The sequence below is a fragment of the Pangasianodon hypophthalmus genome, chromosome 9 (genome assembly GCF_027358585.1).
Source record: "Pangasianodon hypophthalmus isolate fPanHyp1 chromosome 9, fPanHyp1.pri, whole genome shotgun sequence".
In the NCBI taxonomy this organism is placed as follows: domain Eukaryota; kingdom Metazoa; phylum Chordata; class Actinopteri; order Siluriformes; family Pangasiidae; genus Pangasianodon; species Pangasianodon hypophthalmus.
Window position 1 is genome coordinate 10758687 of NC_069718.1, and position 144179 is coordinate 10902865.

General features: G+C 37.7%; 3 protein-coding genes across 6 annotated transcripts; 2 read left to right on the forward strand and 1 right to left on the reverse strand.

Annotated features, from left to right (window-relative positions):
• Window positions 1-1590: 1590 nt before the first annotated feature.
• Window positions 1591-6684, reverse strand: cd74a (CD74 molecule, major histocompatibility complex, class II invariant chain a). 2 transcript variants are annotated; one of them, XM_026919529.3, is made up of 8 exons: window positions 6522-6684; window positions 5079-5248; window positions 4710-4801; window positions 4453-4507; window positions 3882-3992; window positions 3159-3353; window positions 2190-2204; window positions 1591-2039 (listed from the first exon to the last, which is right to left on the reverse strand). In XM_026919529.3, the coding sequence occupies exons 1-7, from the start codon at window positions 6590-6592 to the stop codon at window positions 2197-2199; spliced, it is 702 nt and encodes a 233-aa protein (XP_026775330.1). In that variant the 5' UTR covers window positions 6593-6684; the 3' UTR covers window positions 1591-2039; window positions 2190-2196. The 2 variants fall into 2 exon arrangements, with proteins under 2 accessions (XP_026775330.1, XP_026775329.1); XM_026919528.3 differs by having other exon boundaries at window positions 3882-3995.
• Window positions 6685-16469: 9785 nt separating this feature from the next.
• Window positions 16470-84370, forward strand: ndst1a (N-deacetylase/N-sulfotransferase (heparan glucosaminyl) 1a). Of its 2 annotated transcripts, none has more exons than XM_026919988.3 (16): window positions 16470-16611; window positions 64265-65175; window positions 65408-65536; window positions 66587-66931; window positions 67675-67762; window positions 68399-68553; window positions 70914-71099; window positions 72916-73044; window positions 76300-76482; window positions 79125-79221; window positions 79685-79808; window positions 80074-80248; window positions 81531-81701; window positions 81843-81952; window positions 82637-82739; window positions 82930-84370. In XM_026919988.3, the coding sequence occupies exons 2-16, from the start codon at window positions 64657-64659 to the stop codon at window positions 83047-83049; spliced, it is 2634 nt and encodes an 877-aa protein (XP_026775789.1). In that variant the 5' UTR covers window positions 16470-16611; window positions 64265-64656; the 3' UTR covers window positions 83050-84370. The 2 variants fall into 2 exon arrangements, with proteins under 2 accessions (XP_026775789.1, XP_026775788.1); XM_026919987.3 differs by lacking the exon at window positions 16470-16611 and adding an exon at window positions 38996-45483.
• Window positions 84371-94966: 10596 nt separating this feature from the next.
• Window positions 94967-116553, forward strand: bicc2 (bicaudal C homolog 2). 2 transcript variants are annotated; one of them, XM_026919588.3, is made up of 19 exons: window positions 94967-95259; window positions 97817-97863; window positions 98212-98281; window positions 99267-99346; window positions 99444-99605; window positions 100098-100151; window positions 100621-100815; window positions 101576-101845; window positions 102735-102866; window positions 104104-104323; window positions 104413-104546; window positions 104794-104933; window positions 105998-106094; window positions 106223-106262; window positions 108287-108438; window positions 110209-110434; window positions 113340-113497; window positions 114568-114667; window positions 115558-116553. In XM_026919588.3, exons 1-19 carry the CDS (start codon window positions 94992-94994, stop codon window positions 115686-115688), a joined length of 2676 nt encoding a protein of 891 aa, XP_026775389.3. In that variant the 5' UTR covers window positions 94967-94991; the 3' UTR covers window positions 115689-116553. The 2 variants fall into 2 exon arrangements, with proteins under 2 accessions (XP_026775389.3, XP_026775388.3); XM_026919587.3 differs by having other exon boundaries at window positions 105995-106094; window positions 115558-116550.
• Window positions 116554-144179: the final 27626 nt, after the last annotated feature.

Here is a 144179-nt window from a genome sequence, read left to right on the forward strand (position 1 = left end):
ACTACTACTACTACTACTGCTGCTACTGCTACTACTACTACCACTGCTACTACTACTACCACTACCACTACTATTGCTGCTACTACTACTGCTACTGCTACTACTACCACCACAACCACTACTACTACTACTGCTACTACTACCACCACAACCACTACAACTACTACTATTGCTATTATTATTATTATTATTATTATTATTATTATTGTTATTGTTGTTAGCAGTACTACTACTACTACTACTACTACTACTAATAGTAATAATAATAATGGTTAAGCATAGGTGCCAGTACTTACAGTTGTATCCATGCTGTGTGTAGAGTGGAAAACTGCTGCGTTGTCCCTCCTGCTCTGCAGTACAGCAGGTCATTGTGCTACACTGCAGTAAAATATTTATTAGTGAGTATCCACTTTCTCCACTCTGAGGTGCTCTAAATCATCTAGTTAAACACAATGACTGTGACTTACTATTACAGGATTATCATGGCGTCTCAGAGCAACTCAGGAGCATGTTATAGAGTATTCAGGGTTTCATGGTTTTATAATCACGTTTCATCGTTTTCTAATCAGTGTTCATCAGTTTCATGTTTTTTTTTCTATGTACTTTTTTAAATATACAGTATATTTACTGTATCTCTAACCACCTAATGTTGGATGGTAGCTGTTACTCAGAAGTATAATGTCTGTATTAACCTGCTTTTTACCCCTTCTTTGTACTCTAGGATTTTCTGTTTTACTGTTGTTGTAATTTTTTTCTGGCTTCCCACAGATTTTGTTTCATTTTTAACAAAATTAGTGTGATGGAATAGTTATTGGAATAAACACTTACAATTTTTTAAACTTACAAACTTTTTATATTTGGTGTCTGGTCTTACTTCTACTTTTACCCTACTAATCTACCAATAACTTATGCCTGTGTGCTTATGTAAATTATCTTTTGAAGAATTCCTCCCTTTTAAACAGGAACTTTTTTTTTAGGAACATCTGAATTCTGTTAACACTCATAGCTGCCATTCATAAAAATCCAGTTAGTTAGACAAACCTTGAGAGATTCCCAGATTGTGTACATTTACATATAAGAGAAAATGTACATTTAACATGAACCATAGGCTTCAAACCATATATCTGGTGTGAGTTATTGCAAATTTATATATCGATTACATCCATTTGTCAATTTAATATAGCATGTTTTTCTCTTACACACATGAACGTAATGAAAATTTGGGGAATTTTTTTAATTTTGTGAGATATTAATGACTTAAAAGAAATGAATCCAAAACAAATACATAAATTAAGGCAATTTCATATCTACAGTAATTGTCCTTTGGTCATTCTGTGAGTTTTGTGGGCATCATTAAGTGTAAATCAGCTGTGAATGAGTTTGTTAATTTGCAGGAAATTGGCATTTTTCAACATATGCACTTAAGTACAATTCAGTGATACTGAAACTTTTGTCAGTCAGGAATTTCTGGTTCTGTTTGGTCCTCAAAAACACTTACACACAACGTTACTGAAAGATTCAGAAATGATAACTAATGTATCTCCTACTTCAGGTAGGTGGACTGTTTTGATGCAGAAGTAATCAGACCTCTTTAGAATAAGGAGGCATGGTTTATTTGAAGGCCACTTATTTACAATACATTCCTTTTCATTCATAGACCCATATCCTACAGTCTTTTGCCATCTCCTAACATGCCTTAAGTTAAAAAAATTAAAATAGGCAAATTAATAATAAACATAGAACAGGAAAGGATACAGCTACATGAGCATTATGTGTGTCAGTATGTAGCAACTATTAGGAATGTAACATTAATCACTAATAAACATCTCTAAATAGAACAAAACAGAATGAGATGCTAAATGAATTTATTTGTAGTAATCAAGAATTAATCACTTTACTCAAATCTCTGTGAAATAAAGAGTCAGGTAAGAGACCGATACTAGACAGGAGAGCTAATAGTATCTGATTTTTAATGATAGAGTGTGTTTGATTTTGGATGCAAGATTTCAGCCTCCACTGTGCATTCTGCTGGCTTTGGCCTGGAATAAGAGAGAGAAAAGAAAGTGGGTTAGAAGCACTAACATTGAAATCCTTGCTTACACCACGTAGAGTTGGTTAGAGAAACTAAACATTAATAACATTCTCTGTGTTGCATGATGTGTTTTGATGTTATGGAAAAAGACTCTCACCAAGCTTTTAGTTGACTGTGGTGGTTCCGACATCAGATACATGGATCAGAAGAGGAGCAGAAATAGAGCATATTAGTAATCAACCAAACACATGCATTTGACTGAATTTATAGAAACTGAAATTTACTGAAGAATTTATAGAAACTTGGGATTTTACTGTAATGTTGTACTGACAATGTTATATGACTTGTTCTTATAGACATCATGACCAAACTCTCATGCTTTCTGGGGAAACAATGTGTGTTAAACTTGAAGGTTTAGTTAAGGGGTTTAGTTCTTGTGAATGGAAGGAAAAGAGTGGAAAGGTGTGTTCCAGTTGTAGTGAATGATGGGAGAATGGTGGAAAGTGGGCTCTAGTTGTAGTGAATGATGGGAGAATGGTGGAAAGGTGGGCTCTAGTTGTAGTGAATGATGGGGGAATGGTGGAAAGGTGGGCTCTAGTTGTAGTGAATGATGGGAGAATGGTGGAAAGTGGGCTCTAGTTACAGTGAATGATGGGGGAATGGTGGAAAGGTGGGCTCTAGTTGTAGTGAATGATGGGAGAATGGTGGAAAGTGGGCTCTAGTTGCAGTGAATGATGGGAGAATGGTGGAAAGGTGGGCTCTAATTGTAGTGAATGGTGGCAGAATGGTGGAAAGGTGGCTCCCAGTTCTAGTGAATGGTGGTGTTTATAATCTCTGTGTAATATACAGCTATGACATTGTGAAACTGTTTCACATCAGTTATTAGAGCTGATGATGTCTCCCAGATGACATGTTATAACACAATCCCTTTTGCCAAGAAAGAGGCCAAGACTATTAAACATGACCTGCATAACCCAAAGTCCTTCACAGACAGTGTGTTGGTCCATCATTAAAACTCCTTATCATGTACTAGTTACACTCATGATATCACCTAACAGTGACTTTATACAGCAATGACTTAGCTGACCTAATTACACTTAGATGCTTCTGAGATTTGGAAACCCACCATTGCCGCATTCCAGGGGGCCACGTGTCAGTGTGTCAGGGATCTCCTTGCCGTTCTTATCCACACACCAGCAATAGCCAGTGCTGTGCCAGCACTGCTTGGGCTTGTAGTTGCCCTCCTCATCGCACTGTGGCTGATAGAAGCCTGGTTTGATCTGCCCAGCCTCGATCTTACACTTAGTCTCCACCACGGCAGCTACAGAGGGAAGGAGGAAAGCAAAGATAAACAAAGAGACCTGCATCTAAGTTGTTTTATATAAGATCTATATTTCAATATGCTATTATTTCTTGCTGCTATGAAACATCTAACTTCTATTACTAAAATACCAGCACTGGTATTTTGGTTTAGTATGATAAACCTAAAGTTCTGCTACATGTACATTATGATCCAAAGGTTTGATGTCACAACCAAAAACTGTTTCTATTTAATAATTTATGAAAAAGTTGATAGATTATACAAGAATTATATAAGAACACATAATTCTTATAATAAAAAATGACTAAATAATTAAATTGAATTTAGACTAAATAAATAATTTTTCTTCTCCAAGGTACAAACAATACAAATGTTCAACAATGTTTCAGAAAAGAAGAATTTTTTGCTTTATAGTTATAAAAACTGATCATTTCTAAACTGTTAAATTTGCTAAATAAAAACAGATCCTGATAGGGAACTCAGATTTCTGGACCCTATAGTGTGTGTGAAGAAGAATCTGTTTCCTACCAGGAAGCTCAGTGGTCTTGGCCTCCTCCTCAAGCTTGTCTGCCCTGATGTCAGTGAGCAGAGGCATGTGTTTCAGGGGCACAACCATCCTCCTAGGAACAGCTCTAGGGCCTTCTAACAACAAAAAGATGATTAATTCCTTTGTTCATAATTTACTTACTGTGCATACAAGCTTACGCCTTTTTCTCTTATTAAAAAAAACCCTCTTAATATTAGTCATATGGATTCCTTATGCCATAACTGTTTTATTAATAAGCTTGTACTATACAGCGTTTCACTTCTGCTTCATTATTTTCCTATAGTGACATCACTCTCGTCTCACTCTGGTTCTTTCCACCCTCTCCCTATGTGTCCACTGATCATATATGAGCCTGTTCAGATAATTAGTGACTTACTGCTGTGAAAATTCAATCAAATAAATATGAAGAATATTACAGATATCTTTATACAACATTGTGGAAAGGGTGAGAGACATTTTAATTTCTAATGTAAAGGTGGATTTTACATTTGATTGTGTTATCATTTGATGCATCATTGTTCCTTTTATAATAATAAGTGTTTTGTACTGTACCATCCACAAGGCCGCTTCCCTCCCTCTGGCTTGGGAAGCTGGATGACTGCAGTCTCTGAAAAAAAAGGAACGCAGTTTATTCATTACAATCAAAAGGACAGTGTAATACAAGAATACAGTCATGGGTCATTACAAACACAAATCTGTTAAAAAACAAACAACAAAAAAAAGGGTCAGGATTGTGTCTGACTTTCTGGACTAATAGTCCAGGAAAGATCCCTAGTGCTGTGTTTCTCGTTCTGTAGCTCAGATCTCACCGTGAGTGGTACGTGCTGTTTTGAGCCGTCCTCATCAAGGCCCACCATCAGTGGCATTTTGCTCATGGAGGTGCGCATTATTTTAGGAGCCACTATGGAGACAAGGAGAAACAGCAAATCATTAATAATTGCACTTGAATAATAAGTAGATTCAAATAAAACATTTCCCCTTATTTTCTGTTGTTATTTATTAATATATTCATGTCCCCGTCTACCTCACTACAGCATATCTTATGCCTTCCTGTTACTTCACATCTTGTTTTCATAATTTTATTCTAATTCCTAATTGCATTTCAACATGCATAGTTTGGTCCTGCTCTTTCGCTTCCCCATTCTCTAATTTTTTGTGTCGCTTTCTGTCTGTCGTACCTGTAAGCATGCGAGTGAGCTCCTTCTTCAGGGTGTCCTGACCCTGCTCCAGAGCGTGGAGATGATCCTTCTGTCCCACGACATAGTAGGCCGTGAAAGCCTGACCAGCCAGCAGGAGACATGCCAGCACGGTCAGACCGGCCACCTTCAGTGCTTTACCATTGGGGCTCCTGCTCAGAGAAGAAAAGGCAAATTTGACATTTTACAACTACTTTCTTATTTTACAATTTATAATTTGTCATTTTTATTTCATGAGTTGTAGTACTTGGTCTGTCTCTTACGCATGTGCATAAAAAAAAAAAAAAACATCTGTAATGATCATTGCTAAAATATGGTAAGTAAAAAAAAATTTAAGTAATATGGTAAGTAATAAAAAATTCTGTTTGAATATAGAATATGTCAATAAAATATTATGAGTTTATAAATAATTTGCTAAATTAAAAAAAATAATATAATATTTATTAGATGTTATGTAATGCTTACACATTTTAATTAAATTAGAAATTTAATTGGAAAAAAACAGAATATGACAAATTATTAGGCATGTTTTAAACTAAACTGACACAAACAAGATTTGATTAAACTGCTTGCTATACAGATTATTTTCTTCACATTGCATAAGGGCTCCACAAGCAGATTAATAGACTTGGGGAAATGAGGTATAAAGGTTCTTGATAACACCTGGATAAAGCTTAAAGTCCATATATGTTACAAAAAAATACAAATAAATAAAAAAAAATTCTTTAATATACGATAATAGATTTATAGATCTAGATTTTTTATATAATAGATAATAGATAATAGATTTTTTAAATATGCTAGGTAAGTGGAGTAGATTCAAATAAAAGAGATAAATAAATAAGCATTATCTTAAAATGTTTTTATATATCAGTTCGTCTGACCAATCACAAATATTCCTGGAGTGTGATGTCACATGTCGCTGGGTAGAACTGGTTTCCTATTCATTACAGCGACGCAGCAAACTTGCAAACCTACAGCCTAATATACTGCAAATCATTTTATAAATAAAAGTTTAGATATTTCTGTGCGCCTTTGTACCAAAAGCATGATATTAATGAAATAAATATTAATAAGCAGAGATCAATAAATCGTTGGAAATGAATCTATTTTAATAAATAAATGAATTCAAATAAGTAAGTGATATTTTATGACAAATTTTACTCTGGAATTTCTAGTTTATATGTCAATAAAATAAATGACTCCACTGCAGTATTGGCAATAAATAATAATAATAATAATAATAATAATCATAATAATAATAAATACTTAAGAGCACATAGTTAATTCTGGTTATCTTTAAATAAATAATAATAATAATAATAATAATAATAATAATAATAATAAAAAATAATAAAAAGGTTTTATAAACTCAGTGGAGATGTGTGTGTGTGTGTGTGTGTGTGTGTGTGTGTGAAGTCTCACCGCCTCGGCTCAGTCACAGTCTCGGAGCTGGAGGCTCTCTCCAGCAGGGCGTCGTTATGCTGGTCATCCATCCTCTCAGGTGTGTGTGTGTGTGTGTGTGTGTCTCTATGTGTGCTGGATTTATTTCTCTCTGGTGAAGACTGAAACTAAAATGAACGCACTGCAGCCTAGAAACAGTTTTTATCCAGTGGGGCGGCACTGCGTGTGGGTGTGTGTGTGTGTTATTTTTTGTTTTTTTTAATCTAGGCTGATGGAAAGCCCCAGATTGAGAAGGCGAGGAGGAGCTGAGGAGCAGTAGACGCCTGTCAGCACACACACACTAGCCTACTTCCGCACTACATAGTCACACAGGATGCTTACCAGCGCGCGCTCTGTATTGTCAGAGTGTTTAGTCAAACTGCATTACGAATGAACTAGAGAATCGATTCCTTAGTGTTTTGATTCAGAAACACTTTCATAACAAAAAGTGCTGTACAGGTGAAATTATATAAATGTGCATTCAAAGGTCCTTAAGATCCATTTATTTACAAAATAACCTCAATGACAAGGGGTCTACCATTTTATTACTGACTTCAGTATAAGTGTTTTTATTTATTTATTTATTTATTTATCTATCTATCTATCTATCTATATGTTTGTTTGTTTCGTATAGTTCTGAGATGAATTGAACTGAAAGGCTTTATAGTTATGCCAGTCACACTGTTATGTTCATATCCAAATCTAAAGCTCAATAATTTAGCATCAATATTGTCAACTTTAATCCCAGTGCAATTTCTCAAAATAAAATGAGAAAAAAGTCCCGTATAATAAAATACAGGAATAAAAAATGGGATATGGGATATAAAATATACACAATTTAACACATTGTTTATAACAGTTTTGCTTTCCGTGAATGGAAGGGAATTTTAAAAAGCTCAAATGGCTTCACTGAATAAATCTGAACTAATAGCTTATATTAACCTGCTTAATATTTAAATGGAAAGATTATATTCAGTAAATGATTATTTAATCAGCTCAGTATCAGAAATTAATCAGATGATAAGGCCTTCTCATTTTTCCCCAATAAATGAATCAATTTGTTTAAAATGATGAAGTGAGAGAATGAGAGAATCGAGAGGAGTCGTTCAATGGAGAATCGATTCATCTGTGAATCACTGTCACATACTATTTAGTAGAGTAGTGTTCTCGAGATGTGGAACCTGTCCAGAGATTCGGTTCTCTTTTTTCTTCCCCTCCTCTCTTTAAATCTCATTGGCTGGCTTGTGCAGCGTCATCAGTTGACAGCTAGATGAAAACTTCAATAAGAACAGAAGAGAGGTAAAAGTGTGGTCACACAGATCTCTTATTATTGAGTATATTTTATTAAATAGTTATTTAATTAAACTTGTTATTTAATATTATTCTTACAAAAACAATACAACCTATATCTGAAGTATAAACACATGATTATTTAAAATCCATATATCTATGGATTTCATATCTAAAGCACAGATTTACTGTACAGTAAAGGGATTCTCAGCCTCTATTAATTATGTGCTTATTTTAAATTTGAAATAAAAACTGTTGAGAGTGAAAGGCTGTATTAACACATGAAATGCAAGACATATGCTTCCCATTTGTTTTTATTGCAGGTTCACTTTCCCCAGATACAAGTGAGTCACTGCCCTGATGTCCATGCTGATTTGACAATAAATCTGCAAATTAGACAGGACAGACAACTGTTTGGGTTTTTCCAAAAACAAGGAAGTGTAAAATACCTTAGAAAGAGAAAGATGAAATAATCACATTATCATAATTTAAAAGGTTTATCATTTATTTTATAATTTTCTGTCTGAGTAGAGCATGCTGGCAGATAGAACCTTATAATACTAAATTGAGAATATTTCATTATGTAATTAGATATATTTTACTCTGTGTGTATCAGATGTGTGTGACAAATTCATGACGGACATGTTAAATAAGGTTTTACTTATACTAGTAATGTGACATGTAAAGAAAAGCACTTAAGAGTGTATGTGAGTGTCTTGTGCACTTCTGTAATATTTAACAATATTTAACAAACCATCTTGTAATACACACGATTCACTACTGCAGCTGCATAAAAGGTATTTTATATAGAAATGTGACAGTGGAAAGCACTGGAATAATATATTTAATATAAGATCCAGACCTGGGATTGACATTAAAAAGATAAAACTTCTAAATATCTAAATGTGTAGAGCAACCAGGAGGCAGCTATAAGCACCAAGCTGGTTTAAACTAGACCACCTTTAATATTTAGTAATATATAGACAATATAGACAATATAGACAATTTAATATTTAACAGTTAGCTGCTATCTTTCTGTTAATGAAAGGCATAACCTGAAAGTGGACTTTGCTTTTTATTCTATAAGCATTCCCAGCCCTGCATGCATTTTAATTTATTCATGAATGTGCGGTTGTTAATCCAAAGGAGTGGGAAGCCTAGAGAGTTTTCTCTTCCTTCTATAAAGTTCCTGTTTTTTCGAATTTGTTTTCTTATGTAAAAGATGATCTAAAGGGTAGTGAAACTGCCTGATTAAAAGGAAACACTCACATGAAAGAAGGTCTACATGTATATGGATGCAATAAATAAATTAAAGAAATGAATGAATTACTCAACGTTTTCTGAAGCTGCATGGGACACCAGGGCACCATTCACACACACACTCACACACACACACACACACACACACACACATTCACACACAAATGCTTTCATCTAGCTGAGGTGTAAATCAGCATTCAACACACGACATACAGTATATACGCAGTGCAGTTACACAACCAAAGCTGAACAACATTAAAGAGTAAAAAAAATAGATACCACCAAAACAGACTTATTTAGTATATACACATACTGTATACTGAAGTGAAGTGACTTGTGGCCAAGTATGGTGACCCATACTCAGAATTTGTGCTCTGCATTTAACCCATCCAAGTGCACACACACAGTAGTGAACACACACCCAGAGCAGTGGGCAGCCTTTTTTGCTGCAGCGCCCAGGGAGCAGTGGGCAGTTCGGTGCCTTGCTCAAGGGTCTCACCTCAGTCGTGGTATTGAGGGTAGAAGAGAGCACTGGTCATTCACTCCTCCCACCTACAATCCCTGCCGAACCTGAGACTCGAACCCACAACCTTCAGGTTCACCTTGGGGTTACAAGTCTGAGCCTCTAACCATTAGGCCACGACTGCCCCAATTCTAACAATTTATTACATATACAGGTGTTATTTAATGTATTGCTACAGTATAACACATCTCTAATACCTTCAAGTAATGCATTTTGAGATTGAGCCAAACTGATGATCTCTGTTGTACAGTTAAAGGAAAAATTCTAGTAATATGTTTTCAAACTGCTCTGGAAGAGTACACCAGTACCATTAAAAAGTTAACTAAACTGACTCAATCCTTCTAGTCTCTGTCTATAATAGATCTTCCGTGACAGAAAATGAAAGCAAAATCATAATTTGTTTCAGTTAGAGATGTTTTTCTGACTGTTGATCTAAGGGCAACACTGAGGAATGTTTGTTCATTGTTATCACATAGTGAAAGTGTAGTGTAAATTTTGTAATATGTTGATTCATCAAAACAGGGTAATTATATTCTATTGCTTTCTGTAAAGGTATATATTTCTAAGTCTATACACCTAACTAACAGAGATACGTTTTTTCACTGGAGTATCTGAACAATCCTGGTTCCAGGTAGTGTGTGTTATGAATTATACTTGGATTTTTTTTTTTTCAATTTCTAGATTCAATGAGAAAAATATAAACAAATTGAAACAGTGAATTAGAGAGTTAAAATATAAAACTAAATGTGGATAATTAAAGAGAATTAAATTTGTTTATTGTCTTAAATTCAGCATTTTTTGCTTGAATTTTATTGGCATAATACTGATTAAAAAAACAGTAATATATACAGAATGCATATGTAAGTATTACTGAATCAGCAGCGTGTTTAACACAATCTTAAACTGATCTTAATACATAAAAACTGAACATGTGGGAATTGCAGTTGTTTCTTGGGATTTCATACAATTTACATAAGAATGAACAAAAAAATTAACTACAAAATTTGCTCCTTATCAGAACCTGCATACATTTCCATACATACTGATGCTGACACACTGGCAAATTCTTATCACTGTGCATCTGTCAGATGTGTCTTTTAATTTATATGTTGAAAAAACTTGTTGAAATTGTGTAGCTTCAAAAAATTATTATAGTATTGTTTCCCAAATGATACCAAAAATGCAACCTAACTAACTAACTAACTAACTAACTATCAGCTAAATAAACGAGCTTGCCAGCTTATTGCACAGCTGCTAAACACATTCCTAGTTTGCACAGGGGAAAAAATTCAAATAAAATAATCTCAATCCATAGCAGGAATGGCTAACTCCGCCACAGTTCAGCGTATGAACACATCCTGTTCCTCACATCCACCATTTTACTGGGAAATCACCGATCACACAAAAATAGTCATTTCTCTTTGTTCCATTTACACTTCCTCATTCAGTTTTTTTTTTATTTCTATTGATGATCACGCAAGGACAGATCAATTTCTGTAAGCTACCATTAAACAAAATCAGACTCTCAGTAGCTGTTGCTTACTTGATTATTGAAAAAAGTCGATAAAAAAGTGAAAGAAGTTAACTTTTTTAGTCATCGCTATTGCAAGATTGTTAGAATAACTAGTTTTTATGATTTCATTCTTTTCTTAAAACTTTCTTGGGTTGCTTGAATCATTTATTATTTTAGTTTTCAACCCAGTGCACTGGGTTTATTTTGTAAATAGAGAGAGAGAGAGAGAGAGAGAGAGAGAGAGAGAAAACACGTTCATATAAAGAAGAAAAAAACAAATGATAACCTTAACATGTTTCATTTATAAATCAAGTTTAGTGACATCATTCACTTACTTTAATATTCATTAATATTTATTAATGTTCAATATCAGTCATTAATTATAAGAAATTATATTTTATATATAATTATATTTTATATTCAAATAGCATATAATTATATGTTAATTATAAAGTATGTGGTATGCTTGTGTGTTTTTTTTTCTTTTAGCTTGTATGGATTTTCTTGAACCGACTCCAAACTGATCAGTTATAAGGTGTATTGCAGTTAACAAAAAACCCCAAACAACAAACCAACCAACCAACCAACCAACCCAACCAAATAAATAAATAAAGTTGAAACATTTGCTGTCAGTATGAAGTATTACCTGAAAACATTGTCTGATGTGAAATAAATCTACTTTTCAACATTTGCTCACAGTCAGTAGTTGAATAGTTGTAGTGAATCTACATGACTATATTACTAACAAACTTTTTAAAAATTATAGAACTATTACTAATTTAAAAATGTAACTAGCAAACCCTTTTAACCTTGTATTTACCTTCCACTAATCAGCTGTTACAGCTATAAATGGGAGTAAAATGCTGAAATGTACAGCAACAGGTTTCACAGAAGGAACATAAAAGCGACACAGACCAGCAGTAGGGCACGGAACCTTTCACACACACTTTCAGCGTCGTATAACACTCCAGATCATGTATGATGGGGGCCAGTGTGTCGATGTTTTCCACATGTACTTTTGTCCAATATATATTAATCTATTACCAGGAGGAGTGGAACTGAAAATGGTACAGATTTCATTATTACAAATATAGGAATATGATGTGGAAATATGAATATGTATTGAACGATATTTAGTGAAAGTGTTACATTTACAGATTGTGCCTGGTTTGGATGGCAGCAGCACTGAACTTTCTGGAAGACGTTTAATTTACAAATGACTTCTGTTAAGTGCCATGAGGAACCTTGAGCATTCTTCCTCTCCTGGGTTATGGCAACTCGCAATGGACAAAAATAAAACAATCTACAGTTCATCACATGACTAGAAATGAAATTCAAATACAGATGAAATTCAAATACAAGGCTCTTATTGTAAAGATTTTCTGTTCCAACAGAAAATGGCACCAGATGAAAACAAATAATAAATAAATTAACCAAATACAATTGAATGTCTCACTCTTTCAATCGTGCTTCCACAATGTACCTGAAAGGTTTGACAGGAGTGAACAAAAACAAAAGTTTTTTCTTAGGGGAATTTTTTTTTTTAAATAAATAATCTACTAATCTACGTTTCACTTTGCTCACTTCCTCTGTCACAATTTCAACATCTTATGAAAAGGTGGTTATTAAGGTCTTCATTCAATATTAAATGATTTCCTGAAACAATGTTCCTTAAAGCTTAAAATACATTTTATTGGCTTTGTACTAGTACAATAAAGTTTAATCTAATCTAATCCTTAGATTCATAAACACTAGTAAACCTTCCTGAGATTCATAAACACTAGTGATCTTGTGGAATCTATAAGCCTATGAATTTGTTACAGTTATGCAATACTGATACATGACTGCTTTTCCACATGTCCAATCCTGGACCTCACATATACAAAGTGGTGCATATGGAAAAAGTGTATGCCACCTTATAACACATTAAGCAGGATAGGGCATGCTGTTACAGGAAAATAATCAGCCGTGTGATGTGGACCAGTGGGAAGCTGAAGGCAGTTATTTTCTTATTACAGCACGTCTCAAAGTGTCATGGTTACATACGACGTTATGGAACATCTGTGAAACAAGTTAGTTCCTGTTATCACTTACCTTATAAACATTCAGCGTGACACACCACTCATTACTAGTCACTGTGCTTCTGATTATTGTATGTACTGTATATTCCACACTGTTATATTGGGTATAATGGTTGTGTGGTATTTATTGTCTTGAGTTGTGTTACATTTATTGCATCGTCCTTTATTTTACTGAGTCTACTACATACACAGTGTCTATCTATCTATTGCCTTGTACTTTGTTGTCTGCATTTTCAATACAACTTCCTGTTTTTGCACTACATGTTGTCAGGTGTGTTTCACTGTTGTCACTTTCAGTAATATTTTGCACCAAGGCCGTGTAGAAGAAGAATTCTTTGTACTGTATGCCTTTACATGGCTAGAATGACAATACTTTCTACTGAACAGTCATCTCCTCAACCCCTCTCTCTCTGTCCTGAAGACTTCCCTGTGAAAAAACTTAGTGAGTGTTGCAATAGGTTGACACTGGAAGCTTCTTCATAAATGTTAAATATAAATGTTAAATAAACATCTCCTTACAGAAGGCTACAGTGCAGTGCATTTTTAATCTGTCTGTTATTAGGCTTATAATCGTATTAGTCTGTTGCTATAGAAATGATAGCATTTTATAATGAGTGCATTAATATAAATCTGTGATTTGAGTTACTGCTGGTGCTTCTGTCTGAGCTGCTGTTGCAGAAGATTAATCGACATTTCCTGACCAATCAGATTTGAGAATTCAACAGCCGTGTGGTATAAAACAAAAACAACAAAAAAAGTTGGAGTTGATTCATCTGATCTGAAGCACTAACTGACAAGCAAGACCTTTTAGAATAAATAACAATAAAAGCCTAAATTTATGATATATATATGTGCATGTGCATGTGTATATATATATATATATAGATAGATAGATAGATAGATAGATATATACATATATATAAAATTAGGTCCGGAAGTATTTGGACAATGACAGAGTTTTTGTGATTTTGCCTTTATACACCACCACAATGGATTTGAAATAAACCAATCAAGATGTGATCGAAGTGTAGACTTTCAGCTTTATTTTAGGAGTTTCCACAAAATGGCTTTTACCATTTAGGAATTGCAGCCATTTTCAGCAAAGTACCTCCATTTTCAGGGGCTCAAAGGTATTTGGACAAAGTTACATAATTGTAAATATAATCATAATTTTAATACTTGGATGAAAATCCTTTGCAATCGTTTGACTGCCTGAAGTCTGGAGCTCATGTTCTCAAAACTCAAATTCTGAGTTTCCTCCCTGGAGATACTTTGCCAGGCCTTCACTGCAGTCACCTTCAGTTGCTGCTTGTTTGTGGGTCTTTCTGCCTTCAGTCTTGTCTTCAGTAAGTGAAAAGCATGCTCTATTGGGTTGAGATCAGGCGACTGATTTGGCCATTGAAGAATAGTCCATTTCTTTGCCTTCAAAAAGTCTTGAGTTGCTTTCGCAGTATGTTTTGGGTCATTATCCACCTGCACTGTGAAGCAGCATCCTATCAGTTTTGTAGCATTTGGCTGAATGTGAGCAGAGAGTATAGCTCTATACACCTCAGAATTCATCTTGCTACTTCTGTCAGCAGTCACATCATCAATAAACACCAGTCAGCCCGTTCCATTGGCAGCCATACATGCCCATGCCATAACACTGCCTCCACCATGTTTAACACAATGTGGTATTTTTTTGCCATACCTTTCTCTTCCCATCATTCTGGTACAAGTTAATCTTGGTTTCATCAGTCCAAAGAATCTTATTCCAGAACATGGGAGGCTTTTTTAGATGTTTTCTGGCCAAGTCTAATCTGGCTTTCCTGTTCTTGAATGTTACCAGTGGTTTGCACCTTGTTGTAAACCCTCTGTATTTACATTCATGAAGGCGTCTCTTTTTATTGTAGATTTTGACAATGATACCCCTACCTTCTCCAGAGTATTCTTGACTTCTGTTGATGTTGTGAAGGGGTTTTTCTTCACCAAGGAAAGGATTCTGCGATCATCCGTTTTAGTTGTCTTCCGTGGTCTTCCAGGCCTTTGGTGTTGTTGAGCTCGCCAGTACATTCCTTCTTTTTAAGAATGTACCAAATTGTTGATTTGGCCACTCTTAAAGTTGATTTGGCCACTCTTTTTCTATCTCTCTTATAGATTTATGTTGTTTTTTCAGCCTAATGATGGCTTCCTTCACTTGCATTGAGATCTCCTTGGACTTCATATTGGTAGCTCCAGTCGAACAGCTGCCAAATGCCAACTCAATACCTGATATCAACTCCAGACCTTTTATCTGCTTCATTTGTCTTGAGGTTACGAGGGAATGGACCGCACCTGGTCAATTCTTCTTGTCAGTCAATTGTCCAAATACGTTTGAGCCCCCGAAAATGGAAGTACTTTGCTTAAAATGGCTGTAATTCCTAAATGGTAAATGCCATATTTTTGTGGAACCTCTTAAAATAAAGCTGAAAGTCTACACTTCGATCACTTCTTGATTGTTTTATTTCAAGTCCATTGTGGTGGTATATAAAGGCAAAATCACAAAAAATCCATCATTGTCCAAATACTTCCGGACTGAAATAAAAATTAAACCCAGTGATGACAGAAAAGCAATATACAAGCAAATTAACTGCAAAAAAGATTTATTACAAATATACACAAATATATATATATATATATATATATATATATATATATATATATATATATATATATAAATAATGTGTGTATATTTGTAATACACACACACACACACACACACACCCCAATCAATAACCTCCTCCAAATAAATAGATATAAATACATTTAATAATAAATTAATAATTTAAATAATTTAATGCACTGTTCATGGAAAGAGTTGGTTTATTTGACACTTTTAGAGTTTTAACAAGAAAAGCTTAAAGACTGTTGAAATGTAAGATTATTATGAATTATGACCATCATCATTATTATTATTATTATTATTATTATTATTAATAATTATGACTATCATGAACGTTGCATTTTTTTTCTTATGTATATGCATATTTTAATTTGCTTGTATATTGTATTTCTGTCATCACTATTCCTTTCCCCCTTTCTTTTCTTTGTCTAAAATTTTTGTCACTGGTCATCTTTTTTTTTTTTTTTTTTTTTGGTAAATTGATTCGTTCCATTAAAAAACAAAATCCTGCCTTCTTCTTCAGCTCGGCCACCAGATGGCGCCAGCGCGCTGATTTAGTTTCCTCGCCTTTTGCGCCCTCTAGTGGTTATCGTAAGTAATGGCGGCTTAAATAATCAGCGTGTCTTCTCGTGTTTGTGACTTTGGGGGCAGAACGGAGGAGGCGCGACTCTGTGAGTCTCAGCCAGGGCACTGCTGCTGAATTAGCTGCTGTTATGGAGTCCGACAGCGGCTCCAGGCTTTAAACGGGACATTTTGACGAGCAGGTCAGTGGAGGACATTTAAAGCGAAACCGCTGCGTTATTTAATTCACAGCTGCTTTGTTATGGTTAGCGCGTGCACCAGTGCTCAGCTAGCAGAGTGCGCGCGCGCGCGTGTGCCAGTGTGAGTGTGAGTGAGTGTGTGTGTGTGTGTGTGTGTGAGCATGTGAGAGCTAGGCTGGAATCTCTGCAAGTAGACACGTTGAACTGGCTTGCATGCTGACATTCATTTACCAAGTGAACCAGATTGCACACTAAAGAGAGCTATTTTAGGAGACAGAAATGCATATGCAGAAATGCATAATTGATGGCCAGTCAGAGACTGGTGCAGAAGCGTTATTAAGTGCTATAACAGCCACAGCTACATCATTAATCACTAAACAGGGTGTCTAACTAGCTCTCATTTGGGTATTTAAAACAAATTGGACTTTACAAACTTTACAAGTTCTGATTCTGTGCAGAATCCAGACCAACATTAATAAAAAAAAAATCCTTTCATCTGTTCAGATTCACTTTTTGTACAGAGATTCACTTGAGTTTATTCCCATACTGGGATTCATTTTCAAAATGAAAGCAAAAATCTCTATCTCTCTCTCTCTCTCTCTCTCTCTCTCTCTCTCTCTCTGTGTGTGTGTGTGTTCTCCTGTTGAAATTCCTTTTTAAGTGAAGATATGACCTGACACTGACAATCGTCTCAGTAACACACAGGTTTTATCATTCTGTTTTAGTTGACGGAAAAAAAACAGACAGAATAGTGTGTGAAACTGAGAACGGAGGCTCCCTGATTCGATCCTGAGCCCGGGTTACTGTCTGTTGGACGTTTGTTTGTATGTTCTTATGCATTTTTTTGTCCAGTATCTCCGGTTTCCTCCCACTTCCCACAAATATGCCAGTAGGTGGACTGACGACTCTGAAGTGCCCGTAAGTGTGAATGAGTGACTGTCTGAGTGTGTGTTCGGGGCCCTAAGATGGACTGGTGTGTTCCCGCCTCATGCCCAGTATTCCCGTGGGATTCACTGTGACCCTGACAATGATATCTTGGGGCTTAAAGATGAATGAACGAACGAATGGAGACCCTGACATGACATGACACAGATGGTCATCTCAGTAACACACAACTTTTGTTGACAAAAATGACAGAACAGTGTGTGTCAATTTGAGAAAAAAAAAGTTAAGTTGATTTAACTTAACCACCTTCAAGAAAATGTTCAGGTTAACCAAAAGTGCCAGGCAGGTCTGATATGTAGTCTGTATTTTGAGGGATTTATGGCTCCTTGATGTCTAGAGTAATTTCAGTCGTGGCTGATCTCCCTTCTTTAAAGAAACATTAAAGGACAAAAATGAAATGTAGGCAGTCTCCGCCTTTGCCCAGATGCAGGATAGCTACCAGCGTCATACTCTGTCAGAAGCTACATAAGTTAGTCTCTTTGCGATTACTTGGTTTGAAGCAAGTGTGTGTCGATTTATGCTTGCAGTTTGCACAATGATGAACTGATAGACTTAAGCTTTTTTTTATTTCTTAACAACGTTAGTCTTGTAGCTTTGTATAGAATCCAACTTTGGACAAAATATGTTTTGGCTGGTTGACTATATTTGGGAAAAGGATAAAGAAAAAAAATGTAAACATGAACATTTGGGCCTCTCTGCTCCTTATCTGGTTATGGACGTATTACAAAAGTGCCATTGCCTTGTTTTTTTTTTCCCTTTCATTTTCGATATGATCCCGGTATCAGAGCTCGGCGTATCAGCTGATCTGTGACACTGATGTCCGCGTAGTAACTGATCTGACACACTGAAGGCTTTTGTTACCAAGTTATGTGTAATATCAGAGGTGTGATTGCATCATGCTGTAAGACGACTTGTGTCCTGTGTTCACATGTGAGATCCCTGAACCTTCACTGCATAATGTAAAATAATGTTAAATTATAATGTTAAATATAGTGTTAAATTACTTTTAATATGCTTCTAATTCTCTGTGCTGCTGAAATAGCAGAATTTCCTTCTGGGATGAATAAAGTGATTTATCATCTATCTATTAAATATTACAGTGAGTGAGTATTTTGAATGTGGAGCTGTGCCGATGCTGATCCAGTGTTTCAGGTCCCTGTGCTGATATTCAGCATCGGATTGATGCAACATTAGTTCTCATTAACTGTTGTGTTCATGGAGAAAAAGAAACTGCTGTAATGTGTATATACATGTCCAAATATTCTAGGCACCCTATATGTTTATGTACATTTATGTCTTAAATTCTTACATGCCTATTATATGCATATTGCATTGGTGTGTCAGTAGAAAAGGAAAAAAAAAATCAAGTTCTCCAAGAAGACTGGAACAACCTACTAAGCTGTTTACCTTAGAAAACTACATGGCAATGTACTTAAGAGAAATTGTGCAGTATTAAATGCAAAGGCAAATTACGATGCTCAAATATACTACTTATTGTAATAATCAGAAACTTTTCATTACTTTATTTTTTAAGGTGTCTTCACTTTACTTAATTTCTGTAGACATGTCCCTGACTTTTGCACAACACACTATGTGCTGCTTATATCTAGTTTCCTTTACTGAATATTGGTTATGTTTCTGCATCCTTATGACAAATATGTGTGTGTTTTTAACTCGCGATTGGAAATTCATAGCATGCCTGTATAACAGGATCATGTCCTTTAACAGCGTGGGATGTATTCTGTCTCACGCCAGATCAATAAATGGAAATCTAGGTAGTCAATTTCTGTGGAAAGTTACAAGTGGTTAGGTTCAGGGTGTAGTGCTATCAGTTACTCTCAGTTACTCTCAGTTAGAGTGTCTGTGTGTGGTCAGGACATATTGGATACAATCTCAGAATGTCCTGTAACTGAAAAAAGTTATACACAGTATGGCCAAAAGTATGTGGACACCTGACCATCACACCCATATGTGGATCCACAATTTCCCTTCACTGGGGGACTAAATCTGGAATGGGATGTTCAACAAGCACAGCACTCCAAGACTGATCATGTGTCCACAAACTTTTGGCCATATAGGTTCTTAAATGTAACAATCCCTCTAGGTATGTTCTTTTATTTAGGAGAGTTCTGTCTCAGAATGCTCTGTTACTGAGCAGAATTCAGTCTTAGTATGTTCTGTCACTGAGGAGAGATCTGTATAAGAATGTTAGGAGAGTTCTATATTATTAAGCTTTGTTACTGAGGAGAGTTCTATATTATTAAGCTTTGTTACTGAGGAGAGTTCTATATTATTAAGCTTTGTTACTGAGGAGAGTTCTATATTATTAAGCTTTGTTACTGAGGAGAGTTCTATATTATTAAGCTTTGTTACTGAGGAGAGTTCTGTATTATTAAGCTTTGTTACTGAGGAGAGTTCTATATTATTAAGCTTTGTTACTGAGGAGAATTCTATATTAGAATGTTCTGTTACTGAGTAGAGACTTTCTAGGTATGTTCTGGAACTGAGGAGAGTTAAATCTTAGAATGTTTTGTTTCCAAGGACAGTTATATCAGGGAGTGTTCTGCTACTGAGGAGAGATTCTACTTTGGAATGTTCAGTCTCAGAATGTTGTGTTACTTAGCGTTAAGTCTCGGATTGCTCTGTTACTGAGGATAGTAAAGTTTCAGAATGTTGTGTTACTGAGGAGAGTTCAGTCTCTATGTGTTCTGTAACTCAGAAGAGTTCTCTCTTAAAATGTTCTGTTACTAGAAGAGTTCTATCTTAGAATGTTCTGTTACTGAGAAGAGTTCTGTCTTAGAATGTTCTGTTACTAGAAGAGTTCTATCTTAGAATGTTCTGTTACTGAGAAGAGTTCTGTCTTAGAATGTTCTGTTACTGAGAAGAGTTCTGTCTTAGAATGTTCTGTTACTGAGAAGAGTTCTATCTTGGAATGGTCTGTTCTTGAGAAGAGTCTGGTCTTGGAATGTTCTGATACTGAGGAGAGTCTTATATTAGAATGTTCTGTTATTGAGGAGAGTTCTATATTATTAAGCTTTGTTACTGAGGAGAGTTCTACATTAGAAAGTTCTGTTACTGAGGAGAGTTAAATCTTAGAATGTTTTGTTTCCAAGGACAGTTATATCAGGGAGTGTTCTGCTACTGAGGAGAGATTCTACTCTGTAATGTTATGTTACAGAGAAGAGTTCAGTCTCAGAGTGTTCTGTTACTTAGGAGCGTTAAGTCTCGGACTGCTCTGTTACTGAGGATAGTTAAGTTTCAGAATGTTGTGTTACTGAGGAGAGTTCAGTCTCAGAACGTTGTGTTACTGATCAGTGTTCTATGTTAGAGTTCTATCTGGAGAGCTTAACGATAATCACTAGCTGTTTCTCCTCCTGTCTGTAAAATGCTGAAGTTGGAATTTCCTATGCTTCAGTGCCTCTGTAAGAGTGGTGTGTGTTAGTGTGTGCTGGTGTTTTCTCATGATCTCATGTTAAGATAAGTTTCTCGGCAGACAGAGATCAGACCCAATCTGATCTAAGCACAGCAGTCCTAATTTAACATCAACATATCTGCGGCCCTGAAAAACACATCTGTCACAGTTTTCCAGCTGATTTACTGGTCACGCTCTACATTTGCAATCAAAAGTTTTCTTTTTGTTGCTCCTGACACTGCTGTCTCTCAAAAATGTTGTACCACGATACACAAAAATCTTTTTATAATACACAGGGCTGGACAAATGAAAACATAATTAGCTAGTCCACTGGGCAAGTTGAAGCTCTGATGTGCTTTCTCAATCCAGTGTTTTGGTTGCCTGGAAACTGACTAGGCTAAAAGTGCTAGCTAACGTAATATAGTAATGTATGGTGAGCTAGTTTACTAACTGAATGTGCTAATACAGACTAAGGGATATAAAAGAGTTTATGATCGTTATCCTTTATCCTTGATCATTAAGACAGTTCTGCTATGTATTGGTCAATTTTATCCACTATACTCTGACAGAAGTGTATCTTGCCACAGAGTAAAATGATAACAATATATAGTCATATTGTCCAAGCCTACTTTTTGGGGGAAAAAACAGTTAACAAAATCACATATTTCACTGAAATATCGACTTATTCTAAAACTTTTTGCCACTTGAGCGGTGAGCATTGGTTTTCCAATGTCGAAAGCACAAATTCACAAGTTCCAGCTGAATACACCGTTACACAGTCCCTAACACCATTAACTGTGCTGACACGTCTTGCTATCGAGAGTTTAATTAGCACTGAACTAAGCCAGAGTTTGAATAGCTTAATTAGTGTTGTCCACTGTATTGTACTTCTCAGCCATTTTTTGAGGTGATTGTGCCACAGTTTGTCCTGTTTCACTTATACAGCAGTCATTGCACGGAAAAACACAAATATGTATGATCTTCCTGTATTGTTGCCAAGAGGAACCAAAGGGAAAAAAACAACGCTGCTGTCTTTGCTAGAGACATATACAGAAAGACACGAGACACAACAGATACGAGGGCCACTCAGTCCACAGCTGTCGTGCAGTATAAAAGTTATTTATAGGTAAACTGATGCTGTTTGTATCTCTTCATTGACTTGGAAAAACAAGCTCCTGGGTGATATGGGGTTGTTTGTCCACCGTGATTACAACAAGATTCCACATGAACGGCTCACTCTTGTTTATTTTCATTTACTGACTGAGTTCACGAGGTGTGACAGAATGTTGACGTCTCTGCATGAGGCAGAACTCGTGGAAGTTAGCGGTTGATGCTAAGTGTAATTACAGTGCCATTTTAGTCTTAGGAATTTGCCAACGTGTTTGAGGGAAATGTTGAGGTTTCTGCCAGTTTTGTCTGATTTTCACAATATCTTTACAAAGCCTTAATGCCTAAAGCCTATGTGATTTTTAGCTAGACTGTGAGCCTGAGATATTAGCTTGCTCAGTCCCAGTTCCATAGCAACACTGTTCTCAGTGCTTTAGACACTTAAGCATATCATGGCCTTTATATACTTAAACACTTAATTATTAACTTCCTTTAATCACGCCATTGCCCATTTAACACTTTAAACTGCGTCATCACCTAGTCTAGCCAGAGCCCAGCTTAATTACCAAAAGCTACATTCAAAACAAATCCTTGAAAATCCTTTGCTGATTGTTTTTCTTCTTCTTCTTCTTTTAAAGAGTGTATATGCTTATGTAATGGCTTATCTAATTTCATTACTGGGAAAAACTCTCAATCTCTTTCCTATAGATAGAACACGAGAGGAACGCCTACCTTGTAGCAGTAATGTACATTTCAGTATTTGGCTGATGCTTGAGACTTACAGGAGAGGCAGGAACCAGTCCAGCATGGACAGTAGCTGAGGGTATCTAAGACCGACCATTGGCTCTCTGACTTCTGGGATTTGAACTCTCAACCTTCTGGTTACAAGGATCTTAACTGACCAGCTGCTAAATTTTCTTTACCATATAAGGCTGCTAAAAATTCAGACCTCTCTTTTATGATGCATGAATTTATAAACTTAGAATTTACATTTATTCACATGATATTTGATGCCTGTAAATTTATTAAAATTTATATCAGCTACCTTGTAGCAGATCAATTCATCCGTATCAATTCATCGCCCTCCTTTCTTCTTCTCATTCTCCTTCTCCGTTCCTCCTCAGATCGATAGAAAAGGCCTTCATGTACTTTTGCCTCCAAAAGTTAAAACTTTCTATTAAATTTCTACATATATATATATATATATATATATATATATATATATATATATATATATATATATATATATATATATAAAATTCAATTTAAAATTAATCTTGTTAAATTCATCTGGGGAAGGCAGAGAAACACACACACATAGAGAGAGAGTCATGTGTTATTATTTTATGAAGAATAGTCTACTTTATTATGCAGTTTGTTGAATGTAATGCTCAATACACAGATGTGTCTGATCAAGACCTCGTATGAAACCCTACAATGTGATATGCCACATCATTACACTTTTAAACCATATATGTGATTGTCAATAAGTTTAGCTGTTATACAAGTGAAAGATGTTATGTGCATTTACATAAAAACTACTCATTTTCGAGCTCGAGTAGATGCACAGCTTATGTCGTAATTATCGTAATGATGTGAAAACCTTCAGCTAAGGGAAAAATGCTCAGCCTCCTTGTAATATATATGGGAGATAGAAAAACACTCAACAGTGGGGTGGTGTGATGCAGCCCAACATGAAGCCGAATTACTACTGTGAAGTTGATTTTTTCCAAAAACAGCACATGCCATTGTACTTTTTTTTATCAGTTTATAGTTGCATTTAATGTTGTAGAACATCAGCGAGCTTATAGCAGCTACAAGCATTATTATTATTATTTTTTTTTTGGGAAATCTCTTTCCTGAAGTCAATAAAAATGCAGCTTGTCATGTTCCTGATAATCTGGAAAATCCTCTGTCCTGAAGACTCTCATGTGGTAGAGATCATACTGATCTTTAAAAAGCGCTGACACTCGAGACACCTTCCATAAATGCCAGAAAAACATCTCTCAGAAAATATCACCATGTCAACAATTATACATTTTTTTTAAAACATCATTATGTTTTTTTAATCTGTTTGTTATTAGCCTTAGATTATATGGGATGTCTGCAATAGAAGTCCCTGTATATGAGCTTTTACGATAGAAACGATAACGTATTAGAGCAAGCGCATTAATATTAACCTGTGATATGAGTTACAGCTATTGTCAGAGCTGCTATTATAGAAAATTAATCAACACCTTCTGACCAATCAGGTTTGAGAATTCAATGACACTGTGGTTTTTTTCATGTACAGATACAACTTTGTTGGTTTATTTTAGAGCCACAAAGCAGCAGGAGCAGCAGCTTAGTTTCTGTAAGTGTGTATCTCATGCCGTTTGGGCTGGGACTTGATTAAATGACTGTCACATTCCTCGGCCATTCCAAGGCTGAAGCTTGAGGAACGCTGGCTGAGTGGAGGGAGTGTGAAACCAAGCTGCAGGCATCGCCAGTCTCTTCACCTGTTTCACTCCGTTTTCCAGCATAGCAGCTGCATGTAGCTATCAGGAAGTGTCTAAACTGTTTTTAGAGGAGAATGTTTTTACAATGGAGGAAGTGTGGGGTTTCAGTGCATCTTTATAGACTCTCTCCCTCTCTCTCTCTCTCTCTCTCTGTCCAGAGGAACACTAACAAGAGCTAAATAGTAGGTTATAATGTAGGATTTGTGGTAACTTTTTTTTTAGGTCATGCAGTTATGTGTAGTGTGGCTTGGTTTAAGTTTGTCTTACAAAATGTGCTCTCTGTGTGGAGAAGATGTGTGTTGATTCGAAACTCAGAACTGGTGTGTGAAAAAGATTGCATAAGTGCATAAGTTCCGGATTAAACCCAGATTTTCAGTTTATTTATTTGTTTGTTTGTTTGTTTATTTATTTATTTATTTCCTGTCCTTTCTTTTTTAAGTTCATAAAAATGCATTGAACATGTGCTCATTAGTGAGTTTTATTGACTAACCAAATTACTTTTTCACCTTGAATTAACTGGCAAAGGGCAAAGCAACAGTCACCCCCAGGCGATCAACACAGATGTTGGATTAGTTGGATCACCTTCCCAATGACACTGCACTCACAGTTCCCGAGCACCTGATGTGCTTCGGATGATTTCGGAGAAATTGCGTGTGTCGGTGCTCCTGCTGACCTCCATTTCGGAGATGTTCCTGAAGACCTTGATTAGTTGGAACGGCTGTGCTGGATTAGGAGCTGGAGTCGGCAGGGGTACGTCTATCTGACTCTGATCTGCTGAAAAGTGTCCATATCAGTCAGTCCTGTTTTCATCCACTGATGCTGAGGAAAGAGATTAAAAGAAAGCAATGCTCTCAGATTCTCTTTGCATCCTGTTTTCTGTCTGTCTGTAGGAAAAGGTTGGCTATTCTTAGATCTGATGCAGAATGTGGTCGGAGGTGGTGTAGAAAAAGCCCGGGTGTGGGATGTTGTGAGGCTGTTGGCAGTTGTAGCTGTGTTTTTCTTGCGTTTGTTTAGAAGGGAACGTTGGCATGCTAATTAATTTTAATCTGTGGTTTTCGTTAAGTCAAGTTGCATTGATATAAACTGACTGTAACGGTCATAATGAGAGGGTAATATTAATCTTGGAACACACGCATGAGCAATTACTTAATAATTAACTAATTTCAGTGAACAGTTGTGTTGTGTGGAAATAAAAATAACCAGCCTTATGACGTGATGATAGGAAAAGAAACCAATCCTCTCCTGTTTGTTCAGTTGTACACGTGCGTTTATTGTGAACAGGTGGAACAACTCTTGTCTTGTTACTCTATATTTTTAAAGTAGTTCATAGCTGACAGGTGATCAGTGTAGATTCATTGTTTAGGTATGACTTCTCCTACGTCTTTTCATTCCATTGCTATAACTCATAAATAGGCAATTGTTTGCTATATAAATAATAAAACACAATATGGCATGCGGTTATAAGGAAATAATCAATGACGTACAATGCGTAATGTGACCCGACACAAATGAGTTAATGTTACCACCCCTGTTTCCTATACCAGTACGTCCCGAAGTGTTTTATTTCTCTTATACCACAGCAATTTGCCCGCGATTACAATTTTTAATTTATTAAAGAATGACGTCATACATTTTATATTTTCTTGTAATGTTATGGAACATCCTCAAGACAAGTTTCTGTTATCATTTAAAGGAGCAGCTTTACCTCTATCTGTTACAAAGCACTGACACTGGAGACTCCTTCCTTAAATGTTAGCCTAAATAAACATCTCCTCATATAAAACTTAACCATATCGTCAATTTTTATTTGTTAAATAACGACACCTTTTAATCCATGTATTACTAGCCTTAGATTGCATGGAATGTTTGAAATATCTGTGTATTAGACATTATGATAGAAACAATAATGTATTAGAATGAGCACATGTATATGAATTTATATAAATTGTGATGTGATTGCATCTGGTACTGCTGTTATAGAAAATTAATCAACACCTGAGCAATTAGATTTGAGAATTCAACAGAGCTGAAGAGGATGTTCACTTAGTTTATTGGGTAGCTATTTTCAAAACAATTGCACACTTTTCTGCATTTGTACAGATGTTTAAATTTTTTTTAAAGCTAGGTTTTTGGTGGATAACAAGCATAGTTTTATGCATTATATGGCCAAAAGTATGTGGACACCTGACCCTCACACCCATATGTGGCTCTTCTCCAAACTGTTGCAACAAAATTGGAAGCACCTAATTGTATAGGATGTGTTTGTGTGCTGTAGCATTACAATTTCCCTTCATTGGAACTAAGAGGCCCAAACCTGTTCCAGCATTACGAGCTCCATGAAGACACGGTTTGCCAAGGTTGGAGTGGAACACCTTCGGGATGAACTGGAACACTGACTGCACCCCAGACCTCCTCGCCTGACATCAGTGCCTGATCTCACTCTTGTGGCTGAATGAACACAGATCCCAACAGCCACGCCCCAAAATCTAGTGGAAAGCCTTTGCAGAAGAGTGGTGGTTATTATAACAGCAAATGTACCAGCTTCATATTAAAGCCCATGGTTTTGTAATGGGATCCACAAGCACATGAGGATGTGATGGTCAGGTATCCACATACTGTTGGCCATATAGTGTAATTCTGCACCTATTTAAGGTGTCTGTGTTTTTTGTTTATGTGCTTTTGGATAATTGTGTTTTCCAAATGACAGAATGTGAATATGAAAGTGTGTGTTGTGTCCCCACTGAGCCCGCAGCGCCTAACAAGTTTCCTTAATGTTGTTAAATGCTAGCAGTTAGTGTTGAGTGTAACAGATAATTGGCAGGTGTCAGGTTCCTTTAAATCATTACCAGCTTGCTAACATTACACCACCTAGGCCTACCAGTACAGCTTAAGGGCTGATCACACTTTTCAGAAGCATATTTCAGGTTCTGCAAGGAAGAAATCAACATCTTGACATTTCGAATTTGCTCCAAATAGCATACACAGCTACACTTTTTAGTGTTGCAATAAAATGAAGTAAAGTAACCATAACTTATGGTAACTAGCTAGGTAAGTGTTTCAGCATGTTCAGCACTTAACGTGTTCAGGACCTAACCTAATGCAACTCTTTAATTTTTCTTCAAATCACACTGTAGCTTTGTAAAATGTATTAAGAATAAATGTTATTAAAGTTTCAATGTCCACTTTGAATGCACTTGAAAAATGCTCAGATTTTAGAAAAGTGATATAAACCCTGGCTTTTAGAAGCTGAATTTGGTTTTCAATCTAACCTAGCAGGCAAGTGATTACACTGAGGCTGGTTCTCGAATGAGATGCTGCCAAGGTTAAATTTTGATTAATTTTGGAGAGAGGTACAGACAGAATTCCTGAGTGTGATAATATCCTTGTATGATAAAGTTTGGCACTTATCATGAGATGAACATTTCATGCCGGAGCGTGCCTACTTATAACTCTCGAGGCGGTAAAATCACAGAGCAAAACAACAGTCAAAGTCACCTAGAGGTGTTATTGTAACGTTATCCCTGACATTAATAGGCTCTGTGGATCTGTAATTTGCCTTAGATATAAAGTATTTTAATGTCCCGTGGTGCTGCTGTGCTCTTTTAACCCTTTCTCTGTGTATGAAAACGCCCTTCTAAACAGTGCTGACCTCCCTACACACACACACACACCTTTTGAAATGTCATGCTGTTTGTTTTTAGTCCTTTAATGAGGTCTGTGATGATGGATGAACCTCAGACAACATGCACTGGAGCTACCTGCGCCTCTGGCTCTGAATGTATTTGACCTCATTCGTTAGCAGATGGTCGGCTTACCCTCCACTGCCTTCCTCTATTCCTTGCTCTTTTTGTCTTCTGGCTGTTTTCTTTTCTAATGAGGCATGTAGGAAAGCATCTGTTAAACAGGTCTGAGATTGCACAGTGGTTACAGTACTGAGTAAAGATGAAAATCGTAGAGATGATGTCCTGTTTCCAGAAAATGTACCGATCATCTGTCTCTCTTTTAATTTTATTCTTTTAATTTGATTCTGTCATATTAGATTATCAAACATAGACATGCACACGTGTTTCTTTTTCAATAAATACGATAAAATGCCGTCATACAACAATGCGCTCGTTAATCTACCTTGTATGGCAGAACCTTCACATAAACCGTTTTAAAAATGTGTGTAATTATTGATATGGTGAGGTTTTCTGTCATTCTTCTGCGTAGTATGTTTGGAAGGAGTCTCCAGTGTCAGCAATTTGTAACAGTCAGAGGTAAAGTTCTTCCTTTAAGTTTTCCAATATAGGAAAGTCTTCAGGACAAAGGGTTAATGTGACAAGCTGCATTTTTTTTTTTGTCTTATTAACTTCAAGAGAGAGAAAAAAACAGGCTAGTGAAAGAATGACTATAATGATAACAGGAACTAACTTGTTTTATAGATGTTCCACGACATTAATGCAATTATACATGGATAAAAAGTATGATGCGTCATTCTTTAATTAAAAAAAAGGTACTATTGGGAAATTGCTGCAGTATAAATAATAAAATAATAAAACACAGAACAGAGAAATAAAACACTTCAAAGAGTACTGTTTTTGGAAAATAATTGACACCACCCAATCATAACTATTTTGTTTATGACAGCATGCTCTGTTTATTTTATTTCTTACCTTCCAGAGTATTGTTTGATTCCCATTACCGATCTAATACTGACTTTTTTCACTTTTTTATTATTTGCCTTTTTTTTGCTTTTAGCAATGATGTGTGTGTAACTGTAATCTACATGTTTGAACACATCTAAGCTGCTTAAATTTGCATAAAACATTGTGTTCATGTAGGACTGGCCTATATGGCATTGATTTAACTTTATTATTATTTTTTTCCAAAAATTAACCCTTTTTAAGGTCAGTTAAATTAAATAAACATCAGACGTTAATCTAATTTATTCGTTTAGATGTTTGTCTAATCTGCCCGAAAAGCCACAATTCGAATAAAAATTTTATTACAATTACAATGGGGGAAAAAATCTGACTGATCAGAATAGTTATTGTCTTAACAGTAGATCTGCCGGTCTGCATGTTTGTACCTGAAATCAGCATAAGGTATTAAATATGTAACAGGTCTGGCTCCTCTCTGACACCTATGTCACAACTTCTAGACAACAGAGCCAATAAATGAAATCACTTTTATGATGACGCAAAAGTGTAACCATAGTAATGAATACTAAAGTTAATACTTGAACAAGAAGGAGGCTTTGCAAAACAATACGGCTAATGCTGCACACAGGAGGTTTTTGTTTGTCCTTACTGTTTGTCATTCCTGTTTATCCACTTCTAGTTGTGACTGACTTGCTACACACTTTCCACTTCATGTTAGTTTGTTTGACATTGTGTCTCTCAAATCTGAGCCATCTGACAATCAGTACTGGATCAGTGCTCTAATGTACTCTAAATGAAATATAATAACTGTTAGGCAGTAGGCAGATAGCATCTACGGTGTAATGAAGACACGGAACGTTTGTTTTAAATCTGAAACCCATGACCCTCCTCATGCCACTGATGTGGTGTGTCCATTATATCTTCCTTCTCTCTTTGACCTATATGGAAATAACTATATACTAGAAAAAATGGAAAAATGGGACTTTTTCAACAATATACTTTTTAACAATAGAATTTGGTGAAATATACTTTTTAACGATAAAAATATAGAGAAATATAATTTTTGACAATAAAATATAGTGAAATATACTTTTTAACAATAGAATTTATTGAAATATGCTTCTTAACATTAAATATAGTGAAATATAACAATAAAAATATAATTTTTGACAATAAAATATAGTGAAATATACTTTTTAACAATAGAATTTAGTGAAATATGCTTCTTAACATTAAATATAGTGAAATATAACAATAAAAATATACTTTTTAACAATAAAATTTAGTGAAATATACTTTTTAACAATAAAATGTTACTTTTTAACAATAGAATTTAGTGAAATATCCTTTAAACGATAAAAATATAGAGAAATCTAATTTTTGACAATAAAATATAGTGAAATATACTTTTTAACAATAGAATTTAGTGAAATATGCTTCTTAACATTAAATATAGTGAAATATAACAATAAAAATATAATTTTTGACAATAAAATATAGTGAAATATACTTTTTTAACAATAAAATTTAGCGAAATATACTTTTTAAAAATAAAATAGAGAAATATATTTTTGACAATAAATGAAGTATTATGTTAAATATGTATACAGAAACTATGAACATGTAGCTAATAATTCTGATGCTTAGTTGCTACTTGATTAGTTTTTTTGTGTAGAAAGCATGATGCATAAACAAATAAGGATTCTGGATCAGTATTAACTGATGCCAAAACATAAAGAATGTAAAGATTTAGTTTGGATTATATTTTACTTTGGATTAAGGTTATGATTATGTTAAAGCAATGTTGCATAAACATTCTGCTGCATAAATAAGATGTCATTAAATAGCAATTCTTAAACTCGTATGTATTTTTTATTAGAGATGGCACTGATCTGATCTTTTGTGTGTTTGAGTTAAAGTATAAACTGTATAAAAATACTGTGGTTTTGTGTAAGAGATGTATATTTTAATTGTAGGTAATTGTAAGTGTAAGTCAAGGTTTTGATATTGATATTGGGTGGAAAAATGGTATTGTGGCATTTTTTAAAAATTTTATTTAATTTTTATAACCAGAAATGATTCTGATATCATGAATGCATTAAGAGAATGCATTGATATAAACACATTTCTATTTATGTAGGTAGTAGTTTATTTATAACCCAGTATTCCAATAGTGAAATATGATGATGAGTGTTTTTGACATTTCAGGGTTATTGCGTGTCGCTGAGTGCTGTCTCTGTGTTCTTATAATTCCACTTCATCAGTGTGTGGTGTTAATGGTCCTAGGGCATACAGGTGTATTAGTGAGAGTAATTGCTCATAGTGCAGAAATAGGGCCTATGTATTTTCATATCCAAAGTGAAGGCCACAGTATTGGCGTTTGTTTAAATCTCTGTCAAATCCTAGTGCACATATTGCTCTCCTGGGCGGGCCAATTTGATGGATTTTCAAGGACATAAGAGATGATTAATCATCCTGCTGCATACTTACATATGGATGGGATGACAAAAGTTGACAATAAACGAGTGTTGTGTAAATGGGTCAAAAGGAAATTACAGACTGCTCACAAGGCCTCTATTCTTCTTTCTCTCTGGCTTATTCATTTTTCCTGCACCTCAGTAGTTGATGTTTTGTTCTGCTCTGTAGTGGTTTCCTCTGTTGCAGTGAGTGTGTGTGTCCTGTTACAGGCCCATACCCCTCTTTCTGTTTAAATTCTTTCATTCTTCTCCTGTTTTCTGTTTATTCTTTTCTGTCATTCTGTCTTTCCCTTGTTCTTTTAACTTTTAGCTTTGTCTCAGTCTTCTGTTTGTCTTTCTCTTTTGTACAGATTTCTTTATTTCTTTGTAAATGTAGTTTAAAGCTGTGTTTTGTTCTGGGTTTGTCAGGTCCAGTGATGCCAAACTAATGAATATTTTGGTGTTTTGGACTCCAGGTGCAGGTGAACAGCAGTATCCAGAGCCTGAGCGTTTTTTTTTTTTCTTACTGTTACTGAACAAACACCAGCACTGAAGCTAGGGGTGGATGATATGACGATTTTAGAGAGATCACATGCACTGTGATACTAAACACATTTTGTCAGTTGCACTGAAAACTCTCAGACATGGCATCCCAAGTTGTTTTATGAAGCAGACTTTACTCTATCCATTAGTCCAGCTCACATTCATCCTAGTAGTTCCCAGAATATCAAAGTCTACAAAAGGGGGTAAAGCGTTTTCGTACTTAGCTCCTAAACTTTGGAATAGCCTTCCTGACAGTGTTCGGGGCTCAGACACAGTCTCTCAGTTCAAACGTAGATTAAAGACATATATCTTTAGCCAGGCATACACTTAACACACACCATAACCTTGTACTTCAGTACATCTGATTAATTGCACATTATGATTTAGGGCTTACTAATATTATGAACAGCAGCTACGCTAATTCCTTTCCACTTGTTTCCCTTCTACCCATCCCGAGGCACATAGAGATTGTGCCAGCTCCAGTAGACAGAGGCCAACCCTACGAGGATCCTGAGGCATCCAGAGATGGACCTGCTCCAGCTGGTTTCTGCCTCGTGAGGATTTGGGTATTTGAAGAATCGCTGCCAACCCTATGTGGACTTTGCGGAAGACAACAACCTCCAAATTAATATACACATAAAATTCTACGTAACTATAAATAAATACAGAATGGACATTGTTCATATCACACTCTCCAGTGTCACCCAAATGAGGATGGGTTCCCTTTTGAGTCTGGTTCCTCTCAAGGTTTCTTCCTCATATCATCTAAGGGAGTTTTTCCTCGCCACAGTCGCCTCTGTCGCCTCAGGTTTGCTCACTAGGGATAATTTTGTCTAACATCTAGGACTGTTTGCATGTTTTTGTTTCAGTTTGCATGCTTTTTGTTTCTTATGTTCTGTAAAGCTGCTTTGAGACAATGTTCATTGTTAAAAGCGCTATACAAATAAAATTGAATTGAATTGAAATCCTGACAGACACACGAAGAAACCAATAATAGCCAAGAGTAGGCAGTTCCTTAGCTTACGCTTCCTCTTCGTTTTATTTAGCAACACAGTAGCATGGCTGACAACATGGAGGAGTTGGTGCTTAAAAAATTCAACATTAGGAACTGCTGGACTTTATACAATGACTCAGTGCAAACAATGATTGTTTGCAAACTATACAAAGGTACCTCAAAGGTACTATACAAAGGAAACATGCCGAATTTGTTTAACCACCAAGAAAATGCCGCAACGAGTATGCCGAATTCCACGTAACAACAGGGAACGCATGTGAGTGTGCCAGAAATAGAGCTGATGCTGATGGAAAGACGTCATTGATGCCGTGACATTTTACTTGGCCAAAGATATAATACCCGTAAAAGCTGTTGAAAATGAGAGTTATAAGTAACTTTTAACAATAGTCCTTGTTACGACTTACCAAGTCGGAAATGTTTTTTTGACACCATCCTTCCTCAGCTGTACACAGAATGCTGAAAGAAGTGCAATAAAAATCAAAACAATGAAACACGAATCGCTTATTTTAAAAATATTAAACAAAATGTAAACCAACTCAGCAAATGTCTTCAGTATTTAAACATTTAAATACTCACTTGCCTCTCTGCCCCCTTTCCATTAATTCCACTTTACTGAAGAAGATGTTAGTAGAGGTGATGCACTTTTTATTTCACATTTTTAAAATACGCTATCTGTACTTAATTATTGTCATTTTAGAAATAATTGTTTACTTAGTTTGGAAAGTGCATGTCATTAAAATTTGTTTGAAAAGGTACTTTGGCCTAAGGTTTGTCTGTTATTTTAATTTTTTCTTTGAGGTTATGTTTCCTTGTAGAGGGAAATTAGTTTAGTTGCTTTGTTCAGTAACTTGCAAAACAGTCTTAAAAACCAACATAATTAAAAAAAAAATCATTATAATGTTGTGGATCATGGTCCAGCCAGAAAAAGAATCGTGAAAGCTTTTCCTCACTGTTAATGGGTCAACGGCAGCAGTCAGGCTTTTCTTACTGTTACTGTACCAACTCTGCATTTCCACATTTAGCAGAAACTGTACCAGTGCTAGGACTTAAGAGTTTGTCTTTGTCTTGGCGACTGGACTTGTTGTTTAGTTATTTTTAGTTATCATTTTCCCTCTCTGAGGGGCTTCATCAGCTGTACTGAATGGTGGGAAAATCCCTGCTATTTAAACACTGCATGATTCACACTTGCGACATTATGAGGTTGACATGACACTGTTTTCTGGAGCTGTGGATTGGTGTGAAACCGCTAGGTGATAGGTAACATGGGACAGGTATATCCATCTGTTCAGAGATGGATGTTAATTCAAACCAGTTGGGTTCTTTATCCAGAATGTATATGTTGTTGTCCTCAAAAGAGTGTCCCCTGTCCTTCAGGTGTATGTAGACTGCTGGAATTTGTTTTTCCTCTTGTGTTCAGATGGACATTTATAAAGCGGATGCTTAGTTTCATGAAAATACAAATCTGGGCATTTCTCACTGTAATGGACTGTGTATGTTATGTAGTTTCACATTTTGGTGTCTGGTCTTTCGGCTGTATTAACCTCCGAGTGTTTTTATGGGTTTTTGTGTTTTCTGGAATACAGTGTTTACTGAAGAGCTCTCTGAGCTTTTCTAATACCTTTCTTCCCCTCGTTCTGATCTTCCTCCTCTGGTGCTGGTCTGTTATTCCAGTTCCATTTGGAACTTGATTCTGTTTTCACAAAGACCCATTTTAGAGAAACACAAGCTTTTAAGACATTCCTTAGATGCTGGCACTACTCGTCCTTGGGTTCAATGTTGGTCAGCCCATTTTCATCCCAGTGATTGTTGCCTACTGAAGTTTTCTTGTAGTTAAGGCAAAATCTCTACAATAGCCACAGGAAAAAGGTCAAAGCCTGCTTAAAAAAAAGGAGCCTGAACCACTCAGTTTATTTCGCATCAGTTCATACTTTTTGACCTTGCTTATCATGTTCGTTCATGATATCCAAGACTTCATGGATGTGAAACATTTTTCCCACATTTTCCCACCATTTATAATCAAAACACAAGTCTATTTATGAGTACCGTGAAACTTTCCTCATGACCTAGGTAACTATAAATTTTTTTCGTCCTAAGGATCATCTTCCTGTTAATGTTAACATTAGGCCTTTCACATTACTGTTGCTGGACTTCTTGGATTCATTAAGCAGATATTTTGTAAATGTGTTACTGTGTGCTCCATGGCTTATTCACGTGAGTCATGAATATGAAGATGAAACCAATGAAACCATCATGCTGCAATGCAATCATTACATTGGAAATATACTGTACATCCATCTCACTTGACTTTACTTATCAAAAGTAACAAGCAGAGAATCTCTTTACAGAAAAAGAGTGGTTGATTTTGAAGCTAAATAACGAAGTGTTAAGTTTGTGTCAGGATTTAATGTGAGACTGTACTGAATTCCACTGTGCAGTGATTTACACATGGCAGAACTAAACGATAAATATATTGCTTCTCTTCAGATTGTGAGCATAGTTATCATTGCATTTTAGCCAAAAACACAACATAACCAGAGACTTTGGATTAATTGGAAACCGGATTCTGGTTTGGATTAAGAATGAGTTAAGAAACCGGTGTAATTATTGATATGGTGAAGTTTTATGTGAGGAGAGATTTATTTAGTTTTTTTGGAAGGAGTCTCCAGTGTCAGCGTTTTGAACAGTCCGAAATTAAAGCCGTAACGTTTAATTCAATTCACTTCAGTTCAATTCAGTCTTATTTATGTATTGCTTTTAATAATGGACGTTGTCACAAAGCAACATTACAGAAATCCAGATGTGGATTTTTGAAAACTTTTCAGACACTGGATTGTCTTCAGAACACGGGGCTTTGCTGTTTTCTTTTTTTTTTTTGTCCTTTTTACTTCAAGAGAAAGAAAAAACATGAGATTGAAGAAAGAAACATTGCTATAACAAGTGATAAGAGATAAAAAAGTGTGACATGTTGTACTTTAATTAATAAAATGGTTAGTTTTGGAAAATTGTTGTGATATAATAATAAAATAAAAGAATAAACCACTTGACATGCTATTATAGGACAATATAGAGATGCAGTGATGTGCTTCGCATTTATTTCTGCCACATTTGTAGCAACTGCAAGATGAAACATGTTATATTCCATGTTTTGCCATGTTTTCTGTGCATATGTGTGTTGCAGTTTACATCCCCCACCCCCCCTACCCCCGCCCCCCCCCCCCCCCCCCCCCCCCAGCCATTGTAGTCAGTGAATTTCAAAGTGCCATAAAGTCATACATCCTCATACATCAGGAGTAGATTTATAGTCATACCTTGAATTTCGAATTCCTTAAATCCTAATCCTATGTATCTTCTCTTCTCATTTCTCCCATGAAGTAGTTTCAAATTCTTTGCTCAGATGGATTATGGGTAATTCAATGCCTTTCGTCATTGGTCCTCTCTCGTCTGAAGCAGGGGGTCTCCTTTTTGGATGATGTCATCACTCGCAGTCCAGTCTTGGCACATGTATACATACACACATGCACACACACACTGAAACACACATGCCACAGTGCCTTGAGAGTATTAAGTACCCACTGTTAAACCTGCTGTGACCTACGTGTGTGTTGATGCGCCCTCAAACTAATGCACATTGTAATGTAATATGTTGAGTAATGTTACAGGCTGATACTTCAGTGCAGGAGAAAATGCTAAGGGAGCATGAATGATGCACTACATAGCACATTTCTGAGAACAATGTGACATGGTTATCCTTAAGGGAGCCTGTGTGTCTGTGTGTATCTTCTGTTACGACTATTTTAGACATCGCCTCATTTAAAGATATTCTACACTCCCTTTAGTTCAGCACCACTTTCATTTCAGCCTAATGTGGCTCTGAGTGCTGAATCACATCTATTTCTTCTCACATCTCACATAATGTCTTGATATCCTGTCTTTTTTTTTTTTTTTGTTTAAAGATATCATCCTTTTTCTCTGAATGTAATTTCCTTTTACCTTGGGCCATTTTTCACCCCGACTCAGTACTCCTTTCAGACCTGAACTTCAGGTCTCATTAATGAAAGATGGGGATTTTGTCAGGGATAATGAATGTGTATGAGAGGGAGAGAGAGAGAGAGAGTCAGAGAGAAACAGAGACAGGCAGTGACAGAGACAGAGAGAACGAGAAAGAAGGAGAGACAGGAGAAATAAAGAGCGAGACAGAGACCAAGAGAGATAGAAAGCCGAAGAGAGAGAAAGAGACTGAGAGTGAGAGAGAGCCTGAGCAAGCGATAGATAGATAGGCTGAGACAGAGAGAATGAGGAAGCAGGAGAGACAGGAGAAATAAAGAGAGAGACCAAGAGGATAGAGAGAGTGAGGCAGAGAAAGAAGAGGTAAAAAAGGACACAAAGTGAGAGACAGAAAAGTACAGAGAGGGAGACAGAGAAAGGGGGAGACAATAAGACAGACAGTTAGACAGACTGAGAGAGAAAACAATAAGAAAGACAGTCAGACAGACAGAGAGAGAACAATAAGACAGACAGTCAGATAGAGAGAGAGGACAATAAGACAGACAGTCAAACTGAGAGAGAGAGGACAATAAGACAGATGGTCAGACAGACAGAGAGAGAGAGAAGAAGCAATAAGAAAGACAGTCAGACAGACTGAGAGAAAGAGAAAACAATAAGACAGACAGTCAGACTGAGAGAGAAGACAATAAGACAGACGGAGACAAAGGAGACAAAGTGAGAGACAGAAAAGTACAGAGAGGGAGACAGAGAAAGGGGGAGACAATAAGACAGACAGTCAGACAGACAGAGAGAGAACAATAAGACAGACAGTCAGACTGAGAGAGAGGACAATAAGACAGATGGTCAGACAGAGAGAGAGAGAGAGAGAGAGAGAGAGAGAGAGAGAAAGAGAAACAATAAGACAGGCAGTCAGACAGACAGAGAGAGAACAATAAGACAGACAGTCAGACAGACTGAGAGAGAAGACAATAAGACAGACAGTCAAACGGAGAGAGAGGACAATAAGACAGACGGTCAGACAGACAGAGAGAGAGAGAGGACAATAAGACAGACAGTTAGACTGAGAGAGAGGACAATAAGACAGACGTTCAAATGGAGAGAGAGAGAGAGGACAATAAGACAGACGGTCAGACTGAGAGAGAACAATAAGACAGACAGTCAGACAGACAGAGAGAGAACAATAAGTCAGACAGAGAGAGAGAGAGGACAATAAGACAGACGGTCAGACTGAGAGAGAGAGAGAGAGAGGACAATAAGACAGACGGTCAGACAGACAGAGAGAGAGAGAGAGAGAGAGGACAATAAGACAGACGGTCAGACTGAGAGAGAGAGGGGACAATAAGACAGACAGTCAAATGGAGAGAGAGAGAGAGAGGACAATAAGACAGACAGAGAGAGAGAGAGAGAGAGAGGGGACAATAAGACAGACAGTCAAACGGAGAGAGAGAGAGAGAGGACAATAAGACAGACGATCAGACAGACAGAGAGAGAGAGAGAGAGAGAGAGAGGACAATAAGACAGATGGTCAGACAGAGAGAGAGAGAGGACAATAAGACAGACGGTCAGACGGACAGAGAGAGAGAGAGGACAATAAGACAGACGGTCAGACGGACAGAGAGAGAGAGAGGACAATAAGACAGACGGTCAGACGGACAGAGAGAGAGAGAGAGAGGACAATAAGACAGACAGTCAGACAGACTGACACACACACAGAGAGAGAGAGAGAGAGAGAGAGAGAGAGAGAGAGAGAGAGAGAGAGAGAGAGAGAGAGAACAGGAGCAAAGATTAACAGAGAAAGATGACTAAGAGATTCTTCCCACACTGCGTAGTGTAATGTCTTCCTCAAGCTTCTCCTGCTGAAATTCAGTTAACAGAAAGACTTGCTGTATGTAATGTAATATATACACTCGGTTATGTAAATGCTAAAACATCTTTCCTGCCTTTATAACCTCCTGAGCATGCTGAGCACATCTTTAGTTTTCTCCAAGACAGCAACTAATCATGATTTTACTAACTCATTAGTCCATAATCACTATCAAAAATGATCATAAGAACTTCCTTTAAAGAACACATTAGTATAACTGATATATGCGGCCATTTTGGAACAGTTAATCAATAACTGAAATTTAAATTGAAAGTAATGAAGCAACAGGATTAAGATTAAAATTAATTTAAATTTATTGTGAATTTATTTATTAAAATCAGAATTAAAGAATAGTCTAAATGTCATCCTGATTATTTGTGAACAAGGTTTAAAGTTTGGTACTCAAAAAAAGAAAAAAAAAAAAGACAAAATTTTACCTGCCTCATGTGATACCTTTTAAGGAGAAGGGGCGGGGTTGAGCAACATTGTTTAAGCCGGGAGTTCATTTCTAGGTCAGAGTATGGTCATCAGTATCAGAAACCTGAAATGAAGAAACTGTTAATATCCCTTGCATGGCAATCTGTTGCATCACTCATTTTCTGTGTTTTCTTTGAAATGATATGAGTATGGGTTATAAACATTATAATCTACACCTTTAAGGAAATATTGAATTCAGGTTAATTTTATTTGTTTAGCGCTTTTAACAATGGACATCGTCACAAAGCAGCTTTACAGCAAAATATAAATTCAGGATATAAATTTTTAAATGTATATGTTTATAAATTTATCCCTAATGAGCAAGACAGAGGTGATCGTGGCAAGGAAAAACTCCCTGAGACGACAAGAGGAAGAAACCTTGAGAGGAACCAGACTCAGATGGGAACCCATCCTCATCTAGCTGACAACGGATAGCGCGATTATAAATAATACCTTTCTATAACTGTGTCAAAAGTACAATCATAGTTTTCACATGAAGTCTATTTTGTTGAGGTTTGTTGGAGAACTGTTCACTGATGGAGACTTGAGTGCAAAACTGTTTGTGGCAATTGCAGTCCTAAAGCTATCATAGCAACTGCAGTTCAAAGCCATCTTCATGGTTTCTAAGTGGTACCATCCACAGTAATCTCACGTATCTTTAGGCTGTTCGTATGGGGCTAACCTCAGCAGCAGCGAGTGGTTTCCATGAGATGAGAACTCCAACCAGAAGTATGGCATCAGGCTGGATCAGGCAGGTCCGGAGAGCAGAAGGGGTCAGGATCACTGCTGACAACGAGAGCTTGGATTTCTTCTGTGAGAGCTTTTCTGCCCTGGAACTTGTACCTCTTCATTTCACCCTCTCTGGACCAGAAGTTATCAACAGTTATAACAGTGGATGAAATGACTCCATATTGGATTAGCTGGGACCATTTTAATAGCAAATGCATATTATTGGAGAAGATTCATAACATTCATTAAACTGGTCTTTTATAGCAATTTTAATCAGCACAGAATTCCAAATTAAAGCCTCGGATTTTTCCAGAAGCCTGCAAATCGAGTAGTTTGATGAGCTGGGATTTCCTGCAGGTCTTCTTGCTTAGGAAACAGAAAGCTTGGATAAATACTCTGTTCGTTATATAATCTACTTTCTCTTGAGGCGATCATGTAAAGTTCTCTTTTATATTCGAAGACATCAGCCTCAGTTTCCACATGTCCAACCAAAACCATTTTTCATATTGTTCCTCAGGAAACTAATCAATAAAAGACATTTCTTGCCAACAATTTTTCACGTCTATACTATTGATTTTGCAGCCCGAGTTTCCTGTACATAAGTTTGTGTATAATAGTAATTGCTTTACTGGAAAAGTAGGACATGGTAGTCAAATCTCAGGTTTCTGATTTGTCTGATTTTATTTAGATGAAGTCGTAGCATCATAGCCATTTTAACAAAACCTGTTAAAGGAAAGCTCCAGCATGAAACCCGTTAAAGATGTTTATATTGAAGTATTTGTGACGTGCTTATTTATTCCGGTAATTCGTTGTTTTTGTTCTTCCTGTGAGAATTAGCAGTTCTCTGCTGTGCTGACGTCACAGGATTAACCTCATGCGTAAGGAATAACAATTTAAAAAAAAAAACAACAAAAAAAAAAAACAAGGGCTTCTTTTCTCTATTTCCCAGACTTTTAACATTGTATTAATAAGAAATCCAACGTAGCACTAATGGAGACAGCAGAGACTCAGCTCGTTAGCGATCAACAAGGTGACATGTGCGTTAGTGTTGATGGTGGTGTTAGTGTAAAAGCTGAAGCTTTGGAAGCTGATTTGTTTAAGCAGCGTGTACAGAAGATGAGGTGAGAGAACTGGGCAGACTAAAGGACTAAAGCTCTGCTGCATCGCTCTCTTTTGGTAGAGATGGAAGTTATTCGAACAGCATTGTGGCTAATGTAGGAAACTGCGCAGTGAAAGTTTCAAATAAAAACACCCTCAGAATTTAATTTCAAAATGAATCTAGGACGTCATTGAAGATGACATGATAATTATAAATATTAATATGCAGTGGTGGATCTTAGCATATAATACAGCAGGTGTAGTGGAGATTCAGTACCGTGCTTGCATCTACGAGAAGAAATTTTTTGGGGTTACGTTACCACTTTCACAGGGAACGCTGACATTTTGGTGTATGAAGTGGAATTGATGTCCCTGTGTCCCCGTTAGGCGGGTAAACCTTTCAGAAGAAAAACATTATTCTGGAAATGCAGTATTGCTCAAGAAATCAACAAAAAAAATCTCATCAGAGCTGTGATTTAAAGCCATGATGGACTTGGGAAGAGTAATGTGTTATCGTGACAGAACGCAGTATGGAGTCCAAAGTGTAGTGGAACACACATTAATCTCTCCGGCTGTAAGGGCAAGGAGGAAGAGAAAGGAAGGCGAAAGTGACAAAGGGAGAGAGCCGGAGCGCTCGAGGCAGGGCTGAGGGGGAGAGAGACATGCAGCCCTGGGAAGAAGTGAGACGAGGTGCCGGCGGGGGCCGTAGGTTCTGGAAGGCCCATTCATCATGCAGTGCCTTGTGGGATACGGGAGGGTCACGCTCACACAATAGCTGTCTGTTCCAGCTTGCACGATGGGGAAGAGAGCGTTACATGCTCATTTAGATACAAACAGCTGATCCACACACCCCCTCCTCTCTTTCTCACTCTCTCCTTCTCTTTTTCCTTCATGCACTTGGCCTTTTTTCCAAGAGAAACAAGTGAAAAATTCCTTTGATGCCGAGCAGGCAATATTTACAGGCTACAGTATGTCGTTAGAATAGCATTAGCATAGGTCTAGAGCTCAGGGTGTGAATGGTGGAGGGTAGGAATGCACTGTATATTAATCATGATCATGATTTTATCTTTCTTAATAAAGGTTTGGCGGCCTTGGGAAAACCCTTCACATGGAGGAAAAATCTTCTATATATAGTTCTGAAAACTGGATGGTTTCCTGAACTGAAGTATGTTTCTGTCTTGCATGTAACTCACCTTACAAGTAAACTTCAACATTTTAAATTCTGCTCACCCCCAAAAAACAAAAAGGGAGAAAATTGCGTTTAAAGATTCTATTAAAACTACAGCACAGGAGCATCACGGACATTTTTTACAGCCTGTAACCGATTAAAAACTGAAATGATAGAGCCTTCGTCCGTTTTGCGTTTGTCTGTTAGTGTTTGTTAGGTTTATGGCATGTGGCTATCCAACAGCTTGATTAAAGCCTGACATTTACTGCGTAAGGACTGACTGGTTTTACCACTGTGTGTATATTTATATTGTGTGTATATGTAAATGTATATCTGTGTGTATATTGTATATTTATAGTTAACATTGCAGCATCAAAGTATGTTATAGGGAAAAATCCTACAAAACTGTCTGGTTAAATTTTTCCTGATTTGTCCTAGCATCTGTCTGAGATTCTCCGTTAGCGCAATGTCCAAAGAATTGAATGTTTGTAGGATTTATGTGGAATGATCATTGTAACCAGCAAATGAACTGATTAGATTTTGAACAAGGCCAAGGTCACAGCAAGGTCACATATCTGAAATAGTTTTCCTTCAATAGATTCCTTTCTGTTTGTCATACGGAGATGTTACTTACACGTTCACATTCAGGAAGTCAAGGCCCATTTTCTGACCTTGTACAATTTCTGACCTTGGTCCGTCTGTGCATTCCAAGATTCTTGTTAGCATGATATCTCGAGAACGAGTGGTTGGATGTTTGTATGATTTATATGGGATTATCACAGTAACCAGCAGGCGAACTGAATATATTTTGGAATTGATTCAAGGTCACAGCAAGGTCAAATGACTGAAATAGTTTTTCTTCAATAGATTCCTTCCTGTTTCTTCATGAAGGGTATTTTAAGGGTATTTCTAGAATACAACAAAAAGGACTAGACTTGTTGGTGGTAGAGGCATGCCTCTGAGCTCTACTTTCAGCTACAGCAACATCTCACAGGTTTTCCCACATCACCGCACAACCACTGCAACAATGAGGAACTCTGAACATGTTAGCTAGTTGACTAACATTAAATCTTTTATCTACTGCGTCTTCTGTGTTTAATCCCAAGCTTCCCAGACAAACATCTTAACTGCTTGACCACTGTAGTAGTATTTTATCCTGAATACACTTGTCATTTGAGGCAAATCTGTGTAAGAAACTAAAAATTATAGATAAGACAGACTATAAAACTAAGGCAATGGTAAGGTATAGAAGGCATAAATGTGTACTAAAATAATACAAAAAAGACTAAGATTCGAAAACGGGTAAAGTTAATTTAATTGCAGATTTCATAAAAAAGACAGCATTGTTAATTAACAGAATAAAAATATTACTAAAAGACTGTATTAGTGTGTTTAGTGGTGTTATATATTTCTTATTATTTTGAGTTTAATTTTGTTTATTTCAGTTTTAATCTTTTGAATAGTAACAAGGTGCAGATTTGCATATCAAGATTTATAATGTAAAAGCATGCAAGCTTTTAATGAACTGTGTGTGTGTGTGTGTGTGTGTGTGTGTAAAAAGCAGTTTTCTTTTGATTTAAAACTATAAAATGGAATAAAACTGTTAAAAACAACATGGCTGAAAAAATATATAAATTAATAATTATAATTCCAGTATTGAGTATATATTATCAGTCCTGACACTGGGCAGCTCTGTATCAAATGTGATACTTCCTCAGCGCACACACATTAACACACACTCACACACACTTCCCTTTCTGTGAGGAAAGAGTGAACTCATTATCTAACCTGGCAGTGTGGATGACTGATATAGAGTGCACTCCAGCGCTCGCTCTGTCCTAATGTGACCTGCTCTAGTTTAGCTCTGACCCATCTATACATCAGAGCTGTGTTTCCCAATCTGAGTCCTGGGCCACAAATCTGAGTGAGAGAGTGAGTGAGTGAGTGAAAAGTTATTTCAAATATATTCAGTGCCTCCCTCGCTTATTCCCATTGAATCCAAGTAAAGATTTGGGGCACTTTGTTTCTGCTACGAAGCATTTTATTTCTTTCACCATCTGGAGCAACTTCCAGGTTTCAAAAAAGCACACATGATTAATAACGAATCCTGTGCACGAGTATGTTTTTGAGACCATTTATGAATTTTTTAGGACTCTTGGTACGACTATGTCCCTTTTTTTTGCAAACTTAGGTTCCCTAACAGCTTTCCTAACTTCTGCTGAGGGAGAAAAATTTGAAAATTCTTTAAGAAGATACGCAATTACATAAGCCCTGAATTTCAGGAGTACACAACATACAGGGGATGAAGAGAAGAGAAATTCTACTAGTGGCCAAATTTGTGTAGTCTTAGGGGGAAGAAAATGAAAAGAATTTTATTTGCCAGGTGCGATCCCTATTATCATCTGTTCTTTTTCATTACAAGTTGTTATTTCCTGTTTAAAAAGAATCATCTTTTGATTAACCATGTTTTTCGATTTGCTTTTGATATTAATTTTGGCAATAGTACAACCTACCATTCAAGCCAATAAAGCATGAACTGTGAGCGCATGAAAGAAGTGTGAAAGAGTGAGATGGAGAGAGAGCGTGAAGTCGAGTGAGAGGAAGAGAGCGTGCACTAGAGAAGGAGCGAGAGATTATGTGTGTGTGTGTGTGTGTGTGTGTGTGTCTGTGTGTGTGTGTGTGTGTGTGTGTGAGAGAGACAGAGAGAGCGAGAGAGAGAGAGAGAGTGGGAGCGGTAAAACAGGCTAGGTTATTACTCACTTAGCACTGGCTGATGTTACATATCCGATGCAAATGAAGATGGAGGCGCGTCATGAAACAAAAGCTCGTGCTGTAATGGAAGGAAAGATTGGACTAAACTATTGAAATCCGTGTTCTGTCCGCATTTTAATGGAGAATAACAAAGCCAGCACCTGGTAGGTCATTCTTTTATTGAATGTAACTACTTTTTTCTGGCATTATAGACAGTATTCCCTGACTGAGCATTAGTTCTGTGCATTAGTTTAAAGGAAGGAATGAAATGTATCTATTACACATGTGTAATGTGGAATAAGTGTATATATTTTGAAAGGAAATGGATCACTTGCTGTAGCTGTCAATTTTTATGATCCTCACTCATACACACTTACACAGTGAGACATAACATTGATCGTGTTTCCAGGACTAACTGTGTACCGTAAAAGACAGTTCAGAGCTCTGGACATTATGTAAAGTGCAAACAGTGAGACGATGCATATGTCCTTTTGAACTAGTACCTGGGGAGCTCATCATTTCTTCTCAGGGAGTTTTTCTTTTGCCATTTGCTCCTGTCTTGCTGATTAGAGACGTGATGTTCTGTAGGGCTGCTTTGTGACATTGTCCATTGTTAAGAGTGCTAAATAAAATGGATCATTTTAGTCCAGGATGAATCAGACACATGAATTAGACACACACACTGAGTTTTGTGCCTGTCATGTAATATGTTAATCTCCTACAATTTACATTTTCAAACCCCGTCTGGTGAAATTGCCCCAACTCAAATAGTGCTAAAAAAAAGTTAACTGCTACGTTTTTGATTGCTGCTTGTGCCAGAAACGGACAGAAAACTAATCAGTGACTGTTAAGGTCGCTTATGGTAGGACTTTCCAGGTCAAGTCCCTAAACAGGCTAATCTCTTTCTCTTTGTCTCTCACTTACTTTCTCTAACTCTTTCTCTCACTATTCGCTCAGGTAATAATTCATCAGTCTCGTGCTGCTTGTATCTGCTTTGTTCACCTTTCATGTATTATTGAATTCACTCAAAAGCCAGAGTTGAATAATAGATGTTTGGAGCGAGTCATGCCACGACTTATTCAGCTCCGCAGGTCTTTCCCCTCCTCCGATTTTTGTTTGGCTCGCATTAAAATTTCACCAGGTTGTTCTTTTGTTTTTGTTGTTGTGGTACAGTCAGAGATCTATCTGAAACTTCAGTGTGGATTTCAAAAATGAATGAAGTGCCGAAATGACCACCCGCTATGCCAGCTCACTTCACGTCCACACTTCATTTCGATGCCCATAGTTATATATAACTTTACGCAGGGCTGATACTTTCTCCGAAAAGTGTGCAACGCGAGCATTGTATGATTATTTCTCGTATGTTGTGTTTAAATTTGTCCCTTATTCTGCATAAAGTGCACTGTGCAAGTGCAAGGTGCAGCCATTTTTCTTGTTGACCACATTTGCAGTGGACAATGATATTTAATGATATTTGTCTATGTTATTATCTCTGGGGTGCTATAAATGCAGTGTACAGCCAGTGCACACCACATCTGCACCACAATGCATAGCTTCTTTCAGCTTGAAATTCACATGGCAGAGTGGACGTCAGAGCGCCCCGCTTTGCATTTTATTTCGGCCAGGTCTTAGCGTGGGGATAAGAGTGCAGTCCCAGATGATAGAATTGTAATTACTTTTTCAAAATAGCAAAATCATACCAGTTCTACACTGAAAATAAAATGTCAGAGGAATTTCACATTTGCAGCAAATGCTTCTCAACTGAATTTGAAATGCAGTTGCATATACATGTTTAAATTAGCATTTTTTAAATTATTATTTGAATATGACTTCTACAAATTCCACAACATTCTTTCTTTCTTTCTTTCTTTCTTTCTTCTTATTGTTATTACCCATCAGTCCTTCCACTCTCGTTTTTTTCCTCTTTTCCCTGACCTACATTATGTTGATTTGTCCTACATTATACTTTCATTATTTCTTTTCTTTGTTGATTGAAACTGAGCTGAATTTTCTGACCTCATCATAAGTTTATTATTGTAAAAGAGAAGTGTTCATAATGAGATAAAGAATGAAAGTAAACGATGAGCAACAATCAGCTGCACAGCCTCTTATCATCTCATCACCTTTCTTTCTCTCTGATCAACTTAATAGCTACTCTCTAGTTTTCCAATATGTCTAATTATAGATAGGGTTGAATATTTCAAACCATTTTCTCTTCCTCATTCTCTCTCTCTCTCTCTCTCTCTCTCTCTCTTTCTGATCTCAATACACTCTTCAGAGCTTAATTAGGATCAAATCAATCATGTATGGACAATGTATCCAATTAGGAGCAGCTCTTCTGGTGCAGCATACTTATTCTCAGCGGGTGTTGTTATCTGTTATTAAGCCTCTTTTTTTTTCTTGTGTTGGTCTTCACAGAGCCAACATTCTGCTGTAATCACACATCCTCTCTGTGCAAGGTGGGAGCAACTGATAGACCACAACCAAAAAAAAAAAAATGTAAAAAAGAGCAGGCTGTTTAAGCATAGTGTAGCCAAATGTCATCCCCTCCAACAAGCAACTGGTGATTTACACTTATTTTTATTCAACAAAGTGAATGATTTACTTCACTACTTGAGTTTTTGTCATGTGTGAGTACATTATTAACCAACACTTTGTGTAAATCATCAAGCTAAGAGTTTTTTCAAATTATTATTATTATTTTTTTGGTATTTGTTTTGTAAAGCCTGTAGAGTGCCCCAAATTTGGCCGCCATAAAACTAGACCATCTTACGCATGTCTAATGCCTCGATAAACTGTGACTGCAAATTGTGTTTTCACTGAATGAAAAGTGGTAGTAAATGGAGTTTGGTGTCTTTTCTGTGGGTTCCACCAGTTGTTCAACGTAATAATGTTATGTGACACATGTTTACAGCTTAAAATAATGGATAGATTTTCAAGCCTGAATGTCAAGCTTTTGCTGCTCCAAAGCAAAGCTTGAAATCATGCTTCATAACACACTGAGGTTTGAATATACATTTATTAAAATACTACAGCTGAAATGTTTTACATTCAAGTAAACCTTCCAACAACCAACTGGCATTGAGTCATCTAGATGGAAAATGGCCAGCTCTTTGGATCTCCCACCAATCAGACTCGCATGGGATGAACTTTACCCGTCAGTAAGAAAAGCGTGTCTCATCAATCACTTGACTATTCACTTGAATCGAATGCGTTTAATCCAAACCTCAATAACTCAAAAACAAGTAGCTTATAAATAATATCCACATGGGTCTAATGTGTTGTGTTGGTGGACAATTCAAAAAGTAAGGCTCCAATAAATAAGCAAAAAACTATTGTCTACATTTAAATAGTTTTCATGAAATAAAAGTGTGCTAAGGGAAATTTTTTATAGTTAAAAGGGTCCGTGGCTAAAAAACGTATGAGATAGCCTGATATAGTATTTGAATTGGTTTGAAATGAAATGTTTGGGTACCTTAAGTATCTTAATAAACAAATTTGTTTCTGTTATGTCTGTAGTTTCGTGTATGTGTGTGTGTGTGTGTGTGTGTGTGTGTGTGTATATATATACACAACTTCCAACTTTTGGCCTGTATTTTGCTTGTCTAATTAGTCTAACAAGGTTTCAGATCCTACTGCAAATCTAAACAGGAAAATTTTTTATTTATTTATTTTTTGCACCACCACTTTATCGTCGTGAAACGATCTGGCTTTAACTACAACAGTTCGTGGAAAATTATGGCTAGGTGTTATAAATAAACTTTTTTTTTTTTTTAACTTTATTGCTTTTCTGCTTTTCCAGCATGAACTTGGCTGTAGCGCTTATGATGTTAGTGCCAGTATAAGTGATGCTACATCTCTATCCATGCTTTCCATAACCCTAACATTAACCCTAATGTTAGGTTTACAGGTGCCATTACCCGTGCTTATGAATAAATACAATGCCAGGCTTTTCTCTAAAGCAGAATGATTTTGTTTCAGTCTCTTTCTGATGTATGGTGTCTGTTAACAGCATTTTAGATAGTGGTCACATATCAGTCTGTTTTAAAAGCACAACTGATGGCATGAGGACTTGGACTATCTTTCCTGGCCAATCTACCTGTCAGACCTGTGAGCGAGTTGCTTTGTCACGGAGTCGTACCCTGAATAATAAGCATGGAGAGTAGTGAAGAAGGCCGTAAATCACAGACAATTCAGCTTTCATGTGTGGAAAAGTGATTCCGGCTAAACCCAGCAGGCTATCTGTGTGAAATCTAACGAGCTGCCATGCTCTGATATGCACACCTCACCATTTTTTTCTGATGACTCAAGCATCTCTCTTGTGGGAACCCAGAGACCTGTTTTTGTTGTCTTTTGTGTGTGTGTGTTTTTTTTTTTTTTCCTCGCTTCAGCCCAGCTTTTCTCCTGCATTAATCAGAAGCCGATGGCTGCCTAGGAAGATGAAATGGCTAGAGTAGAACTCTGGAGAGACTCTAATACACTGACGCCTGCTGCAGCAGTGAATTAAAAACCAGTTCAGTGCTCGTTCTTTACACCTGATCGCTCCGAAGGGTTTTCTAGGGCATTTTGCAGGTGATTTTCAAGCATGCTTGGATTATTTGGAATTTGATGTGAAGTGCTAACGTGGTGATGTGGTGCGAGGTTGTAGAGGGGATTTTTTTTTTTAGTTGACTGTGTATCCAATTCTTTATACCATTTAAATGCTTTCTGTACCACCTTGGTAATGTGATATGATTTTAATAAAAGAAAAAGTAGTAGCTTTTAGGGGAAGTGGTAGCTCAGTGGTTAAGACGTTGGACTTCTGATCAGATGGTTGAGAGTTCAAATCTCAGCACCACCAAGCTGTCACTGCTGGGCCCTTGAGCAAGGCCCTTAACCCTCAGCTGCTCAGTTGTATAAATGAGATAATTGTAAGTCGCTCTGGATAAGGGCGTCTGCCAAATGCCGTAAATAAATGTAAAATATATATATTTTTAAGCTAAACCTTGTTTGTTTGTTTTTTTGGAAGATTAGATTAACAGATGGACAAATAAATGGATGGATAGACTTGTTTGAATGATGCTTGACACAGATTGCTTAACACAAGTTATCATACGGTTGTCATACATATGATATAGTGAAATGTGCAGGAAAAACAACACAGACAACATACATTAACCTTGATAGCAAGCTAACGCAGCACTGTAACTTGGATGAGATCGTCATCTTCTTCCGTTTGGAGAACCGCACCGGAACCATGGATGACGTTTGGGGACACCTTCACTGTTTCCCCAAGTATATTGACTACCAACTAACTACCCAAACAACCCCACCCCTTTCATTATCACCCAAACCACAACTCTACCGCCCCCTGTTTCTCACACAGAGGAAAACACTGTTGCTGGTCACCATAGTGGAACTTTTGGCACTAGAAAACTGGTGTATTATTCCATTGGCAGCTGGTCCAGTAGGAAAGGTTCCAGTGGATGATTTTTTGTTATCTTCTCATGACTGGCACCAACAGCAAAGGATGGTACTCAGGGGTGGAGCTAGAACCACTGTATGTTATACTGTTTTACAGAATTAGATTTTTTTTTAAGTCTGAAAATTAAGAAATTGAAGCAGTGGAATAACGAGGAGGCACAGATACTGTTTGTGTGTGGTCGTTACAAGCTAGTTTACCAAGCTGCTAATCAGAAGAAGGAACAAATGCTGTGTTCATGCTGACACAATGTCATTGCAGCCTCTTTTATTTTTGTCATTATGTTCCAGTTATAGGAGTCCTCGTTTGGGACAGTTCTTATTATTGGTGCACAAACTTAAGCATTTTATCACCACACATTCAGCTACCACGTTTTGTGTGTGTGTCTGTAAATAAGACACATAGTCTGGCGTTTTCTGATTTGCACCTCAGCAGTACTTCAGGCACTTTTAGACATTTCCAAAACAGCTGGCTTCACTATTGACTCGTCTAGCAGTTTAGATCGAAATTGAATTCTAGCTCTCATTTAATTTGTCCTCTAGCGACCGTGCTGGAGCGCGTCACTGCAAAAGTGGCACAAATGCACACTCAAGTGCGTCGATAGCCAGAGCACGCTGCAGATATGACAGCTTAGCCTTCGCCAACCCCCCTAGAGCTGCCAAAAATGATAAATTACCCCTCAGCCCTCTCAGTAGTTGGCTCAGGGGCAATCCAAGCTATTTGTTCCATCCAGATATCCTGTTGGTAAACACAACAGCAGTGGTGTGTGTGTGTGTATGTTTGCGTGTGTGTGTGTGTGCGCGTACGTGTGTGTGCGTGTGGGTGGGTGTTTAAGTCACGAGACTGTGTGCATCTGTGCCACGGGTGGGTGGGTATAAGTATGGGTCAATGGGTGAGCAATTGAGCATGTTAATGTGTTGTGTGTGCCTGAGTGTGCGTGTGTGTGTGTGAGTGTGTGTGTGTGAGAAAGGCTCATGTAATATATCGCCTGAGGTGTTCCATTTAATTTGCTCATCATGGTCCTGTCTGTTACAGTTCTGTGGCCAGCCGGTCACACCGTCCCCAGTGGAAAATATCTCTCTGTTGATGGTCAGAGCTCAGCAGTCAGTGCACATGGTTATGGCTCTATAGGTTATGGGTTTGATTGCAGGTAATAGCTGCTGTCTTTGTGCCCTCAGGCGATGCTTTAACACCGCATGGCTTCTCTACAGATTGCTCTGCGTTTAGTTAGTGTCTCTTGCCGCAAGCCAAATTGGTGGCCAAATGAAAGCTGGTTAATTTGTGTTGCTTTAAGCCAAAGTCTCATGAGATTATAAATTAATGCTTCATTGCTCTGTGAATTGCAAAACAGTTATTTCTATGTTATTGTTCATATACTTATGAAATTCAGTTTAGTTTTATTTTTTTTTTTAATATTTTACAGCCAATTTTCAAGCATGTCTAAATTATTTGGAAAATGAAGATGATAGGGGCAGTGGTTATTATATTAATATTGTGATAAATTATGTCACAATACACTTTTCTGGGATACTTCAGATGTAGTCTTTATTTTTATAACAAATTCTGATGGGAAGTTAAAATGTTGTACTGAATCTTAGAATTAGCAAATGGTATGATTTTGCACAGATTTTTTTCAGTGTTGAATAATTATTAATAATTCATAAATAATGAACAATTTTTTAAAAGTAGAATTGAACACACCGTTTTGAAAAATGCAATGCCACTGTTTTGCTGGCAGTTTGTTAGGAAACCATATCATGCATCATAGGAACGTTTTCGGATATTGTGATGTTATTTTTTGTCATTTTGCCCACCCTTATTTGGGAATTTGGGATTTTTTTTGGGCTTGAGTGATGAATTGTTCTAATTATTTTTATAAAATACTGAATTTTGAAAATTAAGCTTTGGTCTCATTCTAATTGGTTGTTTGGTGGGTGATTTGAACTCATTTAAAGAGAGCAACTTTTTTTTTTTAATACTTACCAGCCGCTGCTCTCATGTTTTTGTATATTTATATCACAAGGATAGGAATATCTGACAGTTTTGACCTTGTGGGGACATTTGGCTGGTTCCCATGAGGAAAGCTGCCTTTTTTTTTTTTTTTTCAAACATAAACTGCAGCCTAAAAAACCCAAAGATTTCCTTTTTGTTACTGAGCTTAAGGTTACAGTTAGATTTAGATGCAGGCATAGTGGTAATTAGCTGCATTAATAATTATGTCAGTGGAAGATCCACTGTTTTATTAAAAAAAAAAAAAAAAAAAAAAAAAAAAAAAAACTTATTTCTCTTTCAGGTTTAGTTGTGTAGTAGTAAATTAGTGCTCCAATGGCATCAGTATATGTCTGTATAAATGTGGTCATTTTTCACTGTCCTTTTACCTGGTGATAAACCATCGGTGATAAACCTGTGCACATAAAAGTTTCATTTTGTTACTGTATTGTATTAAACTTGCATGCTTTGTGATTATTGTGTGTAGTAACAATAGCACTTTACTCCCAACCATATGCCACATTTATTTATGTACAGTATAGATGTAGTATATCTATTACTCAGTCTGGTTGATATGCTATACAGCTAGACTTTTCTTATTGCCAGCTGGATGGCCATTCTACCAAAATCTATGAAAACTGAAGTATTTTTCATTTTTATTTCCAGTTGAATTATTTCATGTCAGGGATCATTTTGTATAAACATACTTATTATTTTTTTTAATCTCAGTTTTTCTGTTAATAGTTTTCACGTTTTTAGTTCACTCTAAGTGCTCTGGTGAAGTATTTGTGGAATTCAAGAATTAGTTCACAGTCCTCTTTTTTGGACCCTCTAATAATAGAGCAACACCTCAAGGAGAATTTCGTTGTAGAAGGTCACCTCTTTGAATATTTCCTCTTTTCTCTGTGCTTCCTCTCTCTCCTTCTCTTGCATCTCACATGATGAGATTGCCTCCTGCGTCCGCAGACTTCTGTAACAAGGTAATTCCATCACAGGAGGATGGCAGAATTAGGTTTTGAAATGCAATTTGGAATCAGAAACTCAAAACATGCTCCAAAAATAGGCTGATTTAAAAAAAAAAATCATATTTGAGACAATGATTCAGTGAAGAAATAAGACTATGCGTCTCTTTGCTCCTGCTCATTCTTCTCGGTATGATTGATTTTTGAATTGATAAAGGCCCGAGGAAAGGAAAATAGAAGGACAACATGTTTATTTTATCCAGCACAATCTTGTCTAAAGCTGATTGACTGATAGAAGCTATCACTGCAGGCAAAGAAGTAAACGAAGAGAGGAGAAAAGTTAATGCTGAGCACTTAAAGGACCTTAGTGAAAACTCCCAGCTGGGCTGTTTGCGATGGCATTTACCTTGACATTTCTTGCTGATGAACTTTATTGCTCTTTTAGACAGAGAAATTGCTTTCACCTTTATCATAATGCCTCACTCTGAAGGTTCTGTAGATACATTTCTTCTTCTGTCTCTTTGCCAGCAGTCTGTAATAAAGCAGCGTCAGTTTGAAATGCAGTTTTCGGATTTTGAGTAGTTTCAGCACTGCCTCAGATTAGACTTTGCTCAAACGGAGAACTGTCATAGATACATGTCTGTCTGTCTGTCTGTCTGTCTCTCTCTCTCTCTCTCTCACATAAATGCAGTTAATACCATTAACACTGAGCTTCCATTGAGGCAATCTTTTTATTTACATCAAATTTCATACGTCGTAATAGCAAATGACACAACAGTAGCTTTTAAAATGAAGATTGTCTGAAAAATCAACAGCCTAAACCACCTTTCTGTAATTATATGCTACATGAAATATTAAATTTCATTTCTATTATAAAATTAACAAAATAAAAAGACAATAATGCTGTATAAGGAAAAATCCAATAAGGATGTGGAATTATTTTATTTTATTTTAGTTTATTTTATTTCATTGTATTGTATTTTCATTCCACCTACCGAGTTCTTTTTAGGTAATTTAACTGTTATCTTCCACATTTTCTTTCATTTAAAATGACCTCTATAGACTTTTATTAACAAGTGATTTTTCCAACACTTTTATGTGCTCAGCTTATAAAGAAACAATTTTTTTTCTTCAAAAACACGGCCTTTAGTGTTATACAGTAACAAAGTGGAATAATGTCTGTGCTGTTTCCTTTGTGTCTTACTTGCACTCCCACCCATGCACAACTGCCATTATGATGATGAAAATGGCTTTTGTAGACCCATTTATATATCAACGTTGTTTATGTGGACCCTCGCTGAGATAAAGAGAAGATGATTGTTACAATTGTATAGCTATAAAATCTTAAAGATGTCCTGGGGAAATGGAACACAACATTAAGCAGTGAACAGAGCACAATGGTTTGGAGGCATTTTATTTCACTAAAAAATATTGATATTGATTGGAAGTGTGGTGAAAATTATACTGGTGCAAGACCAAACACTATGATCCTAATTAAGGCAGCTGTATATTTTAAACAATAAAATAACTAAATAAGGGGAGGAGAAAAAGCCAAACACAGACTTGTAAGCCAAGCTGACATCCTGACAGAACAAACAAAGGCACAAGTGCAGCCTGAGAGGGAGGTGGCATTTCTGAGTTTTCTATAAAACATGTTCATTATGCGGCTTCTGATAAATAAATATCAGACTGCCAGTGACACAAGCAACCATGTGAAGCAACCATCCTGGACCATTTGCAAATGTGGGTAGGTCTTAGAACAAATGGTGTAAATTACACTATATGGCCAAAAGTATGTGGACACCTGACCATCACACCCATATGTGTTCCTTCCCCAAACTGTTGCCCCACTGTTGGAAGCACTCAGTTATTTAAGGTGACTTTGTATTTGTATTTGACAATTTTCTTTTACTGGAGCTAAGTGGCCCAAACCTGTTCCAGTATGACAGTGCCCCTGTGCACAAAGCAAAGACCATGAAGGCATGGTTTGAAAGGGTTGCTGTGGAAGAACTCGAGTGTCCTGCACAGATCCTTGACGTCAACTCCACTGAACACCTTTGGGATGAACTGGAACACCGACTGCACCCCAAGCCTCCTCACCCAACATCAGTGCCTGATCTCACTAATTCGCTTCTGGCTAAGTGAACACAAATCCCACAGACACGTTCTAAAATCTAGTGGAAAGCCTTCCCAGAAGCTTGGAGATTATTATAACAGCAAAGGTGGACTATATCTGGAATGGGATGTTCAACAAAGCACATATGGGTGTGATGGTCAGGTGTCCAAATACTTGTGGCTATATAGTGAATATCTGTAAATATGACAAACTACAGTATGTCAGAAAGCATGATGATGGAAATCTAGTGCCATCATGATATCCCAATTGCACTACAACATTTTATTGTAATGATGATGGACCCTACAGAATACGCACTTCGATGCTTGTAGTCAATAGAGAATAGGGCACTATTTCAGACACAGGGAGAGTGTTTGGGAGCCTGGATGTGCACACCACACCGTACTATAATCACTGCATCCTTTGTACTCAAAAGATGTCTTCTTACAATGAAAAGGGTTCATTGGAAGGTGAATGGTACAACCTTTCTGAGAGTTTCCAATAGGGAAACCCTCATCTATGTAAGGGTATACCTTTAAGGGTATCTCCAGAGAAATGAGACCTTAAAGGGTGTGAGTGTGCTCTCGTTTAACCCCAGCATCTGGACAACGCTTGAACTAGATTGTTCCAGATTTCGAACATCCTCCAGTCATTCAGAGGTTTACTGGCCATGTTTTGCCAACAGCTGTTTCATAATGTGCTGATTTAGAGCTGGACTGTAAATCTGTGCTGAAGTAGAACATTCTCACAATTCCATGGGAATTCTAGACTCATCCATGCATATCCAGATTTGGAAAACAACTTGTAGTCTTTCTTCTTTAAAAAAAAAATCATACTTTTTTGAAGCTGGAAAACCTTTTAAATGCTGACACAAGCAAGCTAGCACTATAGGTGGTGATAATGAGTTGTGAAATTTGATGTCAAACGTAAAAAAAAAAAAAAAAAGTACGAGCATGCAGATTGCTCAAAATACAGACCGTGGTGGAGAAACCCTCATTCACTTTGAGTGCAGAATCCTGCCTATTCCCACAAAAGATTTAACCAATCCAGCCCATTCCCACAGAAAGTTTAACTAATCCCTCCTGCTCCCACAGAAAGTTGGACCAAGCCTGCCTGCTCTGGTAGAAAGTTTAACCAATCCCACCTGCTCTGTTAGAAAGTTTGACCAATGCTGCCTGCTCGGGTAGAAAGATCGACCAATCTAGTCTGCTCTGGTAGAAAGTTGGTCCAACCCTGCCTGCTCTGGTAGAACGTTTGACCAGTCCTGACTGCACAGACAGAAGGTTTGATTAATCCCAAGTGCTCCTACAGAAGGTTTGACCAAGCCTGCCTAGTCCCACAGAACATCTGACCAATCCTAACTGCTCCCAGATAAAATTTGACCAAGCTCGCCTGCTCTGGTAGAAAATTTGACCAATCCAGCCTGCTCTGGTAGAAAGTTTGTCCAGTCCTACCTGCTCCCACAAAAAGTTTGACTAATCTCATCTGCTCTGGTAGAAGGTTTGACCAATCCAGCCTGCTTTCTTAGAAGGTTTGACCAATCCCTCCAACTCTTGCAGAAAGTTTGACCAATCAGGCCTGCTTCCACAATTATATTAATTGGAAACTGCCCACAATATTTTCTGATGTGCTTAGTTGTTTCTATTCTTCAGAATATAAAACAAATTTATCATTTAAACCACCGTGACCATAGCCAGGATAAACCAGTTACTGATTATGATGATGAGTGAAAGTAATGCAGTACTGCACGAGCATCATATACGAGTTTATGTCAGTGAAAGTTGACCCACACCTTTTAGAAAGTAAAAATTGTCCACTTCTACAACTTCTTCGTCAAGTCCTGTGGGTACTGTAGGTTTGCAGACCCCATTAGAAAGTAACCACCCTTAGAACCCTTAAGGAACTCTAATAAGAAACTATGCTCTTATAGAAAAATTCAGTGTTGTATAATTCTAACGTGGTTGTGTGGAACTGATTCTTCTTCTTCTGTCAGGGAGATTGTGGATGTGTTGATGAGAGCGAGTGGTGTATAGAGATCAGCCTGCCTACCTCTTTCTGTCTGGTCCAAACTCTCTTCATGACTCTCCATTAGACAAAAAGAGCTGGCGTTGCACACTCGTCACAGTTAACGCAGATCCAGCTCTGTTTCCATGGCGAGCGTGTGGTTTCCACGGTGCTGGTGTGAGAGATTTTGCGTAAATGCTGGTGTATTGGTGTGCGTGAATGTGGAGCATGGAGAAGCCACAGGGATTCACGCTGACCCCCTGCACTCATACTCACACAAAGAGTCACAGAACACCTCAAGCGCTATTGTTCGACCTTCAACACACTGCACTCAGCTTTTTGACATGATTTACTTCAAGGACTTTTAACAGCATTTCACAAAGGAACTCGCAGAGTCTTCCTGTAGCAAAGAGTTGTTGTGTGTGTGTGTGTGTATATGTGTATATGTGTATATATGTATATATGTATATGTATATATATATATATATATATATATATATATATATACATACATACACACACACACACACACACACACACACACATACATACACTCACCACTTTAAAGGAAAACCTGTACACTTGCTCTGTGAATTTAACCGTGGCATGGTTGCAGCAAACAGAAGATCCTGACGTAAACTATGACATCAGTGTTATTTTGTGAGGGGGTTGTAGTTGATGTAGGTGAGGAAAATGAAATTAGGCGCTACCAAAAGCAAATCTCTCTTTTTTTTTTTTTTTATTGCTACTTCCTTTCCTCTTCCAGTGAACTTGCTTTTTCAGCATTTAAAATTTAAATTGTGCTGTGATAATTTTTGCCATATTGCCCACCGTAATCATAATGTAATCATAATGTTTCATTTGAATTTTTTTTAATAACTGCGGGTGAGAAATGTTTTGTTTTTCAAAAAGACAAGACCATAGTTTGCTTATGTTTGTTATTGGCTTACACGTTCATGACTCGCTAAGTTAGAGGATTAATGTTCGCCCAGATGAACCTGGCGCTATATCGACATGCAGATATTATTTGCGTTTGATCCGACAGCCGCTGTAAACAATAGTACGTTGAATGTATTGTGAGGCAGTTTAGAAATGTTAAAGGCTAATGAAACAGGAAACTGAACACGCAACAGTCTGTAAATGTTCAAAATGGACAGTTGCCAAGACTCTACAAATCAGGAAAAAATAGAGGACTCCTGTCTAACTGGAGTGGGCGATATGATAAAAATATCACATTGTGATATTTGAAGACATTTCATTGAAACTTGTATCACAATATGTTTGTGAAGAAACTGTAGTGTTCACTTTAAAAATGGTGTAAAACTGAGTATTTTTAATGAAGTACTTTTATTTTATGTCTACAAAAGTAATTTATTTTACACTGAAAAGGGGAAAATAAGGGGAAAATTTAAAAAATGCACAATAAAAAAAGCGAACAAAAGAATCAAATCAGCTGCTTCTAAGTTCAGTTTGTAATTATTAAAAATAAAAATGTTATATCACAGAATATCACAATACTCATAATATATCAGAAAAGTGCACTGTGACACTTTATCACATTTTCAGTATTATATCATCATATTGCCTAGCGTGTACCAAAATAAATACCTTTATCATTCCTCAAAGTGAGATCACTTCTTCTGAGCAAGGGAGCTCGCATTTCATTCTGAACATTAAGCTGGAGTGAGGTCGCCATTATCAGTGTGCCTATTTGAGCTAATGTTCCCCAGCTGCTTTCCACGCGAGCATTCTGTTCGGCTTCAGCCTTCGCCAGCAAACGTGGCAGTGATTAATGAGATTTCTCCTGGAGCAGACGTTAATGTTACAATTTCACCTGTAGTGTTTGCGTGAGGGAAATCTTTTTTTTTGTGTCTAGATCACCACAATTTCCATAATTAACCTGTCTCATGTTAAACATTAGTCATGGTGTATTAGGAGAGAAGACAGTATGATGGATAAGACGGGATGGGCGAGCTACAGCTGCTGAATGAGAGCTGATGATGGAGGATCGCCCTGCCAAGCTACGAACCGTATTTTTGGATGCAGGCCTAGTATATCAGGACTAAATTACACCGTCAGTTGGGATTTGATCTCGGGAGCTACTTAAGATTGAAGCTTCATCTGGGTTGGATACAAATAGCACTTTGTATAAGACACCTGTTTGAATATGATAAAAATTCACAGTTTAAATTATGCATTATTTTATGTAAACAGATCATATATATTTTGATAGTGGTCCATTTGCTTTAGGATTAGTATTCATACTTTCCTCATATGTTACAGCCCACTGATGTCCAAATCTGAGGCTTATACAGCTATAATAACCATTTTATAATAGCTCTTCTGCTATTGCAGATGATTCAAAGCCTCTCTAGTCTGATTGTATTTGAAATTCGACTCTGAAAACCTCCAGATAGATTGATTCTCTGAAAGTTTTATAAGACGATGGCTCTAGAGGCAGTGCTTAATGCATTAGCCTTATATCCCTACAGAAGAAGAAGCAATTACATTGGCCCACTTTCTCATATTCCATCATAAATCTCTGTGAAATATATGCAAATTTTCCCAGAGACTCGAGACCTGCTCTCCAACCCACTATCAACACACATGGCAACCCACGGAACAACAGTGACACTTGAGATGTGTTTTTTTTTGTTTGTATCTCATCTGTAGAACTTGTCCTTGTCGATGAAGGAACATTCTGTGTGTGTGTGTGTGTGTGTGTGTGTGTGTGTCGGAGTGTCTTCTCGCTTCGTTAACCTTTTTTTGATATGCAGCCACATGCTCAGGGCCTCAGTGCTGCACCTCCTCTTTACAGATTAGATGGCTCTGTGGAAAGGGGGGTGAGTTGTTTGTGGTATTGTCTTGTCTGTGCTCTTTGTGCCTATTTTTTGACTCTTGTACAAAAACACAGAATTGGGACATTAAAGAACCTGCAGCTATACCTGTACTTGGATATAAGCTTAGGCCACCTGACTATAATAGCCTACTTTTTTATCACCTTAACCTGTTTTTTTTGAAGATCTCAGCACTGCTTTCTTGCATAATTTCAAGTTCCGTTTTCTCCATAACTTTTAAAAAAACAGGAAAATGATCAACTCGTGGCTGTTAAAATGGCAAGAAAATGGATTAATATCATCCTTCATATCTACATCAGTTTCTTTCACAAACTTTTTTTGAAAATAGGTACATTTCAGATTAACTAAAATAAAAATTGTTTTTTATTTGAAAAGCTTGAGATACTACTGGGTGGTACGGCTAAAGATATATATCATGATAGTGTAAACCAATAATGATATCTGTATACATATTTAAGCAAACTGCACAAGAAAGAGTACGGTTATACTGAACTTCATAGCTCTTCGGCTAGCTGCTTAGCTAGCTCTTAGCTGCTTAGCTAGCTCACACAATTTTAATGCTTCCGGTAAAATTGGCGTCTCTTCTTCCTTTTCATCTTCATCTGATGAACTTTCATACTTTAGACCAAAAGTTATATTCCTGAAACGTGTCGTTTGCCATGTCTGCTGATGTCACTAACACTACCGTAGTAACTGTTTCAAACTAGGAAGTGGAATTTTCCGTGGTGAACACAGACTCAGTGATACACACAGTGAAACGTCCCAGTGTGGTTATAGGAAATACAAGCACTCTTGGAATGCCACTTGACCAATCATATTAGTGGACCTAATTTATACAATAACTGTTGTAGAAATCACAATATAATATAATGTTTCTCTGACTTAACAAGAACCATATTTATTGAAATACTTTGGTTTCATGTTGAGCAAATAACAAAACCAAATTAACATTTATAATGTCTTTATTCTAGCTAAATATGCAAAAAAAGTATAAAAAGGCAACCCAGATTAAGGTTTTCTGTTTAGCAAACCACGCCATCAAGACTGCTTCATCATAAGTGGGTATTAAAATAAAATAACTAAAATATCTAAAAAAAAAAAAAAAAAATACAATAATTCAATTACAAAGAGAAATAAAATGTCAGCACATTAAATGTCACTAGTATCAAACATTTATAAATAAAATAAATCAAACCTTTGTGTTTATGATTAAAAAAGTATTAAACACATGCGTTTAAAATAAAGCTACAAAAATATTAAAATTAGTATATAAAATATTATATTTTAACAATAATAATAATAAAGCAAAACAAAAGCAATATCAAACATTTTAATTGGGGATTTCACATTTAAGTTAGAGATGTGAAATTTTCTTTAATGTTGCATTTAAATTATTTCAAAGATTTAGTATTTATTTTTCATATAGTACCATATATTGCCTTAGTTAGATAAAATATTAGAGGTAGAGCTGTACTGTGTTCAAACTGCATAAACCACAGGCACAGATATTGCTTTTTTAAGGAAAGAAGATCATGAGGAGGCAATGGAATGATTGTATCATAAACTTATTGTCTCATATTCGTTTCTTTGTTTTTACTCTATGGTGTAGCTTGGATAGAACTTTCAGTAGGATATAGTGTAGTGCTGTTACAGATCCTACAATAGAACAGAAAAAAGTGACTGGAAAGTGCCTGTAGGAAATTACTTCTTACATGGAAATAGATGCCTAGATAAATAATTTATAATCACACTTTGCTCAAATGGAATGATGAGGTGCCTAGAAACTGGCACTTCTGATTAATAGCCAGATGAAACTGAGTCCATTGGTAACAAGAAGCCTTTTCCCCATCACATTTGTCCTTTCCCTTTCCCTAATTCAGTTTCCTAATGGCATATTTCACATTTACTAAAAATAACATTTTGATCCTCCCACAGTGTAATAATTACTGAATTCATATTGCAGAATTACTCTCGCTTATGTGTATATCCACCATAGTTCAACATATTCCACGTCAACTTCTAATGTCAAGGTCGAACCGTTAACATCTGCCAGTTCACCGTGTGTTCTGCTGAACTTGATGGGAATAGTTTTAATATTATTGTACAAAAAGATGCTTGCTGTAAGCTATAAACAAAGGGATTATACTTCCTGTCTATTTTTAATTCACTGGTTAACAGAAGGCAATTGTTTTTTTTTAATGAGAAAACAAAATGGTGTGGTAATTATCTCTTCCAGGCATAGTAGTCATTTATTTATTTATCTAAATGGCTCTTCCTGATTATGCTTCTCTCGCTCTTTCTGTCCTTCTGGCAAACTACTGTCTTGGGATTTTCCATCCAGGTGGGAGGGGTTTACTCACCCAGTGTTTGCGGATCCAAAAGGAACTTTTCTTTTGATTGACAGTTTTAACATATAAATGGTACATGCTGCAGCAATCAGTAACTCAGCGTAGCAACATCATTTCTGAATTCTTGCAGTCAAGCACGCTGAAATACTCTCCCAAGTGGATATTGTGGTCTGCCAAGGAGGCGATGATCCTTTAGCAACCACAGACCTAATTTTTTATTTCCTTGCCAGTAATTTCAAGCATAATGTCTGTTACGTAGTCCCAGAACAGAGAAATTGGCCAGCATTATCATATATTTCACTGCAGTACGGTGTACAGATTGGACTGGGAATCATTCCTTTTTTTAATTCATTTTTTCTTTTTATTTATTTATTTATTGATTTTGCAGAGAGTAGTTTAGTGTATGCTCTGTGTAATAATTTAAGGAGTATCAGTTATTTTGCAGAAATAATAAATGAAAAGGTGGTCAGATGTTTCCTTTCATATGCAGTCTGTTGGTTTCAAATAAGTAGCGCAATCCAAGCACATGCTAGCTGTGCTAAGCCTTGCTGTTACTATGGTTACCATACAAGAGACACAAGTGATTTTCTAACGGTCATCTAAGAGAAGTTTTGTTTTATACAGTATATGGCCAAAGGTTTGTAGACACCTGACTATCTCACCTATATGAGCTTATTGAACATCTCATTCCAGATTTAGTCCCCCTTATAATAACCTCCGCTCTTCTGGAAAGGCTTTCCACTAGATTTTGGAGCGTGGCTGTGGGATTTGTGTTCATTCAGCCATAAGTGAGATCAGGCACTGATGTTGGATGGGGAGGTCTCGGGTACAGTCGGTGTTCCAGTTCATCCCAAAGGTGTTCAGTGGGGTTGAGGTCAGGGCTCTGTGCAGGACACTCAGGTTCTTCCACTCCAACCTTGTCAAACCATGTCTTCATGGAGCTCGCTTTGCACACAGGGGAATTGTCATGCTGAGATCGTTTGGGCCCCTTAGTTCCAGTCAAGGCAAACTGTAATGCTACAACATGCAAAGACACTCTATACAATTCCGTGCTTCCAACTTTGTGGGAACAGTTTGGGGAAGAACCACATATGGATGTGGTGTTCAGGTGTCCACAAACATTTGGCCATATGGTGTATATTTGCTTTACATATGATCTGAATTATGTTTAAATTTATTAACTTAACTGTGACCCTTTTTTCTGCAGGTACTCAAACATCTCTGGAATGAGGGACTACATTTGCACTGGTTGCTCTGACACTGCTTCAGCTCCTTCAAAAGCAGCAATAAGGAATGAATTTGAATGAAGGACAGGAAACAGGCTCAATCGGCTACTTATCACGCATTCGGGGAGCCTTGTGCAGACAAAATCATCTCAATTAAAGAAGCTGACGACAGACATGGTGACATAGTGGTGTTTAATATGGAGGAGACCAGCTCGTTGAACATCTCTTTTCTTCACTCACAATGTTTTTATACACAGACATAAATTGATGGTGTAAATGGAAAGAATCTGAGATTTGATTCCATTTTGCCTTTTTGCCCCTTTGTTTGTTTGTTTATTTGTTTATTTTTGGTGGGGGGGGGGGCATCCCCACGATGCTGGGTGCTGGCTGCGTGCGATGTTTCCTCCGCCAGCTCACGCTCCAGACCATCTTTCTCCTCCTTTTCCTCTTGTGTACGCTCAGCGTCTTCATTTCCGCCTACTTCCTGTATGGCGTCAAAAGGGAGTTCGAGCCATCCGCTGGAGTCACGCCAGAAGACTGCGATGATGACATCACGCCATCGCGGCTCCTGCCGCTTCAGGATGAAGTGGGCAGAGATGCGGCGGCAGATGGCAGCCAGACCGACCCGGTGGTTCTCGTGTTTGTCGAGAGTCAGTACTCCCAGCTGGGTCAAGACATCGTAGCCGTGCTGGAGTCGGCCCGATTCCGGTACCATACAGAGATCTCTCCAGGAAAAGGAGACATGCCCACACTGACAGAGCGCGACCGGGGTCGCTTCGCTCTCATCATCTACGAGAACATCCTGAAGTACGTCAACATGGACGCCTGGAACAGGGAGCTGCTGGATAAATACTGTGTGGAGTATGGAGTGGGAATTATCGGCTTCTTCAAGGTCACATGATCCACTCTATCTCTCTCTCTCTGCCTGCCTCTACACTTGGATAATTAATATGATAATCCACATTATTATAGTCTGACCTCAGCATACAAAATGGATTTGTATTCGGCTAATATGTTACTCTCCGAGCCAGTTCGCAGATTTTTTTTTTTCATTCCCTCTCTCTCCCACTCCCTGTGTGTGTGTGTGTGTGTGTGTGTGTGTGTGTGTGTGTGTGTGTGTGTAGGCGAATGAGAACAGTCTCCTGAGTGCCCAGCTAAAAGGTTTCCCTCTGTTCCTGCACTCTAATTTGGGTCTAAAGGACTGCACCGTCAACCCAAAATCACCCCTCCTGCACATCACCCGCGCCCACGAGGTCTGTTCAGATGTAACCTTAAAACACTTCATGCTTAAAGATGATAAACCTGTTGGATGAGACGCTGGGATTACCAGAAGATTATAACTACTTCTGTAAAAGAGTGAAAAGGCAAAAATATCTTAAACAGATCTGGACAGGGTTCTTGCGTAAATATGGAGATTGAAGGCACTCAGTCCTGGAGAAGTATAGAAATTTATAAAACACGCACACACACTCATATATATGTATAGTTAACATTATATTTAACACTCAAGATATACTGTTCCAAATCTATTGTCTTATAAGGTTCCAAATCTATTGTCTTTAAGCATGTTTTCCTTCTTCATTATGCAGTTAATAGCTTTTTTTTTTTTTTTTTTTTTAAATGGCAAGATTTCTGAATAAAATCTGGACTTTTTTTTTTCAGAAATCAATCTGTCCTAACATTCTTTTACAAAGGAAAGGGAAAGTTTGAAACATTATCATGAGATTAAATATGTAGCATGATACTTCTGGTTTGCCAGTAAGCCTGCAAAAATATTCAACTGGTTGTATTTTTATTTAATTTCTACAAAAATAAACAAGAAAAATAGTAGCAAAAAATTCCTCTGAGTAGCATCAGAGTCAGTCAGAGCTTGTATACTTTGTTTACTGATGATACCGATAATTAGGCTTGTCACAATTATAGAATTATGCAGGTAATTGTTTGGCTGACAATTATATGTCACACAGACAAGAGTGGTGAATAATTTAGTTGTCTTTCTGTTGATTTCTGTGACTATTATGAGCATAATTATAATGTAATAATGCACATACACTGTATAAAAAAAGCCATTAATCAATGTTCAACAAATAAAATTTTTTGACAATGAAAAAAGGGAACTTCATCCAATTAGTCATTTACAACACAGCATTGAAATACAAATAGGTTACTGAAAATGGAAATGAATAAATGACTAAATGCATGCTGGAATTGATAACATGGATATAAGGTTGAATGTATTTTACTGACTTTTTATACTGACTGTTATATATATTTCTCATCTCTCTCTCTCTCCCTCTCCTCAGGTGGTCAGAGGTCCTCTGCCCGGTGATAACTGGACCGTGTTCCAGTCCAACCACTCCACATATGAGCCAGTACTGTTAGCAAAGACCCAGTCAGCAGAGAGCATGGGCCTACGTGCCGTCCTCCACACCTCTGTGGTTCAGGACCTCGGCCTGCATGATGGCATTCAGCGCGTGCTGTTCGGCCATGGCCTGGCCTTCTGGCTACACAAGCTGGTGTTTGTGGACGCTGTGGCCTTCCTCACATCTAAGAGACTCTCACTGTCCCTGGACAGATATGTACTGGTTGACATTGACGACATATTCGTAGGAAAAGAGGGCACCAGGATGAAGATGGCTGATGTAGAGGTGAGGGTGAACTGCAGCAATGCCGAATGTATATCTTATTAACTCAATAACTTAAATAAGCACTGCTGTTTTGTTTTTAATTTACCAAAACTTGTTTTGCCACAATTTGTTCTATAATAAACAATAATAAATTAAGATTAATTCATTAATAAATACATTATTAACCATCAATTATTTCATACTGTGCATATCATTAACTGATTGGTAATGTATATCGATTAATTATTTATTAGTGATTTATACATTTTACACCCAAAAAGGCACAGAAGCCCTTGTGCTCCTAACTTAAGAAATCCAGACTCTATGAATATGCCAGTTAGAATGACCCAGTGTTTTATGGCCTACATTTGCATACTGAAACATGATAGGCTCTCATATTTTATGATGCAATAACACTTACCACTCACATGTTTCTTAAAATAATGTGGCAAAACTGAGTGAGTGTTTCTCCACTATGGCCAGTTCTTGCACTTAAATCCTTTCTTGTACGGGTTTAACCATATAAACAGTAATTTAAATAAAAGTTTTAGGTGCTTTAGAATGTTGTGAAGAATTAAGATCAAATAGTGTAATGATGAGGATGTAGGACAATCTGGAAAATGCAGACAGATACTGTACAGACATAATATGATTGGGACGATATTGAAGATTTTAAACTCAAATAAGTGTAATGTGTGTAGTGAGAGTTTCTGATTTTGTGTGTGTGTGTGTGTGTGTGTGTGTGTGTATTCTTCCACATCCAGGCACTGGTACAGACGCAGAACGAGCTGCGGAAGTCAATCCCAAACTTCACCTTTAACCTTGGCTTCTCAGGGAAATTTTACCATGCAGGTCAGTGATCGATATGATGGCAATATGTTATTGAGAATTGTGTGTGTTTTTGTGCATGTACAAGAGTGTGTGCTGGTACTAAGTTGCTATGTGACCTCATGCATTTTTTTTCATGTATGTGGGAGTGTTTTCGTCATTGGACAAAGAGACAAAACATTGTCGTTGTGTCGTCTGCTAACTAATAATCACCAGTTCCTCAGGTTTTTTTTTTCCTTCCCAGAATGAAGAGATTATAGTTCACCCTTTTTTTTTTTTTTTGCTGCCTCATGATTCAGTGGTTTGATAATTCAACTAATAAAGCAAAATTTGCTACTCCTACACTCAAATTCCTTTTTGGACACCCGTATTATGCTGTGTTAATATATACATCATATTGCTTTCTTTACAGTAATGTGAATAAAAATGATCATAAAAATTATGCGTGTGAAAAGTTCAAGGTGAAATGTTGTTGTCTTGTTGTATTAAGAGATTGTGTGTCAGTGTGCGAGTCTCATGTCGACGAGAATAATCATCAAGATGACCTACTATTGTCCTCTGTTAACAAGCTGTGTGTAGGTGCTGATGAAGATCTGGTTCGTGACCTATTATTGCCTCTGTTAATAAGTTTTGTGTGTGTGTGTGTGTGTGTGTGTGTAGGTACAGATGAGGAAGATCTGGGTGATGACCTGTTGTTATCGTATGTTAACGAGTTCTGGTGGTTTCCACACATGTGGAGTCACATGCAGCCTCACCGCTTTCATAACCAGAGTGTGTTAGCTGAACAGATGCTCCTGAACAGACGCTTTGCTGAAGTGAGTACAATACACACACACACACACACACACACACGTGATAAAACACACACAAGACACATTAAGACAGACAGAGGTGTCACATTCAGCCATGCTACAGCAGTCCTGGAGGGCCGAGTGTCATGTTGAAGAATTGTGTGTGTGTGTGTGTGTGTGTGTTGATGTGTGTCTAGAGGGAGTTGAAGTCCAGCTTTCTTATCATTATACTACAATATAGAGTTCAACAACAGTTATGCAGTAAATGCAGTTATAGTTTCTTGAATCTACACTGAAAAAAAAAAGGCTCAAGGAATTCACTTAATTCAAATGCATACATCGGTTCCACGTGATTAAATCGTGTTGCATTAACACTTTTTTTTGTACATCCAAAATAATTTGATTATGTATTCTCAAAGCCCTGAATAAAATCAAACTCAGCATTCTCACCCGAGCTTAGGATCGAACCCAGGCATTCTGAAATTCTGATTTTATAATATAATTGGATCGTGTTAACACCCACACCCATCTTGATGAGAGACTTTTTTTTTTTTGTAAACTGTACGTAATATGTTCTGTTAAATCTGACACATATTCCATTTTTTTCAGCGTACTGACACATTCATGCGAATCGAGACAGGATTACGCAACATCCAAAAAGTGTTGTCATGATACACCTGTGTAATCCTGTCTCACATCTGTCACTGTGTATAATTTCGAATCTGAGAACCAACGACTTTATTATACGTATATTTCTGAGTTTCACAACGGGAAGGGCTTTTTCTTCTAATTCAGACACTGCACTGAAACCCTATTTCGTTATTAGCATCTGAGTACACACACACACACACACACACACACATACACCTAAAATACAATAGACCTTAAAGGAAAGTTGTTGGTAGTCATCAGGATTGGGTAATCAGTTTGAGAGCTTTTTTTTTTTAGAAGTTGCAATCAAAGCACTGACAAGCTGTTTACGTCCCTCAACAAACTTCACTGTGTTTATTGTGTGACTTATGAAAGTGTGAGAGTTCAGCAGCTCTGTTTGGCGAGGGGGTGGAATTTATTTTCTGGGCAAACTGAAAACAGACGCCTGAAATGAAGAAAATAGAGCCCTTGCACATCGCAGCACTTCGTAAAGCATCTTTTTATGTATGTAACTATTATAAATCTAGAAACGCTGTACCATTAAATCCTGCTGTTTTCCTTGATTAAACTAAATGCAAAGCTTTTGTATTGACATTATGGGTGTAACGCCAGTACTTTCATATTTCAGTGAAACGTAATTTACTTTGCATTCACCCACACCAATTATAATGAGATTCACACTGCCTAGGAAGTGCATTCTTGTTTTTATCTAATATGCATTGAAAAACATCCATTTACATCCTTTTTATTGAGCTTATTGACAGGCGGCTTTTGTCTACTATGTTGGAGTCAGTTTAAATAGATTATGTTTTCTAAGAAGCTCCACCTCTTCAAGAGATAAATAAATGGTGTGGCTTTAATGACGCTTTGAGGGGCCACAAACAGATACAAGCATAAGAAAATCAATTAAACTGGAAAGGAGAAAAGTCCTTTATTTTTGGTCAATTTAAAATTTGTTTAAAAGTTAAATTTGTGTCCTCACTGCAATCTTAACTGTGCTAGAGGTTGCTTGGATGCAGCCTGAAACTGTCAGATCATTGTTAGGGCCAGATATAGATGGCTGTGTTCACACCTAACCAAAAAGTCCACTCTGAGGGGGTAAAGACACCAGGATTCGATTCAAAAGGCATACTTCTTATCATACTTCTTATAAATGCACTAGGAGTATAACGCGATGCCACTAGCTGTGACTGTTTCTGTCATTTGTATCTGTGTTCAGAACACAGCTGACTTCAGATCCAAGCAAACCTGGTGGACAACCGTTCTGCTGGACTGCCGTTAGTTATCGGACTTTCACTTGACCTCAAGATAGCATTTTCACACAGAACAGTCAGTAGGTCACCCCCATACTACAGGTTATAAATATTAACCAATTTATGATTTGAAATCAGGACAACTATGACCGGACTGTGAGTAGATCTGAGGGGTTTATATTGGTTTGTACACATATTCCACACTAAACGATAATCTAGGAAGACTGCTTAAGCATAACTTCAGGTCATTTCTGATGATTGAGATGGGCAAAATATACATAAATTGGCTTGCTAGTGTTGGACAACTGTCAGGCAGTAGATCTCAGTTCCTTCTGAAAAAGAGAGATTCTTTATATATAACTGAGACACAACAATTTCCTATCAGTACATATCAACTTTCATATTAAATGCTCTGTATCATGATTCCTCAGTATAAATGAGCATTATGGATCTCCTCTGTTGTATGAATCTTGTGTGCAGGAGCACTCTATCCCCACACACCTGGGTTATGCAGTGGCTCCTCATCACTCAGGCGTCTACCCCATTCACGTGCAGCTCTACGAGGCTTGGAAGAAAGTGTGGGGCATCCGAGTGACCAGCACAGAGGAGTATCCTCATCTCAAACCAGCCCGCTACCGCCGCGGCTTCATCCACAGCGGCATCAGCGTGAGGGTCCAAACACACACACACACACACACACACACAAACACACACATGCAAACAATATTGCATGGTAGGTTGTTAGGTTCATCTTTATTGTCATTGACAGAGTACGAGTACACAGATAACAAAATACAGTTAGCATCCAACCAGTAGTGCAAATAGCAAATAAGTTAAATGAAATAAATAAGAATTATGGTGCAATAAGTAGAGGTAAACAGGCAAATCAAACAAACCTGACCATGATGAATTGTTTACTGAAAATAAAAATAAAAAACACAGAAAACTGAAATAAAAGTTTATTAACATTTAATTAAAATAAAATGAAGACATTTTAATTTCATTATTTTTTTAAATTTTAATTTAATTTAATTTTTTTAGAAAAAGATAAGTGAATGTTGCAAGAAAAAATTAAAATGGAGACATTTTAATTTCATTTTAATTTTTTCTTGCAACATTCACATATCTTGTTCTAATTAAATGTGGAAAGTGCCAGCTGGCAGGAAGACATCAGAATATTTTTTTTTTTTTACTTGAAAAAGTCCATACCTTGCTTCTAATTACATCAAGTCACACTGTGTGGTATCCATGCATGCAGATCTTGGCTTCTATTAAAGTTGAAGCTTTGATTATTGTATGGACTTATTAAACCAATAGCACATTCATATTTCTGTTACAGAAACACTGATTTAGTGTAACAGTATTCAGTAAAATTAAAAATCTAATAAATCTTCTGAGTAATAACTTAATACTTTTATAGAATAAGTCATACATTATTGATGTTTTACCCATTCTCGTAATATTACGCTATATACAGTGTGTTTGTGTCCCTTACTAAATATTAGACACCATAATATTTCCACAGAAATAAAAGTATTAAAAAAATAAAATCACAGTGTATCAGTAATACAAAAGCTAAACGAATCAACCAAAACCACATGACGATAAAGTAGACTAGATGACATCTGAAAATAATATAAAAATCAAAATTTGTCTTAAAAATCAAACTATATTAACACTTACACATTCACTACTTCTTTCTGAATCTTCTAATCCTTTTTTCTGTTCCTTTCTCTTTGTTCACTTTTTTCTTTCTCACCCACACACTCTCTCTCTTCCATGTTCATACTATTTCTGTTCCTCCGTGACTCTTCCTGTTCTTCCGTTTCGTCCTCCTCTTAGCTTCTTTTTCTCTTTACTTTCTCTTTACCCTGGACACAGCTATTAACTGTAATAGATCAGGGTTTTACTTGGTCTAAAGCCTGGACTGACATTACCTGCTCTTTACTCTAAGTGCCTGCTTTGGGTGATTTCTTCCATATGTCTTCTTGTGAGCTTCATTTCTGTGCATGTCTGACCCCCGGTGTGATTGTCCTTGAAGCAGAGAGAGGCGTAGGACAGGAGAGAGAACGGTTAGCTGATTACTGAGAGCAGATTTATATTCAGATACGGGTTCTGCCTCTCATTGATTTTTATATACACCCGCCGAGTTCATGAACGCTCCGAGAGAGATTATGAATATTACATTAAGACTCGCTCTATTTATTGAAGTGAAGATAGAAGCTCGGTGCTTGCCTTACCATGTGTGTGTGTGTGTGTGTGTGTGTGTGTGTGTGTGTGTGTGTGTGGATAGATGGAGGGTGCACAGAGGTGTCCAGGCAGTTTGTGGGAAAGTGAATTCATATGACGCTGTGTGTGTGTGTGTGTGTGTGTGTGTGTGTGTGTGTGTGAGTGAGTGAGAGAGAGAAAGAGAAAGAGAAAGGTAATATAAACAATGTGCTTTCGTGTTCATGGGATAACCTTTTGCCTATTCCTCTGTCAGGTGCTGCCGAGGCAGACTTGTGGTCTGTTCACTCACACTATCTTCTATAAAGATTACCCAGGAGGCCCTCAGGAGCTGGACAAGCTCATCAACGGAGGGGAACTATTCCTCACTGTATTACTCAACCCAGTGAGTACACACGCGCACACTTCCACTACTCCCACAGCACATGGATCAGCCTTCTTAAAATTTCATTTCCAGCATGTTTATACTCTGTGACAGAAAAGACACAGTTATAAGTTTGGTAATCAGGGTGGATATTATGAAACACCAGGAAGTTCTTTCAGAATAAATAATATAATAGCTGCGCTGCATGTTCTGCAGTATGAGGTATGGTGGTGTTTCTGTTCTTTACGCTCGCTCTCTCTCTCTCTCTTTGTGTGTGTATATATATATATATATATATATAACAGTGCTTCTCCTAATATTAAGCTTACACCAGTGCATACAATCAAGTGCTATTGATTAGCTATTATTCGATCAGTGCATTGTGTGCATTAATCTTGACATATCCATCCACATACTGAAAATGAGTCTGAAATGATAGATAATTATGCAGTTGTTTCAAACTCTCTGATATTAACTGCCATCCTGGACTCCCTGCCCCCTTCCCCCATCTTATATAAGTAATCTTTTGATAGGTGCACTTATCTCGACTTGATTTTTTTCCACTTGAATGCACTGACATGGTGTCCTTGCTTTCTGTCAGGTTAAATGGAGAATGTTTTGACTTCATGTGAAATTAAATCTATTTTAATCTAAATTAGAAAAGTATATAGTTATCATCAGTTGAAAATATTTATTAGGGATGCCCCTGAAAACAGAACATGTTTGGTTAACACTTTCTATGAAGCCCATGCTCATAATGAATTATAGCCCCATGCATAAAGTATTATTGTTCCATAAATACATTTATAAAGACACATCAAGACCTATACTTCATTATAATAACAGTTATAGTTACATTTATATTATTGTTATAATTACTTATAAGTGATGTACTTGCTTTTATAATAATTAGTTAGTCTTATGGTGTATTTATGATTCTGCATCTTTATAAATACATTAATGGAACCATAAGACTGATTAATTAATACTTATAAATCAGTGTATAATGCATTATGAGCATGGGCATTGAAAAAGCAAGTGCATCACTTAAAAGTAATTATAACAATATTTATATGTAATTATAACTGTTATTACAATGAAGAATAGGTCTTGATGTTTCTTTGTAAATATATTTCTAGAACAGTAATACTTTCTTATAAATAATTATAAATGGGGCTATAATTCATTATAAAAGTGAAAAAAAAGTGAAATTCATTATGAAGTGGAAAAAAGAGAACTTTGACTGAAAATAACTAGCTAATATTTGCAGAGTGAATTAGTTAGTGAGCTTATCTAATTATTCTTTGAGTAATGCTGGATAATACAAATATATACACAAACTAGGCTTTGTTTCAGCTTTGTAAAAGAGTGAAGTATATATATATATATATATATATATATATATATATATATATATATATATATATATATATATATATATAAACACTTATGCATGAGACACCTATTTGTTATGTGTACACTTATTTTTTGGGATTATATCTATATTACATTGATACAAACCCGTTCATTTTCCACTATAAAGTTTGTGACTTCAGGTGACATCACATTACTCAGTTAGACAGACTTCCTCAGCTAGTTAGGCATTGTATCTTATGGTAAAAGCCCCACTTCCCTAAAGCTTTTTCAGGAGCTCCATCCAGACCTGATCTAATGCAGTGATTAGCCCATGGTTCATTCTCGACTGACTGGATCTGATCAATGAGCAACGCTCGTGGAGTAGGTCAACTAATTGCATGTTCGTCTCTTTCCTAATGAGCTTCCCACTATTGATCAGAGTGACCAGCTAGAGTCATTAAGTTTTAAAGGGCGAGTCACACACACGGATAGGACACGACCGCTAGCTTTAACCCCTTGGGCTGTACATTCGACAACGTGACACAGAAATCATGGCACATTTTTCTTTCATAATTTGACACTCTTCAGTTGACAGCCTGTGGGTTTTTTTACATTTGTGAGTGACCGGTGTGCAAGCTACCATCACTCTGTGTATGACCAACTGTGATTGTAGAGGAAAACTGTTTTATATAGTGCATGAGGTACTGGAATCTTCCTGCTATAACAGCTGTTGATTTTTAATACTGATTTTCCATCATCCAGCTGGTGTATCTAGCTAGACAATATTTATACAGTTCTGGAGTGGGCTTAAAAATAGGTGGAAGATCCTTTCAGCACACCTAGCACTGCTTGACTCTATAGTATACAGTTGTGGAAAAGTAATGATTTATAGTCACACTATCCGGTGTCACACAGAAGAGGACAGGTTCCTTTATGAGTCTCGTTCCTCTTAAGGTTTCTTCCTCATGTGGTTTCAGGGAGTTTTTCCTTGCCACCATCACGTCTGGCTTGTTCATTAGGGATAAATCTAAATCTATATTTTCATACGGATATCTGTAAAGCTGATTTATGACAATGTCTATTGTTAGAAGTGCTGTATAAATAAAATTTTATTAAATTGAACTGAATTGAAAGACAATAGTCACATGACCAGATTACCAGCATCTGCCTGTCCATTGGAGAGCTGCTATTATTGTCGTTGTTGCTGCTGTTATTACTGTTTATGACACACCTTTGTAGTTATTTTGGTGTTGTTGGGGTGTTTTAGTCATATTTAGGAAGTTCTTGTGCCAAATGTGGATGGGATTGAAATATGGGGCTGGTGCTTTTGTTGCTGTGTGGGTGAGTCTGGATGGGCTTGGAATGCATTATATAATGTTTCCAATTAAAAAAGCAAATAGTTTTATTGTTGTTGCTGCCGTTGTTCTTGTTTCGGTGAGTCTCAATGGGCCTGGAAAGCGTTATATAATTTTTTCCATTAAAAAATAGAAAATAGTATCATTGTTGCTGTCATTGTTGTTATTTCTTCAGTTCTTTGGGCGAGTCTGGATGGGCTGGAATGCATTATATAAATTTTCCCATTTAAAATCATAGGAAATAGTTTCCTGCTTTTCAGAAATTCACTTTACATCCAGTCTTCCAGAGAGCATTTGGATAGCGGAGTTTGGGTGCATACAAAATAACAGAGTGAGCAACACAGTGGGCAGAAAATATACATATATACATAGATTGATGAAATAAGTGCTCCACTTTGACAAACTGGGGCTGGATAATTAGCCTGTAGATTCACAGGAAGCATTTCCCCCAGTCTGAAACTGAAAAGACAACAGGGATTTGAGGAGGCTGGTAGGAAAGTCTTTTGATGTATAGGGTTAATTAAAAATCCTAATTCACAAATGTTTCTCTTTCTGTGTTTTGCAGATTAGTATCTTCATGACTCATCTTTCTAATTATGGAAATGACCGTCTGGGGCTGTATACTTTTAAGAAGCTGCTGCGTTTCCTGCAGACCTGGACTCACCTGAGGCTGCAGACCCTGCCTCCTGTCCAGCTGGCTCAAAAATACTTCAGCCTCTTCCCCTCGGACAGAGAACCACTCTGGCAGGTGCGTATATCTGTTTGTGTGTGTGTGGGTGTGTGGGTGTGCGTTGTATGCCGCGTGTGTGTGTGTAGGTGTTGCGTTTTTCCAGTTCTGACTCATTTGATTCTGCTAATTATCAAAAGCCGCAGTGAGCTGAGTCAGTCGTCTTGGCACATTTTTTTTCTTTCTGTTTTCACAGTGCTTGAGTGTTCCCAGGATTGCCATTAAGAGGTGTTCTTGTATACCAAGTGTGTGTAGGTTGTTGTGCCTGAGGGAGTGTGGGACTGAGGGCATCTGATGATTGAGAAGTTAAAAGAGGCCCAGGCGGGCGAGGATTGAGGGAGCGTGAGAGAGGGACTGAGGGGAAGAATAGCATTAGTGTACAGTGTGGTGCCGTGTCAGGCTCTGTGGTCAGCAACTCCTCATCAGAGAATGTAGTGCTTGTTATTCACAGCTTTTCTTTTCTACGCTCGACTCACTGTAATGTGGTTCAGTGTGCTTCTGTTCTCCTCGTTCTCCTCTCACTCGCTGTGTTCTGCTTTACTCTTTGTGTGTGTGTGTGTGTGTGTGTGTGAACGCTCTTTGTTCGTCTTGCTCTGATCTCTTTTCTTGCTCATGTCATTTGTGCTCAGAGCCCCTCACATTAAGGTTCTTGTGGAGTCTTTGTGTGTGTAAGCGTTTGTGCCTGCACACGTATCACCTCCAGCTGAGCCTTTCTCAGTGTCACCCCGTGCACAAGTGCTCTATTGTCTCAATTCAGCCCTCTGTGTGTGCGTGTGTGTGTTGGTGCTGTCAAACCGAATTTCACCGTTCATGTACTATTCAAATTTTCATTCTGTTTACGAATAAAAAAAGCAAGATATTCGCATGTGAATATTTCAGTTCCCATGTCCTCCTCTTCCTCGTAGTCACCTAACACGTGTCTTTCAATGTTCACATTTCCTAAACTTCTCTCACTTTATGTAGTATACTTTTATGGTATACTTTTCAGGTATTTAGAGTCATACCACAGCTCTGTTCAATTCTTGATCCTGATTGGTCGGATTTATTTTCTGAAAAAGCATCTCTGGCAGTTTCTATAGTAACAGCTAATTTACATTTAATCTAAGCCTAACAATAAACTTTAAATAAATTTATTTAACAAAGGAAAATGTGTAATCGTTGCTGTGGTAAAGTTTTCTCTAAAGAGAGGTTTATTTATTATTTATGGAAGGAGTCTCCAGTGTCAGTGCTTCGTAACAGTCAGACGTAACTTTTTCCACTATGGGAAAGTCTTCAGGCAGAAGAGTTTTGCACTTTATGGTTTATCAATAACATGACAAATTGATTTTTTTTATTAACTCTGAGAGAGAGAGAGAGAGAGAGAGAGAGAGAGAGGAATTAAAGAGAGGAGGGTGAGAAAACAGCTGTTTATAGCTGCTGTAACATAAGTGATAACAGGAACTAACTCGTTTCGTGAATAATTCATATTATTAATTAAATTAATAAAATGTGTAATCATAGGTAAATTACTATGGTATGACTTGTATTTTATTTCTTACATATTTTAAAAATTATTTATTGATTTTCCAATATGCACTAAAAGCAATATCACATTTTGCTTTCACCAGTCATTTTTTGGAGTCACCTTTCATGTGCTGAATTTTAGTTGGTATTTGAGCATTAGATGGGGTCTACAACTAGATGGGGTCTACAACACCGTTGTATTATATTATTATCTACATATATACTATATGGAGTGAGCGTATATGTTTTATCGTAAGCCAGTTGAGATTCAGCAAAACAACTAAACGACTAAAAATACAGTTTAGTGATTTAAATTCACATTATTGGTGTAAAAGTGTAACAGTTTTCATGTTTTGTATTTTGTGATATGAACGTATAGTGCAGTGCTACTGCTAATGTTTGCTCTGACTGGGGTGCAGTATAAACCTGTAGTTACTCTTAAAAAAAAAAAAAAAAAGTTCTAATGCAATTGTGAAGGAATTGACAGTTGTGGCATATATCTTGTGTGTGCGTGTGTGTGTTTGTAAGACCCATCACCTGACACCTGACACCTGACTGATTTTAGCAATCACACAGTCATCAGTGACTGTAACTGGAAAGCATGTGCCAATGCTTTACTCATTTAAGGCCCAGATTAAGCCTAGACTTGTTAAATTGGACCCAAAAATCTTCCTTCCTGGAAAAATAAACTTGATTCAGTCAGACTGAGGTTACTCTTTCTTCAGGGAAGAAAAACAACAACATCTGGTCATTTATAAGAAATCTTGCTTTTTTAGAACTGTAAATGCTTTCCATTACAGACTGATTAAGGATGTGAATTGCAGTTTAGCTCAATCTGTGCTTTTGTTACAGTTAGTGTGGGTGTTGTGGCCTGGAGGATTTTCTCCTGCATCTTTTTTTTGACTCAGGAACAGTGTGACTGTGGCTACGGTTAAGTGAATCATCTGTTAGGATATAATCCCAAAAGAGAGCGAGAATGAGTGTGCACATCTGAGAAGCTGCAACATAAAAGAAAGCTCTATTCAGCTTTCATGACTTCATTGTTAGTCACTTTAATAATAAAGAACATAAAGACGATATTTTCCTCTACCTACACTGACACCCTGTACTGCTCAGTGTTAACTTATAATGTCCTTTCTACCCTCTTTGCAATGTTTTAGAACCCTTGCGAGGATAAGAGACACAAGGATATCTGGTCTAAAGAGAAAACATGTGATCGCTTCCCTAAGCTGCTTGTGATTGGGCCACAGAAGACAGGTGAGTGCATAGAGCTCCACCTACTGGACTTGCTGAGTAAATACAGTGGACTGTGACAAGGGCGGTGGATTTAGTATTTAAATAACTTGGAACAATTTCTTATGAGAAAGTATTTTTCTTGTATTCACATTTTTAAATGAATATTGCTTCAAATGCTACCTAAAGCTTAAGAGTTGTCAATGTGGGAAAAATAATTTTACAGTATTTATTTCATATTTATGTTTGACAACAAAATGCAATCAAAACAATAGTACTACATTTTGAAATGCATACAGAAGATGCATTGCATATTTTTAATATTTCCAATGTAACTACCAAACAGCTATGGAGCCATTTACTAATATTACCTGCAAAGAAGCATATTGTGCCACATGATTATTACTATTATTCTATTAAAAATATCACCCAGGCTTGCTTACAGTATTATTTTTCCCCCATTTTACTCCCTTTTATTTGGTATCAGGGACAACTGCTCTGTATCTGTTCCTGGGCTTGCACCCTGACCTCATTGGCAACTATCCCAGCAAAGAGACATTTGAGGAGATCCAGTTCTTCAATGGGCACAACTACCACCGAGGAATAGACTGGTGAGAAATACTCTAGACTTGCCCCCGTGCCTCTGTCTTTAGCCTCCTATGTTTCTTTCAGGTGATATTTTTCCACCTGGATCTGCAATCCATCAACCATCAACCCCAGGAGAATAATATTCTACTGTCATTGTCTGTGTTCTAGAGTAACTTGAATAAATTACTAAAAAAATGTTGATATCTGCACCTTGCTGGTGAAATCACTGCCTGCTGAGAAGCAGCATTATAGGTGTATGTGTTTGTGACTAATATTTCTCTGTTACAGGTACATGGAGTATTTCCCCCTCCCCTCCAACACCAGTTCAGATTACTACTTTGAGAAGTGCGCTAACTACTTTGACTCTGAATTAGCAGCGGCCAGAGCAGCAGCTCTCCTGCCTAAAGCTAAAATCATCACTGTCCTCATCAGTCCTGCAGAAAGAGCCTATGCCTGGTACCAGGTACTGTCCTCTACATGCCTATTTCTCTGCTTCTACATGATTTACCACAAAAAGGACTTGACAGCTTGTTAACTAAGAGGTAATAACAGAAGCAGACCTCAGGAGCCTCTTTCCGAAACAATATAACTGCCGTTTTTCCCTCTCAGTACTAAAGGACCACAGTTTGGAATTGTCCCAACACATCTGGTCATGAAAAACTTGAGGACAGGAACAGCTGAACTTTAAAGTCAGGAAGAGCAGAGTGTGGGGTCAAGAGAATCTGAGCTTGAGACAGGCAGAACTGAGCTTCAGGTCAGGAAGTACATGAGGTCATGGAAAGCTGAGAGCTGAACTTGAGATCCGAAACAGCTTGAGACTGGGAAGAGTTGAGTTTGGGGTCAGAAAGAGCTTGAGGTCATGAAGAGCTGAGCTTGAGGTCATGAAGAGCTGAGCTTGAGGTCAGGAAGAGAAGATCTTGAAGTCACAAAGCCGAACTTGAGGTTAGGAAGAGCTTTAGATTAGGAAGAACTGAACTTGAGGTCACACAGAGCAAAGTGTGGGGCCAAGAAGAGCTCATCTTGTGGTCATAATGAGTATAGCCTGAGTTAAGGAGGAGCTGAGCTTTGGGTCAGGAAGACCTGAGCTTTGGGTCACGAAGAGCTGATGTTGGGATAATAAAGAGATGACCTTGAGGTCAGGAAAGGTCTGAGGCCAGAAAGAGCTCATCTTGAGGTCAGGAAGAGTGTGAGACCAGGTAAAAGCTGAGCTTGGGGTCAGGAAGAACTGAGCTTGGGGTGAGAAATAGCTGATCTTGAGTTCAGGAAATGCTGAGCTTGGAGCTGAGCCTGAACCTGAGCAGCAGTTCACAAAGAACTAATGTTGGAGTAAAAAAGAGTTGATCTTAGGGTCAGGAAGAACTGATTTTGAGTTGAGAAGAGCTGAGCTAGATAGAGCTGAGCTTGGGGTCAAAAAGAGCTGATGCTGGGGTCAGAAATAACTGATCCTGATTTCAGGAAGAGCTGAGCTTTGGGTCAGGAAAAGCTTGAGCACAAGAGCTGAGCTTGAAGCAAAAATGAAGTCAGGAAGAGCCTTAGATCACGGAAAGCTTGCTCACAAAGACCTTAAGAGCTGAGCTTGAAGCAAAGATAAAGTCAGGAAGAGCATTAGGTCATGGAGTGACCTAAGAGTTGAGTTTGAGGTCAGAAGGAATTGTGGAGGAGATTGTGTGTAGAGCTCTGTGGATCTATGCTTTAGAGCAGAGTGCCCAGATGAATCACTGTATATTCCCTGTTCCTCGCTGCAGCACCAGAGGGCACATGATGATCCAGTGGCTATGAAATACTCTTTTCATGATGTCATCACTGCGCCCCGTGATGCTCCTGCAAGGCTGCGCGTCCTGCAGAGCCGCTGTCTGGTGCCGGGGTTGTATGCCATTCACCTTGAGCGCTGGCTTCAACACTACCACCCCAGTCAGGTGTGTGTTAGTGTGTGTGTGTGTGTGATGCTTTCTTTTTTCCATGAAAAAACCTCATTGGCTTTTTGTAGGGCTTCAGAGTGGAATGATATGTAAGAATATATGTAAGTTTTAATGATGTCATTTTTTTTGATTATGTAGATTATGGTTGTGGATGGGCAGATGCTGAAAACTGAACCAGCATTAGTCATGGATAAAGTCCAGAAGTTTCTGGGACTAATGAATACTGTGAACTACCACAAGATCCTGGCGTAAGTTCAGCCCCGTGTCAGTCGTTGTTTAGCTACTGTCTGGGTCTGTGTACATTTTTTGTTTTTAAATAAACCACAACTGATTAAAATGTGTGCTCTGGAACCTTCTTCTGTTTCCATAAAACATATTATGAAAATAAGATCAACATATGCAGAAATAAATTTTGGATGATTAAAGTGTTCTTAAATTGCAGTACCTGGATTTATTTCCATCTGCCATGTTGTCTCCTTTACCGTCACCCTCTTCCTATTTTTAAAAAGCACATAGTGGTACATGTTAGCAGTAAATCAGGCATTAAAGGCAATCTTTAATCTAACTTCTTCTTATTAGGACTTACCCAGAAACTGCTGATACACATCCAGGTCATTTAAGATTCATTCATTTTAGCCTCAAAAATTCATCTGAAAACCAAGCAAAGGAGAAATACAAGAGCTTTTTGTAATGTGTATTAAAGCCAAAAACTTTTTTTTTTTTTTTTTTTTTTCATTTTGAAACGAAAAATGAATGAACACACCATCCACAGACAAAAGTTACTTCTGTTTTTAAGAAAGTGGCATGTCTGTAGAGTTCTCTATGTTCATTCAGGGTCCATATTTACATCCTGAAAGCAGTTCTAACTTAATACTAAATTGTTGTTTGGTAATATTGGACTTAACACTGAAATTATTTTCTGATCTGTGCAGGTTTGATCCTAAAAAAGGTTTCTGGTGTCAGCTCCTGGAGGGAGGAAAGACTAAGTGTCTGGGAAAAAGTAAAGGAAAGAGATACTCAGATATGAAGTTAGAGGTACAGTATATTCCCCTTTATCATGCAGGTTCTGCTGCTTTCATTTGTCTCACTACATCTGATCTGTAGTGATCAGAGTTTGCCTACAGGAAGAAGTTATCTTCCTCCGGAACCTGTGTGTTTATATAATGCTACAGTTATGCACAGGAATGTAATCACACTTTTTGTTCTGTTTCTCCCTCCTCCTCAGTCCCAGCTGTTTCTAAGAGAGTACTACAGAGATCATAACATTGACCTGTCAAAGCTGCTCTACAGGATGGGCCAGGCTTTACCCACTTGGCTCAAAGATGAACTTCTTAACACTAGGTAGCTTTGAGCCATGTTCCTCCCCTCTGTCTGAGAATGGTATAGTCTCCAGCACCAGTCATTGGACTGAAGTGGAATAAACCATCGATATCGTCATGGGTGAGGAAGTCATGTCTCATTGGATTTCCCCTGTTGCTTTCAGAATATAAAGTGGTTTGTAAAATATTGCATCTCTACTTCTGCTTATTAAAACCCCCATGGGGTGGTATGTTATGTTACGGACTCATCCGAAGAGGAAATGGTACATCCTCTCACTATATCATGACAGATCTAAGTGCGTCATACTAGATATGGTATTTAACACTGGCTTCTCTCACTTCTTCTTGATAAGAGGAAGATTAAAACACATGAGATGTGCTGCGATAAGCCATGTCAAAAGACCAGGAACTTGATTCTTCCTTGTCTGCAAAGAATAAATGCACTGACCATGAAAGTATGGATGAACTGCCGTTTCTTCACCTCAGGACTTCAATGGTTTGGGGCCACAGGAGCAAAAGTGTGCATTTTAAAAGTGCCAGTAATTGAAGGCTGCGCTGGGGTTTTGTACAGTGTAACTACATTACGCTCTTTATATGTATATGAACTAATTACAAAGCCCTTATTCAGCATGACTCTGACACAGTTCCACAGCGGCCATCAACACTAAACGAATGTGTCATAATTAAATGCAAAGCCTGACAGGTATTGAATTTTTTTTAATAATTGTTAATGAGATCTCCCACAGCTAATTTCTCCAACACAGCTGAATACAGCTCTAACAGGTAACATTTCTTCAGGCTGGGTGTGTACTGCTCCACTGAAGATCAGAGCGCTTCAGCTGCCATGTATTGGAAAATTAGATGAAGTACAAGATCCAAAAAGTTAAGTTTATTAACACACAGAGAACCATGCTAATGGATTTGGAAATATATGAATATTGAATGTGGGGAATTATGTTAAATTCAACTGAGTTATTTATGTGGTGTTGCAATTTATCTTGGTTTCATATGAGAATTCTATGAAATTGTATGAAAATACAAGTAAAATATTGTTTTGTAAAAAAATCTTGAATAGTACAGTTGACTGCAAATGTTTACACCCCTGCTGTTTAAAAACCATTCATTCATTCATCCATCCTTTCCTCACACATCCCTCCCTCACTCATCCCAACCCCTCCCTTTTTCGCACCAAGCTCTTCCTCATACATCTCAGCTCCTACATCACTTATCACAAACCCTACATCAATCATGCCAACCAATCCCCTTTTCATTCCAACCCCTACATCATTCATCCCAACCTCTCCCTCAAACACCATAACCTCATGCCAGCCACTCCTCTTTTCACCCCCCCCCCCCCCACCACCACACACACACACACACACACACACACACACACACACACACACACACACACACACACATCCCAATCTGCTCTGCCTTCCCACCTAATCGATAGGAACTCCATGGATCACTTTGGTGGAACCAGCTTTGGTGAATACCATTGTCTCTTCTCAGCCCAAGCCCCAACATACACTTGCTATCTAGATCTAGAACTGTACTCCTGTGTCTTTCCTGTGGCATGAGTGGCTGCTCAAGCCATTTTGCATCCTCATGCTCAGTGGCTACTCATCATCCACCAGTTTGCTATTCATTTTTATTTTATTTTTTTGATTTTGTTCTAATGGTATGCAAGATATAAGATGTATTAACTAAATCATATTTTATAATAATTTTTCAGTGTGTTTTTTTTTTTTTTTTTTTTTTTTAAAGCACCACTTCTTGATAATGGACCTTCTGTACTGGTACACAGTTGCTCTCTGTGTTACTTTATTTTGCTTAATGTTTACAGTTACAGTGCAGGACATCAGGACTCTTGAATGACAGTTTTAGCCCAGTTCCTGGCAAATTCAGACAGAAATAACATGTTAATATACAAATGGCAATGGTTTGTACTTCCTTAGACTGGGAATGTGGTATTATTACTCTGCAGTCTACTTAAAAAGTCAATTAAGAAGTCAATTGTCATAACGTTATCTTCAGTTCTTGGTTGGGGATTATGTGATCGATTGGTTATTGTTTTTGATTTTTCTCAGTGCTGTATTAATTTGTTTAATTTTGCCTTTTCTTTTATTATTGTCTTTGTTACTGTACAAAACCATGCAGGAACTTCTAGTGAATGTGGCACTTTATATGCTGCTCACCACAGACATGTAACACAGTGTATGAGAGCCCTAATGAACCTACCTTTTCTGAAAACCAGGAAGTAAAGTGTTTGTTCATGTTGTGTTTTCTCCTGGGCAGTGAAATTTATTTTAAACTTGGCTTGTGGTTTTAACTGGATGCTACAAATGGTGTATTATTATACTTTTCCACCAGACAGAAGAAGATGGGATGAAAAAAATCAACCACGACTGCAGCATTTTGACAGTTTCCACTGCTATGTGAGCCGTGCCATACCCAATCACTTACACTGCAATCAGTTACCCTTCTTATCCAGGTTCCTTGCAGAGAAGTACAGATTAGGGGTTTAATGCAATGCCACTATCAGTATCTGTATCTGTTTAGCACTCCAAATATTCCTAACTGTATTTGCATTTAAACCAGATGTGGGTGTGGCCTAAATTGGAAGGATTTTTTTCTGTTTGTTTCATTAATTATGATTTTTTTGAAATAACAACAGTACCTGCATAGTCATTAATTTTGTTTGGTTTGTACCTGTGACATTTTCTAATGAGTTTATTTGGTTCCGTTTCGCAGAATATATACAAACTAGTAGCTAATTTAAACCTCCATGTCCCTGACTAGGCAGTTACTAAGGATGAATGAATGAATGCTATAAAAGTATTACTGTAAATACATCATTCACATTCACGTTAATGACTGTGGTCTTTCTTTGTCCTGCGAGCTTCATACCTGACCGTTCAGTCGCATGAAAATAAAAACCTCCTGCTCATGTGAATTTTTTTTTCCCCCCCTCATCTCAAACGATATCCCAGGTCCGATGCAGACCATTAGCCTCCACCAGATGCCTTGGGAACCTTTCTAGCAAGCTTTCTAAAAAAAAAAAAATTCTTTTTTTTTTTTTTTTTTTTTTAAGGAAAACCTTCTACTTTGACAGGTATGTAAAGGAAAGGCATGTGATCGTGATTTGTATGGTCATGGGTTTGGGTTTGTTACTGTGCCGTGCTGTACTTTGCTGTCTGGTGGAAGCGTGCCATTAGATATGTGGGAAAATGTCGATTTCAGGATTTCTCACTATGCTGTTTTGTGGTCTTTGGTCCAGCCAGAGAAGTTGTATCATGTTCCCTTTTCAGTTCGCATTTGCTCACTGTATTCTGATCTGTGTCATTATTACATACCTAATTTTCCAAAAACGCTTGTGGTGAAAAAGCTATTTAACTGTTGCCATATTTCAGCACCTTCCTATGTTCTTTGTCCCTCTGTTACTAATGACTGTTTTCAATGCACACACCTGTAATCAATATTGAAAGCACAGGTTTTACAGTATAATTTCATAAGCTGTGTGGTATCATGGTTAGATGAGATGGTAATTACAGGTTTGCAGACATACAAGAACCACTAGACTGCTTTTCCTTTTAGATTGACAGTAACTGAACTGCAACCTCAGATGACTTATGTGTTTTTTTTTTTTTTTTTTTTTTTTTTTTTTGTCTTATTTTATTTTTTTTTACACCCACTCAAGTAATTTTGAGTGGTAAGAGTCAAGTGTGTGTGAACTGTAAAACCCAGGCACTGTGGCTTGGATGCCTGCCACAGTTTGACAGAAAGCAGAATAAATGGGCTGCTGTAATTACAATAATTTTATTCCCTTGTCCCTTTCCTTTGCGTAAAGTATTTACTTTAAAGCTTTTACGATGAGACTACAGTTTTTAAAAAGGTGCAGTTGTCAAAAAATATTTATAGGTTCAAATTTGTGGTATTTAATGGAGAAAACACACACCGCCTCACAAGACATAACATTACACAAAATGATAAAATATCTACTTAGTAATAATAAGACCAGTTAAAAATAAAGTGAGGCCCATGAAAGAACAGATCACGTACCTACAGTATTAAACTGAATTGAGATTACAACACTATGAAGTGAAAAAAACATAAATGACTCGAGTAAATTTCTTGAACCTGCTTCTCCAGCGTTCTCTGTGTAAGGTTGCTATGGGCCTCACATAAAACAACATTAATAGAAACTATGTTAAAGTACAATTTAACAATTATGCTCTGTTCTGTTTAGGTCAGGACCATCCATGTAAAATGTATTACTTTATTGAAATTTCAGGTTAAAGTTCAGGCCATTTGAACTGATGACTAGATAAAAGTGTTATAAATGAGTAATGTTTTTAAATTTAAACCTGAAATGTGATTTCAGTGGCTGTGATATGATATATATGTGATTTTAAAATAAATCTTACAGATATATTACTGGTGGCATGGTGGTGGCACATGTAGGCCTCTGATTTGATCATGAGGTCTGATGACTGCCTGTGTGGAGTTTCACTTGTTTCCTCTGGGTTCTCTGGTTTCACAAACATGCAGGTAAGTGGATTGGTTACACTAAATTGCCCCTAGGTGTGGGTGTGTGTGTGTGTGTGTGTGTGTATATATGCTGCCCTGTGATGGACTGGCATTCCATCCAGGATGAACTCTTCTGTCTTGCACCCAGTGTACCCAGGACCCTGCTTAACATAAAGCAGTTATTGAAGATGAATGAATGATGTATATATCTATATAATTTATAGAGTCAAGGGTTATAGCATTACGTAATAGTGAACAGAGCACAGGGGTTGAACAATTTTAACATGGGGACATGCATTTTTTAAACAGTGGCCTAGACCATTGGTTCTCAGGGATCCGCGTAGCATAACCAGGTGCTTCATTATTGTTTTTGTTCTTGTTACAGTGGCAGGAAAAAAATGCAAACCTCCATCAATAAGTTATTATATTTGTTAAGTTTTTAGAGTTATTAGCTTTTTGACTGGTCGGTTGATTTGAATGGGCTTTATCTGTATAATGATGGGTCTGCAGAATTTATTTTACAGTCGGAGATCCTTGCTTAAACATTTCAGCCACTGCTATTTCTCACTGGATGTTGTACCTCCACAATCCAAAAAGCTAGCATGGCTATGCCAGGTAAAGAGTTTAATACAGAGTGTGAATGTGTCTAAAGCAGCCTGCATAAATATCTGTGACTGTCCTGCCCTCAAGTGGCCACAGAGATATACTGCACCGATCGGCAACCAACCCTTTTTCTCTAAGGCAAGTTTTCCAAGAACAGCGTATCTTTAGGAATATAATCAATTTCATTTTAAGGGTTTGAAGAAATGTTGACAGGACACATGCCCCTTCTTGTTATTCTTGCTAGCCATAGCTTAAAACAACACATTTACATTTTACATTTGCTGAAGTGCTTTGAAATCTCTATTAAAAACACACCCAAGTTCACTATATCATGGACTGAGAATACCATCGGTCTAAAAATCCTTTTGGGGAGCTTAGTACAGTATGAAAAACACCAGACAAGGATTTGCCAAGGGCAAAGTTTGTTCCACCACCTGAGTGCCAGGACAGAGAAGAGCCTTGATGCTTGTCTTTCTTGTACCCTGAGGGATCAAGCAGTGCTGCAGAGTGGAATGTGATAATACACCAGTATTTTATTAATCCCAGTGTCTATCCATAATCTGGGGTGTTGTGTGATTCCGAATAAGCAATTTTTAAAAAATCCTAGTGCTTAGAAACATACAGAAAAGCAGTTCAGTTAGAAAAGGGACTCACAGTGGAAGAGTAAGGGCTGCTGCTGAACTCCAGCAAAAAGTTTGGAATACAGAAGTATATAAAGTGGATGGCACAGTGGTGCAGCAAGTGGTTCACCTCACAGCTCCAGGGTTCGATCCAGAGCTCAGGTTACTGTCTGTGTGGAGTTCCACATGTTCTCTGTGTCCATGTGGGTTTCCTTGGGGTTCTCTGGTTTACTTCCAGCGCCCAGCAATATGGTTGATTGGTTGCTGTGACTGAGTATGTGAAAGTGTGTGCATGGGATCATGGGATCTGTATTCCCACTTCGTGGTTCCGGGATAGGCTTCATGGTCCCACCTAGTGTTCCAGAGATAGGCTGAAGATGAATGAATCAAGATTATAGGTCTGAATAAAAAAAAAAAAAAATCCTGGACTATTAGAATAATTCTGAACCTTTGAGCAAGGATCTGAATCCTCAATTGCTTCTTATTTTTTTCCCCCAAATTCAATTTTACTTCACTTGTGCAGCAGTATGGATAAATTCTTCTGCCAAATGAATAAACGCGAATGTAAAAGCAGGTCTGAGGAAGGCTGCTCAAGGTTTCTTGTCCACGACAGTTTGTCTTGTGTAGCTGATGAATAAAAATCAGTGTTCAGTATTCATGCAGTGATACTTCACTGTACAGTGACTATACATTATTGATGCTGCTTTGAAACATTATCCCTGCAATATTGATACACCATTTCTTCATTTGTAAACATCTGTACACAGATTATTTTTAATACAGTTTCTACATTGAACATGATAGTCTGTTTATTCAGTCCAGACATGCGTATTGGAATTTATAAACCAATATGCTGTTCAGGCTTGCATGAAATGCAGAGGTTTTTTTTTTCTCCCTGCTCTCAACTTCTCTTATTCTTGGTGAGATATTTTACTCACTGCTCACAATAAATCACATTTCCATGCAACAGAGGCAATTAACAGCTTCATCTTTTTGCTAGCAGGGAATAAATGATTGCTATAATTATGGTACTATTGCTAGAATTCTCAGAGCTGTAATGAAAAATGTGCATAAACTCCATCACCCTATAATCTGAGCTTCTGTATTGTTTCAATTGTCTGAAATGTAAAAATGTAAATTACTAAGCCATCTGCTAGTGCCCTAGAAAGGTGCTCTGAAATATCCAGGACACCAATCCATCACTGAAAAACACAAACTCACTGGCATGTAGAGGAAATACAGTAGATAATCCGCAGAATGAGGAAACTCATGTAGACACAGTAGAACATGTGACAGCACCTGGGCAAGTTTCTAAGTTTCATATAAGAAACTTTAGGAAACAGAAGGTACATTACTACATTACTACAAGCAGAACACACTGTGTTGAAAAATACAGAGCAAGGAACCTGATATGACTCCTCAATACAGAATTCAGATCCTCCAGGGTCCTCGGTTCTCTCTTCTGGACCCTCTTTTTCATCCCACAGGTTTTCAGTGGGGTTTAGGTCACGTGTTAGAACTTCCACTGTCCTGCTGGAAGATCCAGCCATGACCCAGTCGTAGCTTCTTAGCAGACGCAACCACATTTTCATTTCAAATCCCTTGAACTTCATGGAGTCCATGATGTTTTGTATCCTAACAAGGTTCTCAGAGCCTTTTGAGGAAAATTTACATTCACACAACGTCACAGATCATCCACCGTACTTAACAGTGAAGATTATGTTTTTTTTCTGTACAACCGTCCTTCTTTTTACACCAAACCCATCACGCTTTTTCATGCTTTTTCTATGACTCATCTGACCACAGAACCCAGTTCTAGCCAAGGGTCCGTAGCATCTAGAGAACTTCATGTGCTTATCTTTGTGGAAAAGGCTTTCTTCTTGCATGCCTTCCAAAAAGTTTATTGGCAACTTTGTGGCATATAATTGTAGATTTAATCTAATTGCAGATTTAAAAAAAAATAGCCATCTTCTACAAATCTCCAACTGTGATCCATGGATGAACCTCTTTAACCGTCCTCCTCACAGTATGTGGGGGCAAAATACACTTACACCCTCTTCCAGGCAGGTTCATGTTTTACTGTAAAATCCTTAATCACAAAATATTTATTAAAATCTTAAAAAAAAAAAAAAAAAAAAAAAAAAAAAATTGAATTTTTAATGAAAAGCCAGTTCCCATTAAAGTCCATTACATGATGGAAACATCAGAGTTTTTCTTAATGGGTTGTTTTTTTTTTAAAAGATTTTTCTCAACAGAGAACAAAGCAAAATCCAAGTCCAGATCTGATCAGTTAACCGTTTGCTCAAACGTTCAGTCCTGAAATTTAACACAACCTCAAAGTTGAAGTTGAAGTTGAAGTGACTTGTGGCCAAGTATGGTGACCCATACTCGGAATTTGTGCTCTGCATTTAACCCATCCAAGTGCACACACACCGTGAACACACACCCGGAGCAGTGGGCAGCCTTTTTTTTGCTGCGGCGCCCGGGGAGCAGTTGGGGGTTCGGTGCCTTGCTCAAGGGTCTCACCTCAGTCGTGGTATTGAGGGTGGGAGAGAGCGCTGGTCATTCTCTCCCCCCACCTACAATCCCTGCTGGACCTGAGACTCGAACCCACAACCTTCAGGTTCACCTTCAGGTTGCAAGTCCGACTCTCTATCCATTAGGCCACGACTGCCCCAAAGCTTTAGCATCTAGACACCATTACCTCATTTTAACTGGGGTTTCTACAGCCATACATCAGAGTTTATGTCTCTTGTTGTCTTCTTCAGGTCTGTTGTTGCTGATAAGTTGTGATATACAGTCAGCTCCACAATTATTGGCGTCCTCGGTAAAGATGAGTTAAACAAAAGTTTTGAAAAAATTTCTATGGTTAATTAGCGTCTCACTTTGAAAAAATTTGTAAATAAATTTATCCTTTAGTTGACGTAAATTAAACATTCTTAGAAAGATATATAACCCTTATCAAACTATTTTTGTCACAATTATTTGCACCCCTATAAATTCTTATGAATAAAATAGAACTGAAGCAGGTTCCCGTCACACACACCCGTTATATTTTAGTTTCACCTGAGTGCTTAGGGACTCTTAAACTGTCATCCATGACTTGCTGTTTCACTGGGGTATAAAAATGAGATGACAAAGATGCCAAAATCCCTTAGTCATTCCCCACCACAGGGAGGAATAGAGAATATGCAAATCAGATGAAACAAATGTATGTTGATCTTCATAAGTCAGACAATAGATATTTAAAAAAAATAAAATAAAATAAAAAAAAAAGCTACACAACTGAAAATGCTCATATCTGTTAGGGCACTCATTAAAATTTAAAAAATAACCACCAGAACCCAAAAAGGCATTCTTCCAGGTGTAGACACATAAGACATAACATTAAAATACATAAGAATAAAATATAGTTATCAGGAACATTAGGAACATCACATTCAGATAACTACCATAAGAAAGCAGAAACAGATTAAAATAAACTAGGACCTGGTGGAGATCACAGCTTTCCCGGGTTATAGGATGATTCGCGTAAGAAAGCACGTTACAGATAACAGTGACTGTGAGGCTGAGTCGATGACGACAGCGCCCTCTGTGGATGATATTATAAACAGGATTGCATTGTGTTGATTTTTCACAGACAACTTTAAGAACAGCTATTGGGTTTGTTTTATTTATTAATTATATGAATTTCAAGAAATGATGCTTTTCATGTTTAGATAAAAAAAGATATATAGTAAAATGTAACAGGGGAAAGTTTTTTTTCTCACTTTCTCTCCCTCTAGTTCTTGAGTTTTATGACTTTCCTGTCGTCTTTGCTACTAAATCATGTTGCCAGGTAACAGGCAAACAGTGTGCTGTTGTTTGTCTCTCTTTCTTTCTTATTCTTATTCTTAATTATTTCAGTGGTCTCCCTGTAAAAGCCCCCTCCCGCCCCCGTGAACCAGGACTAGCAGCCCCTCTTCTTCTTCTGCAGGAAGCTGGTGGTGGTAGTGAGGGGGCTATGAGGGGGCTGTGGGGGGCAGTGTGAGGGGGCTGTGGGGGGGGCTGTGAGGGGGCTGTGGGGGGGCTGTGGGGGGCAGTAAGGGGCAGTGTGAGGGGGCTGTGTGGGGCAGTAAGGGGCAGTGTGAGGGGGCTGTGAGGGGGCAGTAAGGGGCAGTGTGAGGGAGCTGTGAGGGGGCAGTTAGGGGCTATGAGGGGGCTGTGGGGGGCAGTAAGGGGCAGTGTGAGGGGGCTGTGGGGGGGGCTGTGAGGGGGCTGTGGGGGGGCTGTGGGGGGCAGTAAGGGGCAGTGTGAGGGGGCTGTGTGGGGCAGTAAGGGGCAGTGTGAGGGGGCTGTGAGGGGCAGTGTGAGGGGGATGTGGGGGGGGCTGTGGGGGGGCTGTGGGGGGCAGTGTGAGGGGGCTGTGTGGGGCAGTAAGGGGCAGTGTGAGGGGGCTGTGGGGGGGCTGTGAGGGGGCAGTAAGGGGCAGTGTGAGGGGGCTGTGAGGGGGCTGTGGGGGGGCTGTGGGGGGCAGTAAGGGGCAGTGTGAGGGGGCTGTGAGGGGGCTGTGAGGGGGCAGTAAGGGGCAGTGTGAGGGGGCTGTGAGGGGCTGCGAGGGGGCAGTTAGGGGCTGTGAGGGGGCTGTGAGGGGCTGCAAGGGGGGTGTGAGGGGGCTGTTAGGGGCTGTGAGGGGGTAGTTAGGGGCTGTGAGGGGGCTGTTAGGGGCTGTGAGGGGGCTGTGGGGTAGCTCTTTTTATTAAAAGCCCGAGTTCACCACCTCACTTTTGGGAAGAAAAGAAAACAGCACATTCCTGTGATCAGCTCCGAGTGGAAGCAGCAGGTGCAGGAATTTGTTTTGATTGCTCTAGCCGGGAATGCATTAATCTGAAGAGGTGCGAGATCTGACTCTCTATTTGCAATAGCCATGGAGTCAAGTCTAAAAGTCATGTGACTTCGTTGTCTGAGTCTGAAACTATTACAGTGTCATTTGAAAATAGCTCACTAGCCATTGTAGTTTAGTAGCCAGAACATTCCCAGCTCAGTTTGTCCCAACTGTCTACATCCGACATTAAATAAATAAATAAATAAATAAATAATAAATTTGAGATATAAGGGGAAAAATTAGGCAGAGAAAAGAAGAACAAAAAAGAAAAACAAAAGAAATAAGGCATGGAATAGGTAAGAGGAGAGAGAAGAATATTGCAAAACAGTGGAAAGAAAAAAGAAACGAGAAAAGAAGAAAGTCAAAGAAATAAGAAATAGGGAAAAAGAAAAGATGGAATAGAAAAGGAACGAAAGAGGTAACAGAAGAAAGATAAAGAAAAAGAAAAGAAATGTGAAAAGAAGAGGAAGAAGCAAAGGGAAAGGAAGAAGAAAGTGAAGGAATTTAAAAAAAGACAAATGAAAGACTGGAAGACAGAAGGAGGGAAGGGGAAAGTGGCAAATGAATCAAATAATTGTTAAAATAATTTATTTTGTGTTGTTGGACCATAGGTTATTTTTTTCAAGATGTGTGTGTGTGTGTATGTGTGTGTGTGTGTGTGTGTGTGTGTGTGCGGGTGTGTGTATACTTTTCTTCATCGCTTTCTTCTTCATACTCTTTTTTGATTCAGGAATGTCGTCTGCTCCATCACAATTTCACTATTAGAAGTTCCGTAAACAGGCAGTGTGTCTCCACGTTACGTCCAGCTGAGTGTCTGTAAAGTAAAAATCACAATTTACAAATCTCGCTTTAGATCAACCATCAGAAAAAAGGCCAAGTAAAGAGATTATGCATGCAATTTTTAAGCACCACTATGTTTAGTTTGTTATAGAACTATGTACAGTATATATGATAATGTTTTTTTTGGTTAAATATATACAGCATAAGCATCTCTCAGCCCCACAGCCAGCAGAACTCTTTCACATTTTCTTCACTCGTCCTATTTCTGTCTGTTGCAGAGGCTTTTTGTGTATTCGGCTCTGTTGGTGTGTGAGTATATCACCCTCATGCACACACTTTTCCCCTCTCTCTCTCTCTGAGTGAAGAGACAAGTTTTAGTAATGTTTAGATGATGCTGTAAAGGGTTAGGGGTCTCCTACCCCCCACCCCTCACCCCCCCTTTCCCGTTTCTATGGTTACGCTGTCGTGTGTGTGTGTGTGTGTGTGTGTGTGTGTGTGTGTGTATGTGTGTGTGTATACACACACACACGGTCCTTCCAGCACACACACTGCAACCACGGCAGCCAGCATGGAGGGCACTTCTGTGGACCCTGTGGAACTTGAATCTGAGTCCTGCTTTGGGCCTGAACAGAATCAAAACATGGGCTCCGAGGCTGAGCAAGAGCAGAAAGTTCTGATTCAGGACAGAACCGAAGAGGATGAAGAGGAGGAGGAAGAGGAGGAAGGAGGAAATTCCAGGATGGACTCAGAGCCCAAGAACTGGGAGCAATCTGACATGGACTGGATAGAGGAGAGGTTCCGCATTGACAGGAAGAAACTGGAGACCATGCTTTACGGTGAGTGTGTGTGTGTGTGTCAGAGAGAGAGAGATGTTTTTACTCTTAGTTTCCTGTGACTTAGAAACTTAGAAATTGTTATTATCACTGTGTTAATTATTGACTGCTGTTTATTAAAAAAGAAAGAAAGAAAGAAAGAAAGAAAGGAAAAGAATAAAGAGAGATGGACAGACAGACAGACAGACAGAAATAAAGAAATAAGGTAAGAAGTAAAGAAAAAGGCAAATAAGGAAACAAAAATGAAAAAAGAAATAAAGAAGAAAATAAGAATAGAAACAAGTAAGAAGGAAAGAATATAAAGCAAGGATGTAGGGGAAAGATGAATAGAAAGAAATGAGGAAGACTAAAAAAGCCTGAAATATATATATATATATATATATATATAAAACATGGAATAATATAAGGGAATAAATTCTAACAAATAAGAAAGGAGAATGGAAGAAAAAGTGAAGGAATAAAATAGGAAAAAAAGGAAGACCGGAAGGAAAGAAGGGAAAGTAAAAAAAGGAAGGAAGAAAGAGAAAGAAAGAATGACTCCAACCCCAGGCCAGTGTCTGTGAAACGACTGACTGACTGTAGGTTGAGAGTCAGTGGTGTGTCTGGGTGGAAAGTTGTGTCAGTGTGATGCTGCTGAGAATCAGGATGAGAGATTTCTCAGGCACGCTGATGGCTGTTTGGTGCTCATGCTGATGTTTACGCTCTCCTCCGTGTGGCGTGCGCAGAGACAGCGATGGCAGGGGGGTTTTTTTCTCAGGAAGAGTGTGTGTTATCGGCGAGACGCAGCTTGCTGACTGTGTGGTTTGGAGAAATGCTCGGTCTCGCATCCCTGCTGCTCTTTGATATTCAGAGAGGAAAGCAGCGCTCCTGCCAGAACAATGAAAGTTTGAGTGAAGCTGATCACCAGAATGTTGAGCAGGAACGGTAGAGGAATGTTATCTTGGCCGCGGTGACTCACTGAGAGGAGGGCGGCGATGAGAACGAGTGTCTTTAATGGATGTTGTGGTTTATCAGCTGTTTTCTTTTTCTCAAACTGTGTGCATGAGTGTGTGCTTCCCGAGGAGGAGGAGGGGGTTTGCGTCAGCATTGTTGTGAGTTAAATGCCTTTGCTGCTTGACGCTGTTTCTCAGAACTGGCTTTTGGTACACACACACACACACACACACACACACACACACACACACACACGCACACACTGGAAGTAGGGCCATTCCTACTGGCAGGGCAGCGTAACCCATGGCAATAAGAACAGAGGAGAAGAAAAGAGAGGGATGTTCACTCTAACCCTGTAAATGTCAGCAGATAGCCATGGTCTTTCATTGTGTTTAACTTTAACCTCTACACACACACACACACACACACACACTTGTTCTGTCCATCTATTTAAACTCTGTGTTTAAATCTTAGTGTTGTCGTCTCTGCTCTCCTATACATCACCAACCTGAACTGAGACAAATGAGTTTACCGTATCCTAGAACACAGAACACACACACTTTAACATTCACACATTATAGAAAAAAGGTCTTGAGACAGGTTCTAGGTGAGATTTTTGAGACCGAGCCTCTCTAACACAAACCAGTCAGATTCAGTGCACACACAAATTTATTTATTTATTTATTTAAATAACTGCAATTCAAAATGTAATGTTTAACCAGTCAGATTCAGTGCACACATAAATAGATTTGTTTATTTAGTTTTTAAATAACTGGCAATTCAAAATAAGGTTAACTTAAATAATTGAATTGTTTTTTTTTATTTAAAAGTGAGCTTTAAATTTGAAATCATAAATAATTCGATTAAATTTGGTACACTAAACATCACACCGATTCAGTGAATCATGCTTCATAAGAGATATTATAATACATTACGACATATTATAATACATTCCTGTGAAAAGTCTCACGCATTTCATTCAGTGTATAAAGTGAGAGAAAATCAATTTAATGTTTAATTTGTACAAGTAGGGATGGATGATATGGCAAAAATATGACATGATATCTGAAGATATTCCCACAATATCTGAATATGAAGATATTCCCACAAATTATTTAGATTTGCTAAGGTTCAGGTGTTATTTTTGACATGTAGATTTATCACATTATGATCACGTATTATTATTGACGTGATGCCGAATGCTGCTGAAATGCAGCTTCACGTGTTTCCCATATTACTCACATAATCACATGATCATGTGAAATGAGTGTGCTTTCTCCATAAAGGTCTATAAATAATTCTTGTATCTCTGGGGTGGAAACCCGTAATGGTTCTTGGTAAAACCCTTCAACAGATGTCTTCCCTTTAACAGAAGGATCCAAATAGTTCCCAGTGTGAATGCTGAAGAACGCTTCCATCCAAACAGCCCTTTGTTTAATGCTGTAGAAGTGACTGCACCCATGATGCTTTGTAAAAAGCATGACATCATGGCATTCATCTGAAAAACAATTTCATATCACTTGCTATGATTAACAATCTATCTAAAAGGTATTCATCCTCTTTTTTATTTAATGACACATCTCACACACACACACACACGTCTTTTCCTTGTTTGCATTCCCTGCAGGTCCTTCAGATGGACCAGGCCTGAGAGGAGAGGAGTTCTTCGAGAAGGTGAGAGAACCTGGAATCCCATCTGAACAGCAGTTAGAAAGCTTGTTGTGTGAATTAAAAATCTGGGATTCTGTCATTCCAGTAAACGCTTCCACAGCTCTGTAGTACACTTGTGTCTAATTCTGTGCAAATGACTTTGGCGTTTTTTTTTTTTTCTCTGTTTGTCTTCCCAGGGAAATAATGTGCTGCTTTGAGATGCTAATGGTGTATTGTTACTATTTACAGTGTCTCCCTTTCTCATACACCTGCCTTTCTCTCTGTTTCTCACACACCTCTCTTTCTGACATGCTCTGTCTTTTTAAGAGTACACATACACACATTCTCACACTCACACATCTATCTCGCTAGGTAATGAGGGAAACTAACACTCAGGTGAAATGGCCGTCAAAGCTGAAGGTTGGAGCCAAGTCAAAGAAAGGTGAGAGGAAGGCTCATCTCAGAGATGAGCAATATGTCTGTTAGGCTGTAGGTGAGATTTTGAGAATGAGCCCTTTCCCAAAAAAAAAAAAATATATATATCCAGCATTTTTTTTCAGCCAAAAAAAAAAAAAAAAAAACACATAAGTAGTTTTTATTTGCAATTTAAATAACAGATCAACATTATGTTTTATTCATTGTTCTAAACCACAGTACACAATTGCTTCCTGTAATGTAACAATTATTCCTGTAATTATTAAGTGAATCAATGCAATTGTTGGGTTTTGATTCGATTCAAAAGCCATTTTGGTAAAGGACGAACAAATGAAATGAAATTTTATGCACTAAAAATCAAACTGATTCAGCAATTCACATTTCTTAAGAAATATCACTACACATTAAACATATTCCTTCACTGCAAAAAATGATAGCAAGTAAAATATTTCGAACATAGGCAATGTCAACTAATAATTCTCTATATTAGATAGTTTTAAAACAAATATAAGATTATTAAGCCTAGTTCTAGATATTTTTACTTATTTCAAGCTTGAAATTGTCTTATTCTAATGGCAGATTATTTTATTTCTTTCAAGCAAATTGCAATTTTAAGTAATTTTAAGTTTGAAATTAGTACATATGTCTAAAAACAGGGATAATGATTTTATATTTGTTTTATAATAATCTCATAATGAGAAATGTTAGATAACTTTATTTCAGATATCTTTATTAATTGAGTTTATAACTTCACCATTGCAAATCTTTTGATAATAGCTTTGCTGCTTGTTTAGCTTGAACCTTTGAAAAAAAATGCTTTACTGGTGCAGGCATCATATGATTCATGATGAAAGTATAACATTAGTAAAAAGACAGAAATAACATTTATAGCTCCCACTTGTAATGACGACTTTTAGAAACTTTTAGGACCTCATATTTATGGTACTCATATTTACACAGCATGACTGGAACTGTATTTTATTGTTTCTCAGATCCACATGTAAAAGTGGAAGGAAAGAGAGATGATGTCCTGGAGGCCAAGCGGAAAATTCTGGAACTTTTAGAGACGAAGGTGAGTGGGATGTGCGACTTTCAGTATTTTTTTCTTCGAGGTTGTTATACTGTTTTATGGCACGGTTTTCAGTTTGCTGTTCTCAAACTGGCTGTAGGTTAATAAAGTCACTCTGAAGATGGACGTCACTCATACTGAACACTCTCATGTGATCGGTAAAGGGGGAGGAAATATCAAAAAAGTCATGGAGGACACTTCTTGTCACATCCACTTCCCTGACTCGAATCGCCACAGTGCAAACGGAGAGAAAAGCAACCAGGTATGAGAGCATTACCTTTTGTAACAGTCAAAAGTAAAAATATAACATTAAGAATTTTTCAGGACAGAGGACTTGCAAGTTCTTGGTAACATCACAAGCTGCATTTTTGTCTTATTAATTTCAAGAGAGAAAATGAGAACGCTGTTGAAGGAACAATTTATTGTTGTTATAATATAATATAATATAATATAATATAATATAATATAATATAATATAATATAATATAATATAATATAATATAATAATAAGTATATGTATATGTTACTATTGGAAAATGATCAACTTCAGGGTGGTAACAGTAACTCGCCACACTGCATTGTTGATTATTTTCCAACAACAGCATATTGTATTCCCTAGATTATCACGGAATTTAAAACACACATATAGTAAGACACTAAAAGCTAGATTTGTTTTGTTTTTTTTAGATGAAAAGTGTTTCTGCATCTGAGAGGTTAAGTGACTTGTTTTTCTTTCTGTTGTCTTTCTCAACAGGTGTCAATCGCTGGACCAGTGCAGGGTGTGGAATCTGCTAGAAGACACATCAGAGTTAGTGTCATGCACTGATAATTTCATAGTTCTGGCAGAAATATGTTGCCAGTCAAAAACTGTTGAATGCCTGGAACAACCATGCCACATACAAGATAAAATAGAAACTAGAAAATCTATTTAGAATGGAAAACAGTAAACACTTAATGGTAAATACCCAACTGAGCCTAATTAAGGCAGGTGCACATGAAGTGTGTGAAAAAAAAAAAAATATATATACATATATATATATATATATAATCAACTGTAAGATAAATGTATGTTTTGTGTATAGTTATAGTGTCAAAGATCTGGACTAATTAAATCTAGATTGTTACTAATAAAATAATAAACATTTCCCAAGCCACTTATTATTCCGTCCTGATGCCCAATCACGACAATAATGAATTGTTCTGAACATTACAAACACACAGAGAGAATAGCTTTGGCATTGTGTAAAATCTATTTAGCCTCTCAATGTGACCTTTAGGATCTGCAGCCTCTGGCGTTGACCTTTGACCTGCCACTGACCCTGATGGGCGGGGTTGTTACAGACGCGAGCTCTCCGCTGATTCAGCATGTAGCACAGGCGTTTGGAGTGAGCGTGACGTTCAGAACACAACCCAAACTGTACTGTTCCACCTGTGTGGTGCGAGGCCTGCAAGGAAACTCGGCTGCTGTGAAGGTAACACACACACACACACACACACACACACACAAGTGGTTTAAATCACTGGTTAAAGAAGGATATGTTGTTGTGATGTGATTTCTATTACTTCTGTTATAATAATTATGACTTGAATGAAAATCAGGTCACATTTTAAGAACCTTTAATTCAGAAAAGCAATGAAATTATTATGCAATGTTTTAAACACACACACACATACACACACACAAATCAGGCTAATAATTCCTGTTTGCATTTTTTTCACAGCTGTAGAAACGGCTGTGTTCTTTATCAGTTTAATTAAGTTTTTCTAGTCACTAGTTTATATTTTTTTAATTGGGGATGATCTTCCCATATGAAGATGTAAATAAAGTTCAATAATTAATATAAGCTCAATAATATAATACAGTAGTATAATGATAAAATACTGATAAATAGCATCTCAGTAGTTTCAAGAACATAAGCCACATTCTTTAAGTAAAGCAAAGGGTTGCCAGGTTTTGGGAAAATGAACTACTTCCCAAAAAACCACACAAAAAGTCCTGAAACTGGCCCAAATAAATTCAGTGTGTTTTTTTTTTTATGGGGATAATGTTCCTATATAATTTATTCAATAAAGATATAAATACATTAGAACTCATGCTATAACTGAAGCACTCTAACCTCATAGTCTGTTTTTATTTCAAATCAGTTCAGAGCCGAAACATTACAGTTTGTCACTGACCAGATAATTAATAACTGCTCTGGTATTGTAAGCTTTACCCTTTGACCCCTGTAGAAGGCTACCTGCATCCTGATGGAGCTGCTCCTGGGCCGGGAGGCGGCAGCGGTTGCCGGGGTAACGGGTGTGGTGGTGAGCACTCAGCTGGATGTGACGTCTCAGCAGCACCTCTTCCTGCTGGGCCAGAATGGAGCCAACTTCCTCAACGTCATGCACCAAACACACACACAGATCGTACTGCCTGACCTCACCGCCCCACAACACACACCCTCTCTACTCATCCAGGGCACTGCTGATGGAGTGTGTCTCGCAAGACAACAGCTCATGGTGAGAATGTGTGTGTGTTTGTGTGTTTGCATATGTGAAAGAGTGATGTGACCAGCTCCTCCACCTCCTAAAATTAAAAAGAAAAGGGGGGAAGGGAAGAACAACCAAACCAAACGAATGAATGAATGAATGAATCAATGAATGAATGAATGAATGAACGAACGAACGAACGAACGAATGAACGAACGAATGAAGAACGAACGAACGAACGAACAACCAACCAACCAAATAAATAAATAAATGAATAAATAAATAAATAAATAAATAAATTCTTATTGTTGTCATTGTTTTTATTTTTATTAATAGTAGTATTAAATGCAGACAAGAGTTAGGTTAAGAGTATTGAATGACATTTTGTTTCCGTATTTCTCAAAAATATATTTTACATTTATACATATATTACATTTATGAATTTTTAATAAATTTTTAAAAATTTTATTTGGAATCTTTAGTGTATTATACCTCTTATATTATTATTATTATTATTATTATTATTATTATAACTTTAGTGTATTATACCTAGATTTTATTGACAATAAAAGGTTTTACCTAAATAAGAGTATTAGTATTATAATGAGTTTCATTATTAGAGAAGAGATGGATATGAGATAGATATGAGATAATAACCCAGAAGATTGTCTTTTTGATTCTGTGCATGTATAGGTAATATTTTATTATAGGAAATAAAATAGGTTGAGCTGTTACCCATTTTAGATGTTATGTGCATTCTAATTTACATAATGTATTCCTCTGTGAATAAATTCCTTGTAATATTGTAGCTTCCTTTTAAATGAAATGTCCCTGCACACAGTCATAGTGGGAGTTCTGTCCTGTCCTCTGTGCTCATTAGGTCTGTCCTGATTCTGTCTGTGTCTCTGTGCTTGTGTAGGAGTGCTTGCCAGTGTGTCTGATGTTCGAGATGAAGGATGAGGGTGAGTCTGACCCTCGCAAACTCGCACAGATGATGCAGAGTCTCGGAGTCTTCATCAGTGTCAAACCAAAGGCTAAACAGGCTGCTAAGGTACTACACCATCACAGTCCACTCATGACTAAGTTCATCTTAACAGAGGTGGTCTTTTTTAAATTCACTACATGACTTTTTGGAGTATAATCCAGAAAATATGCTTGTGACAGGTTTTTTTTTTGTAGTTTCTCTGACAGTATAATGCCTTCCTGACATTTTAACATCAGCAATTTCACACCAATTCACACCTCAAGTGTGAATTCACGCCAGCAAGTATCTTGTGACATGACAGAGTTTTAAACACTGGATAATTTCCCATCACACTCTCCATGTTGACTTAATACTGCAGGACCATTTTTTCCCCCTAGTAGTAATTTAATAACACCTATATTTTATATCAAAGTGCATGATTTATGATGTTTTACACAACTAGACTATCAGCTGCTAAATCCAAAATAAGACCTAGTATTACAATTTTGATGAACCTTCAAGCCTATTTAAATGAGTAAAAATGAGAAAAAAATGCAAACATAAGCAGTAGGTCTAAGTGACTTGAGAAATATTTGTGCCTTTATTTTATTGGAAATAATCCAGAAGAACTGGTCAGATGTGAGTAATAAGTCACTTTCTGCAAGGCCGAGTCTTGGCTTAAGTCTTTAGTTATGCACTTTAGTAAACAACACTGTCATTTATTTTGATACTGCATTTATTGCACATAGCAATGACGTCAGTCATTTAATTCAATTCACTTATTTGTATAGCACAATAAACAATAAACATTCTCACAATGTACTGTATATACCCTGAAGATTTTTTGTAAATAAATGTTATATTAATGGCTCATTATTTTTATTTTTTAAATTTTTTTCTATGATTAAAGAAATTAGGACTTTAGGGAGGCATTTTTATACTTTAGCATCTTTCTTTAAGTGTTAGCAATGACCATTCCAAATCTAGGTGAACTCAGAATAAGTCTATGACTTAGTATTACCGAATTCGCTTAGAACAAAGCGATGTTTTTAATTAACATATTTTGATCAAACAGTGTTAGTTGACATTTAAATAGATCGCCTGGGCCTTCACACGAAACCCAGGACCACTTCCACCATGTTGGCAGGGCTGAACCTAACCATTAAACAATAGACTCTGTATATTTTGTACATTATCTTTAAATATCATCTACTCCATTAGATGAAACTACAACGCAGAAAGGTTTGACTGGCTTTGTAGTCTGATATGCAGGGAATCACAAATCCCAGCAACTCAGAAAAATTGTAAATAATTTGTCTCTCAGTCTGTGGTGGTGAAGGGTTTGGAGAGGAACATAGCGAATCTGTATGAGGCCAGAAGACTCCTGCTAGGCCTTGACTCCTGCGAGGTCTCCATGGCAACAAAGAACTCATGTGAGGTGTCTATAGTACCAAAGTCCACAACGGACCCCCTGCTGGTCAACAGTGGAATTACAAACTACTGGCTCAACATGCTAATGCAGCAGCTGCACGTCACAGAGACAGGTGTGTGTTTGTGTGTGTGTGTGTGTGTATGATGATAGAGAACAGTATTTTATCTATCAGACTCACTTTCTTTAAACTTTATTGCTCAGGCACTGTCACCACCCTGGATTCAGCTTCAAACCCCACCCCCGTGAAGCCACGCCCCTCTCCACCACCCGGACTGGCTGCTCCTGCAGATGAGGGCAGAATGGGACTGAGGGGGACAGACACTAAATTAGAGAAGGTGTGAATAATTAGACACACTTATCTACACTAAAGCCTTAATTGGAATTTAATGTGGATACAATAGGTAGACAAAATTTGGCCATCTGTAAGAACCCAAATTGTGTAGATAATTCCTTTAGGATATTCACAGTCTGGTCATTTTGTGAGCAATCAAGCATTTATTATGCACATTATGCACATTATGCACATTCTATCTAATGCCTGGAGAAATAATTGCAGAGAATAGTGAGTGCGTAATGTTTCAGATCCCGGAGAACGAGGATCAGTTGACAAATGCAGCAAGTGAGCACTCGGGAACACAGGCTCCAGAGGTCACTGAGGTCAAAGAGGTCACTGTGAAGACTGCAGGATCAGTCAGGAGAAACAGCCATTCAGAGGCTATCAGGTACCAAACCCTCAAATCCTACCAGACCTCTCAGAGGTAAACTGTAAGTTCAAATCCTCTGTCTGCTACAGAGCCATTATTTATCACTGCCAAGTGATTAGATGCAATGTCAATGTAATAATGAGATGTGCTCAGCTATGGTGCCAGAATAATGCTGCAATCGACTTACCCTGGAAGTGGGAATTCAGAGCTTGGAATTACGTCATTTTCAATCTCTGTGCTACAACGTGGGGAAGACCATGGAAGCCTGTTTGTCTTTTATTATCAACAATCTAGCCTGCTAACTGTGATGAGTGATGTATATATACCACCGCAAAACAGTGAACTGTATAGTCCACAGTATTTGTGTAGATTTCACAAACTAATACATCTGTATGTTGATTGATTTAAGGCAAATATTAATATAAACAGTAACTCATTTAAAAGTAAAGAAGGGCTGCTTTGTTACTGTGGATGCCATGTTGATTTGATGTCACTTGCTGAACTCGGGGTTGAGAAGACCTTCCTGAGTTTCCGAGAAGGAATTTCAAGTTGACGGGTGTTTTTTTTTTCCCCTGTTGGAAGAGTTATACTTCATCCTGTTATATATGTTATATATAAACAAAATCCTGCATCCTGCATCCCTACCATCCTGCTCTTAAAAGGTCACTTTCACTCTTTAGAGCATGGGAGAACTTTTAGCTCAGTCCTTCATGAAGGCTTTACTGTGACATTTTCCAGCAATTACCATTCTTTATTAATTGTAGTTTTCTCTTGCTATCACAACCTCTCCATGGGGTTTTGTTTCCTCCTTTGAAAACACACTGTGGAATTACTAATATGTTTTGGATAATTGACACCTCGTACTGTACCGATCCAGGAATAGTTCAGCTTCAGCTCATACACTGATAAAGATTTATGATGATTTATAATGATCAAATATTATCTTGTACTGTATTTTTTTGTTTTGGAACTACACAAAATTTTCACAAAATGTATATAATTTGAGCACTTTTGACTTTTTATAACTATATTACATATAATGTGTGTGTATGTGTGTGTGTGTGCATGTGTGTGTACAGTAGGTCTGTAAGAATGGAGGTGGATGGTGTGTATTTTAATAAAGACAGACGCTGCAGTCTTAGGATCTTTCCCTCTCTGGAGTCAAACGCAAATAATGAGGTAAAATGAGCATTACACATCTTTACCAAGGGTGCCAATAATTCTGGAACTGACTGTATATGGGGCGTTTGTGAACAGAGCCATTGCCCGACTCAGTGATCACTGATCTGTCTTCGGCTTTCTTACAGAAACACGAGTATGAGAGGAAGAAACTTCTAGCAACTCAAGGTTGGTGGTATTTTTTCCGTACCTCACTCCTTACTTCCTTCCCTTATACCTCTCCTTTTTCCTCCCTTCCCTTATACCTCTCCTTTTTCCTCCCTTCCCTTATACTTCTCCTTTGTTCTTTCCTTTTTTCCTTCCTTCCCTTATACCTCCCTTTTCTTCCTTCCTTTTTGACCTCTACCTCCCATTTCTTCCTTTATTCCCTTCTACCTCTTTTTTCTTCCTTCCTTTTTTCCTTCTACCCCCCACCTTCCTTCCTTCCTTCCTTCCTTCCTTCCCTTATACCTCCCCTTTCTTCCTTCCCTTATAACTCTCCTTTGTTCTTTCCTTTTTTCCTTCATTCCCTTATACCTCTCTTTTCCCTCCCTCCCTTCCTTCCTTCCTTCCTTCCTCCCCTTTTATCTCCATTTACCTCCTTTTATCTCTTCCCCTTTTATCTCCATTTCTACCATCCTTTCTTTGTTCCTCCCTTATGTCCTTCGTTCCTTCCCTTCTGCCTCCCTTTTTATACCTCTTTTCTCTCCTTCCACTAACCTGCCATTATTTCCTTTACACCTCATCCTCACCCCTCCTTCATTTCTTCCTTAAATCTGTCATATCTTTCTATTCGCCCTTCCTTTCATTCCATTCTGTTATGTCTTTCCTTCCCTTCCCTTCTTCCTTCCCTTCCCTTCCCTTCCCTATTCTTCCTTTGCTTTCTCTATCTTTGTCTTTCTTTCCTTTCCTTCCTCTTATTTTTTTCTCAGCTAATTATGCAGTGAAATTTCTGTATATTTTATTCGTTTGTATATCGGGCTGCTAAAATGGTGCCGTTTCGTTTAAAGAAGAATCGTCCTCACAAGAGTGAAAGTATGACAGGAATGAGTCTTGCATTACCCAGGAGTTCCGCTGACTCATGGGTGACTGTGTTTTATGAAAACTGCACTGAGACTACAGAACAACCTACAGTAGCGATCAGCATTCAGCGTGCCTCTTCCATATCCGCCTTTATATCCCAACCATCTGTTCCCGCATTTGGCAGCGTTTAATATATAAGGACGTCCTATAGCTGTTTTACTAGTGTGTCAAAGTAGTTTTCGGATTTTAGATTTTAATTCTTGCTTCCTTCCTGGGTGCAGTGTGTGTGTGTGTGTGTGTGTGTGTGTGTGTGTGTGTGTGTGTGTGTGTGTGTGGACTATTTTGTACAGCACCTGTGGCAATGCCAGTTAAGTTTAAATATGCACTAACAAATACTTAGTTTGATAAACCCATGAGTTATCAAACTTTCATTTTTCATACTAAATACTCTGGGTAGAATTCATATTCAGTGGATGATTTGTCGGCAGCATCTAAATCTGTGATGAGAGATGAAATGTTTTTGGCATACATCATGGTCACTAGGCCACAAAACACATTAAAGGGTGATAGAGGGTACTCGTTTTAGAGTGACATGCTGCCAGATTTTTAATAAACTGAAATAACACTTTCTAATCAATCTGCTATTTCACTCTCTCTCTCTCTCTCTCTCTCTCTCTCTCTCACACACACCCTCACACACACACACTCACACACACACACAAACACTCCATCTTATAGGAGCCTAAATGTTTATCCATCAATCAGATTCTGGCTAAGTCGTTTTAATGCTGGTGTGTGCCAAATGTGCTAGTGCTCCCACAGAAGTGCTTAATGGAATTATGAGTCTGAATGAACCATCTGCTACAGACACACACACACACACACACACACACAAACACACAGTCACAGAAACTCATAACCATCTGAGAGAGAGGGAGAGCACAGCACATTTCATTTTTTATTGAAATGTTTCATTAGGTTTCAGGTGTTTAATAATGAATTCAGACAGCAGGAGCTCAAATTGCTACAAACTCAACAACCACATACTCACACATACACACAAAATATTGACACACACACACATAGCAACTCAAAATACTGCTCAGCACCATTGTACATCTTTTATTTTTAGCCTGTAATTCACAGTTTGTGTGTGTGTGTGTGTGTGTGTGTGTGTGTGTGTGTGGCAGCCATGCAGAAAAAGCCAGTAGTGACAGAGGTTCGGACCCCCACTGACACATGGAGTGGACTGGGTTTCTCCAAGTCGATGCCTGCTGAGGCTGTTAAGGAGCTACGCAGTGTGAGCCGCCGATGTTACAGATCCTACCTCAATAATCAACAGGTACACACACACACACACACACACACACACACACACACATGTAGATTAGCTTATTCATCTAGAGACATCAATCCTGTACTGCAGAGAGGACAACAAAGTGTCCAATATGAGAAAAAAATGGATCAAGTGGATGTTGGGAGCAAAGTAGAGTGCTGTTATTACTCACTGTTACAAAGCACTGGCACTGGAGACTCCTTCCATAAATGCTAAATAAATGGCTCCTTACAGAAAGCTTCATCATATTACAAAGAGTATACATTTTTCTTCCTTATATAACAGCTTTATTTAGTATTGCTATTAGCTGTTACTACCTTCAGATCTGCTGTTATGGAAGAGTAAAGAGTACTCTCCGTTCAACAGTGCTGTGATATAAAAGAAATTAATGCAGCCAACCAATCATAAATTATTTTAAAATGGTCATGTTATGATATTACAATGTTACTACATCATGGGTTTACCTTTTTTGGGTAGAGGAATGAAGGCAGGTCAAAAAAACAGCATTTTTTTCTTTAAGTTTCATCACCTTACATCACCTAACAGAACTATGCCGTAATAATATACATTTTCTTTTTCTTCTTTAACACACACACACACACACACACACACACACACTCTCCTGAAGCAGTCTCCTACACATGACTTTGAATTTATTAGTATAAAATGGTTTTAGTTCTAGGCATCCCTCAAGGTTCTGTGCTAGGTCTAGTTGAGTTTTTTTTTTAAAACCAAAAAACCATTGACAAATAGCAATGATCAGTCTCCGATCAAATATGTAGACATTCTGCCTAAACCAGAAGGTCAGTGAATCCACATACCCAAAACTGGAGGCCAGAGATTGATTTTCTATCAGAATTTCTAATAATGCTAATGTCTTGTCATGTCCATATGTGATTAGAGTCAAAATGACACTCCTGTTGTACATGGATTTCCTTTCTCTTTAGGCTACAATCATAATACAGTACAAAGGAAACCTGAGCAGCACTGAGCCCACTTCCATGACACTAGCCTACACATTCAGCATAGATTTATTTTGGAATGATGGATGCTTTGCAACAAGGCACTCTGGAATTGTGATACTGGTCACTAGGACTTTAGTGCTGTTTTAGAAAGTGTGTGGATTGGTTTTGAACTGCTATATAAAACGTGGTGAGGACATTTCCCAGGGCATAAAGTACATCTATGTGCTAGTTTTATGGAGATTAAAAACACCGATGATTTGTTTTGGTTTGTAAGAGGCCATAGTTCTCCACCTGGAAAGGGAATTTACAGAGCGAGCAAAAACACTTAGTGCTAATGACCTGAATATATACACACACACTCACACACAGCAGTAAGAAATGAAAATGTGATTACTGTCATGTGGGGCACCAAGGTCCCTGTGTAGCTCTGAACTCCATTTACTAGTTATGAGTGTGTGTGTGTGTGTGTGTGTGTGTGTGTGTGTGTGTGTGTGTGTGAGAGAGAGAGAGAGAAAGAGAGAGAGAGAGACATTTATTCCACTGTTCCCTTCACATCATGTCCTTCATAAGGAGGAAATACATGACCCTATCCATGCCACTACTACTAGGATTTGAGCTTGTCATTGTAATGGTTATGATTATAATAGTATATAATATAATAATATAATAGTACTAAATTACATTTGAAGGACACTTGTAATTGTGGGGTTCTGTTTTTGTACTCAACAAATTGATAGGAATAAATAATGCCACATTCAGCAAGAATTCACATGACCTGTGCGTGTGTGTGTGTGTGTGTGTCTCACTGTAGTCATGGAGCTCTCAAAGTAGCAAGGACAGAGTGTGTAATGGCAGCGATTCAGAGAACTGGCGAGAGAGACGAGGATCTGCATCATCGTCACCTGTGTCCTCCTGCTCTTCCTCCTCCCCCACCTCCTTCTCCTCCTCCTCCTCATCATCCTCATCCTCATCATCATCATCAACAGCCATGATGGTGTATACTTCCTGTTCAGGACGCACCAACACAGACAAAACATGTGAGTCTGGAAAGAGAGAGGGACAGAGTGCTTGTGTGAGTGTATGAGAGGAAAAAGTATGAGTTGTGTTACTGATATAAAGTTTTTTTTTTATGTGTACATGTCTCTTTTTTGGGGATTTTGACCCCATTTTCTCCCAATTTGATCATTTGCCAATGTCTAACCGCTAATTAGCGCTCTCCTATCACACGACAGCTACCAACCAGGGAAGATGAAATCTAGTACATGCTTCTTCCAAGACACGTTAAACATCTTTCCAAAATGCTGCTCATGTCATAGATCAGCTGAATAAACACAGAGGAAAGTGTTACCAGCCCTCTTCCACAGACAGTGAGGTCCAAAGCTCTGAGACCACTAGTAAAAATGCTTCTTTTTGGCATTCTTTTTCAATTTAACCCAAAGATTTTCATTACAAATGATTATCAGATATTATCACTTGCGTGAAAAGTAGAATCTTAGAAATATTTACATGAATTTCAGAATTTCTTTGTATTTGGTGCATCCTCTTTTTCCTTTAAAGATGGTGTGCACCCGAGCTGATACAGACCCTACAAGTTTGGGTAAAACCTGATGATCCATGTTAGATCAGATCCATTGTTTGTTGTCTGAACACGTACTTCAGTGGAAGGGATAAGACCCGTAGAAAATCTTTCCTTTTGTACAAAGGAGTTAACATGCTCAATATCACAAATTTCCTTACATTTAAATAGTGACCAAGAAATTCTGCAACATCTTGAATACTGAATAGTCAATAACAAGTTTTCTGTAGCGGTACCTTAGTGGACATACTGATGTAACTGGGGCTGATAGACACACTTCCAAGCAGTAATATGCCCAAGAAAAGAAATACACAGAGAGAACCGCCTGAAACAAACTTCCAAAAGCCGGGCACGTTCATGGTTTTTCAAAACAGTAGGAGATTTTTGCTGAACAGCTAGTAAACTGTAAGTAATACTAGGCGAAAAAGGTCTTCAAACTGAACCAGTGGTGGTAGGCTTCGACATGGATCCATCCAGGAATTGTATACTTTCCAAGCGTTTTTGTTTTCACTGTAGGAGGAATTGTAAAGGCAAGCATCTTGGACAACCAGTACTCTTGTACACGATGGTAGAATTGAACCCACTTGCAATTTTTCACCCCTTTATACGTCGCTATTAACCAGTAACTTTGGAGTTTAGGATTGTTTGGAAATGCATCTCCAACCTTCTATAGTAATGTTTGGAAGCCTGTTTGCAGAGAAGAGTTTTCTTTTCTTTATAGAATTATTGTCATTCAGTTTGGAGCAAAGAAGAAAGGTCTGTAATTAGTAACCTAACCTAACCTCTTTGTGTTATAATGTTGTAATGTTGCTTTACAGTGTTGTGGTGTCGTATAAGCTTTACCATTTTGAAATCACCCTGTATGAAAGGCTGGTTTATTGGCTAGAATATACTTTTTCCCATCCAAACTTTCACATAGTCTTTCCCCAGCAATTTAAGCTCGGTCCATTAAGTTCAGTTCAAACAGTCAGCCTGTGCACAAGCTTTCACCTAGCTTGTTGTTTCACTAGTGCACTGACCTCCTTCCTATGCTTCTTATCTCAGACAATCAGCTCTATTTAGTCAGTTGATACCAGCTGTGGGAGGAAGCTGTGCCAGGGGCAGAAATCGAACTCCAACGATTGTTTATCCAAACGTGAAGATCGATTTTCACTCAGGTTCCAACAGCAATGTTGATGAGACACAGACTGAAACAGAGCAAAAGCTTGTTAATTTCAGAATGGGTTTGTGAAGCTACCATGTTCCTGCTGCTCTGGGCTTGGGAAATGTAAAAGCTCTGAATGATTTAGGAGATCAGAGTCAGACAACAACTCTGGAACATGTGTCTTAAAGCAGAAACAGATGGAGTGGGGAAAAGTGGGCAGTCCAGTATAAGCTTTTCTTAGGAAGCCGTTGATTTCCAGCCTCACCCCTGTCTGCCACATATGGAAGATAAACTGTTTAAAGCTTCAGATGCATTATTTGGGTCTATTATTTGCTTTTTCTGACTGAGACAATTAGCAACAGACATCATGAACAGGTCCATTAATGAAATTGCAGGTGTGCAGGTGTAAGGAATAAACCATGGGGCTGCATGCGGTTATCAGAAAATAATCAACAACAGGGTGGTGTGATGAAGAGGTTCCACCCCAATGTGGACTATTTACTTCCAGGAGTGTTTTATTCCTCTTATATTTACCAATTACCACACAGCGACTACATCATATTTTTTATTCCTTTATAGTTACATTTAATGTTGTGGAACATTCGCAAACCCAGTTCCTGTATCACTTATGTTATAGCAGCTATAAACAGTTGTTCCCTCAACAGCCTCTTTTTTGCTTTCTTGAAGCTAATAAAATAATATATATATATATATATATATATATATATATATATATATATATATAGATTGCCATATTACTGAGAACCCTCAGTCCTTTGTTCTGAAGTCTTTCCCATGGTGGAAAACTTATCATTTACCTCTGATTGTTAAACATGCACCTGACACTGAAGACTCCTTCCAAAAAATGCTAATAATGCTCCTTATGGAAAACTTTACCACATCAACAATTACACATATTTTTAGTCTGTTTACCTGGAACATCTGCCATACAAGTCCCTGTGTAAGTTGTTACTACAGAAATATGAACAAACACATTAACGTGAACCTTGTAGTCAGCACTACTTTAAAAGGTGCAAAAATTAATCAACACCTTGTAATCATATCTGAATCAAGCATTCAACAGTGATGTGGTGTAATTAATTTTAATTTCCTATTAGATGCATTAAAAAGGTACAAGTTTAGTTCAGGCTCTGCAGTACGCCTTGATCTGGAGGAAGCTGTAATTAAATTAAAGGTCTTATATATCTCATTATCTTTGCAGCTGATGGATTCACTAATGGCAGCAACTACTATGAAGGTGTATCCAGACCACTGATTGGTGGATCTCCCAGCCCTCCTCCTCAGCCAAAAGATGATCTGCTGGAGCTACTGATTCAGCTGGGCCTGGAGAAATACACCACTGTATTCCAGGAGCAAGAGGTACATTCACACAAACACTCACACACATGCACATACTCTTACAGTGTTCACCTGTACCTGTTTCACTGCTGCACCTATGTGTTCGTTCCATCACTAAGTGTTTCTAATGTGTTTTTACTATTAAACCCACAAGCGCAGCTGAATTATCAGAGACAATATGAATTTATGGGTTTAGATTGTTCTGATGGGCTTCTATTTCCCAGTGCAGCTTTTTTCCAGCTGCTCGCTCCTGTCATGTTTTTCCTGACTGTCTCAATTGATTGCGTTAATCTTCTCTGGCATGGGGCAGGTCAGCCATGATTACTTTTTATTCCCAGCTCCAGCTGTTCTACTCTACATCAAAACTGTCCCTCAGTTGTCTCAACCAATCCCATTCGGCCACCTTGAAGCAGCTCCTTCATCTAACTTATCTGTGTGTTACATTGTTTGGTTACCAAAAATTTCAGAGAGTATCAAGTAAATCTCACCCATTCAGAATTATTGGCACCCTTGAAAAAAAATAATCCAAAATGAAATGCCTAAAAACATAACACAATAATATTTTTTCCTGCTCAAACAATAGAAAAATCCTCAGAAACTCTTGTTGAGTATATGCCCAGTTTCCCTGGGGTATAAATATGAGGTTACATACATGCAAAATTCCTTTATTATCCACTACTATGAAAAAAACAAAGAACTTTCAACATAAAAAAAACAAATGGTTGTTGATCTGCACAAATTGGGTAATGAATATAAAATATTTTTGAAACCATTGTTTTATACAAATATTTGCACTACTTTGTGTTTTAAATAAAAAAAAACACACCTTTAAATAAAATTATGCAATGTAACTTTTTGTATACAATATGTTTGAGCTCCAAATATCACAAATTTGGATGTTTTAATTCTTTTCATATATACATTTTTGCTCATTTGAAAGCTGCCAATAATTCTGGAAGACACTGTATTATACTGTATAGTGATATTCATATAAGAACATCACTGAAAGAGATGCTAAGAGTTGATTTCTGCAGAAAACATGAAGGCTTCGCTGCCTGTGTCACACTCTCTTACTTTTTTTCCTCCTTCAGATTGATTACCAGACATTCCTCACTCTTTCTGAAGAGGATCTGAAGGAAGTGGGCGTATCCACATTCGGGGCCAGGAGGAAGATGCTGATGGCTATTTCTGGTAAGAATTTGGCAGAGCTGCCTGGGCTTTTATAGATCACTCAGGATCTGAATAGCTTGGCAAAATCATAATTAGCTTTAACAGATAACCATTGCAAAATCCAGACATTTTATTGCAAAGTATAGCATGGTATAGCAAGTTTTTGGAGCCTGTGGTGACCAGAACCTTAATGTAGCCATAATTTTGTTTATTTTTTATTTTGTGGCACTATTTGGCTCACCACTGGAAGCATATTTCCAGCAAATGTTGCAAAATGACTTGGCAGAGCTTCTCATTTTGTACACAGGACTTCAGTTGTCACTGGGTCTGGTGCTTTGTGGAGGTTTTTCACCTCAGCATCCAACCAAATTGAACTTTCTAGGTTTTCTATTGTACCTAATGGGAAGATATTGGACGCTGCTGAAGATTAGCAAGTTATTTGACTCAAATGATAACTTGTGATGATATTGAGTCAACTGCATTTAACCGATCTACCTGTACGGTCCTGGTACAAGACAATAACAACAGAAATAACAAGAAATAACAACATAAAGTGGGATGTCCCTTACAGAAAAGTCACATGTGTGAATAATCACGATTCACATGTGACATTCACATATTTCAGACACTACCCATGATATGTTCCACACATTTTTCACATCTAATGCATGTGTGTTTATTTTTACACACTTATACATGTGGTTTCATTTTTCAGCTGTGATTTTCTCACATGACTATATCTACACTTATGATAGCATTATCCACATGATGTCAAGTTTTTACCTGAATTCACATTTTAGTGCATAACATGGTGAAATGCACCTTTTTTCTGTAAGGGATGGGATTTGTTTCCTCCTCGGCCTACCTTTCTGCCATTTTGTATATCTGCATATACTGCTTTTTGTCTCCAGATCTGAATAAAAGTAAGATGAAAGTCCCTGAAGCTCCTGCAGTTAAGTCTGGCTATCTAGAAGGTGGAGCTAGTGGCCGCCTTCCACGAATCATGGACGAGGACGTGGCTGCTAAGAGTAACCGCTGGTGAAACGGGCCTGGCAGTAAACTGGACTGTATTACCTCCACTACAGTGCTGTAGAGGCTGTGCTTCCTGACTAGTGATGTGCCTCAGTGACCAGTAAATGAGAATTAAATAAAGGACTGGCTATTAAGAATAAGTACAGACGGGCAACAGAGTGGACAGATGTGATATAACTCTCAAAGGACGTGTGTGAATAACTGACCTTCACTCTGGACCGATTTTCCTTCTGCTGCCAACATTTAATATGCAAAAACTTATGGCCTTCTCTTTCTCTTTCCTTTCTTTACTTTGTCTCTTGTCTTTCTGCCTCATCTTTTTTCTCTCTCTCTATAATCATCTCTGTGCAGTACCATGATGCACTGTGCAAATATGTGAATGGATTGTGAACAATATTAAACATTTGAAATAAATTTTACTCTTCACTGAAGGAAAGAAAAATACAGGACCTCATGCAAATGCTTAATCAGAAATCCTTTTAAAATAAGACTGCAGGCTTTTTGCCTAAACAGCGCTTGCTTGTTAAACAGTGTTGATTCTGGATCAGTACCACATGCTCTTATCGCTGTGTGGGAGACACACATTCAATTGTTTCGCTCATTGAACAAATAAAACTGTGCTTGGAGATGAGATGGGAGAAAAACCAGGCAGAAATACATAATTTCCTCTCTTTAATAAACGTAAGCATATCCAGATATGCAGCGTTTCCAGTTTATTATCGTCCACCACCCAAATTATAACTGGTTAGTGGTGGACCCATGGTGATCCATTCTCACTGATGAACTGGCAAACTATGCTTAGCAACAGATGAGCTACAATTAATAACACCTACTAGTGATGGGTATACCTGATAAAATGGCCGATGGGTATAAGCTACAAGGCAGGTATACAACAACAAAAGAAAACCTGGCACTTCAATGTATTATTGCTTGGTTGAAAATGGAAACTAGCAGTTCAAAATGTATATGAGGTAATGTACTGAGGTACTAGTACTTAATTCTTTGTAAGTATCAAAAGTAAAAAGTACAACAGGCTATAGCATGTATGTGTTGTGAGTGTTGGGATTGACTTAACATATAATGCTTTCTCTTGCAGTTAACCAAAACTATATGACTGAAATGAAACGTATACTGCATCTCTTTTAAGCACGGATTAAAAAGTCTTCAAAGATATAAATAGAGGAAAAGAGAATCCTATTCATAAGGATGTCTCCATTTTTTAATTAAGGTAAGAAATGAACTAATTTAATTAAATAGGTGGGGAGATTTTTATTCCCTCTCTCAAAGGTTCTCTCCCCTCTGTCTTTAAAATTCTTCTTCAGGGGATCCTTGGATAAATAGGGAGTTCTTGGCTTCCCAAATTTGGTTGTACTTATCTGGTATTGAAAAGCTCTGGTGTAGCGTTCTACATATACCCTTAAGGGTTACACTCAGAGGGTTCTACATATACCCTTAAGGGTTACACTCAGAGGGTTCTACATATACCCTTAAGGGTTACACTCAGAGGGTTCTACATATACCCTTAAGGGTTACACTCAGAGGGTTCTACATATACCCTTAAGGGTTACACTCAGAGGGTTCTACATATACCCTTAAGGGTTACACTCAGAGAGTTCTACATATACCCTTAAGGGTTACACTCAGAGGGTTCTACATATACTCAGAGGGTTCTACATATACCCTTAAGGGTTACACTCAGAGGGTTCTACATATACCCTTAAGGGTTACACTCAGAGAGTTCTACATATACCCTTAAGGGTTACACTCAGAGGGTTCTACATATACTCAGAGGGTTCTACATATACCCTTAAGGGTTACACTCAGAGGGTTCTACATATACCCTTAAGGGTTACACTCAGAGGGTTCTACATATACCCTTAAGGGTTACACTCAGAGGGTTCTACATATACTCAGAGGGTTCTACATATACCCTTAAGGGTTACACTCAGAGGGACATGATGAAGAATGCCTAAAGGTTCTAGATTTAACCTTTTTACTGAGAGTGTACCTCTTCAGCCAAACCAATCCCCATTTGCAGTTCGCTGCTCATTCACTAGGGGGCACCACAGCACCATCTGCTCGTTCCTCCTCTTCATGGAGCACCATTCCTCATTTGTGACATTACACACAATAGCGGCTGGAAATCATTTTCACAGAAAAGCCAATGACGCAAATAATTACACTGTGTTGAAAAAGCCTGTTGCTAGTAATGTTGATTTAGCACAACCTATTGTTGAATAAATAAATGCTCTAATAAATGAAATATTACACAACATTAATCAGAGTGGTAAAAGAGAAAAGTGTTCTGAAGATCACTGCGGTGCACCAGACAAAAAAATAATAATAATAAATAAATAAATAAATAAAATGAACAGTTGGGTTTTGCCTCCCCATAGGAAAAGGGTTTATTTTCTCCCAGTTCCTTTTCTGCCTGCCCTCTAAAGTGAAAGACATGTTTGGTGGAACGTAGCCTGTGATTCATCAAGCCAATTATGTCTGAGTCAGGCTAATTATGTATGTAAGTCTTTAGGCAAACCAAGTGAATCAAAAGGATATGATGTAGGACGACATGGAGTCATCATTAGAGTTCAAACGGTCTCCAGGATCACATATCAAGGGCAAGTAATTATCATATATGGTGGGTTGATTGGTTGGTTGGTCTCCAGTTTGGTGTAGCTCCATCTTTTAATCTGTATGTAGGGGCACTAATTGGAGATTCAGTCATGTCCAAGCAGGAATATATACACTGTAGCACTGTTTAATATGGAACTGCACATCAAATCTTCTTGTATTTGTACAATGACAAAAAAGGTGTTTGTACTTGCAGTGGGATGTTTGTCCCCAATGACATGTCTCCCATATTTAGACAGTGAATCTCATGTGTCCCATCTGATTTACATAACTGACATAAACCAACAAACAAGTAAAATTTATAACTGACATAAACCAACAAACAAGTAAAATTTATAACTGACATATAAAAGCAGCTTTAGAATCACTAAACATCTCAGCATTTGTTTAAAATAAAATTAAATTAAATATTTGCATTTCACAAAAATCTAATTGACCGAGGCTACTTTATTCTTCTCTTGTTTTAATGTGTCACATGCCTTCAGTCATCATTTATCCATTTGCATTTGGTGTGCATTCGTGAACATGTATAGGCATCAGTCCCAGTTAGCATTTGGTTTCCTCATGATGTCACAAGCGTCTTAGTGGTTAGAATGTTTGCCGCACACCTCCGGGGTTGGGGGTTTGAATCCTGCCTTCGCCCTGTGTGTGTGGAGTTTGCTCGTTCTCCCTGTGCTTTGGGGGTTTCCTCCGGGTACTCCGGTTTCCTCCCCCACTCCAAAGACATGCGCTGTAGGCTGACTGGCATTTCCAAATTGTCCGTTGTGTGTGAATGGGGGTGTAAGAGTGTGTGTGATTGTGCCCTGTAATGGGTTGGCACCCCAACAACGGTGTCCCCTGCCTCGTGCCCCGGGTTCCCTGGGATAGGCTCCAGGCTCCCCTGTGACTCTGGGTAGGATAAGTGGTACAGAGAATGGATGGATGGATGGATGATGTCACAAGCTTGCCAGAATCAAAACTGACCCCGTGTTACAGTAATTTCAGTCCGATTTATGGCCTAATCAGGTTTTTCACTTTCATATCATAGACAGCAATAGGCCTAAATTGGTGCAAACCCACTGGTGTTGGAGAGGAAGTAACTGAGGTGAGCAAGACTCCTAGAATGAATGCTTGTTTTGGTTTCCAATTTTAGATTTAGAGTTATTATTGTCAAAGTAAATAAGATGAGATTCACATCCCATCCATAAAAATAATGATTGGAGTGCCTCTTGGGACTCATTTCGCCTCTCAAAGGAGCAAGTGGTGCAGTATGAAGAGGCACTCAGATTCATTTAAACATGGCAACAAATCATGTTAAATGCTGTAGCTCTAAAACAATCATTTCCAGAAAACCATACAGCTGGGTTATCAAGAAAACAAGAAAGAACATTCTAAAAGAAAGAAATGAGGGAAAATTAGTTAAATAGCTGCTTCAGGAACCTCTCAACCTGTCTATTATTTTTAGAAAATGGGCCCAGCAGAGTCGTTAAATACTGCATCCACTCTTCAGTACAGAACTGGGGAATCATTTTCAGTCGCAAGCCTTCTTAAAATCATCTTCAGCCACAGAAACCCTGTGGGACTTACTATCCCAGTTCTTCAAACCTCACTCACACTCCATTTTCATATTGTGTCTGTCATAGTGAATGTGAGACTGGAGTTTTTTCAAAATTAATGATAAGCTCAGCCACAGCCCTGTCTCGTCTCTTTCTATGCCTCACTGAGTGCCATCAAGTACAGGCAGCCTTTCAAAATACATTATTACGGTCCTGTTTATTATCACCAGTGCAGAGATGAGTTATGTCGGGCCTTAAGAAGTGGAAACACATAGATTAGTGAATTTCTCATCTAATTAGTAACCAAAACAGCATTCACGTCAAAGTCCTACAGAGATTTTGGACAGAACTGTCTTACTCACGTACTCGGTATTATGGTACTGAACATCTTGCATGTGTTATAATTGTTCAGTTTTTGCTTTCTGCCAGTGTTGCAACATGTCTCTCTCTAGGCCTCTGCGCGTGTGTGTGTGTGTGTGCGCATGTGTGCATGTGTGTGATGCTGAATGAACAGCAGTAAAAAGCTGTGGCTGATTCAACACACCAACACACATGAATCACATCATTAGTTCATGACCAGATGTAGCAGGTGAATGGGCTTAATTTGATACGTAAAAACACATAAAAAACAAATCTCTGTAGACACAGATGCTGTGCCTGAAATCACTTCTTCAATAATCATTCACTATTTACTATGCAGACTGTTCTGTACTGGGCAGCAGCAAGAGAAAAAGAGAACAGACTGTTCTATCGAGTGGACCGGAGACTTTCAGGGGATGGAGGAAGATGAATGCAAGTGCAAGCCGCTTATTAACAATCCAAATCAGCAGACAAGCTTGTGGTCAAAAAATAGGCAGAGGTAGAATGTCGGGCAAAAAGAGCAATGCAGGGCAATCGAAATGAAAATGAAGAGCAGAAGTAAAAAGTCAAATCCCAGGAGTAACAAACAGAGACAACAAAACACTGGAGCCTCTCGAGCAGCACAACAGGAAAGTGTTTGCCCTATCATCAAGAGACCACAAGTTCAAATCCATCTGTGGCTGGGGGCCAAAGGGGTAAAATTGATTGTGCTCTCTATATTGGAGAGATGCCATGCTCTCTCTACCCTGTCCATCACATTGACACTCGCCAGTTGTGCACATCTGTGAGCTCATGTATGTGAAGAAGCGTTCCACTGAGTGTGTTACATTGCGCTGTGACACAGCATGATGCAGATTGGAAAGATGTGGTTGGTTGGCTTTACATGTCCCAGAGGAAGCACATGTAAGCTTTCACTATCCCTAGTTGGTAGGTTACATGTGATAGAGGAGAGATGGTGGATGAGTGGAAATTGACTAAACTGTGGAGAAAATGGGGGGAGAGACTAACGAGGTGAAAGAACTGGTATAAATACAAGGAAGTGCTTGAGGGTTAGCAGGAAAGTGAGTGTAACTGGCAGGTGAGTGAGACCAAAATAATGTCTGGACTGGATTGGATTGTGGATTCGTAGTGGATTTGGAAACAGATCATCATGATGTGTCATCTCAAGGGAGTACCCCTTGCTCTCTAGTGTTATCCCTGCTCTAACACACCCTCTTTAACTCAGGAAGAGAGGATAATTATCTGATTGGGAGCAGGAAAAACTGAAATGTGCAGGAGAGGGGGCTACTCCCAGAGCAGCGTTGAGAATCTGAGGCCTAAACAATCCAAAATTGACATTTTTATTTGTCATTTATGTCATACATTTATTTCAAAATTACAATGGAATTAAAACAGAGAAATATAGAAGTATTTAAAAATTCTGTACAAAATAGACCACTAGCAAGTCCATGTTTGCTTCAGTCATTGTTAAACAACCTTTATAAATTTACATTTATATATAAAATTGGTCTAAAAGGGCTAAAAGAAGACGATTAAAGAATGAGCATGCACTGGTTGTACACTAGGCTTATAGTGCACTGTGTGTAATAATATAGTGATCTATTCAGGGAATATAATTAGAAAATTTGGACAGCACTCCAAAATGTCACCCAAATAGTGCACTATAAAGTACACAGGGAATAAATTTACAGTGAGCATTGCTCATTGTAGCCAGTGGGCTGTGACCGCTGTAATCTCACTACTACCAACAGGTTATCCATTTAGCAAAAATAATGGAACTTACCCCCATGCTAGCATATTGATTTATCATGTTTGATGCAGCCAAGTTTCAGTATGTGCAGATGAAACCTGGATATTACTAGCCACGACTTATTCCAGATAAGAGAGCTGATGCACCAATCCATTTGGTTCTCTATACTCAATCAATCAGAAGCAACTAAGCGAGTGATATATATATATATATATATATATATATATGTGTGTGTGTATGACCTTATATATACATTATATATATAATGTATGACCACCCTTTGCCTTTATATCTTCCTTTATTTTGTAACCTTTTCTTTTGTGAACAGATTTTGGATCCTCTCAGCTGCAACATTCACACCTAACTCTTCTTGACATCTCTATTATAAGTCTGTCAGATGACACACACTGCCTTCAGATGGCTCTACACTGTATGATTTTATGCCCAATTTTGCTGTCGCATACAAAAATCACACACTGTTAAAAAAAAAAAATCAGCCCTTTGGTCATGATTTGAGATCAGCGCTCTTAGAACGTGACTGCTGAATGCTCACTGCTGACCGATTTAGTGTCGTTACGATGAAAGACAGTCAACCATGTCAGAAATTTCTAATTAAAATCTGTGTGAGCACAGCTACTGTATGATGCTCTTCTTAAAGCCAGCAATAGCAGGACAGCATACCATTACACAAAACTCCGGGGACAGGTACAAATACGGTAGTGGCGATAGTGAAGCGTGAATGAAACACACTAATGGACAGAAAATATATCCTTATTACGACAAGCTCACTTTAAATAACGTATCTGTTTATGCGACATTTTCGGCTCGAGCCCGGAGCACACTGATTGATGATGTAAGCAAAATTCTTTAATTGCAGATTTATCATTAGAGGATCTTCATTGTATAATCTGACATGGAGAACACATTATCACACACTCTGTTCTTCCAAGATTTCTCTTAAAAGAGTTTAATTTTAATCTTTCAGATTAATAATCTTAATCTCAACTCGCACAGTGTAAAACTGGTGAGTCAGTCATAGCTAAATTCTTTCTTTTATTCAGTATTTTTCTGTTATTTTACTTTGTGTTCTTCGTATGCTTTTATTCAGCATGCCATGTACCTTTGTTTCTGTTTTAGTCTATTCTCCACTCCGGTCATTTCATTGGTCTGTTCCCTGATTGTGTTCACCTGTTCTGTGTTAGTTCTTGATTAGTTTGCCTCTTTACATCCTCAATGTGTCAGTGTTCAGCTTAAAGTTTTACCATGCAATTAGTTTTTAGTTTTAAAGGCAGGTTTATACTTGACACGACTTTGTGTGCATGTTTAGGAAACGGCATTGTTCAAATACATACTTGCCTGCATATGTTAAGTACATCTGAAGGATGAAAAGCGACATCCAATAGATGGCATGTCAGAGCCAAAACATCCCTTTCCATCTGGACACCAAGTTGAACTGTAATGTTTGGCAGTTTCATGCACAGCGATTATAAACACACTCACAAACTGTTTTTCTATTTCTTTCTGCCATTGTCATGTTGTCATGAACTTAAGTGTGAGCTGTGTTTCCCATGTTCTGTGTTCTTTGTTTCATTCTACTTCCTGGTTTTGACCCTAGTCTCCCGTCCTCAGTTCTGTTTAATGGATTGCTCTTCATTAAATCTGCCTGCCTGTGTTCTGACCTTTGCTATGGACTGTGTTGGATTTGCCGCAATTAAAGCACACTCTTCCATCCTGCCACACTCTCTACGCACCACACATTTCAGCTGCAATCTTTTGCATTCCATATTAGCACAACAGCATCTTCATTGGTATGTTTATTCACTCCATTCTGTCCTCATGTCCATACATTCCTTTGTTCTCTGTCAGATGTGCATGTCTTCTGTTTACCCCTGCAGGCAATGCCGTGTGTGTGCTGCTGTTACGCCTCACTGCTTTCCTGATGAACGTGGAGGTGGTAGATGACATCAACCACCACCACCTTTTTAATCCAATCTGAATGGACAAATCTGACCACATATGACTAGGTGCACACACACACACACTTATACACATGGCCCTGTCTTAAGCCAGCACCCAGGTGCTGTGTGATCAGATTGTGTACATACGGAGCAGAGCTTTGATGGCGAGAAATCCTCTGGAAGATAATAAGCTCTACACAGCTGCACCAGGGAGACATGTTGGATTTTAGAGTTTACTCAAGCTGCATTTGGATGAATGAATGCACCACCCTTGCACAAATCTCACTCACACAACGAAATTCCCAATGCCTAACTATTTATTCAACACAAAATTGACATCCATTGAATGCCAAGCTTCTTGCTAGCACTTTTTCTGTTTAAGAAAAAAGCTATTAGCTGTTGCTTCTATCTATCTTTGTTCTGAGCTGAACTTTAACAACTCTCTGACTACCTAATGCACTTCGAATGATTCTGTTCCTCTACTTACACATTCACTCTAAAACTAACAAATTTCAGATTTCTTGGTCTGAAAGTGTCTTCAGAGAGTCGTGAGCGTAAGGTTTCAGTTTGTGAACAGCACATGGTGTGAAACCCGTGCCTATAGTAGTGTCATTGTGAAAATCACTGAGCTGTAACTAACTGTAGATTTAACAGCTTTTAGGCGTGCACTGGTGTGAGAGGAGAGAGAGAGGAAATTTGAATAAGCACTCACGAAAACATTCCTGCAAGAAATCAACGTCAGCACCTTCCACAGAATAGATATCAAAAGGCTGACTTTTCATCAAAAGAGTTAACAGAAAGTAGTAACTGTACTGATATAGATTAAATGTGTGTATGGTGAAAACTTTTTTTTTAACTGAACTTCCATGTTATTTGTTACTGAAAGAGTTAGCTAAAAGCAAACATCGGTGTAGAAGTTTTGCTAACCTCCATTTAGCACATTTACTGCAGTTGAGGTTCTGTGTGAATCATTCAAACTTTATTACTCTCTTTATGGGCAAGACCAGGAGATTTTGGGAAAAGATAGCTTTAAATAACACAAAAATGGTATAATTATGACTTGAAATGTCTTGAACTCTGTTGTGTGTGTGTGAATGCTAGATCTGTGGGCTTGTTAAAATGAGTGTGTTGTGTAAAGCTAAATAACATATACAACAGTTATGGTTGTGGGAAGGGTTTTATTTAATAGAACAGTGAAGGATTCTGGGCAACTGGTCATAATAAGCTTCAAGTGGCTGAAATGAGGAGATCTGTTTGTGTGTGTGTGTGTGTGTGTGTGTGTAGCTGCAGCAAGAACCTGTGTGTGCACATGTTAATTAGGAAGCATGTATTCTTAGTTACTCAACTTTGTTAATTTAAGATCTCTTATTCTGTGTGTGTGTGTGTGTGTGTGTGTGTGTGTTCCTCTGGGCCGCCTGTGCTTCCATGCTGCTCATTACCCAGAATCTGCCAGATTATGAGAGACTGAGAAAGGAAAGAGAGAGTGAGAGCAGAGGAGCAGTGAGGAAAGGTCTGTGACATTTGGCTCAGTGTTTTGATGTTTTATCGCTCCTTGAGTGAAAAGGCCTGTTAGTGGAACACCATGAAGGGTCCTTAAACTCTAGTGTAGTGAAGTATCAGCATCTTTCACACCCTCTTTCGTTCTCTCTGCATGTCTCTCTCTCTCATTCTCTGCATCAGTCTTTCTTTGATTTTTCTTTCTCAGAATCTTTTCGTCTCTGTACACACTCTGAGCTGCACCATCTTTCGGCGAAGGTCTCCACCCCCCTATATCTGTCTTCCTCCTTCGTTTTTTCTGACACTCTCCAACACAGTGCTCTCTCAGCTGTGAAACACACACACACACAGGTTAACCTGCTTAAATCAGCGGCTGCTCTGTTTGTATGCTGAAGAGCTGACAGATTTCAGCGTTAAGTATAAATCGGCAGTTTGTATTTTAGTGGATTTAGTAGGTTTTCATTTTAGCTGCTTATATTTTACACCCTACCAAATCTGCAACCCCTTAGATGTCTTAACAGATTACTGGCATCACATTTCCACAACTAAATTAAAAATTCTTCTTAGCCTCATCTGATTCCCTGAGACTAAATCAGCACATCCCTGACGGGGACAATTTTCTCCAAATAGGCCGGGCCTGATGTCCTATCTGTCCTCATCTACTTCAGCGGGGAGAGCTAAAAATACCTGCGTGATCTGCTCTCCTGCTTATGGTGTGTGTGTGTGTGTGTGTGTGTATGTGTGTGTGTTTGATGATTCTTCCTTTCCCATTTCATTACGTCACTGAGTTAGGCAAGCAGAATCAAGCACCTTCACTTTCCCTTTTCTCAGCAACACACAACCCAAAATGACCCCAGCTGAACTCAGTAACACACACGGGAATGTGGAGAGATAGAGGAAGAAAAGTCCAGAAAAAGACAGAGACTGAGACAGAGATACATGAAATTTATGAGTGAGTCTAATATTTGGCTAAGTTTTCATCATCTTTAACCATTTTCATGAACTTTTAATAAGCAGAGAGATGAATTATGGGAAAGAGCTGACAGTAGAATCCTACAGCCTCCAGGTTCTTACAGTATCTCCATTTTTTTTTAGTGAAAACTGAATCATATGAATCATAAATGAATCATTCTTTTGATCTGATTCTTTTTTTAATGAACTGGATCGAACTGGTTCACAGGTCCATCTGATTCAAAGTTTTTGTGTTATCAATGCAGTATTTGTGAGGTTGGTTTAAGAATTTGACTAGAGTTGGGAATAGACTTGTAACACAACTTACTAAACATATCACTAACAACTCGTCCTGTATTCACTCACATTCTCTGCCTGAGTTAAGACCATTGGTCTACTGGCCTGGCTTCATTTTTGTGCTATTTCCATGCTAGTCTACTTGGTGGCTCCATGCGCTGAGCTCTGACTAGCTAAATCTATATTAGACGAACCAATTTGATAATGTACACTCAGATAAAAGAACATTAGTGTTGTCAGCCATGGTCAACTGAAGGAACTGAAAACTTACCAGTGAATGAACTCAATTCCAGCAAACTTCCCCCTGCCTTAACTTTTTGAATGCTTAAGTGTTTAGTTACTTAGTTGAGGCCTGAATACTGATGTGTGAGAGAATGCAGTATCTCACCCACTGCTGCCTGAAATTTCTTGGGTTCCTTCATTTTTTTTTCCCTGTTTGTCTGCCTCTTGGACTGTTTTTCTGTCTCTGTCTCCAGGCGCTCTCTCTCTCCCTCTCTCTCTCTCTCTCTGTACATATGTGTGTGTGTCACTGTCTCGCTGTTTCTGTCTCTGTATTTCTGTATCTGTCTCCTGAACTTTCATGCTCTCTTTCTGTGTGTCTCTATGTGAGATATGTCATTTCTATCTCTCTAACTCCAGCTGTCTTGGCTTCTGTCTGCCTGTCTCTTTCACTGGCTCTCTGTCTCTGTCTCTCCATATGTAGATGTCTTTATTTTTTCTCCTGACTGTCTCTGATGGTTCAGAGAGGGAACAATTTCTTCTCTGTCATTCTGGTTTATTGTTTGTTTGCCTTCAAAGCTAAACTGGTTTCCACTGTTTGGGTAAAGGGTGTTGCCCCTCTCTGTCTCCTCTCTGAAATCAAGAACATGTAGGAGGTTTTCTAGTTTTTCTTAAGTAAGTTTCTTTCTCTTTTCCCCCTCACATACTTGAATACATCAGTAAATCCATCTATCCATCCATTTCTATAGCACATATCCTACATAGGGTCACGGGGAGCCTGGAGCCTTTGCCAGGGAACTCGGGGCACAAGGTGGGGGATGCCCTGGACATGGTGCCAACCCATCGCAGGGCACAATCGCACACACACACACTGTGTGGAAAATTTAGAGATGCCAGTCAGTCTACAACACATGTCTTTGGACTGTGTAGGAAACCAGAGTACTTGGATTAAACTCCCCAAAGCACAGGGGAGAACATGCAAACTCCGCTCACATGGGGCAGAGGTGGGAATCGAACCCCCAACCCTGGAGGTGTTAACCACATGCCAACCACTAAGCCACTGTGCCCCCCATGTCAGTAAATCAGTGATGTTAAATGTTAATAACAGCAGCTGTAATTGTATCAGTTCCTGCATGGAGAGTACTGCAGGGTTGGACATTGGGACAGTAACAATAGTGGACACTCTGCATCACTGATATCATTAATGTCCATTTCATGCCTTTTTTGTATAATACTCTATTAATTCTCAGGTCTAGATCATTATCACTGTTTTTTTCTGTATTAATATGACTTTGTATAAAATTTAAATTCAAATTTTATTGGTCCGAGCAGTCGTGAAGGCAGACGACCTCACTGGCTCAGTGTAATCATTAATAAGTGAAATATTGGTACCGATTTTTAAATTCAAATATATGCATGTTATTTTAGTCAGTTTACCCACAGCTGCACCACGCTGAGCTGCAGTGTCGAGCTCTATTTGTACCAACTGTGGATCCCAACCCCCAGCTTCACTAATTGGATCCTTCCTCTTTATTATGGAGAAAAGCTCGTTAGTGTAAATCAGGTTGTGTTGTGCTACACATACCTGCACTTGCTGCACTGTGCCGTTTGATGCACAGTGAAGTACTTGAAGTACTTGAAGTACTTTCTGTACTTTTGTCTTTATTGACACAAATCATCCACAAATGTCAAACAAAAGTGATTCCAAATCCTACAGCAGAAAAATCAACCCAACAAATATATTATCAAGTGATTATTAACAATACATTTAAAATGACACATTTAAAAATCATCACCTTTTGTAGGGATATAGTTGACTTAAGCCCATCCACATGTATACAGATTTATTATTATTATTATTATTATTATTATTATTATTATTATTATTATTTTTAAACCCCTATGTTTAAAAAAAAAAAACACAACCCTGGCCAAGGGTAACCCTTAACATGATGCTACCACTACCATGCTTCACTGTGTGGATGGTGTAAAATGCTAAGCTTTTATGTGAATACCTTTTCTTTTCTAAAAAACCTGATAGGTGATAGTTTCACATTTCACAGAGTGACATGTCTAAGTCACATGACTTTTGTGTAACAAATCAGAACAATTTATGTGTCTGCCAAGGTGGATGATGTGTGTCTTTATAGTACATTTGTATACCTGTATAGATGTACTTGTGCTCTTCTTAATTTGCCTCTTACATGCCCAGGCATTCGTGTACAAACACACACACACACACACACACACACACACACACACACACAATCATCACATACACTTCACTGAACCTCCATATAATTCTTTCCTCCATTATGATTTCTCTCCATCCCTCTTTTCTTTTTTTGTCTTTCTGTCTCCTCCTCTGTCTGACCATCTCTGCTTCTCTCTCGCTCTCTTTCTGTGTGTTTGTGTGTGTGTGTGTGTGTGAGAGAGAGAGAGTGTGTTACTGTCTCTTAGGCTCTTTTTCTATCTCTGTCTCTTGGACTTCGACTCTCTGTTTCTATGTCTGTCTCTGTGTTTCTAGTTCTCTATTTCTGTCTATCCATTTCTATCTCTCTCTGGTCCTCTGGGACTCTGGCTTTTTTTGGTCTTTCTGTCTGTTTGTGTCTGTCTCTCTCTCATTGGCCTTCTGTCTCTCTATGACTCGAATTACACAGGGAGTAAGGAGTAAAACCTGATGCGGCATGATGTTAATGAGTGACAGGGTGGTATGGTGCAGCCCAAGATAAAGTCGATTATGTTCCAATAACACCATGTCCTGTAATGTTTTATTCCTCTTATGCATAAGCAATTTTCCTATGATTACAATTTCTCATTTATTAATGAATCTTTCCATATATGGTTACATTTAGTGTAATGGAATGTCTGCACAACATGTTAGTTCATGTTATCACTTACGTTATAACAGTACTAAACATCACCTTCTCTTTTCTCTCTCTCTCTCTTGAAGTTAAAAAGATTAAAAAAAACTTGTCATTTCAAACCAGAAAGCTGAAAAACTGGTGGAAAACTGAATTATAAAGCATTGACACTGGAGACTCCTTCCATAAATGTCAAATAAACATAACCATACAGAAAACTTCGCCATATCAACAATTGTGTCTTTTTTTTAATAACAATGTTTGTTAATTCATTCATTATCATTCTTAGATTATATGGAGTATAATATAATGAGGGTATTACACTGGATCATTACATCATTCTATTGCATAATATTTTAGATGGAATGAAAATTCAAGTGTCACACTGCCTTTCAGCATGAAATAGAAAAAAAAAGCAAGAAAATGTAATCAGAATGCATTAATGAGAGATATGTGTATTTCCACGTATTGGGTTGTTTATCACCAGTTTCATTACAGGATCTGTAACAGACATCAATTTTCCAAAATTGATGATAATATTGCTCTTTAAAAACCTGCATCTAATAATGTGGCCACACGGTGGAGATGAACAGGTTTTTTTTTTTTTTTTTTTTTTTTTTTTTTTAACTGTGTTCCTGAAAGTCAAACTGAAAGATATAAAATCCCTGCAGCCCAAACCCTTAATAAAGAATCTGATGATAGGTCACTTATGAATTTGAAGAGTTGACTAAGTTTGGGAGGCACTTCAACTGCAGTGTCCACTGGGGGTTTATTAAATGAGCTGTGATGGACATGTAGGGCTATAAAAGCACACTGGGTCACATGTCTGTGGTTAGTGAAAGATAGTCTGCCTTCCTGATAGCTGTTTGCACTTTTGAGTAAACTTTATTGCAGTAATTTGGAATAGAGGCAAGTACTTGCAGCTCAGGATCACATACCAATGGCCAGACGAAAACATTCTCTACGGTGAGAACACCAACCACATGATAAGTCACATGATTATATATTTTTACCATCCTCCCATTTGTATGCAACAGCTCAGGTGTTGATTGGTTGCATCCAAGTCTGAAATATCTGGTGTTAAATCTTACGCTGTGTTCAACTTAACTAGGGAGTAGGAACTTATTTCATTTTCAAGCTTGAATTACAAAGTGGGAAAAACGTGGACACATCCATAGAAGCATGTGTTTTGTTAGCAGCAAGCTAGCCAGCTAGAATTAACGATCACAAGTTTATGATGTATTTAATTTCATGAAACACAAATTACATGGTTAATGTTATAGATTTAACCAACTATTGTGTCTATATTGAATGATCTAAAGGAGGTACTGCTGTAAATGCTTCTAAAGTGATATTTTATTTACTGTTAATGGTGTGAGCAGCCATGTTGACATGGAGTCATATGCTGAATTCGGATTGAGAAGACCTTCTTGGCCATCTGAGTAGGAATTCTGAGTTGAGGGGGGTTTTCTTTGGTTTTTCCTAGGCTACGTCCACATTAATCCGGATTGATCTGAAAACTGCATTTTCATTTTAAAACGATCTCCATCTTCACTGGCATTTTCAGATGTTTTCCAAAAAAATGCTCATCCACACTGAAACACTTACATCTCTATACTGCACATGCGTAAAAATGTAAGAAGCTTTGGCCCGAGTCACTTCCATCATTACCGTAATTACTTTCTATCTCTTTTAATCAATGCACATTCAAGGAAAAATGGCCTTTTCTGTTAATGTAATCAGTGGAGTTTACTGCAGCCTGTTTTATTTCAGTATGCGAACAGTCTATAGCCCCAAAAACATTGTGACGTTTGGGGTGCAATCTGAAGGTTGTAGAAAGTGATATTAATCTTTAACAATGCTATCAAACTGGATAGCAGACACAACAACTACAGTACAACATTTTCCACCATCTTATTTGTTTTGAACCGAATGGGTCACATGACTGGGTCACATATCTCCACACTACAATGCAAAAACTGCATTTTCAAATGTGTCCACTGGAGAAAGCGTTTTTGCTGGACAAAATCTCCGTCTCAGTGTGGACAGAAGGCTAGCTAAAGGTTTAAAATTCCAAATTACAAGCTGAAGTTGACCACAGTATTAGTCTTTGTTTTACTTATGAGTAGTGGCATGTCCAAGAGTGGCACAGACTTAGTCAATGAAGCCACTGATGAATGCTTTGAATGAAAATTTGACTTTCACATAAGTAATATGACAATATTACATAACATGTACACCTACCTACCATGATCAGCACTGTAGATGGATTCCATTGTGTTTAAATTTGTACAATCATGCATTTGTATTATTAGAGACAAAATTACACTGGTGAATTAATCGCACCTAGTTTAAACATCCAAAATGATGGCTCTGCTTTGTTTGAACGGAATATGAAACATAGCCTTAAACCCTGTGAAGTGATTATTAAATTAAAAAAAAAAAAAAAGTTACAAAAAAGTAAAAACATAAGTTCCTGCCAATGACTATAAATGTATGACAGAGAAATAAAGTGGATTCTGCTAAAAAAATCATTTAATTAAATGTTAAAATGAGAAGTAAACAAGTTTGGATCATAAATATCTCAGAACAAGCAGAATTTTAGCCTTAGTATTTATTTTAATTAGTGGAAAAAATAGGCTAATTTGACCCAATGCATTGATTTAAAAGGCAATGAATCAGAGCAACAATCATAAATCAGCTATTATGTTTCATTTTATTTCATAAATATTTCTTTTTTTTTTTAAACTTATGTGTAAATAGGCTAGCAAGGTGATTTGCTCGTAACTTTGACACTTAACACAGTACTTTTCTATGTCACCATCATTCCCAAATTATCAGTAGGCTTGCCCCAGACTCTGAAGAAAACTGGTCAAACATATCATATCGTATCATAGCAGATTCAGGGGTATCGTCATATTGTTGCTTTAAGAATTTAAATCGGATCGTGCCACGTGGAAGCCTCAGGTTTCCACCCCTATTAAAATCACATCAACTAATTCAGCTCGTCCTATTTAACCATTACTTTTCATCTACTATTTTTCCTGTGAATCAAATCAAACCACATAAAGATTTTATAATATTAGCTTACCGTTTTTTTCTCTCTACTCTGTCAAGAAATAGTTCTTCAGTGATTTGCCCTATACCTCACTTATCTTCACTACTTATAAGCTAATTTTAAACATTTTAAAACCTGGAGGTCTCTCACATCGCTGGCATTGTGATGCATATTACACAGTGTGAGAAAGGCAAGCATTATTTTCCACACTGATTTCCCAGTTTCTCCTAGAAAACAAATTTGTAGTAGGTTGCTCCTGGAGACATAAAGTCCTGACATAAAATATTGCTTTATTAGTTAGAGGGAATGATATATATGTGTATATATTTATATGTATGTATGTATGTATGTGTATATATATATATATATATATATATATATATATATATATATAAGAATAACTTATTCAATAAACAAAACCCTGCCAAATCACAGCAGAAGTCTCTTAGCAGCACACTCTCAATCAGGCTGCAGAAATCAGTGTGTTGTTGCACTAAGTAATTGAGTGACTGTATGCACAACAAGGCCTGGTTTTATTTCTGGATTATTTCAAATTTTGGATTTTGTTTTGTGCCATTAAACATGCATGGGCAATTAACCTGCAAAGCCGCTAATCACTATCTCGGTACAAAAGAATATTTTCTTTCAAGACTATGGTCATCACAATAAGAATATTTGACAAATTCACCCGAGACATGTCTTTTTTTTTCAAGCAACGCTTCTCATTCCTCTCTCTCTCCCTCGCTCTTATTTCATTACTTACTATTGATCAGAAAAAGCCATACTCCTTGTTCTTGTAGCTACAGGTTGTACATACATATGTATACATGAACACACATACTGTATTCTTGAATGTTTTCCAGACCTTTACATACCTGCAGTTGGCTTGTAATTGATGTACTATATGATTACACATACATAAACAATGTTCTGATTATTTGATTTCAGCAGTGTATGTAGTATTCATATCTCTCTCTCTTTCTCTCTCTCTCTCTCTCTATCTATCTATCTATCTATCTTTGCTCAATGCTGCAAATTGTTTGGATGAGTGTCATATGGTCTGTAATGAAGGTCCCTGATGGATGAGACTGACCCTGCCTGACTGCTACATGGATACCAGTGTATAATGTGTGTGTGTGTGTTGTGTGTGTGTACATATGCATCAGTGCATTGCATGTAGATAAATGATCGTGCATCTTATTAAAGAATCCATTTCTCAATCCCAACACACTTATCCACATATGGTGCTCCTTCTGCGAGAACACACACACTCACAATGCAGTACAAATGAATGAATGAATGAATGAATGAATGATAGTGGTACACAAAAAAGTTCATGAACAACAAATTGAATCATGATATAACCATGAGAGGAAATTTTGTAAAAAAAAATCAAAATTGTTCAACGAGGCCAAAATAATTCACTTTGTTACTCTTTCTTTCTTTCTTTCTTTCTTTCTGTCTTCTTGTTCAAAAACTCCACATCGCATAGAGTTCATCACCTTTCCACAGACTGAGCTGTTGGATATTGTGATTATAGTCAGTGATAGATGCAACTACTGGTAATGGTGTCAAACTGCTGCCAAATAAATTATGTGTGGTTTAGTTATTTGGACGTTTAGACATTTATACAGCCTATGTAAGAACATCACTGAACTCTACAAGCATGAAGTTATCTTTAGAATGTTCTCATATTTTTAGATCAATTTTAGTTTAGTTTCACTCATTAATTCCCACCCACTAACTAACTCTCCCCATCAGCTACCAACTGGGAAGCTCTCTGAGACCTCGGAGACACGAGAAGCCAACTTTTGTATCTTTTCAAACTGCTGCTCATGCTGCATTACATGACAGTGTAACACAGTTGTAGGAAATTCCCCTCCTATCCATCCTCTTCCACATATATATCTTCACTTTCAAATGGATTCAAACACACAATCTCCTGACAATAGGGAACCACCATCCAATGTTTAATGTCCTGTAAACATTTTAGTCAAGAAGGTGTACAAATACCTTTAACTACTAAATCTTAGTTAGATATGAATCTTGGTGACATCAGCATAGTAATGAATCTGTACACCATACTGATGAATAAACACCCCAATATTAATCACATAGATAATAAATAGAAGTGGGCCTAGGACAGAGCCCTGTGAGATACCTTGATGAATTGTAATAGGATTTGTGCCTGTCACTTATAATAAAATATGGTCTGTCAGTGTTGTAAGATACGAGCCAGACTAAAGCAGTACTGCAGATTCCTCTGTGACATTCAAGATAAAAAAAAAAAATAGAAAGCTGAGAGATTGAAAATGAAAAGGTTGTTATGAAGACCAAAGTCAGCATTGTGAAGGAGGTCATTTATTTAACCTGAAACGTGTTGCTTGAGTACTATGGTAGAAATAATGATGCTGCAAAAGGCTTATACTGGTCATATGGACATGTTCGGGTATTTGACATACCACAACCTTTGAAGGAAAAGGAACATGAATGATGGTCCTGTAAATAAAGAGAACAGTGAAATTGAGAGGAAAGAGAAAAGAATCCGAAAATGTCTTGCGTGGTTTCCCAGAATGGGTCATGGGAAATCTTGGGAGCACTGGGTGAAAGGCAGGAATACACCCTGGATGAGATGAAATATAATCTCATCCCCACACATACTGTGTGGCTATTCATATATTGCAGTCAGACCGCATCAGTCTGTTAGCTTTGTGTAGTGTACACCATCCAAACCCAATGAAAAGAAGAATTAATTTTTCTTTTAAATTTAAATTAAATTAAATTTTCTCCCAATTTAGTCATTGCCAATTAATTCATTGTAAATACCACCACATCACCCACCCCTGTCCTTTTATTCCCTTGTGCCTGTTCTATTAATGCTTTCTGAAATGCAGGCCAACATCACAGCAATCTAATAACCGTGCTCGCTGTACAGCAGGCTGTTTGTTCCATCATGCTTGCCGGAGGCGTGAGGGCGATGTGCTCGCTGATAGAGGCTTCGGTCTGCAGAGACATGCTCTTGGGCTGATTTCCTCCTCTGCTGTCCATCCACACACAATTCCAGAGTTTCATCAACACACACTCAGCATCTGACTGCAATTTTCTTCTCTCTCTGAAGAGGTGGGGTGAGTGAATTAAAAATGAAATATGAAGAGTTTACAGTCTGGATAATCAGCTTTCAGAAAACTCACCTCTTCTCCATGACTCTGACAGACGTTCAGACGTGAGGAGATTTCTCGCCTGTCCGGTGTCGAGTCATCTCTCACACATATGCTCATGCTTTATTGATGGACATGGGAGAGAGAGAGAGAAAGAGAAAGAAAGAGAAAATGGGGTGGTAAAGGAGAGGGATCATTCTGTATGAGCAGAGCTTCATCAGTAATAAGTGATGTGTGAAACGAGTTGTCATCCAGGCAGCTTTTATCAAGCAGCTCACAGCCAGAGAGAGAGAGAGAGAGAGAGAGAGAGAGAGAGAGAGAGAAGGAGAGATGCTCAAGGAGGAGACAGAAAGTGGGAAAAAGAAAAGAGGGATGGAGAGAAAACAAAGCAGAGGAAAGAAATATATGGAAGTTCAGCAATGTGTATCCATGAATGACGAGTGTGTATGTGTGTGTGTGTGTGTGTGTGTGTGTGTGTGTATGTGCACGGACGTGCATGCCTGAGTTACCACTTTATAATTGGCTAAGTAGGTTCAGGAGGAGGACCAGCAAATGTATTAGAAAGACACATATCTTCTATCTTGGCAGGGTGGAGAGAGGAAATTTTTTTCTGCTTTGTTACACAAAAATCATGTGACTTAGACAATTTACTCTGCAACCTGTCAAACTAGCGCGTATCAAGTTTTTAGAAAACAAAATGTATTCACATAAAATCTTAGCATTTTACACAATCCACACAGTGAAGCATGGTGGTGGTTGCAATCACATTAAGAGTTTCACTTGGCCTCTCAGTTGTGCCATATTCTTTACATATTTTAACAATGAATTTTTAAAAATCCAAAAAAATGTTGAAAATGTATGGTTGTGAATAAATACTGTGATGTACTTTTAATCCTGAAAAAAACATAATAATATTTTATTCATTTATTTATATAGCACCTTTCATACATAAAAATGCAGCTACATTAAATAAACACGAAGCCCATGTATATAAAACAGTAAACAACAAATAAAACATAATATTTTTTGATAGAAACATAACATAATGAAATATAATAAATAGCCTAACATTAAAAAAAATAAATAAATAAACTCTTTACTAACGAATGTTTTAAAAAACAATGTGTTGGGTCTTTTTTGTATTTATCACTATTATTCAACAGCTTATTGGGTATTTTTTATCACATTAATCACTATAATTGAACAGCTTATAAAATAGCACTTGATCCAGCACATGATCCAGCCGCATCATATTATTTTACTTTTTTACTAGTTAATTGATGAAGCCATAACATTAAATAAAGGTCATGAAATCGTAATGTGAGGATGGGCTGTAAGATATTTTTATCAAACATTTCACTTGTTAAATTTATTATACTAATATAATGCCACTGTTAAGGTTAATTCAGATATTTTTTTTTTTAAATAAACCCATCGTAGCAATGTCTTTTTTGCCTTTATGGTGTGTTTTCATGGTGCAGTGCGTAGAAATACGAACTGTTCACAAAGAAAAGATACACATTGTTACCTATTAATTAGACAACTTTGTATAGACCAGTGTGGATGACATGAAATCTGATCCAATCCAATATGTAGTGTCATTTTTTATGAATAGGCCAGATGAAACATTTACGTATGTTTTATTCTGGATTTGTCTGCACCTCAGAGCTGTTTTACACTAGCATGCTAAAATAATAATTAAAATAAAATCATTTTGACTTTGAGTGCTGAGTTTGTCATTGTTGCTGTGTTGGAGAGTTTGAAGGCATTCTGAGACTTTATTCTTCTGAGTAGTACCTCTGAGGCATTCATTTTTAAATCCAATCCAAGCATTATTGAACTGCCTTCTTACTTTACTCTGGTTATAAATCTCCGAGAAATAATATATAAGAGATGCGGCACATACAGTTCAGAGTATGACGAAATGCTCAATTACAAATGACAATTTACAGATGTTTAAAAAAAACCACACAGAGATAAACATATAGCATACATAAATCTTAAAGGCACAGCTTTACCTCTGACTGATAACCAGTGCTGACACTGGAGACTCCTTCCATAAATGCTAAATAAGCATCTCCTCACAGAAAACTTCACTCTATCAACAATTACACAGGGTTTTAATTTTTTTATGTGGAGCATCTGCAAGTCCCTGTTTAAGCTGTTACTATAGAAACCATAATGTATTCAAACAAATAGATTGATATTCCTTGAAGCCAGAGCTACTGTCAAAATTGGTGTTATAGAAAATTAATTCACACCTTCTGATCAATCAGATTGAATAATTCAACAGCTCTGTGTTGTAAATTATAAAAGTACTTTATGGACAGCAAGGTGTTTTTGCTGAATTGTTAAAAAAAAAAAAAAAAAAAAAAAAAAAAGGAGTTTAATATAGTTTAACAATATAACAAAACATAGAATTTTAAGCTAAATATTCAGACACGTTTATATGCTTTTGAACACTGCTCTAATTATACGAATATTGTTTTTACATTTCTTTAATTGTTTGTTTGCATGTTTGCATGATTATAAAAGTAGTATGCTTACCAAATACAAAAAGGCATATACGTGCTGTCCACAGAACTGAATCAGCGAATGAATGTGAACAAATCTTTTAGCTAAACACATTTAAAACTCGAGATTTCACCTCTAGTTATTCAGTCAAGCCTTATGTTTATTTTGTTCCAGCTCTATTGTAGAAAGCTCATTACATAATTCACACAGGCTGAGATACAGTACAAGGGTAACTGAGATGACACTCAACTTGATGAAGAAGGAATAACATGTTGTGCTTTTTAGTTAAATAGAATCAGGTCTTTTCTCTCATCTCTCATTCTCTCACCCTTACCCACTCACAAAGAGGCAGTATAATGCATGATCAACTCCAGTATAATTGATGCAATTATTCTGCATTGTGAGTGAGTCTTTTCCTCTATTCAGAATGTGTAATTAGTCAGCGCAGCACAATAACAGGCCTGTGTAGTTACCTTGGCTAACAGGATGAAGTTAGTTATCTATGATTTTGATTATAGGGAGAGGTAGAAAGACTGAGTGCGTCACTCAAATGCTCCACACTGTCTGAGATATAATATGTACCTGTACTTAATGTCAGTGTGAGGAAGTCTGCCTTAGATGTGTCATTTAAAGCTTTAGAAGATACTATTATACATGTTATCCATTTTTTTTGGACAGGTACATTAACATTAGTTTAATTTGTCTCTGTAAGAAAAAAAAATCACTTTCATTATATCATCCATTCCAGTAGTCTTATCACACATACTATCACACAACCTTCATTTTTGTTCAAGACATTCCTTTATAGTGTTGGCCTTGTGCTTTGGCTTGACCTGTTGAAACGTAAAATTTCCCCCACGACAAAGATTTCTGGCTGACTGGAACAGGGTCTCCTAAAGAATTTGCTTGTATTTGGCTCTATCCATGTTGCTCTTGATGGCAACAAGATTTCTAGCTCCTCTTGCCGAAAAGCAACCCCAGAGCATGATGCTACCACCACCATGCTTGATGGGACGAATGGTGTGAACTTGGTGTTGGGCTGTGTTTGTTCTGTGCTAATCATAATGCTTTGCTTACCAAATAGCTCAACATTACTCTTATCAGAGCACCACAAAAGTTTTTTCCAAAAGCACTTTTGCCATTATTATTAAATATTTTGCTAAAAACTAACAAGTGGATCCTTATGTCCTTGTCCTTATGTCTGATGTTTTGTTTTGAGTTTATGTCATGTACTTGTGTGTGGTCATGTGCATTCTAATCTTATCCTTTCATCGTGAAGTCTTCTCGATGTCATCATACTTTGTTATTGTGTTTTATTACAATGCCTTACTGCATTATTTGTTTCTAGTTCTGTGTTTCCTAGTTCTCATTATTTGTATGGTATTTCCTGGTTTTGACCATCGCCTGTGTTCTGGTTTATGATGCATACTCCTTGTTTGGTACTACCTGCCTGTTATTTGACCCCTGCTTTGACTATGATAATGAGTCTTGGTTTGGCCTCAGTAAATAACACACTGATTTCTTTCTCAAGGTCCTCATGTCATGCATGTTACACCATTATTGCTTCAACATGGTTGTGATGGTTGGTGCTGCTCATCAGATGTGCATCGTTAGCTTGTCTGGTGGTGCCTCCATTGTGTGAGAGGATGTCCTGATGATTTCTTGCACTCCTAATAGCTTTCATCTTACTAGAGTAGCTTTTTTTCAGACTGCTGTAATGTCTCTTGTCAGTGTAATGCTTGCCCGATTATAAAGGGTCCTGTCTCCACCTGTCTGTATGTTGTCCATTTTTGGACAAACCCAGCTGTCTTGGGTTTGGCATTAAATGAGTATTTGTTATTATAGTATTTAATTCTCAGTTTTGGTGGAAATACTGTACAAATGTCTTCACAAAAACTGATGTAAGATGTCACCGTGTCAGTGTACTTATCCACATTGTTGGCTGCTAGCTTGCTCCAATCACTATTTTGCAGGCAGGCCTGTAATTTTGCCTTTGCCTTGTTTGCCTTTCTTGTCATAGCAGGATTCACTAAATGTTGGCTGCCATTTAGTTGAGCTCAAAGAGCACTATGCTGATGGGAACGAGAGCTTTCTGGACTTCCTGCAGGAGTACAGTGGCCCTGATAAAGCCTCCTGACCTTTAATAAGCTGGGCAAAGGGACCTAGAGCAATCCATTTATCTGGGAGAACACAGTGAATGCAGTGCTAACCCTGCTACACACATGCAGTAAGTGATATATAAAAAAATAACACACAAACATATGTCCTAGTATAACTGAAATTCTGTGGGTTTTCATTTAAAATGGGTTTGTGAAATAGCTTCTTTCCTTTTACCATCATAACTGCATGGCAGAGGCTGTTGTAGAGCCCTGGTTCTTTCAGTAATGTTTGCAAAGACTATACTTTATCACTGTGTTAAATCTGCACAAATAATTCTGATTCCTAATCCTGTAACACATCTACCTACTGGTTTCAGTCTATTTGCAACATCTGTACAGCTGCTAAACTTGCACTCACTGACACAGTATTACGTGCTTTATTCTTACAATCCTTGATGCCATTTCTGTATCACTCGTTGCTGAGAACCCTTATGGCGTCTCTATAGTGTCAGCATGTGTTGTCCTGTCCTACACTTTATTCTTTAGTGTACTGTTTGTTGTTGATTGCTGAGATGCACTGAACTCAATCAACACTGTTGTGTGGCAGTGAAAGGATCCTGATCTTGAAGTATTCATGCTCTTTTTGGAATATCAAAATTGTAAACATCACACACTCATCATTGTTGTGATTAGCTCCTTCTGGGCAAAGCTCCAAGGTAGTGTTAGTATGATTTTGCAAATTATAATAACCGTGTGTTTCAGTAGTAGTTCAAGGGCTGCTAACAGGTAGTAAGGTTAGCATAATATTTTCTAGGAGCTTTGATTCAAAGAACACTCAATTATTAGGTTGTTCTGAGTTTTCTGAGAATGTTTTTATTAAGGATGTAACCGAATATAAATTCATTATTCAGAATGAACAGATAACATGTTCTAAACAGATACAAATACAGATAAGAATCTGAAGTGCACTATTTTTATTTGTTTATTTTTTTGAAAGCTTGGCAGAAAGCTTCACAGGGCATCTGGTTGAGACTAGAAGTATGCATTGGGACTGGGTTTCCACTGGATGCAACAAAGTCACAGGAGTGGGAAGTTTTCATTTTTCATGCAAGTGCAAGCGAGTGGCTAGATATGAAGCTTGTGGGACAAATAAAGACCATGGTTATTAACACAAACATACAACATTCATTCATTAATCCTTAGTAACTGCCTGGTCAGGGTTGCGGTGGTTTAAATCTGTTTACTAAATTTGAAAATCAAATAAAATATTATGGACTGATATAAACTAAATAATAATTCTAAGAATTGAAAAAACAGCCTCACACAGATCTCTAGCTGAGACCAATTATGAACTCTAGTGATTTGCTGTGTTTTTTTTTCAGTGTTTTCCTGCGTTTCCAGGGGTAGGTTCATATTTAATTAAAAAAAAAAAAAAAAAAAAAAAAACTGTAATGGTGAAAATACAGATACATATACAAATATTTGTAACACTAAACAAATACAGATAGTAGCACTCCTAGTTGTATATAACATTTGTAGATGGTCCTATAATGTTGCTGCAATTGCTTTATCTGCATAAATGTTACTTTTAAGACATCGCAGCCGCATCTTAGAACCTGCTCAATTCTTTGTACCTAGGAACTGCTGCTGTAATCATAAAGACTGTCCTGTGCTCATTCCAGGGCTCATATCCAACATGCTCACACTGAACATCCTTTCTACACACTTAGTACTATTTAACTTTATAGCAAAGGTATTGAATTAAAATTCAAAGAAGTCCAATCACTAAGATTTTCTCCCAACAAATCTCCAAACCTGATTATGTCTAAATTGTGGTATGATTTAGTAGATAGATCTAAATGCAGTTGTTCTTTGCTTATATGAAGTGTGCATTTCCATAGCATCTAATAATGGTTATTGTACATTTAAACGACATAAAAATGAATGAATATTTTAAATACAAATAAAAACTAATGAGCCATGACATAATCTTATAAACAAAGTAATTAAACAGAGATATAGATATAATTTATTTACTTCTTCACTTCTCGACCACTTCTCTGAACAAATATCACTGATCATCTGTAAAGTCCATTCTACTTTTCATTTTTGCCCACCTAGATCTACATTTCCTCTCTAGTGAAAGAAATGGGCCTTAGATTGTCCTGCCAGTAGTTTGACTCTCGGTTTGAATGGAGTTAGTGCCATTCTCATGCACATACAGTATGTAGGTGCTAATTGGTGAGTCTGGAATGATATTCAGTTTTAATAATGTTCATAGTGGAGAAAGCTGACTTACATCCGTAAGTGGATCCAAACATGATCAAGGTTTGGAGTGCTGCTTTGCTTAGACCAGGGAAAACAGTCTCATGTACAGTTTGCAGCCAGAAAGCAGCAGGGCTGGTTACTCCAAAATGCTCTTTTAGTGCAATGTTTGCTTGCAGATCAATCAGTTCCCTCTGCAGAGATCCAGCATTAGCCCACTCCAAGGTCTGTGTCACCTCTTTTGAAACTTCTCTGACATTCCTTCTCTGAGGAATGGATTGTGGATGAGCAGGAGGAACTGCAGTCCAATACTGACATGGTCAAACCTTTTACTGTTCCTAATCAGCTTGTCTATGGTGACAACAATACACTTTCTGAATCTGTTCCTGCACTTTTGGGAAATACACACACTCTCTTTGAATAGCTTCGTTGAACCCTTCCATTTTCCTCTGGAAGGAGTGGTTGTTATCAAATCACAAACTGAATTGTTCTTGCCTCGCAGCTTTAAATTGAGTTCATTAAGGTGTGACATGATGTTTACCAAAATGCAGCAGCATGCATTTTGCTCTCATTTTGCAAAATAAATAAATAAATAAAACTGTGTTGTCTTCTGACTCTTAAGCTGCACTGAAAAAAGCTGCTATTTCCTTTCAAATGGCCCGAAAGCATTCCAACACTCGGTGTTTACTCAGCCATTTTACATTGTTGTGCAGTAACAAGTCATTTGTGTGTGCCTCAACATCTCCGAGGAATTCTCTCACAGGCGATGTTGATGGGATGAAGATGTCCTGAGAAGATGCTCCTCTCTCTTTCTTACCATGGCAGGGGCTCAGTTTGTAATGTCCGACACCACCTTTTCACAGCTATCCTCCACTTTCTCAGTATCTCCTTTATAACCTCATATACAGTATGTCCTCTCCTCTTGTATGTGTCAAATGTTGTTACTCCTAACAAGTCCTCACAGAAATCTCGCATGCACCAAACGTTGGGCAATAACCATTACATCTATTGATTCATCAATAGCTAAGGATAATATAGTACAGTACGTACTGCAGTGAATAGCCACATCATGCTGTTCTAGTACATCCTCTGTTAATATTTCAGTCTTTTTTGTTGTTGTTGAAACTGACATTGGGATTATTTATTTATTTATTTATTTTTTACAGAACTCATTTGTTACCATACAATCCATGCTACCTTTAGTGAACATTTGTTTGCATGTTATTGGGCCATAAAAGAATGGGAGAGGACTGAGGTGGATCTATCATACTGGATTCTGTTTGGTTATTTTGCATGCCCTTTTCTCAGACTACTGTGGATTCTTTTGCTCAAAAGATCTGTGCTT

Coding starts and splice junctions, on each gene's coding strand:
- cd74a (XM_026919528.3), bottom strand. CDS start 6,592: ATGGATGACCAGCATAACGACGCCCTGCTGGAGAGAGCCTCCAGCTCC. Junction 4,508..4,709: donor AACAGCACGTACCACTCACG/GTGAGATCTGAG, acceptor CTTTTTTTTCAG/AGACTGCAGTCATCCAGCTT. Junction 3,354..3,881: donor CAAGACCACTGAGCTTCCTG/GTAGGAAACAGA, acceptor TTCCCTCTGTAG/CTGCCGTGGTGGAGACTAAG.
- ndst1a (XM_026919988.3), top strand. CDS start 64,657: ATGCTGGGTGCTGGCTGCGTGCGATGTTTCCTCCGCCAGCTCACGCTC. Junction 79,222..79,684: donor GATTGGGCCACAGAAGACAG/GTGAGTGCATAG, acceptor ATTTGGTATCAG/GGACAACTGCTCTGTATCTG. Junction 82,740..82,929: donor ACTCAGATATGAAGTTAGAG/GTACAGTATATT, acceptor CCTCCTCCTCAG/TCCCAGCTGTTTCTAAGAGA.
- bicc2 (XM_026919587.3), top strand. CDS start 94,992: ATGGAGGGCACTTCTGTGGACCCTGTGGAACTTGAATCTGAGTCCTGC. Junction 104,934..105,994: donor AGCCATTCAGAGGCTATCAG/GTACCAAACCCT, acceptor GTGTGTGTACAG/TAGGTCTGTAAGAATGGAGG. Junction 110,435..113,339: donor CACCAACACAGACAAAACAT/GTGAGTCTGGAA, acceptor TTATCTTTGCAG/CTGATGGATTCACTAATGGC.